Source organism: Strix aluco, chromosome 2, assembly GCF_031877795.1.
Source record: "Strix aluco isolate bStrAlu1 chromosome 2, bStrAlu1.hap1, whole genome shotgun sequence".
Classification (NCBI taxonomy): Eukaryota; Metazoa; Chordata; class Aves; order Strigiformes; family Strigidae; genus Strix; species Strix aluco.
Genome location: NC_133932.1, coordinates 32,997,441 through 33,136,114, shown reverse-complemented (window position 1 = coordinate 33,136,114; position 138,674 = coordinate 32,997,441). Strand labels below are relative to the sequence as shown.

The 138,674-nt window shown below is 37.9% G+C and overlaps 6 protein-coding genes across 14 annotated transcripts; 3 read left to right on the top strand and 3 right to left on the bottom strand.

The window, feature by feature from the left end:
- Positions 1-4,012: 4,012 nt before the first annotated feature.
- Positions 4,013-32,366, bottom strand: MAP3K7CL (MAP3K7 C-terminal like). The gene is made up of 5 exons (XM_074814081.1): positions 32,314-32,366; positions 31,951-32,059; positions 23,127-23,185; positions 13,475-13,590; positions 4,013-5,179 (listed from the first exon to the last, which is right to left on the bottom strand). Exons 1-5 carry the CDS (start codon positions 32,329-32,331, stop codon positions 4,999-5,001), a joined length of 483 nt encoding a protein of 160 aa, XP_074670182.1. The 5' UTR covers positions 32,332-32,366; the 3' UTR covers positions 4,013-4,998.
- Positions 32,367-51,194: 18,828 nt separating this feature from the next.
- CCT8 (chaperonin containing TCP1 subunit 8) lies at positions 51,195-63,186 on the top strand. 3 transcript variants are annotated; one of them, XM_074814074.1, is made up of 16 exons: positions 51,195-51,322; positions 52,993-53,083; positions 53,684-53,763; positions 54,962-55,111; positions 55,392-55,572; positions 56,293-56,354; positions 57,031-57,168; positions 57,606-57,784; positions 58,733-58,799; positions 58,880-58,967; positions 59,078-59,193; positions 60,507-60,578; positions 60,780-60,944; positions 61,641-61,760; positions 62,195-62,293; positions 62,950-63,186. In XM_074814074.1, exons 1-15 carry the CDS (start codon positions 51,263-51,265, stop codon positions 62,285-62,287), a joined length of 1,662 nt encoding a protein of 553 aa, XP_074670175.1. In that variant the 5' UTR covers positions 51,195-51,262; the 3' UTR covers positions 62,288-62,293; positions 62,950-63,186. The 3 variants fall into 3 exon arrangements, with proteins under 3 accessions (XP_074670175.1, XP_074670166.1, XP_074670178.1); XM_074814065.1 differs by having other exon boundaries at positions 62,195-62,319; XM_074814077.1 differs by lacking the exon at positions 62,195-62,293.
- A 2,551-nt stretch (positions 63,187-65,737) lies between these two features.
- Positions 65,738-86,620, bottom strand: USP16 (ubiquitin specific peptidase 16). Of its 5 annotated transcripts, none has more exons than XM_074814030.1 (19): positions 86,482-86,620; positions 84,333-84,431; positions 81,594-81,772; positions 80,840-80,943; positions 78,349-78,452; positions 76,327-76,505; positions 75,298-75,390; positions 74,466-74,596; positions 73,994-74,081; positions 73,089-73,167; positions 72,126-72,217; positions 71,642-71,740; positions 71,252-71,308; positions 69,933-70,100; positions 68,666-69,332; positions 67,867-67,961; positions 66,584-66,670; positions 66,164-66,320; positions 65,738-66,053 (listed from the first exon to the last, which is right to left on the bottom strand). In XM_074814030.1, the coding sequence occupies exons 2-19, from the start codon at positions 84,391-84,393 to the stop codon at positions 65,929-65,931; spliced, it is 2,565 nt and encodes an 854-aa protein (XP_074670131.1). In that variant the 5' UTR covers positions 84,394-84,431; positions 86,482-86,620; the 3' UTR covers positions 65,738-65,928. The 5 variants fall into 5 exon arrangements, with proteins under 5 accessions (XP_074670131.1, XP_074670139.1, XP_074670142.1 ...); XM_074814038.1 differs by having other exon boundaries at positions 76,327-76,502; XM_074814041.1 differs by lacking the exon at positions 71,642-71,740.
- Positions 86,119-90,358, top strand: RWDD2B (RWD domain containing 2B). Its single transcript, XM_074814056.1, has 5 exons — positions 86,119-86,401; positions 87,049-87,267; positions 87,360-87,427; positions 88,120-88,485; positions 89,171-90,358. Exons 2-5 carry the CDS (start codon positions 87,061-87,063, stop codon positions 89,406-89,408), a joined length of 879 nt encoding a protein of 292 aa, XP_074670157.1. The 5' UTR covers positions 86,119-86,401; positions 87,049-87,060; the 3' UTR covers positions 89,409-90,358.
- A 300-nt stretch (positions 90,359-90,658) lies between these two features.
- Positions 90,659-122,800, top strand: LTN1 (listerin E3 ubiquitin protein ligase 1). Of its 3 annotated transcripts, XR_012621864.1 has the most exons (31): positions 90,659-90,921; positions 92,454-92,657; positions 92,980-93,078; positions 94,130-94,360; positions 95,100-95,152; positions 95,581-95,761; positions 96,457-96,630; positions 97,399-97,589; positions 98,886-99,033; positions 99,411-100,196; positions 100,708-100,749; positions 101,767-101,959; positions 104,396-104,635; positions 105,510-105,663; positions 105,921-106,071; positions 106,779-106,980; positions 107,871-108,030; positions 108,202-108,306; positions 108,582-108,724; positions 110,572-110,707; positions 111,580-111,724; positions 113,545-113,758; positions 114,042-114,279; positions 115,166-115,240; positions 116,008-116,194; positions 116,637-116,808; positions 117,936-118,156; positions 118,646-118,840; positions 119,486-119,653; positions 120,421-120,642; positions 121,683-122,800. XR_012621864.1 is itself a non-coding variant. In XM_074813994.1 (30 exons), exons 1-30 carry the CDS (start codon positions 90,880-90,882, stop codon positions 120,481-120,483), a joined length of 5,313 nt encoding a protein of 1,770 aa, XP_074670095.1. In that variant the 5' UTR covers positions 90,659-90,879; the 3' UTR covers positions 120,484-122,800. The 3 variants fall into 3 exon arrangements, 2 of the variants coding, with proteins under 2 accessions (XP_074670095.1, XP_074670109.1); XM_074813994.1 differs by having other exon boundaries at positions 120,421-122,800; XM_074814008.1 differs by lacking the exon at positions 90,659-90,921 and adding an exon at positions 91,314-91,335 and having other exon boundaries at positions 120,421-122,800.
- A 1,770-nt stretch (positions 122,801-124,570) lies between these two features.
- On the bottom strand, positions 124,571-129,896 carry HEMK2 (HemK methyltransferase 2, ETF1 glutamine and histone H4 lysine). Its single transcript, XM_074814019.1, has 6 exons — positions 129,708-129,896; positions 128,611-128,700; positions 127,892-127,982; positions 126,921-127,004; positions 126,077-126,218; positions 124,571-125,033 (listed from the first exon to the last, which is right to left on the bottom strand). Exons 1-6 carry the CDS (start codon positions 129,848-129,850, stop codon positions 124,927-124,929), a joined length of 657 nt encoding a protein of 218 aa, XP_074670120.1. The 5' UTR covers positions 129,851-129,896; the 3' UTR covers positions 124,571-124,926.
- Positions 129,897-138,674: the final 8,778 nt, after the last annotated feature.

Here is a 138,674-nt window from a genome sequence, read left to right as displayed (position 1 = left end):
AATTTTATGTAGGAAAAACCACCAAGTGACTCCATGACTAAGATTGTGACTAGCTCGTTTCTGCAAGCTGGTCTGTGACTGGAGTTTGAGCAGCAAATGGACATGTGCCAGAGCTCCCCAACCACATAGCCCAAAGGAAGGCTGAGAGACCTCTGTTGTACCCGTGTGTATTTGTACCCGCTATGAATGATGTGTAATGCTCACAAAGGTCTAGATGGCAATAAAGCCTCTGGGGGGAGGTGACACACTCCCAAAATCATTAATTCACAAAACCAGCCAGAATAAAGATAATCTTGGAAAGGGAAACATTAAGGAAAAGCTGCCAAACCCAAACCTGCAGGTCCTTATCTTCCAGACTTTTCAAGTGTAAAATCACCCTAGCCTCTGGCTGTTTCAAGACTGCATGAGTCATATCCTTGTTAACTGGAATACTGAAATTGAGCTTGTTCAGCATTTGTTACGCTGGAAGGAAGTTAGTAATAATAGGAAATGGAAAGCACAGGTTTTGTTTTTTTAAACCCATGTACTTCACTGTTTTCTTAAGTGGTCTGAAGCAAATGCATTTGTCATCATAGTGGCATGCTTACTTTTGCTAACCTGAATAACCTGGATAACAGCAAGAAATACACTTTATCTCTGTAACATACTGTATCTATGTAGCTGTATGCATTTAGCAACCCTTTTTGTCATCTGAGCCTTTCACATGTCTTTCCTTGCCTTCTGACCACTGGTGAATTGCCAGCAAGAGCCTCAGACTGTGCTGTTGTTTTGCTGAATACAGCTGCAGCTATCACAGGCTGTAGTCAGAAGTTAGAAAATTCAATGTTTCATTGGCAGTTGAATTCAAAAGCTGAAACTGTCTTCTGAGTTCTTGGGTGAAATGCAATGTAAAAACATCTTTGAAATAATTGTATAAAACTCTTTTTTTACAGTGCTATACTTACAATGGACCTAGCTTGCAGAGCAGTTTAGGGTTTCTCCTTAAATCACAGAATCACAGAATCATCTAGGTTGGAGAGGACCTTGAAGATCATCCAGTCCAACCATTAACCTCACATTGACAGTTCCCAACTACACCAGATCCCTCAGTGCTATGTCAACCCGACTCTTAAACACCTCCAGGGATGGGGACTCCACCACTGCCCTGGGCAGCCCATTCCAACACCTAACAACCTGTTCTGTAAAGAAATACTTCCTAATATCCAGTCTAAACCTTCCCTGGCGCAATTTGAGGCCATTCCCTCTTGTCCTATCACTTAATGCTTGGTTAAAGAGACTCATCCCCATCTCTCTGCAACCTCCTTTCAGGTAGTTGTAGAGGGCGATGAGGTCTCCCCTGAGCCTCCTCTTCTCCAGACTAAACAACCCCAGTTCCCTCAGCCGCTCCTCGTACGACATGTGCTCCAGACCCTTCACCAGCTTCGTTGCCCTTCTCTGGACACGCTCGAGTAATTCAATGTCCTTTTTGTAGTGAGGGGCCCAAAACTGAACACGGTAATCGAGGTGTGGCCTCACCAGTGCCGAGTACAGGGGTAAGATCACTTCCCTGTCCCTGCTGGCCACGCTATTTCTGATACAGGCCAGGACACCATTGGCCTTCTTGGCCACCTGGGCACACTGCTGGCTCATGTTCAGCCAGCTGTCAATCAACACCCCCAGGTCCCTCTCTGACTGGCAGCTCTCCAGCCACTCCTCCCCAAGCCTGTAGTGCTGCTGGGGGTTGTTGTGGCCGAAGTGCAGCACCCGGCATTTGGCCTTACTGAAACTAATAAATAACAGGACACAAATCATATTGTCTGTACACCATAAATATGACAAACAGACATTTTCTTAAAAAGCTTAATTTCAGCTACTGAGTCAGCAGTTCAAAGTAATACCTAGAGAAAAATTCAGCATGTCAAAATTGGAGATTTATTGAACATGAAAATGTTTATCATTATTATGCTTTTGATAAAAAAATCAAGAGGTGGATGATAGATACAGCAGTTACCTCTCAGAAGGCTGTTCTAGTCATTTTTACTCTTTCCAACAGTTGAATGATTTTCTAGGTTGACTTTTCTGCATTTTAATTTCACTTGCCTATGAATATTTTTGGAAAATTTAATTCATCTACCCTCCTGTATTTGAATCGCATTTCCTCTGCTATTTTTTCTTTAAAAATTTGTTTTCATGAAACATTAATTTTTCTTCATTTGTACTTCTATATCAGTTTTATTCATTTGGGTTGTGATGCAATTTCTCTGAGTCACTATTCTCAGGCACGTGAGCATCCATGCTGGCAGGCAAATATATTGATACAAAGCAGTTATTTTTTACTTTCACCATAACTAAAAGTAGGAGAAAATTTGGTTGCAAATAGCCACAGTCCACATTAAATACAAATCTCTGGCTTCAATTAGTTTGGGATGTTTTAAGAGTTCCATATTTATCCAGGCTGGTAGCTGGACCACAGCACAAATTTGGTGTCTGTACACCTGTAAAACTGTTTCCTGAAGACTTCCATACTGATCAGTATCTAGAAGTCAGAAAAACCATATTCCCTGGCTACTCTCAAATTGTTATGTGTCACAAATGAGGCCCAGCTTTCCTTCTCCACATAACTGTGTCTCTCCCTCAGGTTTTTCTCTGAGAGTATGATCTGTTATTATTCTGACATCTATCTGTTATTATTCTGACATCTAAAGCATAATGGCTATATTAAATAGAAAATTTCAAGGTGAACACAGTTATCTGTAAGTAAAGTTCTGCTGTCTGATTCATATGCATCCAAAGCCAGTTTGTTAATGAAATAATTTTAGGTACTTTGTATAGTTTCCAAGTTTCCACTGAAATCACCAGACTGGCTGATATTTTCAAAGCTAGATGGAAAAATCTCTGACTAAAATGACAAATTAATTTTGAAAATGAGAATCCTCTTGTTCAAAACACATAAATACAAATAAAAATAATACATCTTAGATTCTGCAGTGTGCTATGTTCAAAGGAAAGCCCTGAAGTCTGTACAGGGTATGTTTCCCATCAGCGCAAAACTCAGACAAGGTTTTTCGAGCACTCCCAGGCTTGACATCTGAAGCGGTTTTTATTAATTACGCTTTTTTTCTCTTTAACTTTCACAAGATGTAGTGAAAATTGGACCCTCAGATAACAATGAAAGATGAATAAACACAGTGTTATACTGCCCGCGGAGCATCACAGCAGAAAGCACATGTCTCAGAGTGGTGATTTTCCTTCGTGTTACCGCACTTACCAGGGTAAGGGAGTAAGCAGTGCTGGGCACGTACACTGCCCCTGCCCCAGCAGCTCAGGAGGAGAAGTGGAGACAAGGCTGTCCTCTCCTGCCACCTTCTCATATTCTCCTACTGCAATGTCAGGTGCTTGTAGTAACGCGGAGCCTGTTTTCACACCTGTGCTGCAGGGAATACTGTAGGTAGTTAGCACAGAGAAATAAAGGCCAGCTTGTATTTTTTTGTCTCCTTTGTTGCCGGAATTACTGGGGAATTTTGGTGCCAAGAGATTTCCCCGGTAATTGTTCTGATTAACAGAGAGCCCCATTTTTATAATAGATTAGTGATAATAATCAAAGCTAAAGTTCTGGCAGAAATCTTAAGTTCATAGTTTTCGATTACTAAGACACATTTCACAGGATCACAGAATCACAGAATTGTGAAGGTTGGAAAAGGCCTTGAAGAACATCCAGTCCAACCATTGACCTAACACTGACAGTTCCCAACTACACCATACCCCTCAGCGCTAAGTCAACCCTACTCTTAAACACCTCCAGGAATGGGGACTCCACCACCTCCCTGGGCAGCCCATTCCAATGCCTAACAACCTGTTCTGTAAAGAAATGCTTCCTAATATCTAGTCTAAACGTTCCCTGGCAAATTTCATTACCATTTCAGTACTAATGACACATCAGGTTGAATTCCAACCTCATGAAGATGTAACAAGCTGCATCTGTCAAGCAGAGTTAAAAATACAGGGTGATTTAAGAACATTCAGAACGTAAAATGGCTTTTCTATATCTGCTTTTAATGAAAAAAATACTGTATGAATAGAAATGGAAGTATAACAAAGAATTTTCGATTGATCTAGGAAAATACAGGGATAAATAGAACAAGTAAAACTTACATTTTACTTCCAGGTTATTTGTCTATCACGGAACTCCTGTCCCTACTTACAGCCACTTATGTTTCAAAACAGACCAGAAAATAAGAACAAAATATTCTCACAGTACTTTTACTGACATATTCTCAGTTCAAACTATGATGGTAGTATTCATGTATTAATTTTTCATTTCTTGCATGCCAAAAAGTACAATAAAAAGACTCTCAAGCTATCTTTACACTTGAGGAAAGAAAGTTTGATCTCATCTGTTTCCTTTTAATTTCATAACTTGCAAATTATTACTGGCAGTACACTCGTTTGATAAAAAATAATTGTTTGATTTTTGATGTGCAACTTCTCAGGTTTTATACAACAATGTAAAGTTGACATGGGATAATTAAGTATAGTTCTTATCGGTGAGAAGATCTGTTTTAAGATAACCTCCAAACACTTTAGGCATGAGGAAAATAATTTAAAAAATCTTCACCAAACTAAAATTAACATACATGTATTCCATATATTAATATTGTCCCTGCTGTATGCCTTAGTATGGTCCAAATTCCCAACACAGAGACTATTTATATCATTTTCTAGTGTGTCCATATCTTCTTAAATTGGAAGAAATATGTTTAGAAAAGAAACCTGATCTACTAGAACATATAATGGGGATAGATTAACTTCAATTATGTTACTTGAAATAAAATACCCATTATATAATGGATGAAATATCCATTATATTAAGCTACTGGCTGGCAAGCATTAAATCAAATATAGACTTCTACATACTCTGTAGTAAAGTATTATAACATATTGAACAGACCTTTATTTTAAAATCTCTTTCCAGCACAGGACCAATCCTGTATTAACTGCCTCGCATAAGCTAGTTGAGAGTTATGAGGACCCCTGTCTTTTTTGGTACTGTATTCTGAGCTTTTCCAGTTGCTCTACACACTGCGTCTGGGCCAGCTTCAGTGTTCGGTTCTCCTCTGTCAGTTCTGCGTACTCCTTAGCCAGCTGAGCAGCATCCATACTTTCTTTTTCCACTTGTTCCAGCCTCGCAATCAGCTCCTTTCTGACGATTATGGAAAAAAACAAAGATTAAAAATAGCAGTATGCAAGAATTTGTTGGTGTGTGTTAGGTTAAAGCTGGACTATAGGTTGTTAACGTGGTATTGCTTGAGCTCTTGTGAAACAAAGACCTAGAAAATTAATTTGTTAGAGTCCTTCTTTTCCCTATAAAAGTTGAAGCTGAAAAAATCTCTAATAGGTTTGCTGTTCAGTGACCAAACCTGCAAAATGCTGAGGACCTTCAAATATGTCTAACTTGAGTAAAAATTGAACAAGCAGTTCACGGGGGAGAATCAAATTCCTGGAGACTGCATGCTAATATTTTGCCTGAAGAATAACAATTTATTTTTCTCTCAATACCAAACATATATGAAACAGAGCAAGGGGGTTTTTTTGTTCAGTTGATTAGCTTTATCAGTTAATTCTGTGAAATATGCCTGGCTACCTTTTCTCTACTACAAAGAAAAATGGTTCTAGTAAATGTTAGGTACATGAATCTGAACTATATATATTGTTTCTATAATGTGTTTATACTCAGACTTTAGCCCTACTGCTGAGGAAGAGTGATAGAGCTGCAAACTTGGCCCCTTCTGGTCTTTTTAAGAGCAGAGACAGGAGGATTTGAGCTGTTGCTTCTTTCTGGATGGAGTCACAATGCCCTGTATTCCCAGAGCTGGCCAGGGGCTGGACTCTCCATATAGTATCAACTGAAATTACCTCAGCACAAGTTAAGATAAAAGAGGTCTTAAAACAAAACACACTGAAGGCATGAGTAACTCACAGGGTATCTAATCGCTCTCCACTTAGTTATGCAGCAGGGTAGCCTGGCCTCTGCTTTTTTTCTCCTTTAAGTCAAATCATTTATTCACTCCTGCTACAGGAAGTCTCTTCTAAAAGGTTCTTAGTTCTTTTGATCATTCTATCTCAGAGATTAGTTAATCTTTAACTGTTCATAGCCCTGTGACTTTATTTCTCAGTCATGTCAAAAGAATTCTTGTAGATCATCAGTGGGAAGATGTAATGCCTTCAAAATGGATAGCTTTTGCAGTCTTTAAAGGAGCCCTCTTGTCAAGCTAGACCAGTACTTTCAGACAGGAAATTCCTACAGATCAGTAATTCTATCACCACAGGTCGGAGTATTCATGAAATGGTAACATTTCAGTATTGGCTGATCACTTACATTACTTATAGCTGCAAAACTACCACTTACAGCAGCAAAACTGTAAGCACCTAGGTTTTGAAAAACACTTCTATCTGGCCTTCTTTTAGGATCAGTTTGATCTTCTTCTGTCTTTACTACAGCTTTCAGTGATAGCACAGTTCACCCATGGTTTATCTGGCTGTTTACAGTCACAGTTGCTGCAGTTCAAGGAGACACAAGTTGAAGAGACCCCTGGCACACTCATTTCTCCCAACTATCTTTCCCATACAAAAAAAAAGAAGGGAAGATTTAGCAGTCATTACAGCAATTCTAAATGATCCAGAAGTTGCAATATATAGAAACCCTCCCATAGCTAAATATGTTTGCTTTGTTTTATACCACTGAGGTAATGCACAACAGCTATGATGCAGCAAAACCTCTTCTCTTTCCTTTCACCAGGTGAAAGGTCTATTCAATCAGGTCTTCAAGAGAAAATATCAAGAGTGTATTTTTGTTCATCAGAATTCTATTAACATTTGGCACAGTATAGTTATAACAATTTCAAAAGCAGCAAGCCATTAACAGATAAATTTCTCTTGCTTGGGCCATGCTAGATTAACCAATTTTCAAACTGGACAAGATGAACTGATCTTGCTAGACAGTTTGATATTCCAGCTCCTATTAATGGGACTGTAGGCAACAAAGGAGTAATTGCATGTATGCTTTGGAGAGTGAGAAATGCATTTAGGGACAATGGGATTTTACAAGTCCAGCAGCTTCAATCACTTCAGTCTCTTGAAGATTTTTGTCTCTTAGGACTAGAAGAGAGCTTCAGCAATATTTCTTTGCAATTATTCTACTGGTGCAATGTTGGACTGAAGGATTAAATTAAGCTCTTTCAAATTACAGACTGTTGAATCAGAAGTGCTCCTAACAAATTATATCAGAATCATCCTTCCTTACTTTTCTTACACTTACGAGGTTCTCAAAGGGAGATGCTGTGAACACACTAGTAAGTAATCAGCATCTTAAAAGCAGATAAACCTTTTCCATGGGGACTTCTATAGTACTTGTAAAAGAAAGGTACTAACTACCTTATTTGGACTTGAGCCAGGAGTGGCACAGACAGAACAGACAGTGTGCAAACTCAGACAGCTCTATTAATGAATGTCAGTCCTGATTTGATAAGATGAGGCTATGTACAGGCATGGCTTTCATGCTGTTCTCCTGTAATACTCAAGCAGCACAGATAACTTTCCCCCCCCCGGGATTTAGCTTTGCTATTAAACAAAATATAAATGCATTAGAAATAAAAAATAGTCATTGATGTAGTCCACACTCTAGCACCTCCCTTGCAGAAAGCAGTTTCCTTGCACTGAGGTAGTAAAATTGCCCACTTCTGAGTCAGCAGAAACTACTTATTCCCTTCCCATCAGGATCAACACCTGTTTACAGGGTAGGGTGATGTTTCAGGCAAATACTGCAAGCCTGCCACAGAGATCTAAAATTAGAGTACCAGGGAATTGCTAAATGTTATGAATGGTGTGGTTTACGAAGCTCACAAAAGGATGAGGACAGTAACTAACATTTGCTTCTGATCTAATCCAGGATTTGAACTTAGCTTCCAGAGGTTAAAGAACACCATACTAAGCTCTTGCACCATCTAGCCTTTGTTATGGATGCTTAATAAATAGATCTAGCACTGTGTAATCTGTATTTTCTGTTAATGGTTACCCTGAGTTTAAATATTAACAGCATTGATAAGATATTTTCTAAAATGGTGCTGAGTTACTTGAAGATTTGAGACAATCTGTAATGTACACTTTAATTGTTCTTTTTGGGGGAGGGATTTGGGTGGAAAGACGAGTGTGATTTGCATCATAAACCAATAAACCACAAGCCATACCAGAGGAGGAGAAAAACCCAGCATGGTATTAGAGAAATTATTTCTCTTGTCCTGGCCTTAATGACAGACAACAGAGTCCCTTTACAGTAATATTCACAATTAATAAGTACCAAGAAAAGTGACAGACAAAGCAGATAAATCTATCTGGAGGTAAGTGTATTTGGAGATGGACTGGAGTCAAGGAAAACAGCTTCCACAGTGCAAACAGGCAGACTTGTCTTTCACCTGTTGTGAACAGGACCATGCATCTGTGGTACTACACATTTCTTCCCAGATAACATGTGTCTGTGTGTTCTGGTGGTCATAAGGTCATCTACTCTTCCCATATTTGACATGGCTTTCACATCAGGAGGAATCATGAGATGCTATAAGGTAATTGCTGTCTGAGGAGACTGCCCTTGTGTGTTCAAAGACTACTAATTAATGTTTAAAACAATGAGACAGCCTGATTTAATGTAAATGAAATATGTCTCAGATGCCAGCACATAAAAGCTCAGTAAGTATTCATCACTGCAACAGGGCAAGTTGAGGCTTCTCTTTGTATTAGAAAAGCTGTAATTTCCACTATTTGGCAAGTAACATGTATTTTGGATACATGTGAGATGATGAAAAATCAGTTCTAGAATGGAAAAATTATCAAGATAAAAGGTTGCCTTTATGGCTTACACCAATCTTTTTCTGCAGTACCTGAAAGTCTGAAGACTACTGGTCTCAACAGTGTTGGGAAAGACACTCCAGAAATTGTATACCTGGAGAAACCACCTGGACTCGAGACCTTAGAAACAGTCCTATGGTCATGAGAGCATGCTAAAGCATATAGAAGGATCCCACAAAATTAAGCAGACATTTCCTCTGTATGTCTACTGTAATATGTGTAAAAGAAGGAAAAGAAATCATATCCATGACAAAGAAAAGGAGTGATCCTAAATCAGGTGGTGATCAAATGATATTTTCTGGAGAGTTATATTAGAATTGTCTGGGGGAGGAAAAATGAGAAAACCAGCCACTGCTAAGAATATAAGATATAGCTAGCAACCATGGCAACTCTAATATTTAACTACATAATCCAGGGTCATTATCTAGTAATAGCAATATAACAAGTGCTCAAAATAACCAGCCATCCCATCCCTTTCACCCAAACTTAGATACTCAAAAACATCTGTTATGGAAATACATGTGTGTTTCTGGAACATAAATTAAATTACATTCTGTGACCTAAATGTGGTGTGTTCTCACTTCCACACCCTTTTCTTTCTTTTTGATCGTGTCTCCCATTCCAGAGTGATTTTGTCCCTTGTACTACATATTGCTGGCATAAATGGGAAGAGTTTGAGTGAAGACAGCAAACAAAGCTATGATGATCTATGCTAGCAAAAAAATCTACCCAATGTTCTTTTAAATTCTTTCACTTTCTTGCTTCCTTTTGTTTTTTTCCTGAGTAACTTCTTTTCCCCTTCTTATTGCTTTGTCCTTTGATTTTCCTTTTTTTGAACCTGCAACCTCCCTTTCTCTCTCATATTTTCCTTTTTCCTGTGAAATAGTTGTCTTTTCTTCCACTCCCAGCTTAGTACATTCTCTTGCCATCTACACTGCATACAAGAGAAAGGGGCAAATAAGCTTTGTTCTTGCCTGGATGAGAAGCAACCCTTGGCACTTCACACCATTGCTTTTCTATACTTCGGCCATACTCGATCCTCACACTACAGTAAGAGACAAGTCAAGCTAAGCAGAATTAAAAGCATTTGAAAAGTTTCAAAAGAGTAAATGTTTTTGACTATTTTAAAACAGTGTTATTCGACTTCCTATTTCTTAAAGATACTTCCTTTAGAAATATACCTGCATGTATTATCTCATGTATAAAAGGTTACACTGAACTTTGGAGGTTGGAACAAAAATTGTTTAAAGCAGAATGAATGGTATCCCATTTTTTGTTTTACTAAAAAGCTCCAATACCTGTATTAACATTGTTTCTTCCTCCTAGACAACAAATCAAAAATATTTGCTCAATCCATTTTCTGCTCTTTTCCTGACAATCGTTGTGTTCAGTATTCTGTGTGCACAATGTACTACCAGTAGGCATCACAGGTGCAGACACTGCCAGGTGGGACTTGACATTTTAATTCCACAGGTGAGTTGATCTGTGGAGAGGAAGTCTGGAGAACTGGCAGGGCACCATCCAACAGCACTTCTGGTTGCCTTTGGTAAAGATGTACACTGAAGAACACTGCACAGATTGTTTGTTCCCATTGCAAGGGGTGAAACTCTATCTTTGTCCATTTTATCAAAATAATATTTAAAAGAAATAGACAATAGATAGCAGATGTATTAGGCAATTTTGAATCTTTACTTCCATACATTCAAATTCAAATGTAGAAGATAGACACCTGCAACAGGAGCAAATTTCAGAAAGCTGCAAACTCCACCTTTTCAATTTGATTATAACTGCTTTTAAGGCTAAAAGTTGTGCATCTAATCAGACTTTTTAGAAAAGTCAAAGCATCCTTCCCTTCTGAGAATGGAATATTCAATATGCATGACACCCCAGCTATTGTAACCCACTCTTCTCTTCATACAGCATACTCTACTCCATAGACTTCCTTTAACTTTCAAACTGTAACTGTTGAGAACATTTTTAGATATACATCAGTGATCACTAGACCAAAACTCTCTTCTACTTCTTGCTTACTCCTTCACCTCCATACTTATACTCTCTTTCTGTCCAGTTTTATATAAAAAGCAAGGTTAATGTGTTCAGGTTTTGTATGCTTACATGTGTGTAAATGTATATGTGTCCTAATAACTTTTTAAATACACCTTCCAATTTCAACCAAAATTCAGGCGGTGAAGAAGTCCCAATTAGTTTCTGGAAGGTTTGAGAGAAACAGACTGCTACAGAAAGGAAAGACATCCAAAAGGGGAAAGACACTATTGTAAGACCTCCTCCAAAACACTACAAAATTGAGAATCTACCTGGAGGGAGGAGTCAGAAATAGTTCCCATCTGGAGGAAAAAAGCTTCAGCTGTACTTGCAGCTTTTTAAACTTCAAAATCAAATAACCACAGTGCACCAACCTGTAAAAAATTAAGCATATTCAATGCCAGTACTTGTAGGACCACTTCTTCAGATTAAGAGATCTGGAAGGTGGTGGAAGGTGCTGCACTGATATTTGTCATGTTTAGGTACTTCACAGCTACACAGCATGTGAATATCTAGGCCACAGATATGTAATTAGAATGCTCATAAGAGTCACAATAATATAGTTCTATTTGCTGCCTTATTCGGACACTCTTGTTTTAATATATGTTTACTGGGGCATAAAATCTTCTGTCCACAGAACAGGTTCAGCAAAGGTAGCAGTGGTAGAAGCTTCCTCACATTGTTCCACTGTTGACATCCGCTGGTGGAATGAAGGAAAATGCCAGCCTGAAGCCCCTTAATTCATCCAAGATTACCACTGCTGAGAGGCTGACTTCTGGACTCAGAGGTTGATTAGGATAGTTTTGAGCTCAGGTAAACAATTTTGTGCATGTATTTGCCATTCCCAAGGAGCAAAATATTTCTAATTTAGCTAGTACCACAGATTCCATAGATAAACAAAAATGCATTCAAACAGCATTTTTTGTCATTCTAGTAAATGCAGAAATACATATGTGAGTCTAGTTTTCTTCATGAATGTGCATAACTGATTCAGGGGTGTGTCAGTAATAATAATGTATTTATATTAGTAGACTAAAAACCAAATGATCCAAGGCTACTTTTTGAGTTTATACATCTAACCATTTCATATTTTATATTTCATTTGGATTTTCAGAAAAGACAAACACACATGGTTTCCACTGAGTTCACTTGGTTGCTAAATACACATGTAAGCAGCTTATAATAGACAATCATATTTGATAAATCATTGCAAAATTATTTGAATTATCTTCTCTACATCTTTTTAAAAACATCAATTACTTTTGATTGGCCAAGTTTAATGATGAATCAAATGCCAACACTGGGACAATGTAGTGTTAATATTTTCTGGTTATTTTTACTTCTTTTTTAGCTTTTGTGCTGGTCTGTCAGCAACTGAGAGCCATGCAGGTCCTATGGTGGAAGGGGATTTGTAGTGGGAAGCCTCAACTAGTTCTGACACTTTAGCAACAACTATATTGTGCCTGTAGCCATCAACATCAGACAAGTCTCACTTTCTTACCCTGCATAGTCTGGACTCAAGGAGATCTTCGGTTATCTTACTTGTAAGACTGCAGGATTTCACCAGTTTCCCTCCCATCAGCCTGCTTCTGCAGCTGAAGACTCCCATGGATGCAAATTTGGCTAAACCACATGGTCAGCTGTTTGAAGATTTTTGTGAAACAGATACAGTTTTCCACCTTCTAGTCAAAGCCCACTCTGCAACAGAGCTCTTTCAACCCCTGTTCCTATATTAAAAATGTTTCTGTTCAAGCAGCATTTGGAAGAATGATGGTGTGGTCTTCACTTTCACAAGAAGTCTCAGAGATCGACACTGAGGTAACTGCCCCTGAGGAAGGCAGCACTGCCTGAAGTCACCTTCAGTGTGAATGTGAAAATAAAAAAGCACTTGAAAGAGAAATTTTACTTAGCAGTAACTGTTATTCCTTGGGGTTGATTGTCTGTTAAAAACTTTCACTACTCACCCTCTTCCCTCTCTCTGAATTTCTTTTTCAGGTTTCTTGTGGAAAGGGACCAAGAGAAACAGAGTGCACTTTGCCATTTAATGGTCATGCAAAGATGACGGGTATGAGTACAGGCCATAGACAAGAAAATAAGTCTCTAGCTTAAGCACTTTGTATATGAACACCTAAAATGTCAATGTACATAGAGACAATGCACCTCACAGAGAAATGTTTACTAATATTGTCAAGTACTCTAAACATAACTGAGGATCCACTATGTTCTTCATTAAAATGTGTAAAGTTAAATTGAAAAAATTTCCCTAAAACTAAAAAGAGGACTCTCGCGAGCTGAACTAGATTTTTATGTGACCTGGAGGCTGTCAGTGAAGGTTTTAAGGGACATCTGTATAACTGAGGGTGCAGAACTATGACAACTCTGTGTTGTTAGTGGCCTCAGTTGATCCTATGGACCAATGGCCTAAGTGTTGTGCTGTACTGTGACCATCAGGCAGAGGTATAAGGTCAGAAAATATCATGTGAAACCCTCATGTTTAAAACAGAATTTTACAAAGAGACTATACAACAGTAAATACTTTGGGAAAGTTACTCACTTTCTTTCTTCCAGCAGAGCAATTTCTTTCTTGACCTCATGGTACTCTTCTGCTATTTTGCAGTGCTGTTTGTACACCTGCATAGATTCCTTAGAGTCATGACAAGGAGGCAGTGGCTTTAAGAAAAAAAGAGAAAAAACCCATATATATATATATATATATACTGCTTTTGAATGAAATATTGTGAAAAAACACATATTTTGAAAGATAGAATATTTATCTTAATTCTTGTGAGAATACTTAAAGAATTTTTTTTCCCCCTAACTGCAGGATATGGCCAAATATTCCTAGTGATGACCTTTCACAGAAGGGAAAAAACCACTTCCCTGCATAAGAATATGGATAAACCTTCAAACCTTGTAAGGATTTTCAGAACTTTACTTGTCAACTTTGCAAAGTATCCCTAAAGATTGTTCAAAGAAAGATTTCTCCCTTACCTCCCTTTTTTTCAGCTACAGTCATATAAGAATGCTAAGGTTGATGCATTGGTCAGACCCATAGAATACATCAGCATGTTTTCACTGCAGAAACTGCAGCACTGAGCAGAAGGGTAATCTGAGTGCAAACAAGCTCTTATTCTCCAATTTCCAAGATGAGAAGAAAAGACAGGGAAAGCTACTAACTAAACTTTTTTTTTTTTTTCATAGATGCAATGCTTATTCCAGTTTATTACTAAATGGGACAGGACTGTGAACTGGGACACTAGGTCTGATTCTGCTGGACTCAACAGGAGTTATACTGCTGACTCCAGTGCAGCCAAGATTTCATGAAGGGTTCTACCCCAACAATGCCTCAAGCTGTAAGTAGTTTTGCTCAAGATCATACCCAGTTTATCTACATCTCTATTTCCTGTAGAAGGGAATATACTTAGCAGAAATGTTATAAGAATTAAATCAGCTACATTTCCAAAGTGATTTAAATTTCCATGAGAAGTGGAGATGAGATTGAGAATAGAAGGATGACAGCAATTTAAAAAAAAACAGATAAAAAGACAAAGTGAAGGCAAATGCACTGTACCTCCTAAGCTAAATACCAACATTATTGCAGCAAGATTTTAATATTTTTTTCAATGCACACTGGAGATAATAAATAAACTCATTATTGCAATAAATAAATAAAACCACTCTGTCCTGGGACTCCTCATATGAATTTCAACCAAGATCTTGAAAATACAGTTTGGTTAAGTATCAGTGCTTTTTGTTCCTTAAAAATAATGCAACTTAATTCAGGCTTCAGGCTTGACTGTCACATTTTGGCTATAACACTTTCAGGAAGTGTAGTATTTTTAAGTTATTAGCCATGAATCAATTGACTGTAAATGAACTCCAAATAGCATACTTCAGCCACCTGTTTGAAGCAAAAGGAAGCACTTAAAATAGTTCCTTTACTGTCCAGTTAAAGAACATCCAATTGCCTTTCACAATATAAGTAGATTATTTTTTATTTCTTGTTGTCCTGCTTTGACTCTTCTCTGTAGTATAATACTCCTTCAATGACTTTGTTAGGAAAAGAAAAGCACAAGTCTTCAGACTTTTATTATTTTTGATCTTGTAAACCTTTGTTTTAGCTAAACTGGAAATTTAAATTTTACTAAATATATTCAGAAACAAAGATTAAAAATATTTTTATCAGGAAGGCAGGGTAAATTGGCTTCAGATGTACCCTAATGCACAGATGTAACTAATGTATGGACCTTGCAAGTACTTGTAGATGATGTGGTTCCTCTCTGAAATTTTAACACAGACACTCATTTTCCATATTCTAAATGTAAAAATCCTGTGGCAGAACTGTTTCACAGCACATTGTTTCATTCTTTCTGAGCTTGGAGAACCTGGGACCCCAGGGAAAGGGCAGTACATTACCTGATAAATCTGGTCCCCAGGAAAGGGTATTTAATTGCATTTCAATGTGGGTGAGCAATAGCACCATTCATATAGCCACCCCAATAATACGCACAAATTTAACAAGACAGAATATAGAAGTCTCAGTGCTCTAATCCAAGAATGCAAGGGTGAGCCAAAGTAGCATCTCTGGTATCTACCAGAGATCAGCAAACAACAAATGCGTCACAATAAAACAATTTTGAACAGTATCCGAGGGAAAGTCCCCAAACAGTGATACTTCAAAAGCAAAAAAACCCTTGTTTTTGCTTCCAACTTACTTTCCACAATCTAGCTGGTTTAAACCAGTTTAAAAATTAAAGCAGCATTCAGTTTCTATATTCCAGCTTCCCACTCAAAAGATATATATAGAGAGCTAAAAATTATCTAGTCATGCTGAGACTTAGTATCTAATTCCCACTTAGAACCAGTTGCTGACTTTCAAACCCCTTCCTATCATTGTTTCCTCTTCAGTGTCATTTTTTCTTACATTGATATTTTATCACTCAAAATAAACTGACAACAAAAGATAGAATCAGTTTACTAATATTCTGTTCATACAATTCTTTTCAATCCTGTCTGATGTTATTAAGCACTATATCAAGAACTTTTTTTAATTTCCAGTGTATTTTTACTTTCAAATGTAAATTTGATTATGTTTTTTTATGACTAGATGACTGGACAATTTCATTTGCTCTTTTCTAATTTTGAAATGTCTAATAAAGGTTTTGGAGATAGTACCCATGGTGTCCATGAGTAATTTCTGGCCAGTAGGACATGAAAAAGGCTTATGCATTCATTATTTAACAAACATCTCTACTGCAATCACAAGAAAAAATGAAGAGATACAAGTCTGATCAGTTCTTTGCCACCCACCAGAAAATGCAAGCCAACACAAAAGCACGGAGAAATTATTTTACCCATGTCTAACAGCCTACTTTTCTGACATAAACAAGAGTGCAAAGAATTAATGATACATCTGTTCCCACCAAAAGAAGTGTTTTCAGAAGATGGCAGGGCAAACTACTAAAAAACAAATGCAGAAACAGAGGCAAAACTTGCTTGTTCCAAAGGGGTAGCTCCAACTAGACAGCAGACGTTTACAGTATTAACATATTTTCACAGAAAAGAAAACTAATAGAATAGTAACAGTTACTGGGCTACCTCATACTCATCTAAATGGGAATGGGAGGAACCCGCAAAATCAGTGAGTCCAGTACTCCATTATCAGAAGCAAATCCTGCAATTCACAGGCTTGCCCAGCTCTGTTTTGGAAAAACTGGAGTCCCCTGTCTCAACTGCAAGACTGGCCCAGATCCCCACCAAGGATTAGAAACATTTTTGGCATTTCCAGTTTGCTTTTATGGAAGACAGATTTGTAGAGTCTTTCATTGTGTCAGCACTATCCTTCATTCAAATGGTGGTTCTTTGTCCTACCTGTTTTACCCTTGAGGTGTACTTACAGAAGGCTCTCATGTACTTTCCAAGACCTATGTCTTGGTAAAGCTGCATTCCTCTGAGCCATCCTAGATGAAATTTCCATTTTTCCTAGCTTATCCAAGTAGTCTTTCTCTGCTCCCCATTCCACCTGGAATGACTTCTTTGAATGCCTGTGGTCAGGCCATGAGAAGTGTTGCAGATGCTGCCCTGATGGCATTCCCATGGCAGAGAAAAAGAACTGGAATTCCCAGTAGAAAGCACTTTTCATCTATGAAGTCTGCATACTATGTTTTTGGTAAGAGTTTGCTAGTTTACCCAGGCGACTAATTACAACAGGACTTAAGTTCAATTTGTAGTATATATTTTTTTCACTCAGAAGCCAACAGCCAGACTTTAATTTCTCCTTAGGACAGCCTGAATTTATTACTTCATGAAGTATCTTGCCTGTCCATAAATTAATATATATAAAAGCATACCTGCTACATAAGCAAAAAACAGCCCATACAAATAAAGTTATATTTAATGGCAGCAGTTGCTACATTTAATCCTGCTTATTTCAGGCTTCAGTGTTATCCACTCTCATTTTCCTGTGCTGGCAAAATATGCGCATACAGCATCTCTGATTTTGTTCACAAAGGCAGTACAAAAGCTACAGCTTTCAGTCGTACTAGTGGTCTATCCTACTATGCCTGATTTTCAACAAGGTCTGATTTTCCCTTGTATTTTGTTGAATAACTCACTGTGACATTGACAAACTCTACAAAATCCAGCAAGTAAACACTAAGAGATCCTGTTATAGGCTATTCTGTAACTGCACATATATATGTACACGTTTACAAGACATATACACTGTTTATTTATATTTTTGTTTGGAATCCAGATATGAAAGATGCTGGAAGATGATATGAAAAGGCAGTTCATGAAGAAATAGAAAGAGCCTGAGTGGTCCTGCCTGGTTTTTAAGGCAGGTTAAAGGAGCTGTTCCAATTAAAATCTTTGCCAGGGGACAAAGAAGGACAGTTTTTAGTAATTTTTTTGCTTCACTCACATGACAAAGAGTGATTTGCCTTGCCATATGAACATCATTATTCCATATTCACAGAAGTTGTATAGTTGATAGTGTCACCCAAGTGTTCAAAAACTTTAGAACAGTTTATTTTTTAATTCACCTTTGTTTGTTTGCATTTACTTTTTGGTTCTACTGTGAAAAAAAAATCAAAACTGTCTCCTGAAAAGGTTGAAGTTTCAAGAAAAAATTGTATCATACAGTTTTGCCAGCTGACCATGTGGACTTGTCTAGAAGGCAGCCTTTAGCACTGGTCTAATTAAACAGTTGTCTCTCACTTTTTATAAATTGGGCAATTTTCAGCTAAACTATTCTGGAAAACCAGAAAGTTCAGTGCCAATATTTTGCACATGGCCCATGTTCATTATACAGCCTTGTATACTCATCCGTGATCAAAGAAACCACATTATTCCAAGCAAAAGTGATAGCTGCACATTGCAGTTACTTTTTGTTGTGCAACTGGAACTCTTCAACCAGTTTCAGATATCTAGTCTAGGATATATCTAGTCTAGTCTAGTTTTACTGTGAAAGTAAGAAGTTCTTTTTCCTCCAAATAATTCAAGACAACTGGATGAGAGAAATTGATCTTTGCTCTCCTTTCCTGAGACATTTTCCATTCTTTTCTAACCTTAGTATGATGTTCTGACATGTCTTACATAATCTAAGATCATAGTTATCCCAGCAGCACTACAGGAGACTTACCAAATCTAATTATAGAGTACCACAGTACTCTAGGAATTCTCTTGGAATTTAATACATATTAAAAAAACACAGCATACTCTTTAAACACACAGTATACTTTTAAACTTTGTAAAATAATTTGTATGTGTCTAATGAGTCATGGCAGTCAGCAGAAGCAATAGTTCCATTATTAAAGTTCCAGAGTAAACAAAATTTCTGCTAAATGCTTCTATCATATAGAACAAACTGTCCCTTTCATAATATTTTCACTGCTGCTTTTGTATAGACATTTCCCATGAAAGCATGAAAAACTACCCCTTGACTTAACAAACAGGTATAAATGGTTGGAGCCTTTTCTCTGTTGCAGCAATTTTACGATCATCTAACTTCATTGATCTCAACAGATTTGTAATACAAAAAATTACATAAATGCCTCTCAAGCTCATGATTTCATGAGAAGAGATGATAAAGAATTACAGGACACCCTGTGCATTTGTATGTGGCTTGTGTTCTTCCCTCTTCAGGATCAAACTCCCAGCTGAAATAAAGACTTTGATGGAGAAGAGGAAGGTGAACTGAGCAAGTCACAGGAAATGCTGGAACAGTACACAGCACACAGGGCATAGTAATGTGGGTACTTAACACTAGATACCTTCCTCTATATTCAGTGACCTAAACAACAAGGCCTTAGATGCTGATGTAGGTGTCTAAATATAGCAGATAACCCGTAGTAGAGTGTCTGTCAGAGGGGCCACCACCCACTATGCAGCTAATCAAAGAAGTGCCTTCCAAGGCCCAGTCCAACTTTCACACAAGGCAAAGGTTAACATTTCCCAATAACAAACTGACACATGTAGCAAGCCTACCCTCCCTGCACTACCCACCACATTGCTCTCACAAGGGTGGCGGGGAAATGACACTGAAGCCCAAAGAAGCAAGTGCTTTATCCTCATTCAAAGTGTCGCGCGTCACTGGGAAGAGAATAATTTCCAATACTGCAAACAAAAGGAATTGAAAGCAAGAAGTTTATTAATGCGAGCTTTGTTTCACTGGTAGTATACCAGGAACTTCTTTGCAGTATTTTAATAATAAAGCTGCAAGAGACCAGGCTTTTCCTGCATATAGCATAAACTGCTATGTTCTCATATGTAGGGCTTTTGTGTCTGGTTGACCATACTTTTTTTTTTTTTTAAAGTTAAAAAAAAAAAAAAAAGGCAAAACTTTTGAGTTACAGAATCGGTATTATTTTCTTACAAATTTCTTCTTGGAATTTCTTCCTCTCAGAGTGGCAGAAAAATGTAACATTCAAAAAGGTTATTGGAAAAGATCACATTTTTGGTCTGAACTTACCTAGTAGATCAGAACTCTAGACAGATCATTATTATCCTTCAGAAAGAAGCTGTAGCTTTCAACTTGGATTGTCCTCTAGTAGGAGTCCTTATAGAGAATTAGCTATTTGCAATTAGTCTCCTAGAAATACCTATTCTCCAGCCAATCCTACCTCTACCTCTGTGAATTTGGCACTGGTGCTTGGACAGCAGGGTTTATTACCCTGACAGGGGGAGGCTGCACTGAATTTTGCCCTGCCATCGGATACCGTTGCCTGGGGAGTAGGTATGGTAGGATTGTGGTAGGAAAAGTGGGAACACTAGGTAATTCTGCTCAAACAGCCAAGTTGTCTGCCAGGGCCTAACATAGAAGGAGAAGGGCTCGAAGCCTAAAACGGAGGTGCAAATTGCTTGGTACTCAGGCTGTGGTCTGCTGCCTGCATACATAAAATTCTAAGGCTCTGATTTTCCAAGTCACTCGGTGAACTTACATAGCTTTCGAGCTGCTTTCAAAATCCAACTTGAAGATCAGCTAATTTGGCCTTTTTTGTTGTTTGTTTTTAAAACAGGTTTCAAAATTTTCCTTTGTATGTTTGAAACCTTGAATTATTATTTCTTTTTCTTTTTTTTTTTTTTTTGAAGGGCCTATTATATAGCCACCTACCCTGCATTTATAGTTTGCTTCTTTAAATTAAAGACAAATGCTTTTGACTGTATTTATGGCATGGTGATGAAAATCTTGTGGCTCTAGATATGATATTTTTATTATGAATATATGTACTAGCATTCTTACAAATTCAAGCATTTCAGGCTGCTATGCCACAGCTGATTAAAGGGTTCGTTTACATGTCACTTCATATGTGCTGCTTTATACTAGCTAATTTTGGGATAGAGAAAAGCATGGATGGAATGACAAGGGACACCACCATTCAGTACTTCTGCAGGTCCTGGTAAAGCCCCTGTTGTAGTTTGCTTCTGTAATACCTGTTCAAAGCCAGTATGGCTAAGTTAACGCAAATTGCAACCACATGATATACAGGGCTGACACACCCTTAGCAGTCTGGATTATAGCAATTTAAAAAAGTAATTAATCAGAAAATGTAAATTGTAACTTTGTTACAGTTATTACTTGTTTGAAATTTTAAAGTAGTATAAACATAATGTAATTACATCAAATAGTTATAACTTTGAGCTGTGATCCAGATTGACAAAAGCAAGAAAAATCAAGTTTTCATTGATAAAGCTAAATGCACTGCTACCTCCGCATCAGCTCAGAACCCTGTGTTGACTTAACTGCTTCTGGCTGAACATAAAGGCATCTAAATATAAATATGCACATAAGCTTGAAAAGCTAAAGGATGAAGCACTACCACTAACTTCATACATTTGAGTGGTTGAGTCAGCCAGATAGTCCTCATAAGTTATCCCTTCAACTATCTCAATATTACCAAAAAAAGTTTCTGGAGGATAATAAAAAGAACATTATCTGAATCAAAGCCTTTGATTGTTTCTTTGAATTTGTTATCATATTGAGATCATGAGAGTAAAGGAAGGTTCTCTTGAAAAAAATGTCAGGTACTTAACAGACCAAGAGGGTATACTTAGTGGAATTGCTCTAGTGCGTACCTAAAAAACTTTTACTGAAGGGCTATTATTTATCCAGCAGACTTGAATGCTTCCAGAGGAGCTATTTCAGTATATCATGAAATTACACATTTAGAGTACATCATATGTTCCAGAAATGGGTCATAAAAGTCCTAATAAAAAAAGATCACTTGTCCTGTAAAGTACCTACATCTAACACTAGTAATTTTGTTTTTATGGACCAACAGCAGTAATGATAATCATAGTTTACTCTTTTAGAGCAGTCTTCACCCACTGATCTCAATGTTCTTTAACAGAAAAGGTAAAAATTATTAACCTAATTTCAGAGATGAGTAGAGGGATGAAGCAGGTCCTCCAGGATCACACAATGTGTCATTGACAGAGTTGGAAAGAGAATGCAACTTCTTTACTTTCAATTCAGTGCTTCAGCCATGAAACAATATTGCTTTTCCCAAACTGAATTCTTCTGAGGGAAAAAAATATCAATCATCTTTGCTGCACTGGAAGACCAGTGGAATAAAGAGGCCAACATACTACCCTGTTCCTTTCAGCCCAAATCTTAGGTTGCTATTCATTCCTTTAATATTTCCTAGTTACACCTAAAGAATCTGCGCCTGTTCTCAGGATTAGAGGGATAGAGCAAGAAGAGCCTCTGTCATCCTCCATTCTTTCATCAGTCATCATTTTGATGAGAGCAGCAGGAGAGAAAAGTCAGTCCTTTAAGTCAGCAGCCCTCCAGTGTTGTCTCACTGGTCGATGGGGACAGGAAGGATGACATCATTGGACAACACGGTCTGCTAATGCCTTTCTCAATTTACACTCAGGAAACAACTGCCTTCATATTGAAATATCAGAGGAAGTCTAAATGCTCCTGGGAAACAGATGATCTGAAGTAGTTTACAAAAGCCAACAAACACTCCAGAACCACCACAGAGGAAAGGGAAATAATCCCTGGATACAGAACTGGCTCTGTGCCTGGTGAACCATGGAGTTGCCATCAACTGCCATCTGATTGTCCAGTATATCGGTGCTCCATTGTGCTATGCTGACAAATCGGACTGGTCACAAAAGGATTCAACACTTTTATTCTGCACTGTCTGCAGAAACCTGCTAGGGTTGCTGGCTATGCGGCATGAACTAGAGTAACTCTGAGGAAGCTCTCATCAATTGCGATGACTGGCTTTAGTTACCCAAGATTAGAGATAAAATGGCGCTACAAAATACACCTTTGCATTCTTGTCGAATGCTTCAGAGAAAGCTGATCATACTGGTCTTAGCACAGCCTGTTGGTATGAGAATATAATACTTGGCTCATTCCTTCTCCCATCAAAACCACAAGAACTCTTTTCATTGCAGTGTAGCAGTATGTGTTGTGTTGTGCACAGGAATTGTGAAAATACTTAAAAAGCAGATGACATTGTTAGAATAGTAATTTCCCTGCAATTGGATAAAAATATCAAATCAATTTTTCTGCAGATCTTGAAAAGACAATGTTTTCTTCTATGGAAATATACAATCTTATTAAATGTTAATGGGTTAAAGAAGCACCACTGAAAACATTCACCTCAGTGTAACAAACAGAGGATTTTTATCATAACAAATATAGTGAACATGAAGTAGAACTGTAGTAAAAAAAAAAAAAAAGAATTTACCTGCAGCTGCTGATCTAGTTCTGGAAATGCCAAAGGGAAGTTTTCAGAGGAAGCATCATCTAAAAAGTAATCATGATGTTAAGAGTCAATGTCTACCAAAAAGGGCATTTCAAATGATCTGTTCTGTTTAATGTAGTTCTACATTGCATATATTCACAATAATATCAGGATCCTGCAAACACCTCCTCATCTGCTTATCTTTCTACACTTGAGATACCTTAATAATCTGAAAATACTAGGGGGCTGGCAATAAGAAAATGTTTAGCTGCTGGAAAGACAGAAAGCCTATTTTGTATTGCAGTGATTAAGAAACAAAACAAAGCCAGTTAGCACAGCAGAACATGTGATAATTTAATAAAAACAATAAATCCAAACAATCTTTCTTCCTGAGGTCTCCATTACACTTCAAAGAAAAGAACCTTCCAAGGACAGCATCCTTACTACCAAAGAGTTTATTACTTGAACTCATCACAATACAATGACTTACCAGGGCTAAACCAACAAGAATAAAAACCTTTTCACCCACCACCCAAAGGCAATCACAAGAACACACAAACCAGCCTGGCAGCCCCAGAACTAGAAGACTGTTACCTACATAGATGTGATTATAATGGGGAAGGCACCACAAATTTCTCCACACTGCAAAAAGATGTCTTTGCTCTAACCTGTAGATAACAGTCCTTATGGGCTAGAGTTAGTTCATTCATGACAGGCAAGCCAAACATGTTTTTATTTATTTCTTTATTTTTAGTACAGGCTTCCAGCAAAGGTGGGACAGACTGTGCCAGTTACGTCAGTGTTGTGATGTGGACACCTGCCCACTAGTAGCTGGACTGAGATCAGAAATATGAATCATACTTGGTAGCGTCACAGCTAGCCACTGCAATATTTCTTTCCCAGTGACTTTCACACTATCAGTTTTGCATTGTGATGACTGTTTATACATCTTACTACAGGTTACGGGAGGTGAAGAGAAGGTTACTATTAGCTAGCTTACAGAGTCAGTTATTTGTAATGTGTCAGAATTAAACAAGGATGGCTCTCGTAGGAGAAAATTGCTAACATAGGTCAGATCTTGCAACCTGCTCTATGCTGGCAGACATGTACACTACAACAAAACCCCATCAAGATTAAGAGGACCATGTATCTAAGCAGGATTCTGAATATTCTTAAAGAGTACAGACTAGGATTTAAACTATTTGTCAAATATTTGTTATCCCTTTATCCTGCCCTCAGTGGTCATACAGCAAAGTAGGTTAAGGGGAAAAAAATAAAATAAGTCACCTTATCCTATGAAGAATAGACACAGTTGCTAACATATGGTCAGAGCCTTACTTTAACTAACATAACTAGAGCTGGGCACCTCTGGGATGTCCAGAGAAAACAACAACAAAAAAAAGACAAGTGATACAGAGGGCAAAACCAAAAGCTTTTGAACTTCCTCAGGAAACAAAGTGAAGTTTTATTTTTTCATGGGGTGGGGTCCTGCTAGTATTATCAAAAAGTCATATCTGCCCACCCCCTGAACTTAATTTTTCACACCGAGTCCCACACACATCCACTCTGCAAAATACTTAAATTGCTTTAATGGTATAGAATCGTATCACGCTGATATGCAAGTGTTTACCTTTAATTTGCTCTTGCTTTCTTGTACAATATTTAAAAATAGATTAATATTCTAAATGAAGAGAGATGAATCATATGACAAGGCTAAAAGGAAGGATGGAATAGGACTCAGGCCGACTAGGGGTACAGCTGCTCTACAAATATTTGGCTGAATAGCTGTTAAATATTCTGACAGAGATATTGGACCAGAGTCGGACAGCAGTTAAGCTGCTATTTGTTTTGACAATTCCAGCACTACAGTCTTTGGTACAGTAGCTTTAAGGAGGGACCTCAAACTTTTTTTAACTGAAGAAAAACAAGGCAAAAGCAACCCCAAGAATTTTAAAGAAGCATCAGTCGACAACTATTTTTTCACTGCATCAGATATTAATAAGAAAACAAAATTAATGCAGTGTCAGAATATTAGGAAATATATTGGATTCTTTTCTGAAGAGAAAAAAACACTTTGGAAATACTTTAAAAAGGATGGGATAGAGAAAAAAATTACTATAGAGGAAATCCTTTCAATAAACAGATGTTCCCTGCTTATTTTTTGAACTCAAGTGACTGAGTCAATGGTACTAAAAATAGAACATATTGGTATCCTAACCATTATGGCATACCATAGTACATTTTATAATGGGCCTGCCCTAGCATCTATTGAACAGCTGCTAGGGTTTTTTTTAGTTATGCTAGTTTAAGACTTGTTTAAATCATCATCTGATGTACAGAACATCATTGAGCAAAGTTGGGGACTTCAGTGGTTTGAAATTTTCCTGAGTACTTAATTCTCTTAGGCTCCTCTGAAATTTCAGCTGAAGTATTTAGTATACAAAAATTAACAATAATCCTCACAGCTAACTGCAATCTTGTTTTCCACAAAAAAGAACAACAAAAAGCTTTCCCCACAGCTTCCAGTGAAATAAGTTACTGCATCAGGTCAGTCTGTGTTTCACTGTTGTCAAAGTTACAATGACAACAATAACAACAGAAATCACTTGGTAAAAACTAAACTCCTTTAGATTTCACACAAGGGGAAAGCAAATGACAGCAGTCATTCACTTCCTAAAACTCTTGTGAGGATGTTTTCATGAAGACAAGAGGAAACATACAAACTCTTGCATTTTCTTCCAAAAGAATCACTATTGCCCTTACAAGCTTGAATACTGGGTGTTATGCAGGAGATCAGACAAAATCACATTGGCTTCTGACCTTAAAAATCTACAACTTTGAAAATCAGAAATATTGAAAATGTCTGAAATGTCAAATAAAATATTCTGAAGATCAAAACACTCATAACTATCTCATCTGTCTGTATTTGTTCTTTTCTATTCTACATCTCCTTAACTAGACAATAGAAATCAAAAATATCTCTTTTTCTCCTTTTCTCAATTTATTAACAATATTTAATGAGTACCTAGACTGTTATAAGGATTCACTGATATAATCAAAGACCCCCTTTATAATAAAGTTAGTGGCTTTTCTGTACCACAAAACCCTGAAAATAACTAGGCTGATTCTTCACCAGATGCAAACAGCACCTCACCCCTGTGGTCACTATTTTACTGCTCCCTTCCCTGTCACTCATGAAGAAAAAGGATTTATAATTGAAGCTGCTTGTTGAAAACATATTTTGTTTAAAAATAAAAATATTAAAAAATCAGAGACTGCAACTTGCTGCACCTGAAAATGAGTCAAGATTTGGGTCAAAAGATGACAAGAAAGGAGGAAAAACATACTCATGAATGTTATGGCCATCCCAGCAAACACAACAGCACCAGCCTGTGATGTGAGAGTCAGATCACGGACTTCATTATAGCCACCTAAGTTAAAGTATCTGTTGCACGATTTCTAAACGAGTAGTACTTCCTGATTTCCCACAGATCCCAAAACTAATTTTGAAGGTCTATATTTAAAAGTGCACTAAAGGTAAAGACCTGTATCCTGATTACAAGATGAACACTCTGCACATACAGTTGATGTATTTTTAACCAAAGACTTGGTTCATGTGTTTGGAATAGTTTGACTTTCACGTTTGTTTCATCAGGTTTATACATTCTCTTTGCTTGTTGCTGAAAACTCTCATTATGACAGACAGCATCTGAGGGAAGGTCTCCAGGGAAATCACTTCCTCCTTTTGCTTTCCACCAGTTGGGCTGAGGCAAAGTACCCTTCTATGTCAGAGCCAGATCTCTGACCATTCCTACAACAAAACTAACAACATAACAAAAGAACAAGCTCCTTAAACATGATGCCCAGTCAATGCTCCTTCATGTTGAAATAGCGTGATGGGCAGCTTTGTGTAAGGACAGCAAGTGTGTAAGGACAGCAAGGCTATGCTGCTCAACCTTCCCTGTCCAGGTGAGCTCTTGTCTCTCTGCTGGTAGCATCTATTAATAAAAACGTGAGATGGGCTTCTAACGTGTGGTACAGAGATCCACTCAAGCCATCTGATTTAGAAGGTTGAACTATATTAAGACTGATTGTCTTCATACAAAAGGCTTACTACTCACCAGTGTGTCCTGATGCATTCAGTCCCCTGATATATGTTAATGTTGCACATTTGAGAATGGATCATGCTTTCTGGAAAGCTTCACTTATTTAACCATGTTTTGGCCTTCTGGTGATTCCAATAGCCCAGACCTCCATCGTGTAGACAAATGAGTGAAATCCCTCACACTTTGCTGTCTGACTGACACAGTGTCTGGTACAATGAAGTGTAACACCCCAGTCTCTTCCTATATGGCTGCTCCATTTAGCTGAACTGTGGGCTATGAGTGATAGTTAATGAATAAACACTTTAAGAACAACATCTGATTTACCTGCAGTATAACCTCGCAAATTACAGTTACTCTAGGATTTTAACAAAGATAGACAGAAATAGAACACAAAAATTTAAATGTGTTGAAAGCACGTTAAGGTTGCTAAATCAAGCATTCAAATTTAGGAAATGCCAATCACAGCTCTGCTTCCTTGAGTAACTGAGTTATGATCCAGTCTTTAATTATACAATCAGGTACTATTTTTTTCTCCTACATGCGTGGGCAAGTGTATTCAGATCTCTTCCTCCTAAATTAAAGAATTAAATTGGTAACATAAGTAGGCCGTTATCCTGTAAGTGGATCAGCTCCTACACAGGGAAAGTGCCCTAACTCAACTGCAAGCACTGCAACTCGCAGTGGGACAACACTGGCAATCTGTGTATCAGGGTCCAGTCTTGGCCCTAGGAGGGCAGCGAGATCCAGCAGCTTCAGCCTTGGTTACTGGCAGACAAGCATAGACTCATCGAATTCATCTTGGAAGGCTGTGTGGCTAAGTGACTGTGACTTGGCACTGCTGCATGAAGCTCCCGGGCTTCTATTCACAGCCCTGCCTGACATGACCTTACGCAACCTCGCAGTTACCTCACTTGTGAAATAGCGGGGAATGGTCACTGCCTGACCCAGGAATAGGCTATGAAGCCTTGCTCAATAACAAGGGTTGTGGACCTCCCAAAAATAGAAACAGCCCATAACAGAAGAGGTAAGAGCAAAACCCTCCTACTCCATATACCTTCACCTAAGCCTAAAGCATCCTCTTGTACCACTATCCCTTTGAGGGTATCTCACCTAAGTTCCTGTCTAATTTCCCAAAGATTAAGACACTTACTTGTAGATTGGGTGTAGTTTTAGGGAACTAGGTTTGCAAATTTTAGCCATATATTTTAGCAATTCCCACTGGTTTTCAACCAATACATTATCTGCTGGAAAGCCTCTGTTGCTATTACAACCAAAATGAGGATGGAGTAGGGATTTGGAGGTTGCTATTGAAAGAGTAACCATTGCAAAACAGTCTTGCACGATCAGCCACAAAAGCAAAAAAATCTTCATGGTCACTAGGATAATAAAGGCATAAAGAAGAGTAAAATAAGTCATTTGCTATGCTTGCAAAAATATGACACTGTTCCACTGTCAGTTTCATTAGAAGATGTATGTTTTGCATCTGTTACCAGTGATTTTTTTGGAGACTGCTATCAGAGGTAGACTAATTTCAAAGAAAATAAATTACTAATAATTTCAAAGCCAGTCATTTATCACCACGTGTCACTAACAGAACGTTTCAGTGAGATTCAAGCTTTTATTCTATGAGGGAAGGTGAAGAGATGCTTACCTATAAACCTTCCCTTAGAACTATTAGACAAAACAAATCCACTTGACTAAATTTAATAAAGTTCCTGTTATAATTATTGTATATTAATATGTTCAGTAAATAAGAGTTAGTGATATGGATTAGGACATGTTGAATTTCACTGGTTTAATTAAATTCATGTTGATAAACTACAATGAACTTTCTCTTTGGGAACACTTATTTAAATTTTGGAACACCATATTCAGTTTAACTTGTGTTAGTTTCCAAGTGATACAAGACAGGCTGAAATAATGTGTTCAAATTCAGTAATTTGAAACAGTACCTTAAGTCAAACTGGCGCAATACGGTGTGCAGACACACCCTGGGCAACCTATGTTTGATGCCAGCTTAGTGAACTTGAGTAAAAGAGCCAAACATAGATATCTATATATACAGGAATAAGAGATACACAATAAAACTGTCTTCTTATATAGCACCCGCTGATGGGCTGCTCCTGAGACTTTTAAGGAACTGGTCAGCCTACTTTCACATCAAAAATACTGCACAAAGCTGGCCAGGATTTCAGTCATCAGGTGTTAACTTACAAATAATATAACGCAATTAAATTATTTCTTCTACACTCAGGTTAAGCTAGCTTCAGTTTTGTAGGTCAGTTAACACAAAATAATCTCTTCTCGGGAGTTGAGAGCAGTTTCTCCTTTCGCTGGTCCTCACACCCAGTGCTTGGTTACAATCCTAGCCAGTGAGATAATCACCACTCAGAAGAAACATTCCATTTCCCCTTTTTATATCTAGTTGTGCTACTAGTTCCTCCTAGTAAGCAGTTATACAGCCCCCGGAAGGAGAATGAAGACTTTCTTGGTGAAATCTATCACTACTGTGCCTTTCAAGTGAGGTAAAATTTAAGGAAAAGCTGAAGTCAGACAGATTGCCTTACCACTTAGCCACGGTGAAGAACTTTTTGTATATACCCTAGGAGTACATGAGTCTCACCTGATGCTTTACTTATAGCAGGTAACTCCTGTTTAAACTGAAAACAAATATCTTTGTCAAGGAGAAAAAAAGATTTAAAAAATACAAAAGGAGGAAAAAAAAAAGTAGCCACGTATGGAATACCTAAAGGTCTATCTGTTAAATGTTTTTGCGGGACATCTTAAAAAAAAGTGTTAAATACTTATTTGAACTCTCTAGATTCAACTATGGTTTGCTGGAAATTTTCAAAAGTGATATAGGTTTATTTCCTTTGCCTTCTTTAAATATATCACATATAATAGCCATGTCCAGGCTTACCACTAAGAGCAAGAGCAGAACTCTTGGGATGTGGTAAAACAGCATGCTGGTTTAGACCTCCTGGTAGACCCCAAGGGGATGTGATGCAGAGGAGAACATGACACTCACTTTATTCGTTGCTATTTAGTTTTATTAGTACTCACAAAGATTCTGGATTGCATACTGCAGGAGCACTTGTATATATACAAGGACTCAAAATATATACAAGGACTCAAAATTATTGAAAAGTTTAACAAAATGTAGCAGAAAAAGATTACCTTTCTGTAACTGAGTTTATTCCTCTAAATGTTAAGAGAGAGGTTGGGATTTCTAGCAGGATAGAAAAGTAAAAAATAAAACATGATGCAATGTTAAGGAAGCTAGGCTTCCTGCCTTTCATGTCCTCTTCTCCCAAGCTATTCACAACCTTGTCATTTCCTACTGTCGTCTCTTGTCACAAACCACTCTACCCTCTTTGATTTTCCCATGGTCTCAGCTTTCCCTGACTTGTTTTCAGTGTCTCATATACACATTCTTTTTCCATAATTTGTAAGACCACTCCTCTTTCTTTTACATCTCTCTGCAAGACCTATCTTTGCCATAATTCCTGTAAGAATTTTGCCATGTTACTATCTCTTGAGAGATGAGAATGAGTCCTTATTACTTTCTGTAATAAAAATGTAATTACCAGATTATTTTAATTTATGAAAAAAGGGCACATAGCTAACCACATGTTCTTTATATTCCTTGTTTCAATCTTCCTGTGTCACTCATCTTTATGAGCTGAAAGTTATGTGCAATAATATATGAAGATGTTTGATTAGAAATTCCTTTGCTTAGGGAATGAGATTCTATTTCAGGCTTGTAGCTGCAAATTAATATTATACAACGATTAGCTAGGAAAGCTAATGCATAATCTAAAATACTTTTAAAATGAGAAAATTGTATTCAAGCTGAGAGTCTATTCACACAAAGCTCAGGAAGTGGCCTCACACGTTATCCTACAATGCATACCATCCCATAAAGCACTCATCAACAGTGGGTTTCAGTTATCGTTATCAGAGATCCTTATATTTCATGTCATAAACACATCTCAACCCTGACTTCAGGCACTCACCTTTAGCAGCAGCACCACCAACTTTTTTTGGGATGCTTCCCAGATTCCGATTTACTTTATTTCATTCTTTTACTGTTTGGCAACAGCTCTCTAGACCTTAATAATATTTAAGGTGCAAACTAATAATATTAGTGTACTCCAAAGGCCAAAGGGTCCATGTATATACAGAGTATATTTGGGGAAATTAATGCTTATTCAGCACTAGCTGACAGGATAAACGTCAGTGAAATTTCTGCTGCTTTCTCGGGGAATATGCCGTATGTGGCATCTGTTTCCTGAAACCTTTCACCAATGTGGGCACGTGCGGCACTTTCCAACCTTCCTGCTGAAGGGAAAGTCTCTTCCTGCTCTAGCCTCATCCTCAGTACAAAATGTCCTTTTACTTTTCTCGTTTTAAAATTCCTTAAAATCAGACATACTGCATATGCAGGTAAATGCAATAGTTAATTACAGTCCTAAGTATATTCCACAAACCACTGAAAGAAAGCTAATATCTAAACTGTCAGTCTAGTGGCTTTAGTCTAATGAAATTGTTAATGGAAACATTAAAAGTTATCAGACAGGAAAACTGATCACATACTATCACTCAGGAAAAAAACCCACCCATAACATTGGACTTCATTTGATATTGTAAACACTGGCAAGAACATGTAAAATTTAAAAGCAATTATTTCATTGTGGTTTACTCCATAAATTAAACTGTACCTGGGGAGTCATTCAGGCTGAAGGCAATTCGTACTGGTTTATCAGCAGGTACCCTGGCGGTGGTGATCATGTGGGCACTTGAGTCAATGCTTTTACTTGTTTGTTCCAGCTGCAATAGTACAAACAATATATTTATTACAGAGCATGTGACACCATTCAACAAATGAGTTTTAATGCTTTTCATGCATTCACAGCTACCTTTCTCATTCTAGCTAAGCAACGTTTAGAATCAAAGTCAAGGGAGCGCCATTTCACTTTTCCATTTAAAAAGGATTTAAGTGAAATTCATCACAGAGACTACCTTTCTTTTGCTATTTACAGATTACAAAGAATGATGGCAAAGGAAGCTTCCCCTCTCCTCACCTGCTTGCTCCCCGCCATTGCCCCTTCAGCAAGCCTTGACTCGTGGCAATGCTGCCTGGTTCTGAAGGTGAAGAAGGAAGAAGGGGTGGGGAGATGAGAGTAACATGACCCCAAGCCTGCCATGTGATTGGAAATGTGCACACCACTCCACATGGTGTCAATGAGGAGGCATCCTCCTACCTTCCACCCATACTCCCCCAGTCAAACTGTGCCTGATAGTCACACACTTAATGGTCAGTAAGTTACTGGATCTCCAAACCTTGGTGGTGATTCTTAGTAGAACTCTGTGCAGGCGTAGGGGTCTGTCTGCATGGGTTTGACTTCTGGATCGGGACCTTATTCAATCCTTGGACTTTCTTCTGAGACCACCAACTCCAAAAAGTGGTTTTACTGAGATGAAACCCTGTCCATTAAGAAAACTGCTAGTTCATTTCAAGCAGAGCACTAAGGAATTGTAGAGCAACAAAAGAACCAGCTACTACTGATCTGTAATGGTATAATTAAAGCATCTCTGAACACTCAAAAGTTGTACTAGGAGCTCTACAATGTATATTTAACATTCTGAATGAACAGGGTTTTTTAAACTCTATTAAACAGCTGAATGCAAACTTAACCTCCTTGTATACCTAACACAAATCTGCTAAAATTCACAGATATTAATCTTCTGATTAGCTCCGTGTGTGGAGAACATGAAGTCAGTGGGACTTCATGCACGCAAAAGATCTGCCCATAAAGAAATTATTTTAGAACTGAAGACTATGCTATCCAGAGTGCATTGCATCCATACCAAGTATGTGGACAACTATGAGAGGAGCTTTTAAATTACCATAAAAACTCCTCAGTCAATTAGAAACCAAATTATTTTGGAAAATACAATGAATTTTCTGAAAGCTGTACCACATGTGAGTAGACAACACAGCATTTAGCTAGTGAAAACAAAAGTCAATTTCCTAAGCCAACAGCCTTGCAGTTTTTCAGTAAAGTAGCTGTTGTATTGCATGGAAATCCCAGCAACTTATTCTAATTTGCACTTAATTATTTGGCAGTCTCAGAAAGTCAATAGAACAGAACAATGTTTCAGGATTACAATCTTCCTTGGTGATGTACAACCGAAACAAACACTTCCCTGACACTACTGCCTTGCAATCAGTGGAAGAGTATCAAATTTGCATTTGGTACATTAATTTTAGCATTTCTTTTTTATTTACTTTGTCTGTCTTAATATTTAGCTAGCAGAGTGATATGGTTACTCTGTAGCAATGCTACACAAGAAACTGCTATTTGAAGAGCATAACCTTTTCTTAAAATAACAACAAATATTCTGAAATCATTACTTTGAATAAATCTCACTTGGAGCTGAGAATGCCTTTTTCTACTAATACATGAAAGATATCAGGGATCATTCCTTATTCCCCATTACTAATAATCAAGATAAACAAAAATTGAAGTGATACCTATTGGGCAGAGACAAAGAAAAGTCAACTAAACTGCCACAGTGTATGCTTTTGGACTCAGGAAAAGATCCCTGGAATCAACTGAAATATTCTATTTTGACGTGCATTGCATTAGACTAAATAACTGTTATCTTCTGAGCACCATTGATCTCTATTTTCCCCAGACCCTCACTGTATAAGAAACATGTGAGACATCTCATTGTTTTTTAAAAAATAACAGAACTACTAATCCAAAGTTCTTATTTCCCTTCCATACCTCCCAATACAAGGTACAGCAAAAAAAAAAAAAAAAAAAAGACGAGATTTTTAGTGATAAGCACATCCTTGAAACAAGGCTGTTCATCACTGCTTGTTTGTGGTACACATTCCCCTGACACCTGCTTACTATCTCAAGTGGTCTTCCATATAAGAGAATACTTAATGTTTCGTATAATAGCCTAAGAAATTAAAATTAAGCATTCTGCTAGAGGTTTTAAAGTTGCTATAACAATATCGCTAGGAGTAAATCTGTTGTCTTATTCCAGTCATGTACTCTGTGGTCTGTGATGTCTTTAAATTACCTCTTTTAACCACCTACTATGTGAGGGCAAAAATCAATACCCCTTCAATAAACAATGGTGAAATCTACCATAACACAGAAGAGTGTTTTCATTTTATTCCAATCCACAAAAAGAAATCTCATCTTTATACCCAGCAATTATCCTGCTATCCATTTTTTTTATCTTGCATTTATCCCCTCACTCCCTTTTTGTGTGGAATCCTCAAGCTCTTCATCACAAAAAGCAATCAAAGGAAACAGAGAGGGATGGAAGCAGCCTGTGTGCAAACGAGGTGATATAGGAAACATGCAGACCAACTGCCCCCGATACCCCACCTGCTTTCTTCATGCATGAAGAACAGTATCTCTGTAGCCAGAGATGAGGGTGAGTGGGCAACGTGGAATTTAACAAGATTTAATGAGCAGTTCCCTTCTTCATGACTATTGCCTATAGAACTGGCTGCTGTTTCTCCATAAAAAAATCTGCAGCAGAACTCAGATTAAGTGCTGTTATAGCTCTATCAATTTAGTTCAGTTTTCACACCTGTTGCCTTACCTCACTTAGCGGAGTGTCTGCACTTGTATAATCCAGGGCCAGCCACTGCCTTGGCTTGTCGTTGCCTTTATGGAGTAAAGCTTCAATAAAAGAAAAGGCTGCACCTGCTGCATAGCAACAAACTGACACGGTCTGAGAAGCTGAGACAGCTGTCAGGGCAACATGCTGCTACCTGCACTTCCCATAGGCTTTGCTGTCCCAAAAGATCACCCTTTTCTGCTTTTCTCCACAATTCCTCTTTTCCTTCCTCTCCTTGCCAGTGACGAGGGATTATGATGCTGTCATGCTTCAGGGAGGAAAAAATCCTTCTGTCACAGGCATTATTAAGCAGCAAACCGTGGCGAGCCCAAGATTTTTAATTCATTAGTCCTGGCAAACCTAAAATACAAACAGACTTGCTTCATAGGACAGGAATGTTTTCAGCATGACCCAATCAGTGTCTGTGTCTATTCCAGCAAACTGGCAAAGATAGCATGACTCCAGTCAGCAAAAATGTCTGCAGCTCCAATCAGCTTGGGTTTACACTGCCAACTTGGACTGGCTACAAGCGAACTATCAAATGATAGCAGCGACTATCAAAGCTAACAACAAGGGATGGGCTTGGCGTGTTAGGCTAGGCTCATGCTGGCTTTGGTCAAGCCGGGCTTGTCTAATAGCAGACGATACCCCTGTACTTCTGAGGAGGCAACAGGCAAATTTCAGAATGCATACACTGTGAAACCAGATGTATTTATAGATGAGCTGGTGATGGCAGTGATAGCTGAAGCTGACTAAATCAGATATTTGACTGAACTCAGAGAATTTCCTAGTGAGATTTCAGATAGCTTTTGTCAGTTTTGAAACCACAGGCAAGCAGTTAATAGATAAATCTTGAAGTATCACAAGAGAGATTAATTTCTTCAGCTTAAACTTCTATTTTCTGAGGCTGTGTCACGCACACGTACTGCCTACATGACTTCTTTGACTGCTATCACAGTCATTAGAACAAACAGAAAAATGGAGAACAATTATGGAATGATTATACAGAATATCTTTATACTTATTGCTCTGTGCTTGAAAAAGGGGTTCTCCTTCTTTTATATTTCAAAATGTATTTTGAAGGTATATTTTTTATTTTTAAATTCCAAACAGAAAAGGTTTATCTAACCCAGATCTCCTGTATAGGCACATTTCTAGATTCTCTTGGCTCAGCTGAGACATAGAGAGTTGCAGGACAAACAGAGACATGAAGGTCTGAAGTCAAATTTTCATCCTTTCTCACCCTCTCACCTTCTGGCCCTAGCCCAGGATTGATTTAATCAGTGCAAATCTCAGGAAGCCAGCAGTTGCCCTTGTGGCCTCAAAAGACCTTTTTCATACTTTGAAGTGACTAAACTGCAAAGATATTCTACCCACACTGCCTTTCCCCAGCAATGACCTGGGAGGATATCAGACAGCTACACCATTAGTTAGGTATCTGATGAGGGTGTCTTTTTAACTGCAGTGTGATTTCAAAGCAGACTACGGGCTCTGGCCCAAAGAGTTAGTGAAAAGCGGGACTGTGCTTCTGATTACGCTGACCATTTATTTTTCTCTTGATGTGTTTCTGAAAAGATGGAAGGTTCCTCCCTCTATGTCTCCTTTGGAAGGGAAGGGAGAGAGATTTGTCTCTGATCACAACCATTATTGCAAATAACATTCTACAGCTCAATACCATCAGCACTTGATATTGATCTCCAGCTCCAAGTCCAATTACTGTGAAAGTATTTGTTTGAAGATATAGAAAATCCTGGCTCCAGTGAAGTCACTAAAAATATTCTACTTCAGTTTCCATGGAGTCAGGGTTTCCCCAAATCGTAAGATCCTCTTCTGCTTTGTATGGACAGATGGTATTTAGATGGTATGAATGCCTTCATTACATGCCATTACAGTAAAGCTTAAAAAAGGCTCTCTATGTAAAATCTTAAGACACGTGAAATCTTCAGTAGCCATGACAGCAAGGGTCTTGGACAGAAATGATGTCTGAATAGCCTAGGGATGGTTTTTCCAGATGGCTCAGACACTCCACATTTCCAGACTGACACTTCAGTGGTACTCAGTTTAAATAGTATGTGTGTTTGCAAATTGAGTTCATAATCATTTTATGTTTTGTATCCATTGTATACATGTTTTTTAAATGTCAGTGTTTCTAGTTAAATCTGTACTATTATACACACTTTACACAAGAAGGTGAAATCGCCTGTACTTCACTTTATATACACACTCCTCTTCTAAGGGGTGTGCTGCTTCTGAAAGCTGTGAATCATGTGCTAAGATACCAAAAATGCACAAACCAAAGGCCCCTGATTTGCATTTAAATATCAGTTCCCTGCTTTACACAATGATTAGTCACCTGAAAGTACTACTTTGTGGAAGGTAGCTTATCTCTGAGACGTAAGAATATTATAGCATTCTGTATACAGAACATTACATTTCAAGCATCAGGATGAATGATTTGACTGTAACTGGTTTATCATCTATTTTGTAATGGGGCTATAGTGCTAAAACTCCCAACAATACGGATTTAAACAGCACATTTTAAAAGGTTCTTTACATTACTTTATAACAATGAATTAAAGAAGATCTCAATTTTAAACAATGGGGAAATTTAAGTCCAAGGTGCTTCACTTTTGTGACATGCTCAAATTAATAGTCAAAGGCATTGTTGATTTTGGGTAGAGATAAATCCCACTTCTCTTATTCACTAAGTAGGTGACTAAAATCTATGCACCTAAGAAAATTACTCTCCCATTTATTGGAACACAAAAAATACTTCTTTATAATAGGCTGCACATACACCTTACAGTCATCTCTGTGAAATTTACAGAATGCTGATAACTCCAGGTTTTTTGTGCAGGAGCACAGCTTGCCCTGTTTCCTTTCCAGCATACTGGTAGTCATCAGATGCCTGGTACCCAAGCAAAATTCTTTCAATCCCGTATCCCATTATGAAACTGGTGATATGCTAGAAGAGGATATAATGTTTTATTCATCAAAAACACCTTAGAGGAACATACTCTAAATTAGAAACACTGAGACTTACTGATATTCAGTAGTAGAAACATGCAAGTTTGTAACAATTTTTAAGACAAGTATCAGTTATTCTACAGATGTAAAAAAAGCCAATATCTGCTATCTAATAAAACACCTGTTGCCTTCCCTTTTTTAGCTGTGCTACTTTCAATTCATCTCAGTTTCCCAGTATAAGTAGTATTTTAGTAGTATATGACCTCATTCATGCTAAAATGGTGTTTCACAGATTGTCAGTCACTATTTAAAAATACACTTTAAATATTCTAGCATATGGAAGATGTTCCAAGAAGAAATTAAAAAAAAAAACAAAAAAAATGCTTTACCTAAAACCACACACAGAGCAAAATCTTCATTTTATAGATTCCTCTGAGTACAAACAGAATCCCATTTTTTACAATTTCTGATGAACTTATTTCTGCAGCAAAATTTGTTAAAAACCCCACTGTCGGAGGATTTGGTCCCCTTTACTGACATTGGGGCTAATCAGGGTGAAGGTGCTCTACGCTATGGAGAATTAATTTTGAAAGCATAAACATTGGTGAGTCACATCCTTTAACTCCACATTACCTGTAGAATTTCCAAGTACCACTTGGACTGCATGGTTCAGAATTTGCCAAATATTAAAAGCTAGATGGTATATTCCATTTGTCTGCCACAATAATTGAATAAGTGCCCTCACATCAGCTGCAAAAATAGAATTTCTTTGTTGACTAGATCTCTCTTGCAATCCATAAGGATAACCATTTTAAGTCTCCATGGAACTGGGTAGACAAGTGTTTTTTACTACAGCAACCATTATCCTAGGTGAGATCAGAACATCCAATACTATATAATCAAATCACAGTTTTCCTAGACAGAAATCCAGAAATGGAGAAGAATACTTCTTTCTGGTCTTTTGGATAATGGAAAGGTATAGATCAAATATACATTATTTAGTCTTGTCGCACCTCACCCAAAACATAACATCCCAAGTTCTGACAACTGGAGTAGCCAACAGAGCATGTCATTCCTGTTCTTAGATACTACCTCCAGTCTCCTTAGGAAGTATTTTAACACAGGTAGAATAATGTACTATCCCCCAAGCTCTACACTCATAAATGGCTGAACCCTATCAGGTTAAATTAAGTCGTTAAAAACAGCATGAAACTTACATAGAGCACTGACTTAAAAACCAGCACATAAACTTTATAATTAATGGCAAATTGATATGCAATAGCTGAATTCACTTATATAGGATTATACAGATCTAATGAAGGATATTGTTGCAGAGAAATTAAAAAATTGGCTCAGTCAGGGTAATGTGGATTTACAGGAGTTGACTCAACAATTTTTACACCTGCCTTATGACCATCTGGAAATAACCACATCTTGAATCATTTGAAAACCTGACTGGCGAAAAATGTCATCGCTTCCACAGCAAACTCTAGACAGAAACTGTGACAGAAGCTGATTCCACTGAGAAGAAGAAAACTGAAGCCTTTGACATATAATGCTTCCAAAGATCCTTGCATATCTCTTGCATGGAAAATAAGATGAAAGCTGAAGTTAGAAATATTACTGGAAAAGCCTCACTATTGTCAGAAATCAACAGCTGCAAACTTATATGCTTCACTCACATCAGCACAGAGATGGAAATAACCTTTAGAAACTAATTATAGGAAGAATGATGGTGGGTCATCTCAAAAGGGAATGAAGAAGGAGGATATGGATAGATAGTGTGCAGCAATTCACTGAGAGATCAGCAGCCGAATGTTCAAAGCTAGCAGTGGCTAGCACTGGCTAACTGGAAACACCAGCACTTTCTTGCAAGCACTTAAACACAAATGCATCAATTTTGCTTACCAATTGTGCCACTAAACCACATCCAACTGTCCTAGGATAGAAAGATAATTCTCTCACATCTGTGTAAAAGCAGAGTAATCATTTCAACTGGACTTTTCGTTCTTTAAGGGTATGCTTAGCTTACCTTACTTAAGAACTTACCTGAAGAGGATACTACAAGACATCACAGCCTCACTTGTTGATGATGGCTGAGGTCATCATGCTCTCATGGATACACGCACAAGACTTTCAAGTCAACACACTCTTTCATGAAGCTGTACTGCTCTAAGGAAAAAATCAGCATCCAGAAGAATGTGGCAAAATCCCCAGCAGCAGCTGGTATTCTGCCCATACTTGAAACCTCACTGCTTTAGTTAATACTGCCAGCTGCAAACATAGAGGAGAAGTTTAGAAACAATAAATGCTATAATATTTATTAGCAAAAAATTTTCACCAGTAAATGCAGTTTGTAATAGTCCAGGAAGTCTTCACACCTCCTCTAGATATTTATCCTCTCTCCCTCCCTGAAGAGAAAACATATGATATAACCAGCAAGAGCAGAGCAGACAGTTCAGCAGTGCGGTAGATGTATCAGGCACAACTATCACACAATGACAGATGTGTGTACATGAATTTATTTTTTCCTGTAGAATGAACTTCATTAAACAAGAAATCATTATGGTTACAAAGTCAAATACTGTCAGACTTATGACCTGCCTCCCTATTTACTGTTGGTTTGGAACCCTTGTGCATCTCTGATATGGTCTTTATTGATGGATGCTCATGCCGCTTTCCCCCATGAACCCAAATTCAGCCAAAATTGCTTGTTCCAATGAAAGATACTATATTTTTATAAACCCAAAGATATTATCTTCTTATAAAGGCACACTAGAAAAGAAAAAAGACTTTGCTCTGGCAGATAAATTATACAAGACAATTTCAAAGGCCATCTTACCCAGGGACAGCTGCTGCCGAGAAAACAAGATTCTACCTACAGGGACACTGACAAGACAAAGTAGGGTAAGGACAGTAAACTGCTTCTTTTTCAGAGGGGAAAAAGAGAACTTGAACTTTGTTCTTCCTAAATGATTACCCATGCCCCAGAGGCTGACTGCAAGTGAAGGACCAAGCACTACCATTTTGTCACTATTAATGCCACGCTCTTCCTCTTATCACAGGATTTTATTAGGGAAGAAGCAGATATTCTTGTGATTTAATGCACAGGACTAAGCTACTGATATTAATACTCCAGAATATTCCCATAATAAGTCACCCACGCAATACTGTTTAAGTGCAATACTGACAGGAAAGACTTGACATTATCTAATTAGCATTAGTCAAGATGACATACTGCTTCTAGAAAAGACATAATATTGATATTTCTCACAAGAAAGAAATGCAAATAGGCTCTGCCATCAGTTTCTCACTAAAAATAAAAATCAAGAAAACACCCAACTTTTCTGTTTGATTTTGAGTACTCCAGAGGGAAGAATTCCAATAGTTTTATCACTTAAACTGAAACATGTCTGCTACAAGATTTTTGGAAGCTTGGCAGTAAGGACTCCCAACTACATTGGTTACCTTTGAAAACCCGTAATTCCAGACAACAGAGAATAAGCACTAATTTATTAATCACTTGCACCTACTCCATATTATGAATAGAAGCAGCAGTTTAGAGAGACCTGCTCTTCAATGCTGCCCCTTAGAGGACACATTCGAGAAATTCATCCATCTCATTGTCTCCTGTTTGAAGGCAATACAAATAAAACTGGATCAGGAGAGTGTAATGTTGCACCATTTGAAAGCTATTGACTATTTTGATACTGACTGTTCACCATTATGACATAACTCCTTAATCACTTTAAGAAATTGCCTTTGCTACTGCAATTTTTGTCAAAAACCAACCTTGATTCCCCATACCGCATCCATGTAAGCCCCTAATGACATCCTGGTTTCGATTTTATTATTTTCTTCGTGTGGTCATCCACAAGAATCCAAGAACAAAATGAAATCTCTAAACTAAACCTGTACTGGATATTTAAAAATTCTGCTCCCCCCCCCCCTTTTTTTTTTTTTTTTTTAATCTCTGTTGGCAATACCACATAATTGTTTTAACACCATCAACTATATGCAGGATACTGTAGCTCCTGATTGAGGTCTCTAAAACCTGATTCTCATGTGACAGTGACAGGAATGACACCTGTCTGGTAACTGTCCATTTCAGATGAAACATTACAAAACACAAGACTGCAGTCTCACGTAGCTGTCAATGGCATCATAAGAAATTCTGTAAGATATGTGGGGTAGCACATATGTGGGGTAGCACATACTTTTTTTTGGGAAAATTGTACATTCCATGTTAGAGTTTTAGATCATCAACTTGTCTGCCACTTGAGCATTACAAGTCTTCAAACACAGTGCAAAATTAGAAACTACTATTGAAATACCTAAAATGAAAATGACTCCCATTCCATTCACTTAGTTTCTACAGTTTTACAGTCATACATAAAATGACACTGGTTTAAAATGAACAGATCTAGCTATTAATAAAGCCCACAATTCTTAAAAAGTTAAATCCAGTAATAGAGTGCTGTTTCCTAGAACTGGATGGTTTGTATTACCACATCTTAGCGGTTGATGACATTTCAATTTTAAAGCATTTCTGTCAGAAGTTGCAAAACCCATGGCATATAGACATGACAGACTGTTTTTGAATTTTTAAAATGCCAAAAGGTAAGAAAAAGAAAACTGTTTCAAATATTTGTTCTCTTAAAACTTTCTTTACAAGCCATAATTTGCCATAATGATTACAAAATAGTGAAAATTAAGAAACATTGTCTAATTTCACTTGCTGACAAACCCCCTTTTTTTAAAGTTCTGAATATCCAAACATTACAAGGTTTTTGCTATTCACCTTCACACTACCACTCACAGATTTCACCATAACCTCCCTTAAGCCTCCTGAAACAAGAAATAGATGCAAAAAGTTAAAGCAGTAGGTTCCTATGAGACTGTAAGATGTTATGCAGAGGCTCAGAAGATTCATCCTTTTCTCCAAGATTTCAGGGAGAAACATTGAAAGAACATATCCGGAATCCTTTAACACAGGTAACTAGAAAGAGATGCTCAATGGAAAACAACCTTTTCTTCAAAGCTGCTGAGAAGTCTGCAGGAGGGCTCCTGGGGTATTTGGAACCTTTTGGAAGCACGTATCATAAAACAGGAAAAAACCCGTAATCCCACTTGTTCTGAGTTCCCTTATTTTTGCTCTGTTGATGGTCCTGGGATAATTTGTTGTAAATACTAAGTCTGACAATATATTAAGCCACACCATTACTAGTAACTTACTATACATCATCAATGGGCAAAATCGTAAGAAATTATTTTTATTGGGTTTTTTTTACAGTAGAAGTACTGTACATGGCACTCTTAAAAGCATACACTCTGTATTTTATTGTTCCAGCTTGGCCTGAGATTATACTGTGTAAAATCAATTATGAGCTCTCAAATTTGTAATCCTTTAGAAGTCTCACTGGAACAGAGCATTTTCTTTTGTAGTTCTGGATGTGCCAGCAGTAACAGAAATTCAAGATCAAAGACAAATTGCTGGTTAGATTGTATCGTAGAGGACTGGAGGCATGGAGACACAATGAAGTACCCCACTAGGTGTGAGAGTTCAAACTTCACGGACTCTGAAGGCTTGAAAAGCAGGCACCGAACTGCTGATGAGAGCAAAGGGAGTTACACACATGTTTTTAAAAGCATCATAAAAGGAATCACAGACTGCTGAATGATTGCTTTGGGTTTCCCATCTTTCCCAAAGATATCTTTCTGAATCCTACTCCACTGTATTTTTCTGAGTTCATGCACAAAACAAGTCTAATTGTCAAATGTCTTCTTTTATTAATAAAGCAAATGAAGTTCAAATGAAGAAAAAACATAGCAGTATGGTCTGGAATCCTGTACACACTACCTTCCACTACTCTTTTCTGCAAAGGTGGTGTCTTCTGGGGCAACCTGTCTAAAGCCTTTGTAAGTGATCAAACAAGACAATTGCTTTCTCAGAGTTTCTGCAGGTGTTGGGAACATAGATGACTCCCTCCTAAACCCACGACATGCTGATGTTCAAAGTAAGAGTGGTGGTATGGTTTGCTGCCATGTATTGTCCCACTTCAAGCACTGCTTTAATGTCTTCTGCTGTCTGTCTGCCAGCTGACAACAAGGACATCTGTTAATGGATCGAAATAACTGATGTGATGCTGTAGTATATGTTTTGGACCATTTTCATGCAAGAGAATGATTAGCAGAGAATCTGTTGTGAATCTGACACATGGCTTACTGATGCCCATGTTTTAGACAACAGAACTCAGAACCTGGACCATAAAGTGCATAACAAACATTTGGACATTCACTTCACTGTACTATGTTAAAAAAAAAAAAAAGGCAGCTCAAATGCATCACAGATAAAATCTATTCTTTGCTAAGCAATGAACACCTAGCCTGCAGAGTTGGTAAGATAAACATTACCAATGATGAAAAACAGCTGGGACAATTATCCTTCAAAAGCAAAAAGGGCAGAAATTTCTTTACTGCTCAATTACTATTTCAAGAATCTTAACCCCAACACAGGGTTCAGAATTAAATCTGGCTGATAGCCAACAAGGAAAACTGCTGAGTCAGATATGTGGTGTTGCCACCTTCACCTTGGAACTCTGATGTCTGGTAACATCCTTTTGCTTCCCTCAGGTTAGTTCTCTCATTATCATTTCCCCCTTCGTTGTGTAGTATGCAAAGTGTCTGGAGATCAAATACTTCGCAAATGCATGCAAATCTGAGTGAACAAGGTAATGCAGTATTTCAGTAGCTTTTCATATATATCATCATAGCACAGTTCAAACATTAGCTCCTGCTGATTAGATGTACATTAGGGTGATTTTCTTATTAAATAAACCTCCAGGACATTAACTTTTCTTTTGTTACACATATTACAACACCAGTACATTCACAATCACCTGTTTTTAAGTTTTTTATTAGAAAATGTTCTCTGCTTATTCTTTATATGTAAACTGTGTTGCACTGCTTAAATGATACTTTGGTATCCATGATTATTTTATTCATATATATATGTTACTTTATTTTTCTCTACTGTGGAACTTAAATAGCAACAGTATAGTCTTCAGCTTAACAGGTGTTTTAGGCAGTAGGTAATGTGTGTACTGTTCAGACACAAGATCACACTTTGGGTTTTAGCATGCAATACTGGGAACAAGTCCCATGCAATAGTCCTAAGAATTAATCCATTCTGTGGCCCACTATGGCATGAGTCCCTTATTGGTACAACATGGTATAGCATCTCCTGCTTTGCAGAAGTGCACAGAATTTATTCATTAACATTTCTTTAATCATCTCAACAATCATGTAGGAAAGACTATGGATTACTGTGTGAGCTATGATTCTTAGTTACAGCTAGGAAGTTATGCAGTGCAGAAATGAGGGCTGCAAAGGTGTCTTTGGAATTCTTTTGTTTCACAACCAAGCACAGATTCAGACCAATTTCCGAGCTGCTGGCAGATATATGGGGCTGACAGTGTAGCCAGAAAATAAGCGGACACACAGAAGTTCCCCAGGTCATGGTGGTGGGTCACACTCTATGCTGGCAGCAAGGAGGAGAGTGCTCTGCAGACCATGGGCCCAATTCAGAGATGGGTGGGCCAGGAGACTCCCACTGAGCTGAGTTCTGGATTTCTCAACAGGTATATTCAGATGACACATGATTAAGAACCCTAAAATTAATCCCCAAATAAGAATGGGGACAATATGAGAAACAAAATTTGTAGCTACTCGGACAAGGTTTTTGACAGTATTTGGGTAGAGAAACAAAGTATTAATAATTGGAAAAACCTCTGTCTTTGTCCTGAAGATCTAGTAGTGTTTTAGACCATTCTTAGAAAACTCCAGATTGGGCATCCAAGTCAAGCCATGATACAGTGAAGAAAGAAGACCACAGATCTCAGTGGCCCAGGTGCCAACCAACAGACATTGTGGTCTTGATCTCAGGATCCTACCTTTTAGCTATATTTTTTTCTGCTTAGTGTCTGCAGAGCTGAAAGAAATGCAAATCAGGCATGATAGTAGCTTGTTTCCAGGAGTCTGAAGACAGTTGTTATTTATTTTACTCTTCATGACTTCATTAGGGTGCTATTTCAGCAGAAGTTTTCATCTATTCAATGCTGAGCCCGCCACCTTCTTCCACTATTTCCTATCTTTTCTAATTACAGCCTAAAATCCCTGTTTCCCTCACTCCTCAGTTTGATGTTCTCCAAGTTTCCAGATCCACATAGGTACTGATAAATTCTTCCCACCCCAACAAGAACAGCTGAACTTTCAGTAGCAGTTGGTTTGTATTTCCAGGTATTCCCAGGCTCCTATGCACTCCACTGGAAAAAAGTTCCCACATGACCACTTTGAAGAGAGATGTTTCTCTAGGCCTCATCTGATCATGGATTTGACCTCCTCATGCAAAACAGACCTCACCATCTAGAAGACATGCCATTTTTTCCCAGTTAAGCTTGCTTTCTTATGATATCAAAACCAGAAAGACCTCAACAATTTTGCTTTCTCTCATGAATGAGAGGCTCTTGAATTGTATTTTGGTGTGTACTGTACCAGTTCACAGCACGATTTTATGCCTTCACTGTATCCGCAATACAAAATCAATACAAACAGCACTGATTCCTTTCCGAGACTATCATTTACAATCATGTTTGTTTAGAGGAACCTCTGAATTCTTGCAAGCAGGCAGAATCAAACATACTGGATCCTTAGCTGGGGACTGTCATCAGTATCTTAATATGTCAACATTTTCAAACAATTTAATCTATTGATCCCATACAAAGGCAATACTCCTCTAAAATCCCCAGAAGTGCTTTCCAGTGACTTGAGCTAACTGGATTAGATACAGTAGAAAGCACATACACTGAGGTAAGAATACAAAAATGGTAAGGAAACCTAGCTTGCAACCCTCTGCACCAGCAAGCAAGATAAGCCCAGGACAAGGGCAGCATTTAACCCAGGAGCTGTGGACCAATGACCTAAGAAGAACTTAGTTGATTAGAATTACTCTAGTTGATTAGAGTGCTCCTTCTCATTATGTCACAAGTGAGATAAACATATCTGGGAAAAGCTGATGTAAATGCTACTGCTGTTACTAAGAGAATAATGTTCACCCTGAATTTTCAGCCCGATGTGGTTCGCAATTCTACTTCAGATATAAGCATGATTCTCTGCAAACTAGGTATGGTCCTCAGGCTTCCTTCAACATGCCACTCACATTTTTTCATTGGTCAGATATCAGTGTTATTGGACAAACACAGTCAGGTGTTATACTCACAACTTCATCAGATACTTTTCTATCCGTTGTTTTCCAACTGCTCAGGTTCCTGCTGCTGAATGAGCAAATAGAAATTAACATTCTGTCCTTTTTATGAACTTCCCAAGATCTTGTTAAAATTTTACCATCCTAGAATTTGTCAAACATCTGCCTACAGATAAGATGGGGATTTCCAAGTGTACAGTAATAGATTTTGGCTGATGAAAGGGCAGCCAACTGCCAATAGCCTCTGACCTTTGGATGGTCTTTTAGCATGGCAATGTCTGTGCAGAATATAAATGGTGTAGACGAGCAGCTAAAAAAAGATCAAGGCCAAGTCAAAGTCATGATTAGACAGCAAGTCCCAAATAACTCCTGATTATAACAGAAAGAGATGTTGTAGTGATAGTTTAATATAAATTAATACAGATTAATATATATTCATAATCACAAACTGTCCTGGTTTCAGCTGGGATAGAGTTAATTTTCTTCCTAGTAACTGGTACAGTGCTGTTATTATTGTTATTATTATTAAATCATTATTATATTTTATTTCAATTATTAAATGCTTCTTATCTCAACCCCCGAGTTTTACTTTTTTTTCACTTCTCCTCCCCATCCCACTGGGAGGGTGAAAAGGAGTGAGCGAGTGGCTGTGTGGCGTTTAGTTGCTGTTTGGGGTTAAACCACAACACAAACGTACATATACATTTTAGCTTTAGCGTCATTCTGGTTTTAAAAAATGTACCTAGCATAAGCTTCAATAAAAGCACTGTACCAACAGGGCAGTTCCAGGAATATTTGAAGACAGCATAAAACAGCACTGCCGCAGAGAGACTGCTGCCCTGTCTCCCTTCATCTCACCTTGTACCAGCCCTAGATTTTGCACAGCCGTGTAGTGAGCAGGAAAACTGAATGCTGGCCAGGCTTCTTTTGGGTTAATCTTAATGCAAATCAGTTCCCTAATCTGGTTCATCGCATGGGTGCACAAATGTTTGGCAAGAGAGGATTTGAGAGAAGGGGAAGGAGAATGCAGAGGTGAAACAAGCAGCCAGAGATAGGACTGCCTTTGTGGCCACTGTCCTTGCTTAAAATACTGCACCTGGAGTGTGGAATCATTGAGCAACACTGACTTTATGACTCTGCAATATTATGAAACAAATATCAGTAAATTTACTTTTCTAAGCAAAAGCAACACTTAGGAAGAAGCCTAAACCAGAGTGAACTGGACAGCTGAAGTGCTGAATCAGAAGAGTTGAGGCTTTCATCCCCAAGTTGCTTATTTTACTCAAGCAGAGTTGACTTAACAAGAAGCGCCACACAATGCTGCAGTGGTTACTGCTGGCCTGTGTGAACCAACTTTGCATTTTCCTGTAGTTCCAACATTATGCAAGCCACATTTCCTGTACATAATCACTTGAGAGGCTAATTAAATAACAGCATTTTAATTATTGAAGACTCAGAAAGGGAATGTCACCTTCTTAGTAAGTGAATGCTCACAAGGTTAACAAGCCACATCGCCAGGCAATAATAACCCTTGATTTAATTTCTGAGCTAACATTTATTAACGTTCTTACAAAGTGAGTGCTTTGGAGAGGCCATACCTGAAAAATCAGAGAACAGAGTTCAGAAGTTATGAAAAGATAAATATTCAGCCTTTCTTGTTACGGAAAGGTTATGATGAATGTAAACTTGAGAGTGTTTTTATTAGTAAAATCCCATTTCTTTAGCATCCTACATACTATTGCCTTGATCCTTCTGTTATTTGTCTTGGTGAAAATCAAGGAAGGAGAATAATACCAACATATGCCAATGAGCTCAGAAACATTTTTTAGTACAAATCAGTACTGTTTGGGGCATCATAATTTAAGCCCAGGTTGGCAATCCACCTAGGCAAGTGATAGGATCCCACAGAAAAAGAGCCATGGACTTCATGGCTGAAGACTGCAAGATTTCCAGAAGCCATTTCATCATTTAACCATTCTACTTCCTATCTGAAAAAAAAATATACTCATGTTAAGTCCTGCAACAATGAGGTAGCTATATCCAGATGGTGGCATTGAGAATGTAAAATATACAGTAAAAAAATGACAAAACTTTTAAGTTTTGATGAATCATTAGAGACTTGCCTGAGGTCATGCAGGGTATTAGTCACAGAGAGCTGAAACACATCCTGCAGTTACTGAGCAGCATTCAAACCACTTGAACCATCTTTCCTCGCTGCCCTAAAATGGGTATCTCTGACTAGAATGCATTCAGCTATTGATACAATGCCTGTGACTTCATGGTCATGACTTGAAAAGTCTTCTGCATTGATTTAGGAATAAGTACCTCCTCTGATCTCTGTGGCTAACAATAGATTATGGAAGTTGCTTTATAAAATACAGTTTCTGGTATCTCGGCTGTAGAACAGGATGGACATTTCCTTCTTTCCTAGCTGCACCATGGTGCAGATACATCAGAAGAGAGGGATAAAGGGGGTTATGCCCCCTATGCCAAACCCCAGCACTTCCTTTTGGAAGTGCCCACACTCCCTTGGTCATGATAGTCAGGGCTGAATAGGTTCTTTTCTGCTTCAAGTGGCATCTGCCTCTAAGTACTTCTAGCAAAACTGCATACAGATTTTTTGACGTTCATTCTGAGGTGCTTTACGTAGTTTTGCTTTCTATCACCACTTTTTTACACTGCCATGAAGGTTAAAAACTGACTGAATTCTGACTGATTGAAACAGGTTAAAACTGATTGAATTTTGAGGATTATAGGATGGTAAAACTAAAACAAGTGTGTCCTCCTAAGGTTGCTTAAGCAACACGTATCAAGTGATTTAATTAACCTTGCAGGTGGCCTATCTGTGCTGCAGAGGTGGAGCAACTCAGTCTCTGTTGGGTTCCAGGCTCAGATACTGCCTGGCCCAAATGCAGCAGTATTATTTCTAAGGCCATGAAACAGTATGTTTGATTTTGTGCGGCACAGAAGCAATGTTAATAAAAGTTATCAAACCTAGAGCAGCTCCATATAGAAGCAGCTCCACTGTCTCCTGGCTGGACCTCAGCAACTTGTAGAGCTGTCAAGGTGAGCCTCCAAAGTACTCTTCAGCATGTCCTGTAGCATGCATATAGATTGCCCTGGATAATGAGGACTTGACTGCACTTAGTCTTCCCATCAATACATTTTGCTTCCATTTGAACAAATCAGGTAGGTTCTAAGCAAAATACTCACTGGAGTCTGCAAAGTTTTATGACCCGTTTTTGCCAGCAGTGGCAATGAAGGGTCTTAACTGTTTCTGGGCCATGTATCACTAAATGCACTCAGAGGAATGCCCAGGAGACAGTATGCTGAACTTGACAGTGAAAGAAAGACTCTGAAGGAGCCAACATCAGTCACCGCCACAATACTGTGCATCACTTGACTACAGGGATGATGTTTCCTAGGAAAGACCACCACCAGTCAGCACCCCGGACAAAAAGAGGTAGTGAGCTGCACACAGTAAAATGAATAAAACGACACTATCTCACCTATTACAGAAGAACATGAACTGGGCTCTTTTTAAAAAATGACATAGATGTTATACAAATACTGGAAAAGTGAGATGAACCGTTGACTTCGTTTCATTTACCGAAAACAAAACACACAGACACAGGACAAGCCAGCAGTCAAGCTAGCAGTCTCTTAATGCCGCCCGTTCTGTCACCCTTCATCCTCTTTTAGAAGCTCGGAGGCCTTTATCCGGCGGTCAGGCTGCCAGCTAGGCGGGCTTCTGGCGGGCCCCGCCGGCGCTGCGAGGAGAGGCCAGGCGCAGACGGTGTGTTACGGGACGCGGCCTCCAGGAAATCCTCCCGACGGAGGAGCGCAGTCCCCGCCGGAGCTGGAAGCCGTATCCTTGAGCGCCACCCACCGCCACTTCTGCGGAGGAGCAGGAGGCGCGCCCCGGGCCCCACCGCCGCGCCTGCGGCCCCCGCCCCGCCATCGACCTGTCCTGGGCGCAACTCCTCCTGCCTGCCCGGCAGCAGCATCGCGCCTGCGGCCCCCACCCCCCCCATCGACCTGCCCTGGGCGCAACTCCTCCTGCCTGCCCGGCCGCTGCTTCGCGCCTGCGCGCCGCTCCCCTCCCGTCGTCCCCCGCGCGCCGCCGCCCCTGGCCCGAGCGGAGCGGAGCGGAGATGGCGCTGCACGTCCCCAAGGCCCCGGGCTTCGCCCAGATGCTCAAGGAGGGAGCGAAGGTGAGGGCGGCGCGGGCGAGGCGCTGCTCCCTCGGGATGGGCGTTGGGGGAAGGGTGGGGAGGGAGGTCTCCGCGTGGCGGCGCGGGGAAGGTTCTGGAAGGCCGCGGGCCCGGCGGCTCCACGCGGCCGGCGGGGTGGGGGCCTCGCGCTCCCCGCCCCCCGGCTTTGGGTCCCACCCGGCGGCCGTTGCGGGACGGGATCTGCCCCGCGCCGCCGCCGCTGAGCGCGCGGGCACGGGGCGGCGCTTGGCGCGCGCGGCCTTCCAGAAAGCTCCGCCGGGACCGGCATCCCCCCTGCCCCCGTGACCGGAGGGCTGCCCCCGCGTCTCGCCGCCCCGAGGGTGCTGGGCGGGGTCCCGCCGCGTGGCGGGGCCGGGCCGGGCTGCCTGCCTGCCCACGGGGCGGCCGCGCTCCCCGCGCCTTCGCTGTGACAGCGCTGCCGGGAGGGCGTGTTGTGGCGAGAGCTCTTTCATAGGTGGTGGTCAGCAAAATTCAACCGGGCCCTATAGAGGGAGTTCAGGAGTGTTCCGCTTGTTCTGTACGTTCCGTGACGCTTTTTGTGACCCTTTTTCTGTTACTGTGCCCCTAAGGAAAGTACTTTGCCACTGCTGTAGTGTAATGTTTTTCATGTATTTCTTTTCCATTGATCCATTTTCATTGTATTTAGGGTTAACGTAATTTAGGTTCTAGTAGTAGTCAAAGACTGTGCCTGATAAAGCAGAAGCTTTCTTTGAAAAAGTGGACGGAAAGCAAGCAGGGCTTTTTTTTTTTTTTATTGCAGGGAAAGATAAAAAAAATTTCTGGTTGCTGCTACTTAGCAGAAAGGAAGGTGAAGTTAGCAACTCAAAAAGCCCACTATTTTTCTTTTAAGAATCTTCCTTGCAGACAAAGAATGGCACATGTCAAGGGCAGGGGGAGAGCAGGGAAACAAAGCGGCCTAGATGCTGGGTCTCTAATAGAGAATTTAAGGCCAGAATAGCAAGAGCTGCCTTCTACAAAACAAGGAGGCAGCTGGCATTCTGAGATGTTTGTTTTGTATTTAGAGAGTAAATATTATTAGAGAGTACCTTTCTCCCTTTTCCTATGGGCCAGAACATGCATTTTACCGTGCTCTTTCCTCTTGAGGCCCTTTCTGGGGATCCTCCTTTTCTTGAGGCTTCCAAACTGAAGCCAGGCTGATCATCTTTTCAAACAGGTATCTTAATGAATCATTCTGCTTCTGAATTTTCAAACCGCACGTTTGAACATAGAACTGATTTAAATGGTTTTTGTGGAAGGCAGAGTTGTGAATAAAGAAGTATGTGCAAAAACGTGTGCTTACAAAACCCCTGCCCCTCTCCAGTCTGGTATTTTCTATTTCCCTTTGGCATGCCACTGACTTTTTTGGAAGACTTAAGGGATGCAAACTGCACTGAAAATTGAGTCACTGTTCAAATTGTCTGTTCAGAAGCTTATTGTGCCTGCTGAGCTGCCTAGTTCTTTTCTCACTCTTTGGGTAAGGTTTAGTTTACGTTTAAGCTTTAAGTGAAGTACCAAATCTAAATTAATCAAAAACTTTCATGGACTCAGAAGATTATTACTGTTTTGATGAGAAATTACTAGTTCCTACTAGTCATTCCTTCCTTTCTTTGTTGTTAGCCTAATTCTGAGCAGAACATTTTTCTTTTTAGCATTATTCAGGACTAGAAGAAGCTGTCTATAGGAACATCCAGGCATGCAAAGAACTTGCTCAAACCACCCGTACAGCTTATGGACCAAATGGTAAATAAATACTAAAATTATTGTAGTGTTTTTGAGCAGAATATTATGTTTGAAGGCTAAACCTAGCTTGACGAAGAAGCACTTGTTTGTTTCTTGAGGAAACACATTGGGCTTGTTCTAGAATTCTAAATATAGTTTTTATGGCTATACAGGTCAGACTTTGTTTGGTTAGCTCTTAAGTTATGCACAATGTACCTGCCTTTGCCAAGTTTTTTTACCAGTTACTGTGTCTTCTTTGCAGTCGTACTGCTATATGGAAGACCTACAGAAATTAAAGACAGTAACTTGGTAGATAGTCATAATGAACATGACCATACCATGTCTGGTCAGATACACCAAAACACAAAGTGTTCTACGGTATCAATTAGTTAAATGATGTACTAATATTTCTGAAGAGAAGACTGCTTATTCAGAAATTATTGATTTCTCCTTAATGTAACACACTCAAGCGTTATTTCACAAAAATCTTTTAGGTTCTTAAATTATAAATAGGGCTAACATTTTAATATATATATCTGAAAGTTATGAAACCATATCTGTGTATAAAATTATGTTTGCCTAATGAATGATTTTTTAAAATGTTTTTTTTTCCCCTATTAGGAATGAACAAAATGGTTATCAATCATCTGGAGAAGCTTTTTGTTACAAATGATGCTGCTACTATCTTGAGAGAGCTGGAAGTAAGTTTTCTTGCTTCAGAAGATGTCAGTTGAGAACTAGTGTTTCTGTTCATGGGCTGCTATGGTTCTGAATGTTAATAAGGAAATACATGTCACCCTACCAGATGATTTGCATATGTAATTTTGTAAATCATGTACATTTTTCACTGGATTTCAGTAAAGTCAATGGGTTATATCCACCGTGAGGAGTAGAACTCTTTTGTAAAACAGCATTAAGTAGTTGCAGTGATGCTTAATAACTGCCTACTTTTTTTCTGCAAAACCAGTGTAGATTTAGAAGAGGGTGTGTCTAGACGAAACAGTGTGTGGAAAACTCTGAATGAAATAGCTGTTGTGTTAATCTCTCAGTGTTGGTGGTTGCCATATTCTCCTGTCTGCTTAGAATATGTTAATTGGATTTAAGAAGCTGAGGATATAGCATCATCCTCCTGTGAATACAGTATAAGTGTGGAAAGACTGACCTGTCCCAACTTTTTCTCTTACTATCAACTTCCTATTTTTATCACAACACAAATAATATTTTACTGAGTTCTACCCTTACTCATAGAAATAGTGTAAGTGTTAAGGATTTCCTTAATGCATTGTGTTAGTGTTTGGTATAAGTAGAATAACTGTGGAAGTCTCAGTTCTGTTTTTGAAAAATAATCTGCAGACTAGTTACTTAATCTAATGAGTATTGCCTGTTACTTGCTGAGATAAAATGACAGCTGCTCTAATTATATTCAAGAATACAGTGTTTTTATTGTATTTCTTTGAAAGAAAGGGGAAACAATGCAATCTTTAAGCAGAAAAAAACACTAGCATTAAACCGTAATTGAGATGTCTACTTTGCATGTTACACATGAATTCAGCTTGAAGGGCTAAACTTCAGGCTGTTTTCCTGTTGCAGGGCTTGATTGTGAAGCCACTGCATATTGTAAAAATAGCACAGAACCAATATCAAGGATGTCTAATTCATGTTGTAGTGGGAATGTTCAGTTCTCTGATTCTGTTTTTTTGATATATGTTTGTACTTTTGCTTATTAGGGAAGTTACCCAATTCAGATAATCCATGCTGCTTTGTTTTCCCAATTTTGTGCATTCTCAGTATATTTAGATACAATTTGAAATAAGAGAGCTTATACTGGATGCACAGAAAAACCTGGAGCTGTAGTCTAGGTGGGATGTTAGTAACGAAGATGTGTAACTTCTTTAAAAGGTCCAGCATCCTGCTGCAAAAATGCTTGTGATGGCTTCCCACATGCAAGAGCAAGAAGTTGGAGATGGAACAAACTTTGTCCTTGTTTTTGCTGGAGTTCTTCTGGAGTTAGCAGAAGACCTTCTGAGGATGGGGTTATCAGTCTCAGAGGCAAGTTACATTGTTACTACAATTCACATAGCTTTAATTCAGATTGTCGTTGGTCAGTATTATGGGGTCGTAGTATTGTGAACTGTCTTCTTGCTTCTGAACTAATTCTTTAGATAGAGAGATATGAAGAACAATGGTATATGTTTTGCTGCTTGTGACTGCTTGCTTGCCTTGTAAGCTTTTGCATTTGTTAATGTTTTATGGCCCTTTGAAAAGGAGATAGAAGCAGTATGGATGCATAGTGAAGTGGTGTAGTGAGTATTTATTGTTTGTTGCACAGGTGATTGAAGGATATGAGAAGGCTTGCAAGAAAGCCCTAGAAATTCTTCCAGACTTGGTGTGCTGTTCTGCAAAGAACCTTCGAGATGTTGAAGAAGTGGCATCTTTGTTGCACACTTCAGTGATGAGCAAACAATATGGCAACGAACATTTTTTGGCGAAGCTTATTGCTCAGGCCTGTGGTAAGTAGACAAGAACAGATGTGTGCATGCATCTAAAAACCTTGAGTAGGTTTGTTTATGATCATTACTAATGTCTTCATGTAAGATAAAAGGTAATGGTTAATCAGGTTGAATTGGATAGAATGCTCTAACCTCTGAAATGAGTATAACCTGTCTCGTGTCAAAGTCTTTATTGGCATTGAGGCTCAGAAAAGGTCTGTGTTTTCTACTAAACGTTTATAGAAATAGCTTTCTAGTCTTTTTAAGGCAGAAACCCGTCTTCCTCTTTTTTATCATTAGGAAGATGTATTACACTTCAGATAAGCTGTTACTAATCTCAGCCACAGAACAATGGAAACAAGACTGTAGTTGTGTTGTTTTCTCCCTTTAGATTTCCAAGAAAAAACTTTCATGTCTAGTTTAAGTGTTTTCTCAAAATATTCTGGGTCAGACTCCACTCTTGAATGTGCATGTGTAAATGGATATTCAGACTTCATTAACTAAGCTGCCTGAATAGATGTTGCTTTCTGATTACTACGTTGTAAAAACAAAATTTCTGTTTGTCTTGATGCAGGTTATTAGCAGATTATAATTGCCTTAAATTTAGGCAGGCATCTCAAACCACTGAATTTTTGTACTTCAGAAAAACTCCAGGCATTATTTGTGGTGTCAGTGTTCTACTTTATTCATCAAGCAATACAAATTCATTCTTTTTTTCTTTTTTTTTTCTCCACCAAACAGTTTCTATTCTTCCTGATTCTGGTCATTTCAACGTTGATAATATCAGAGTATGCAAAATTGTGGTAAGTTGGAAGTAGTTAGCTTTACTGTATTATTAAGGTAAACAGTTTAATGAAAGTTAATTTTTAGGTCTTTGAATTTTGCAAGTGCCTTTTCTATTCTAATCTCTTGTGTTGTGGCATGCATAATAAATTTTGGTTTGGCACTAATCCTTTTTTAGTGCCCAGTAGCAGCTTTCAGAAACAAAAATCATTAATACTGAAAGTTTACACTAAACCAGATACATTACCTTAATTATACACAGGGATGTTGATTGTGTCATTGTTGTAGAAGCAATCACAAGATTAGGCTAAGGTGCAGGCTGGAGGAAATGTAGTGGTCTATTCTTGCGTGCTTTTTGTTGTCCCTCAGTATAGCATGTAGGACTGGAACAAGTTTATATCTAGTATGAATTTCCCCTGTGTCTTTTCCCTGTTAATAAAAACAACAAGTTGAGCACAGAAGATGAATGTCACAGGCCTTAACCTGGACCACCAACTAATTTTAAAATGGGAACCTGTAAGACAATGTTTGATGTTGCTAAGTCAGCTTAAGTCTAATTTCTTTATGCTGCAATGAAAACTTAGGTTGCTACATCCAAATAAATGTAACGACTGCTTTTCGTAAAGGGTAGTGCAGCTTTCTGACAATAAATGATCAATAATACGACTTTCCCCCGTTCCGTTTATTTCCTTTCAGGGTGCTGGTATCTCTGCTTCCTCAGTATTGCATGGCATGGTTTTTAAAAAAGAAACTGAAGGAGATGTTACTTCTGTCAAAGATGCAAAAATAGCTGTGTATTCCTGCCCTTTTGATGGTATGATAACTGAAACTAAGGTATGTAGAAGCTCAAAATAAGTTGTTAGATATCTATTTATGTTCATGTGCTCTTATTTTTAGACTTAACTATAAATATTCTTTGCACTTGGTGATTGAGATATTTTTGTTAATATTGAGTTCACTAGTTTAAAAAAGTTCATAGAAAAAGTCTGAACCTAATTTTGCTTTATAGAGTTTTTGGAGTTGGGGAGTTGTTGGTTTTGTGGGTTATTTAAGCCAAACTACATGATAGAATGTCTGAACCTCAAGGTTGTCTAGAAATGCTAGAATTGCCCTTTTTTGACTTGTTTTACCCCGTTGCCTTGGAAGCGTGGCAGTATTATAAAACAGGATGACTTAAGGTTTATGGATAGGTTGGGAGACAAAATGGTTTGTCAAAAACTCTTAGGCATGTGGCTAATGCTGAATTGATAACGATGTATGTGTTTTACTAGGGCACCGTACTTATAAAGAATGCTGAAGAACTGATGAATTTCAGTAAGGGAGAAGAAAATCTCATGGATTTGCAAGTCAAAGCTATTGCTGATAGTGGTGCAAACGTAGTAGTAACAGGTGGCAAAGTGGCAGACATGGCACTTCATTATGCCAACAAATACAATCTTATGTTAGTCAGGTAAGTACTAGAAAATCATAAAACATTTATCTACCAGGTTTATGAAATGTACTTGCCATATTGTCTGTTGCCTCTCCAACGAATTAGAAACAAAATATTGCAGACTATTTGGTTTTCTAGTGGATCAAAACCTGAGCTGTAATTTGGTTGTTTCATATGTTACGTTTCTTGATAGTATTTCACCTCTGCATGACAGCTCATTGGGGAGTAACTTGTGTACATGGTACTGTTGTTCTGGTTGAAGTGCCTTTATAGTACAACTGAAATCAAGATTTGTGGATCTAGTAAAAAGGGATGTGGCCTCAAAGGCATGTAAGACTATACCATAATGGTTCCATCTGGTCACAGTTCTCATGTGATGCTTTAGCAGTGGTGAGAGATGCCTCTGTGCATCACTAATGTATTGATGGATGGAAGAACTAATTCTTAATATCTTTCTGTCAGTTTTGTGGGCCTTAGATAAAGCACGCTTGTATGTCCTTGAAATTCTACACAACATAAGGTCAAATTGCTAGCAGCAGCTCTCAAGTCTCACACTAATAAGTGGTCCTTTGTTGAAAACTATAAGTTTATTAGTGGTGTCCAAAAAGTTTGAACTTCTGGAAATGGAGCATGATTCTGTAATCTTGCATAACAAAGGATTATCATACAAGCGTTGTAAAGATCACTTCAAGTCTTATGCACTAGAAGATAAAATTTGACCATGTATTTGAACTACTTACTTGTTTTTAAATTCTTAGAAAATGGCCTTTGCGTAGCATCCCTGAAAATAGATAATTCTATCTAAATAGATATATCTAAATAGATAATTATATCTAAAAATAGATGAGTGGATTTAACTTGATGCAGTAAATTTTGATAGATGTCATTAGTTTACAAAATGCTGCCAAGTTAAGAGAATGCTTATTCATATGTGTTCACATTTGTTCTGGAAACTTGTTTTTAAAGGTTGAACTCAAAGTGGGATCTGAGAAGACTGTGCAAAACTGTTGGTGCAACAGCCCTACCCAGACTGGTATGGACTTTTCAAACAGGGAGCAGCAGGGAGGGAACTGATGAGGGGATTCACCTCCTAACTCTTGTTTTTCTTTCCAGACTCCCCCTACTCTAGAAGAAATGGGTCACTGCGATAGTGTATATTTAACGGAGGTTGGGGATACACAAGTTGTTGTGTTTAAGCATGGTATGTGTGTTCTGTAGAACTCCTAATGCTACTGTTCTAGAAGTACGATGTTCATACGTGTTTTACATCTAACAAACTTAATTTAGTAATGCACATTTCTGTCTGAACAGCAAAGGAGGATGGTGCCATTTCCACTATACTCATTCGTGGATCTACAGACAATCTGATGGATGACATAGAGAGAGCAGTGGATGATGGTGTAAATACTTTCAAAGTACTCACAAGAGTAAGTAGTTAGAACATTACCATTATAAACACTGATCGATGAATCAGTTTGAGGCAAGACTTGTGCTTGCTTTGTGCTCATTTGCTACAAAGGCTATAGCAGATACTTACATTATCGGCTTAGGAGCCTTCTTGAGGTGTAGAGAAGGCTGTGTATTAGGGAGGTGTAGAGAACTGGGTAGATAAGGTTGCTGCTGACGTCCTTGTGAATACAGTGTACATGAAAGATGGTGCTCAGCATGTACTGCACTCAATTTTCCAGTAATGAGGTGAGTTCTTGAAGGTAGATTAGTTTTACCACTTTCTAATGGCAGTCATCTATTTGTTGTTTCCCTAAATGTTTTGTAATGTTCCTTGGAAACCAAGCACAGAAGAAAAACTAGATAGTTTTGTTTGTCACCGGGGATCAGGAGGAACTGACTGGTTGCAAAGTAAATTTTTAGTTCATTGGTGACGAGACACGCTTTTTCCACATACTACAGATACACTTTTACAGATGGAAGAACTCAGTTCGTCAGAGTTATCTTCTGAGCAGCTTTTGTGGACTTGAATATTATTCTTTCCTTTTTTTTTAATACAAAAGAAATTGTTTGTATTTACTTGGAAGGTGGCATGCAAAAAATGTTAAACTTTTGTTTGACATTTCATGTGCTGTACATACCAACACATACACATTGATTTAGAGTACAGAAACATCCATAGACTGTGCATTTATTATTGTCTCCAGGAGTCATCCTAACTTCTGATTTATGATGATTACTTTCCTGTTTGAAAGACTGGGAGTTCTTAAGTGGATGCTGGTTTTGCCAAAGGATATACTTAATTTAAATTTAATTTTAAAAAAACCCACCCAATACTTTGTGGGTTACACAATACAAAACCACCCAATACTTTGTGATACCTGTTGACATATTAAACTTAGTGTAGAGTAGATTTTTTTTTTTTAAAAGGTAATTTTAGCTCTTTGCTTACTATTAATAGAACTCCAAGATTTCCTCATCTTTTTCCATTACCATGTTGGGAAATATCATGCAGGAAACCAAACAGACAAAAACCCACCCAAAAACCCAAGACAAAACATACTGCATTATTATTTTCCTTTTTACAAAATAAGTTATTTTTCTTCAAAGACATTTGGAACAAATGAGTAAATTCTGGTACATTTCTCTTATAATGCATGTTTGTTCTGAAGCGGATTCTTAGTAAATGTGTGGGCTAAAGTTCTATTGTGTTCTTCTTGATAGAGTATATATATCTAAAAAATGATATGATGCTTTAAGCTAAACTTTTTATTTTGGGCTGGTCTGTTCACAGGATAAACGTCTTGTTCCTGGAGGTGGTGCAACAGAGATTGAATTAGCCAAGCAGATCACATCTTACGGAGAGGTACAGCAAACGGGCTTTTTGTCTTTTATAGACACACATATATGTACTTAAATATGTGTGTGACTTACAAAAAAAAATACATATTGTTTTATACCAAAAATACATATGTGTATTAATGCATATAAATCAGTTAAAAATGTGGGGGAAAATACCTATCTTACGGTTTTTGAAATGCTGATGTGGTTTCCAACTTTCTTTTAGACTTGTCCTGGGCTCGACCAATATGCCATCAAGAAATTTGCTGAGGCATTTGAAGCCATTCCTCGAGCACTGGCAGAAAACTCTGGAGTAAAGGCTAATGAGGTCATCTCCAAACTTTATGCTGTGCATCAGGAAGGGAACAAAAATGTTGGATTTGATATTGAGGTACATAATTTCTCCCATTGCTTGGTGCTCTGCAGTACGGGGTTATATTATAAAATGGTTCTATCAGTATGAAGTATTTATAGGACAAGGGGTAATGGCTTTAAACTGACAGAGGGTAGATTTAGATTAGATGTAAGGAAGAAATTCTTTCCTGTGAGGGTGGTGAGACACTGGAACAGGTTGCCCAGAGAAACTGTGGCTGCCTCCTCCCTGACAGTGTTCAAGGGCAGGTTGGACGGGGCTTTGAGCAACCTGGTCTAGTGGAAGGTGTCCCTGCCCATGGCAGGAGGGGTGGAACTACGTGATCTTTGAACGTCCCTTCCAACCCAAACCATTCTGTGATTCTATGATTAATTTAAATCATTGAAGCTCTGTGTTGCACAGTCTAGAAGAATAACTTAGAATTGTAATACTGAAGTGGGTTTTTTTCATCAGTAAGCAGTTAAATTCAATGTAGTATAGTGGCCTTATGTAGGAGGTGAAGTGAGCTGCTGAACTAATGTGATGGAGAGTAAATCTTTAGTAATTACTTATTTTGTCTTCCTGCTAATGGATTAGGAATGAAGGTTTTCTGAAGAGAGAAGATGAGATCAGAAGTGATAGCTTGTTCTAAACCTGTAACCTTGAGAAACCTAATAGCTTGCTAGGTAGAAGCCTGAGAAAGTTTTGAATAATGTTTTTCCCCCTGTCTGATAGGCCGAAGCTGCTGCTGTGAAGGATATGTTGGAAGCTGGTGTATTAGATACATACCTTGGAAAATCCTGGGGTATCAAGCTAGCTACAAATGCAGCAGTAACTGTCCTAAGGGTAGATCAGGTAAGCTTGTAAGTAATTTAGCATTTGAACTGAAACCTTTAACTCAGTGTACAGAACATTAATGCAAAGTATGAAAATCTTCTGGGAATGGAAGGTATAAAAATACGATGCTTGAAAATATGGTTTCTTTATTTCTGAAAGCCAGGAAGTAGTTCAAGAGCTCATAATTTGGAATGTTATAATGTTGCTGCTTCCATAGGAGCGCTATTAATGTTTCTTTTTTTCTTAAGATTTGACAGTTGATACTTGTATCTAGAAAGTTATCCTAACTTGTAGGAAGGAGATTTAACCCAAGAAAACCTCTCATATATTGTTTTTACATGAAAATGCAACATTTAGGAAGAATGGAGGTTATAATCTTAAAATAAAAATCTTGACTTTAAATACTTTGTGGAACTTCAGCAAAAATGTATTTGCATGTAAAAATTCTGTAGATTATTATGGCAAAAACAGCAGGCGGTCCAAAAGCCCCTAAGCAACAAGGACATTGGGATAAGGATGACTGGAAAGATGAGCCTGAAAAATAGTGTGCAGTAAGCTCTGTTTCTCTAGCAGAGAGGTACCTATGTGTGAGTGCATGTGTGAGTATATTGACAAGCACATGGCAGATCAAGCCTTTCCTTAGAACACCTAACACTGCTGTCTTACTTGTGCTGATTGCTACGTTTTAGTTTTAGGAGTAAATTAATTTGCACAAATATAAATTGTCATTGAAGGGATGACAAGTGCAGTTTTAGTTTTACCCTACTTGCCACTATAGGAAGTGCAGAAAATGAGCCTTTAACGTGCTTGGGCTAGTGCAGTTTATGCTTTTAAAGTCTGATGTTTAGACTCAATAATTCAGAACAACAGCTCTAATTCTGCTCTCTGTAGCATGCATCCTGTAAACCAGTCACTCGTTAGCCTATTTAAGCACTCACTTTTGGTAGACTAACTGAAGTCTTAATTTGCATGCAAAAATAAGGTAAAAGCCCTTTTTTTGTTTATCAGAGTTCAACTTCTGTCATTTTCAAGAGAAAAAATAACTAAGGTGTGAATATCTAGGATAATAATATTCATTGGTTTAGGTTCAGATTAGGGAACCTGCATGAATTTAGTGAATGCTGACAGCATCATATGGCTATAAGTAAGAATGGGGTAAGAGTCTGATTCTAACCTTACTTTTTTCTACTTCCCTATTATCTTCAAGATCATTATGGCAAAACCAGCTGGTGGCCCTAAACCTCCATCAGGAAAGAAAGACTGGGATGAAGACCAAAATGATTGAACAATTTAACTGTACTTCTGAAGTGACATGATTATGTGAGTTTTTTACTATTCCAGTTGAAACCTGTCATGATGTTTTGCTCTGTTGCCTTTAAATTATGAACTGTGTCCAGTGGAGTGCAGAACTTCAAACACTTCAATAAACGTACTCACTGTTAAAGTGTTAACTGTCATTTTATTTGGACTTAGAATGACATGGTTGTTCCCAATATGTGAATATGCAGGCCTGGGTATGGGGATGAAAGTGTGTGGGTGTTGTGGGCTGGCTGCCAGATGCCCCTTCCTCACCACACCAGAGGCAGAAAATAAGTAGAAAAAGCTCATGAGCTGAGATAAAGACAGGGATATCATTTACCCATTACTCTCTCAGGCAAAACAGCTTCAACATGTGGAAAACTTACTTAGTACCAATTAAAATTAGAGTTGGAGGGTGAGAAACAAGAACAAAAACTAAACCGCCTTCCTGTTCACCTCCCCTTTTTCTCAGGCTCAGCTGTACTCCTTCATTCCTGCCTCCTTTACCTCTTCCCCACCAGGCACTGTGGGGGCTGTGGTCAGTCCATAACAGCTCCACTCTGCTGCTCCTTCCTAAGCACACTTCCCCCTTGGCTGCAGCACGGAGATCCTCTGTACAGGTTGCAGACCATCAGGAACAACTGCTGCTGTGTGGTCCTCCAGGGGCTATAGTTTCTGGCAGAGAAACCTGCTCTGGTCTGGGCTCCTCTGCATAGGCTGCAGCTTTCTCCAAGGCACACATCCACCTCCACGGCTGGGGGCCTCCAGCTGCAGTGTGGAAGTGCAGCAGAGTCCTCTCTGTGAGCTGCAGGGGGACACCCTGCTCCAGTGTGGTGTCTCATGGGGCTGCAGGGGATCCCTGGTGGGGTACCTGTTGCACCTTCTCCCCTCTCGGCTCACAGGGCTGTTCCTCACATTTTTCCCCCCCACTCCTGGGCAGTGTTTTGCCCATCCTTACACAGGCTTTCTCTGAGGTGCCACCACCTTGGCTGAGGGGCTCACATATGCCCCGCAGTGGGTCCACCACTGGAGCTGGCTGTGCCCTGCACCAGGCATGCCCAGCCTCTCCTCACAGAGGCCACATCTGCAGCCCACCCCCGGCCTTGACACCTGCACACAGTACAGCGATGGGGGAGCGCACAACTGCAGGGAAGCATCGTCTGTAATTGTTGCAGCACTTTGTGCTCTTACTTATCTTACCCAGTATTTGGGTGCAAGAAGGCAAATGAATGTTGAAATAATTAAGTATGGCAGCAGGGCTCTGGTCCATGCTTACATTTGGTTTTGTTACATGCATTTATTTCACCCTCACCCTTCAAGTCTCCACGCTACCAAAATGGCAGCCTGACAGCCGTGAACTGCATCTCATTCTAATGGCCTTAAAATAAACACTGAGCAGCGATAGAATCTCTCAACTGAAGTCCCTTGTTAAGACTCTTCTTGGAAAGTAAACAGCTTGTGTGTCTCAGTAGCTTGAAAGGAGAACTGCACTTGAAATTCAAGCCACTTCAATAATGAATCCTTTTATTACTCTTGCCAGTGCTAGTCTATTTCATAGCCAGAAGGGAGTGGAAGGCTAAATCAAGTCTGGAACTATCTTATGCCTAAATAAGGCTGCCATACACCTGCTTTACTAATGCTCACTTTATAGTCAGTTGCTGGTGTGGCTGAAAAATAAACTCAGCAAGTTTTCAGAAGGATTGGCATACTGATATAGTCAGCTGCACAAGTGCTACTGCAGATGACTGCAAGGGTAACAAGAACATGTAAGACTGCCCATTTTCTTAGTAAGGTTGTGGTGAAAAATGCACTGAATGTAAGCAGCTGCTGCTCTAGCATGGAAGAGCCAAGATTTTATTTATGTGACACCCAATGTAAAGCCTAGCCTATCAAAAAGACAACTTCAGAGTTACAAGTCACCCTAGGACCAATTTTCTTACCCCTTTGGTGGAGAAAGGCTACCCTGGAGTGGCTGTAGAGAAAGGGTGTCCTGGTTTCAACCAGGATGGACTTAACTTTCATTGGAGTATTTCATACCACGTGATGTCATGCCCAGGGATTTAGGTGGGCAGGCTCTTGCATCAGGCCATGTTGTTGCTGTGGGGGGGTGGTTGCAACACTCAGTAAGCTGCTGCTGCATTTTACCCGTTTCTCTTTGGACTCACTATTGTTACTGTTGTTCTCTTGTTATATTTAGTAAATTCTTTCTTTTTATTCAACCTACGAATTCTCTTTTTTGTGCCTCCCCTATTTCACCAGGGAGGCGGGGAGGTGAACAGCCAGCCACGCGGCGTCTGGCTGCCGGCTGAGTTCAAACCTCCACAAAGGGAGAGACATCTGAGCTCTCAGCCTTGCCAAAATACCAACGTAAGGTTCCCATGCAAAAGAATTCCTAGAGAGTTTGCAAACTGAGGGTCCTCTGTCGGACATAAACCAATAATGGAAAGAGAGCTGATGCTGAATTTGTCTCAGCTCTAAGATGTGTAGGAAGAAACAACTTCTTACGCTTGGAACCCAGTTCTAAAATACACATGGAACAGATGATAGCAGAGATAACTATAGTTCAAAATTATAGCTGGTCCCTTTAAAATGAGAGCACTGCTGACTAAGATACACAGCACTTGCAGGAAACTAAAAGTAGCAATTGCTTGTCTGTGCCAACACACAAATTACTCAACAGAAGCTCAAAGCTGTAATTTTGAAAAAACCCTTTTATTTAAAAGTAGTGAAAACACTGGAAAAAGTATGTTAATCACCTCAGTGTGTCTAAGAATATTCCCACAGTTGTATACAGTAGCTCCAACATGTTAACAACATGATTTGCAAGTCTCTCTTCTTTCAGACCACATGAAGATGGCTGCACGTACAAGAAGGCTTCTCGGATGAGTTACAGCAGTCGCTCGTAGAACAGGAGATAGGCTTGAGAGCTCAGCACTTTTGATGCAGACACAGCTTGTACATGCGTGTCACTGATGTGGAACCACTGCCCTTTTACTGGTTCAGTTTCTAAAGCTGTGAAAGGAAAAATTTAAGAGTAAAATTTATTGCAAAGAATTGAAGCAATCAATCCTGTTACTGTTCCGCAGTAAGAAATAATTTGTAAAATATTTCTAATTACTTACCTTGAGGAGATTGTCCTCGAAGGACAAGATCAGAGAGATGGTTGTTCATACTTCTCATTTTAGCATAAGCAGTGTAGTGCCCAGACCTCATTGTTCCACTATGTTCAACAACTCCATAGAGAGAGTACAATACTTTGGTATTCCCTTCAGTCACATTCTATAAAAGCAAAAGTTTAGGACAAGGCTAGAATGTAAACTCTTCCATTTGATTTGTTTGCTGATGAAAGGGAAGCTGGTCATTACAGATTCACGCAAGCACTACAGCTATGATCAGTGGAAGCACACTGGCTCAAGTACAAGTTGCACTTGCCAGTTATCCCATATTATCACACAAAGTATCTGCAGAATGTTTGTCAAGCTTCAAAGATTCTGTCCTTTCACAGTTAAGCTGCTTAGCAATCTGATTGTTTTCCCACTTACTTTACATTTAGCTGTACAGAAAGGAGCCAAGTCTATCACTTCTGGAAACTTGATATGCCTGTTAACCTTCCGGAGATTAAATCCAGCCTTAAACAGACAAAGTAGAGGAAAACCCCATAATGTTAAAATGTAGTGTATTAAAACCATGCTCAGTCACTAATATTTCAGGTTAAAGTTTCGACACTACAAAATTAGTTTTACATTACACAAAATTGGGAAAAAGCAACACTGGGTTGTTTATTTTTTTCCCCCAAGGCCCAAGGTTTTCCCAGCATTACCTCCTTGCCCCAACATGCTGCACTGGACCACAAGTTAAGACAGCTCTTCAACTCGCTCTTATGGTAACTTAGTGGTAGCAAAAGTGGAAAGAGCTCTAATGTACTATAAGGACACCTATTGCTTCTCAGATATTGTAATATGTCCAAGGATCTAATCTTATATGGTCAAAACTGATGTAACTTCTACTCCCACCTTATTCAAATAATCTTCCAGTATCAAAGTGGAAAAACAAGAAGATGACAAATATTATCTCCTTAATCATGTTACAGTCCCTTGGAATAGGCTATACATTTCCATTTTCTCTGTGAAATTGTTTTTCACCTAGTCACCTCCCTTATTTTTCAAGTATTTGGACCAAAATACTGAACAGCTTTAAACCTAGAAGCAGCAACACTGTCTCCCATCCCCATTCCTCTCCTCTTTCTTTCTTGAAAAGATAAAGCCCTGAATTAAATATTTTCCTACAACTTGGAAAAAAGGTAAGCCACTTCAGTGTTTATAAGTAAGACTTAAGTTGCATCACTTTCCATTCAACCTCTCCACCTTGCCCCCTCAGTAAGGCCTGTAATCCTCTCTTCCAATTCTACTGACCTATTTATTACATTCATTTAGTAAGGGATCCTATTCTACCTGTACTGAAATGTAAGAGTCCATAAACTGCTGCAGTAGCAGAAAACAATTAATGCTAAGATACTGTTTAATACAGTAAACAGTAACAATAGTGAGGGGATAGATTGCAGATAAGATCACAAAACAGTGTTCTCCAGATAACTAATGGAATATTCTTTCAAGAAAATATACACCAACTCCTCAAAGACCACAAAAACCAAAGCTGCACACCATTGCCTTCCAAACCTTGGGAAAAAAACCCAAACCAAAACAGGCTTATAGGAAATGAAAATATGCTAACATAGTTCCAAGTTAAACTAGTATTATGTACATACATACATATTAAACTGATACCATATACATACACTCTTTTGTAGTATCAGCCTGCTACTCACCTGTTGAAACCTCTTTAAGTGAAGAGTTAAAATTGGAGGAGCAAGAGAGATTAGCATCTGCTTTTTGGCATTAGTATAAACATACTTCTTTTCACCTGCAGAAAAGAAAAACCACCAATGATTAACATCTAAACAAATGTTACAGCAAGAATTTCTTTATTTTCACTATTTAGACTGTTGTAATGTCATCTGCTACAACTGAGAAACTGAACATTCCCCTTTTAAACATGTTAAATGATGAACTGTACAACAGCTGCCATCCTGCAGATCCCATATCACAAAAGTAACCGCTCACAACGTATCTGAGCAGCGAGCACAAGCAGGATGAATTCTTGCTTGTTCTCTACAACTCTCATAGGCAGACATTGCATGTGGCTTTTATTGGCCTTTTTGAGCAAACACCAACATGATTTCCCTATGACTTTCACAGCAGAATTTTCATGTTTGATGAAAGAGTCACCTACTAAACAGCTACTCCTTACATTCATCCACATAAAGAATTTTTAGATGGAAATGCCCTTTCCCTTCCCCCAAACCCACTCCTCTTTGTTCACTCTTCTTTTTCAGTCCTGCAGTATTCTGTACCCAAGCTTGTAAGCCTACTATTCTGCTCAGTTAAGAACTTACTTGTGTTAATCTGAGTGAAAGAGGTCCTCACAACCTACCTACTGAATACTACTTCAACTGATCCAAGTCAAAATTACACAAACATCACTTTAGGGACATTCCCTCCCTTACCCACCCAAGCAGGAGACAGGGACATATTTAAAGCTTTCGTTTAAAAGGTAACTTGTCATACTTTTTATGTTCTTCTTTGGTCCATAATGTCTTTGTGTACATACATCACAGAGTAGTTTATTGGTCTCAGTAAGTTTTTCATTACGGGTAAATTGATACAAACAGTGATGGATTGAACCTTCTTCTGGGTTCAGATCTTCCCTGTTTGCAAGAGTACAAAATGCTGTTTCTGGATCTTCAGTCGACACTTCACAGGACTTGATGGGAACAGTCTGAAGGTCATCTAAGGTACTTGTATCAGATTCAGCATTGGCACCCAAGTGTAGTTTTGAAAAGTCAGTAGCAAGCTCTTCCTCATCTTCATTTTCATCACCCTCATCTTTCAAAGATAGGTTGTCAACGCCATTGACAAACTTTATAGGAGAATCTAAGCCTTCCATAGGGAGATCCATGAGAGATTCATTTTCTACACACTCTTGTTCTGGCTTTTGTGTATTTTCATGCATGCTCTGAACTTCTGTATTATTTCCCTGTAAACTCAAGTCTTTTTCAGTTAAGCAGTGATGATCATTTGGTGATTCCTCTTCTTGCTTCACATCAGGAGTTTCAGAGTTAATTTCTGTCTCTGATTCTTGGTTATACTCAACATATTTTTCTGACTGTTCTGCTGCACAGATATCTGTCAAGTGAAGCACCTTTCCTTGAAGTTTTTGCTGGCGGCGCTGGCTCTGCAAATTGTAATACATAATATACAAGAATACAAAAAACAGAGCAAGTTCAAATGACATTTATAATTTCTTAATCGAAAGTCTTGTAGCATGCCACAGACACAAAGGGCAGGAGGGGGGAGAATAATCTATAATTTAATGATCAGAGGTGATCAATTCAACCAATACTGAATTTACCCTCACTCAGATATAGTTCCCACTGCTCCTTATTACACAGTATCTTCAAAATACAGCTAATGATTCCCTTCATATCCTCATAATCCTTTCTTATGTCTGTATTCTAAAGTTTTGTGAACACTCTTGCAATCAGTGATTGGACAACAGCTGTCTGATACAAATTAATGCTACTTCAGACAGGCAACATAAATTTCAAATTCCTCTGGGTATTAGCTTGCTCCTAGCACAGCAACTCTTAAGAGAACATGTAACTTCTTAATAGCAAAGACATAGATACAACTGGTCTTTTCAGTTGTGCATTTGAGTGAGGAGAAATTCTAAGCTGTCTCCTCCTTCTTTGAAACTGAGGAAGCAAAAAGAATTTGTTTTACCAGCAGTTGCAAGAACTTCATTAATAAAAGTGAAATATTTATCAAAACCAACCTTGGCTTGTTTTTTGGCCTGTTTCTTTGCTTTTTTCTGAAGGTGTTTACTTGTACCAGGGGGCTCATCTCTCTGCTTAAGATAACAGTCATTGTTTTTATCCTCTTCATCTTCAGATTCCTTTTCTTTGTTTTTTTTAACATTTCTCTCATTTGTAATTTTTACTTTCTACAAAAAACAAAAAGCCACAAAACAACCACAGAAGTAGAAATGTTACTGTCCTGAATAACAAAATAGTATTCCAAAGAAAATTGTAGGGATAAGATGTTATCTGAGTTTTCAGCTCAAGATACCATTTTAGTGACTATAACATACAACTAACTCATTTATGCCACCCTAATGTTTACAAAAGAGGTGTCTTACTCCAGAGGGACTACATGCGAAAACAATGACTTGCAGAATGAAACAATATGAAAAAGTAAGGCTACCAAGGGCCAAATTCTGAACCTGTAAAAGGGGGCAACATTACCTTTGGCTCTAACAGATGTCAATCTCATTAAATGCACTGAAAGAGTAAGGTTTTACACAAGCGGAGACATTTTCAGTTGACTGCATGCCACAGAATTTGTTTGCTTCTGCTAAAATTAAACTTGTTTGTTGCAGAAGACGTATGATCCCTTTGGCTGAAGGGGTTTCATTTCAATATTTACTCATTAGCTTTTGTGTGAGCAGTGCTACATAACAAATCTGAAATATTACATATACAGATTACCAATATGAACCCAAAGCAAATACTGTATTTTCAGTGTCTAGAGACTGATCAAAAAACCCAACATTGATCAAATAAATATTTACATACTATCCTACCAACATTTCTTAGCTTTATTCTATAACCTCAATATTATGAATATTCTTGCACTCAGTGCAGACAAATGGATGAAAAAATGAAAAAAAAAAAAAAAAGCAGCATTCAAGCAACCACTATGTACCCATCACTGTCATGCAATTTAGTTCCATTTTACAACCGTGAAGACGAATTGGGAAATGTTCTTTGCAACTCAGTCTTCTACAATAGTGAGATAACACTGGAATATACTAGATTATTCCCTAAACCAATCTCTACATTAGAAACATTAACTGACAAAGCAGCAAGATCACCAATAGACTATCAATGATTTTCCAGAGACAGTTTATGAGCCACAACTTACAGGAATTACTCTCATGAAAATCTTATCCTCTATCTTTCTCGTCAAATTTAACTTTCAAAAGAGACATTTAGAAAGATGCATAAATTCATTCCCTAATGATTATGTAATAAAGGTGTTTCCATATAAGCAAACAAAAACTAAGCCAAAAAGCAAGCACGTACAATTTCTTACCTGATCATCAAGTACAGGAAGTGACAAATCAAGGAAAGACTCATGGACCAAGGATACCTTCAAAATTAATATTCAAGAGTCCAATTTAATTTTGTCTGGAAGCAGCTGGGTGGCTGTCAATAGGCGTATTTGTACATAGCCTTGTTTGCATTCAATGTGTGCTTTCTTGTGTGCATACAAATGTAAGACACAGCTAATCTACCTTCACAAACAGCTATCCGTGACCAAAATCTAGCAGTCACATTACAACCGAAATAAGCAAGAAATACTATTATAAACTTCAGTTTTCTAGTGGCCTAGAATGTTAGAACTCAGCTTAGGGCCTATGAGATCAATATCTGCAATTTGTCATGACATTCATCTAGCCCACTCACTAATATCCTTACTTACTTCATTCTCAGGATGCATTATCCCAATAATGCCTTCTTGCTTAACTGTTCTCCTGTCAATCCCATGGTCATTCCAGTGTGGGAAAGGGAAAGACCTAATCTGATGAAAAAGGAAAGGGCCCCTGGCAGCATACTGCTGGTAGCAGAACAATTCATTCACTCTACAATTTGTGCCACAGGAAGGCATTTACTACGAATCTGAGAGTGAATTCTTCTGGCAGAGGCAGTTTGCTGTTGCTGACCTTTTTCTGGAAGGCTTTTGAATTGAACTGAAAGATTAGTTTTATAACATAAGGGAAGAAAGATTCCAGCCAAATCATGCCACTCTTTAAAAAGCATGTAGCTGATCAACTCTTAGAAGTGTATTAGCCGAAGCAAGCCTCTCCAATTTCACTTATTTCTACATATAGTTACTTTGAGGTTCTCCTGCAGATTACATAAAATTATGCTCTAGACTATCCAAAGCAGGCAGTTTGTTTACTTACGGTTCTGCATTCCTCACACATAATCATACTGGTTAATTCTCCACCAAAGATTCGATCTACGAAACTTCGTATTCCCTTTTTCTTTTCATATTCTAAGAATTGACAAAATATATAGTAAAGTTAATAATATGACATATACTACACTGGCAACCAATTTAGTTATGGCATACCAAACAAAAAAAAAAAGAATACAGTATGCAAAATGTGTGACGGAATGTGTTGGCGTGTTTTAGTTTCCTCAGGAAGTACAGCAAGATTCTTAAATTAAGCTTCTTTCATACATCAAAGGAATGGAGGCAAAAACACATTTGCAGAAGACACCTTGACTGAATCAACACCTTTAGCACTTTCTCAACTCAAATGCATTTCCCCATTTTCTCAGAAGTACTGCACCCCAGTAAGAGTTCCTGTTTTCTCTCAGGACTTCACTCAACTGTCTGAACCTAAAAAACAAGCACCAACTTTTGTCTGTATAGGTGCCCTACAAACAAAACCAATTTCCTGAAGTTATATTTTCAGTGTAGCACATAGTCTGAATTTAAACTTGGTCTTCATCTTCTAATGTAAGTCATGTTGAAAAGTTTAAAAATTCTTCTGTTCACTGTTTGGGTTTTTTTTTATACCACTGTTAAGTAACAATGGACTATTAGGATTAAATAAATCATTACACTGATGTGCTAATATTTTCTTACATAATATTTGAATGATTAAACACTACCCAAACATATTTTAATGTATAATGTCTATAGAATCAACACTGTTAAGAAGGAAACGCCATCAAGTTCAGTAAGACATTCAAATAAATACACTAACACTATTGAGCTTTATATTCTAGATACACACATATTCAAGAGATGGCATAAAGTTGTACAGTTAACCATGTATCTTTCAGCTGTTAGTTACTTTGTGTACTTCAGTGAAACAGAATATTTTAAATTATTACATCAGTAACATGTATTTTACCTTTAATTTTCTTTTTAAGTTCTTCTTCATTTTGTTTGTTAGAGTCAGTCAGTGCCTTCAGTATTCCAACACTTATTTGCTGAAATTTTCAAAACAAATACACGCTGTAAAATTTCCTAAATTAATTCAGTTAACTAGTTCATTTTATAAAACATTTCAGATGGAGGAAAAAGTTTAATCTTCACCAATTAAGAGAACCAATACAAAAAGCACAAATGCCTGTAGAGACACAAAATAATTCCTGTTGATATTAAAAAAATAATCAACCAAGAAACAGCTTGTAACCATAATGCTGCAATTGGTATGTAAGAAAAATCAGTCCAAGGATGAAATACTTGCCCAAATTAAAACTGTCAAAAAAAAAAAAAAAGAGGAATTTCCACAAATGAACTTTCAGGCATTCCAGAAATTAAGACATTCTTTAGGGTTACTACATATACTCCAAACCCACTTTTTTCTGTAGAAGTTTTGGACAAATCAATCTATTTCTGAAGGACAACGTATTACAGGCGTTGAATTAACCAAAGACCTTTAGAGCAAGCAAAACTGAACGCTTCTACTTGATTTTATTAGAAAAGCATAGAGAATAACCAGTACGCTGCTTTCCAAAAAGGCAGAAAATATCATTATGTTAGAAACCTAAACAGTGTGTGCAATGTATGTAAGAGATATAAGCCACAAACAAACTTCTTTCTTTGAATAGTTTTGTTAAGTGAAACTAGTAATACCAGTGGTTGCTCCTTCACAACCCCATTGCTTAGAGGCTGTCCAGTTCTACAGCTCTGTTGCTAACACGCTTCAAGAAACTGTTATGGGCAACGTTCTTTCTCCCCTCAGCAGAGGAAAAAGTCTTGGTCTGGGGTATGAAAAAGAAAGGTATGCACAACTATGAAATTAGCACTCACTTGGATTTCTTCTGCTCTCATTCCATCAAGTAAATAACGAAGCAATTCATGACTGTCTTGCTGCTGATAACCTTTAAATCGTGTTGCTCTGTAAATGAAACAGTAATTGTAAAGTATAACTGAACTTAGAGATGGACAAAGTAAAAACAATTCACGTCAGACACAAAAGGATAGTCTCAAACATGTATGTATATAAAAGCAACAAGTGTTTACATATGGTATTTTCTAAAAATATGAAGCTAGCTAATCAGAATATGTCACTGAATAGCTTTCATTTTACTTCTATTACTTTGTATTTTGCTCTTTATCCTCTTCCTTCAAAACTTAAGTATTATACAAATTTTATATGCTGTGATGTGAGCTCAAGAAAATCTGGGAGAAACCTGACCTCTTTAAACAACTAATGGACTTTTTAAATAACTAACAAACTTTTGTTATACTCACTATGACATGCAATTGTACAGATACTTACTTTTTACAAACCTGAGCAAAAAGTTCCTTAGGAGTGACTACCCCTTTCTTTGTCTCTTGCATTTCTGTCAGGAACTGATACATGGCTAATGTCAAAGGACCTGGCTGATCTAGTTTTATCAGCTGGGGTTCCTGTTTTAAACAAAAGCAACAAAGTTGTTTTGCCTTAATTTTGTGACAGATCCTTCTGGAGCAAGTTGTTCCTTATCTAAACACTTCATTGAAAGTGAAAACATATAAAACATTATTATAAGATAGAATACACAAAACTGCAAAATGGCAGTAAGTTAACCTGACAAAAACTGTCAAGACATGGTTTCTCATGAGATGATACCAAAACACTGGGCTAAGAATCATTAATTATTCATTGCTTAGTTGCAACTCTGGACTTCTTGCTTTTATTAGGAAAAAAATACAATTTCTTAAAATGCACAACCCTTCTTTCCCATGCAAATCCCTAACTGTAATGACAGATGCATTATTTAAACTAGCACTATAGACATCGCCTAGTTTCCTATTTTGCATTTAGACAAGTGACACTATAGCAAACGTTACACATTTTCATCCTTTAAATAACTTAATCATAATGTAAGTATTCCTTTGATGACAACTATTAGAGTATTGAATCACTGCTCTATCACTTTAAATAAAATACCTCCGCTGCCATCAGAAGCAGCTTTATGGAATTCAATGGTAAAATTCCCACCGATTTTACTTCTTAATCTTGTTAGTATTTAGCTGAAACAGCTTTAAAATCCAGAGATGAGTATTGCTTTGTTTCTAACAGATTGGAACGGTGGGAAGAAATACTACAGAGGTCGAAGCATATATACCATGGATAACTCGGGTGACTCGATTTTAACTGTTGTGCCAGGCATTTTAGCTTCTTTAAGCAGCTCCCTCAGGACTGGAGTTTGTGATAAATTCTGTAGAACATAAAAGAAAAAGAATGATTGGTAACTATGAAACAAGAGGAAGGGCAGCTGAGTTCCACTGGTCATGGAATTTGTAGCAATCAGATTAGTAACAATTTATTTTTCCCAAACACAGTGTTTAACAGTTAAAGGTTCCATATAGCTAACAGGACTTCCAAGTGTCCTCTGTATATATTACTTTAGATTGCAGAAACCCTAAATATACTGTTGTTCTAGACAGTATTCACTAGTGTCTGTTTCTAAAGACACACTTTTCTAAAATCAAAAGGTAAAATGCAGTCTGCATATTTGCTTGGTTTAAAACATGTTTTTTAAAAAATAAAAATCAAACAGTTTACTAAAACCTGCAAGTACAGTGGGAATTTTGTTTGAGTAAAGCTTCAGTATCAAGAGCCAAAGAGCACAAGGTTACACACAAGTTTTAATACACATGAAAGAGCAAGTTTATTCTATCCAAACACTTAGCTGAGCAAGACACACAAGACAATGTGCTCATCCTGTTAGTATTTACTTTAATTTGATTTCCTGTTGCTGAGAGAGACATTTTTGTTTCAGTAAACACCCATGATGTCTGGGTATTAATTTCTTATATCTTAAGACGTCAGCAAGGGTGATGTGCCAGGCTATTTTACTTTTTTTTACCAAACTAGGAAGTTGGCATGCTTAATCTACATTGGTGAAAGATGCTGTCCCTCAAAGACAAGGCAGTTTGTTATATTCTCCCTTAGAGCAAGTCTGAACCTGTAGTGCCATTTTTTCATATTTCTCTGGGCCAACCCACTATTTTTAGAAAGAACCCATCATTCTTAGCAGATGAAAATGACATTCTAATTGTGTCATTATAAAATACTGGGGCAGGGTTCTCGTGGGCTGGTTTGGGGTTTTTTTGCTATTCAAAGTTTTTAAGAGCAGCAGTAACTACTGTACCTGCATCACTGCATTAAAGAAACATGTATTCCCCAAGTTACTAAGTCCCTTCACAGTCACTTCCAAGTTACTACTTGAACGAGAATTCTCTTCTTTCAGTGAGACTTCTTTTTCTTGCTCATTTTTGCTGTCTTTTTCCACTTTTTTATTTTCAAATTCTTTGTTCTCTTGTTTTTCTACTGAAATAATAAAAAAAAATACCACATATTAACCCAGTAACAGGGAATGGGCTAGGAAAGTTACTACAGGCAGCAGCAATCTACGTTACTTAAAACTTAAACATACGATAATTAATTCTGTAATTGTATAAATGTAACACTACTCATTTAGGTTCTTAAACTGACTAGGTAACAGGAGATAAAAAATAAACAAAAGAAGAAATAGCAAGAAATCCCTGAAATGCCATTCCAGATCAGCATGCAATTTAAACATGCCACTTGGCCCACAAGCCATTCATACCAACAATCTCTGAAACTCTGCATGAGTTATCTGAAATGTCATTCCTGTTGCAAAAATCACCTATGCTAGGGCTTTATGCAACATCTAACAAGATGGCATCTGAGATAATATTCCTTTTGACACAGCACTACTGTCTGAAATGAAATGCACAGGCCTCCCACTGTCAAAGCATTCTCATGTTCATTTCATGAACCTAAACAGATGAACCGAGAAGGTTTATATTCTTCAAGATACATTAAATATTTTTTCCCAAAAAGTACTTTGGGGTAGAGTTCAAAATTTCAATGACCTGTTTAATAAAACCGTAAGGGAATTCAAGGTAATTTTCAGAACAACACCCACACTGGTTCTGCCAGTTTGGTAGTTTACTATTGATTAGGTTTCTGATAAATAGGGCTGTGAGCCAAGATGAACTTTAAAATAAAGTAATGCCACCTCAGAGAAAGCAAGGAAAACAGACAATACAATCTTTGCAGATGGATGGACAATGGACAGAACACCTGAAACAGACAACAACTGCATCCAGGTATTCCTCCATTTTCCAATTCAAACCCGAGAAGAAAATTTTGGCAACTAATATGAAGTTCAAATATTAGACGTAAAGAAACTACATATCTGGGAACGCCTGACCAAAATCACTCAAAGATTCTGGTCCCTGTGAGAAAACCTCAGCTGCTTCCTGAACAAATATTCAGAGACAGGCACTTGGCATTGCTGGGTGGTTGTGATCTATTTCCCAAGGGGGCTATGACTTCACCTGAGTGTAGGATGGTGTTAGAATTTTTGATAGCCATGAGTTACAGCATTTATTCTGATATGCAAATTTTTCCAACTTTTCTAGTGAAAATGTCTTGTACAAAACCAGTTTTGCCATTGTGGAAACTGGGGTTTTTTGCTGGGTTTTTTCCTTTTAAACAACCAAGTTTTGCAGGTAGCTTGCAGGCTGAACACATTATTTTAGAGAGTTCTAAATGCACTGCAGCTACCTATACTAAATGTACAGACCCAGCAGATGAATTCTCTTGTATACTCCTTCCATTAGGAAATGCACTGCAACAGCTGGAGACTTAAGTCATTCCAGCTGATACATTCACAAATACCTACAAAAATACTTTTAAAAAATCAAATCACCTTATTCTTAACCAATGACAAATTTCCTGCAGATGTCAAGACAGACTGAGCAATACTGATGAATAAACACAGCACTCCTAAGTACTGAAAGTCAACTCCTTACTCACAGAACAACCAAATGTCACATTTAAAAAAAAAGTCACAGTAAAATTGTACTTTTTTCCTCCTATTCCTGTATTTCTGGGCTGTAAAAGTTCACAGGACACTGAGCAAAATCCTGGTCCAATTAGGTCCATGGCCTAGGACATTACTTATGCTATCAGAATTCTAACAGAGAACAAAAAAGGGCAGGGGGGAAGAAATTAGCTTTTTACTTTACCATAAGGGGCTCCAAAAGGTAAATCTCATTTTGTGTACATTCTGGATTTACAGAACTGTCTCCTACATTCAAGGGACCTTCTGATTTACTGTATGTATACTATAATTACTTACCTGTACGTGATGAGTCAATACAAACTTGTTTTCTAACATAATCCACAGTCTGGCCCAATCGGGTTGAAGTATTATACGGAACTTCATTATCGCATATGTAGCACCTGTCTCCACCCCCCCACCCCCCCCCAAGAAAAACAATTAATCCTGTTTTTTTTCTACTGGTTAAAAATCCTAAACTCTTTGCTTGATTGATTCAATTCATTACACAGTTATAAAATTACAAGATTTATTTTAAGATTTAGAAGTCTTAGAGAAGAGTTCAATCTAATTCTGATCAAGAAAATAAAAAGTTTAAAAATTATCTCTACTAAATGATTTCAGTGACTGGAAGTTGCAATTTACAAATCTAAATAAGATTCTCAAAAGATGTGCTTAGAAACCTTGTTGCAAGAAAAATAAATGCAGGGAAAATTTTGCCAAAATGAAGAAACTAAGATATCAGGCCCTAAAGGAAATGACTTACGAATGTTATGGCATGAAAAAATATTCTGAGTATTTTAGCCAAGCAAGTACTTTGTTAATTTAAATTGGATAAGAAATAAACTGGTGTCCCCATTACTCCTGCACACTTTTTATTTGCTCTTCCACTCCTGATACAAACCTATTTACCTCTATGAGCAAAAAAAGCACATGGTTAGGCCACTGATCCGTTTTAAACAAAATTGTGAGAGAAGCTGCAGTGATAAAGGCTCAAGTAAGAGTAAAATTCTGCCAGAACACATACAGCTGAAAGAGTAATATGTACCGATTTTGTAGTTCTGCCCAAACAGCTCTTTGAAGAAGTGACAAAGGTATTGAAGAGAACGCAAATACTTCTGCACTTTGAAGCACACCAATTACAATTCTTAGGCACAAATACATTTAGCAGATTTCAGGATTACCGTAAGTCAAACTATTTTCTGATATTAAAAGCAGAAGTCTGTAGCAAAGTACTTCCCTAAATCTCTAGCATCCCTGGAATTAGCTGCAATTTTCACATTTCTTCGTATTCTCATTAAAAACCTGGCTCAACTTTTGGATCCCTGAGTACATATTTATTGTCTGTCTGGTTAATTATAAAAACAGGCATTCTCCCTCCTGGAATAATATGGGCAATTTTAACATCATAACGTTTCATCCATCAAAAATTGTGGAGGTAACCCTGAAGGAATCAAGGAATTGGAATAAGTTTTTCCAGCGATGGCTGTTTGACCAGTGGGGGAAAAACATAAAGTAGATCCAACTGTTATGTCATACCAGTACTGAAAATGCACACAATAGCACTTGTAAACCCAAACCACAGAACTTAATGAATTACTAGAACTCTCCTCTTTCTCTCCAAGTGCAAAACAATTCTTTTAACTGTTTACAGGTACTATATCAAATCCAATTTCAAACACATATGCATGCATACCATAAAGAGATTTATTCACATATGCATAGCATTAATAAATTCTGATCAAAACTGCTTTTGCCTTTATGTACTAGGCTACTGTGAAATACATTTCTTGATTGTAGGTTTAATTTATAACAATAATTTATGCCCAATATATTAATCTGATTAATTTCTTGTGCTAGTCTGTACAATCAAGAAATTCTAGAAGGAAGGAAAACATCTTGCTTCGACAACTTCCTCTCATTTGCAAGTACTTTAATTTAAAAACTATGTAAGTTTTAGGAGAGAAAATAAAGCACTTGAAAACCATAATTTTAACGCTAATTTAAATTCACAAAAAGAAATTTACTGGTTCATTAGGAATACATGTTATTAATAACGTCCATTTCCATCCTAGAGTTCAATAAAAATACTGATCATTACATGTGTTAAATATGATCAAGTAAACAGATATTGTTATATAAAATGAACATAATGACAAATAGTAAGTTTAAGAAAAGGTTACTAAGCAAAATGAAAACTCTTTATGTCAGACACAGTATTTCTGTACAGCACAGTTTAGAAAATCAAGGTAGCCCCTTATACAGTAACATACTATTCCTTTTAAGAGAAGGACATAATACCAGGGAGATGGAATTTGTATTGGCTGATCTAGAAGCATCTTGTAATTCTACAGTTGTGCCTCTTAACTATACATGTGGTATTAAGAAGTTATAATTACTTTTATTTTCTCAGTAAATAAGTTTCTCACTAAGTGCATATCAGAAAGGAGCTTCTTCCAAGACTGAAAGTTAAGATTTAGAGCTACATACCAACATTTGTTTCCAGGTGTCAATATTCTGACCAAGCAAAAGCAGTAAAAAATAGTCAACAGCATTTATTAGTTGGTCGATTTCAACTGCAATTATGAACATTTTCTAGTTATGAATTTTGCAATAAAGTAATATTTATTTAGCAAATCTCAGCAAAGACTGCTGGGATTTTTGTGTGTTAAAATTCTTTATATACATCGAGATAAATCCTAGAATTCACAAAGAAAAGAAAACTCAAATTATATTCCCAGCCTCTGTTGCCCTCTAGCTATGTCTCATAACTATTGCCTGACAAACTCACCACACACTCCAGTTGTCCAAACTGAGAACCAAACAATGGGGATCTGATCTTGGCGTTGTATAATGCTTTAAAGCATGCTGTTCTTGAGAATTTCTGCCACAGCCCTACAATGTTGATAACCAGAAGTGTCACAAAATCCACTTGACTATTAATGAAACATACATACAGTCAGAGTATAAACAAAGTATTAAAATGAAAACTGTTTAACTATGTTAAACTAAATAGGATGAACAGATGGGTCTCTATTTCAAGACACTTACTTCTGCAAAGAGAAAGGTAGCTTACTGGGTACAGAATAACTACAAAGTTGCTCAGGGACTGAGCATTTAATTCACAAATTCCAGTTTGAACAGCTTGAAGAATGGAACAGAACAAAAACCTCTTCAGCGTGCAGAGTTTTAAGTTTAGTAAACTAATGCGAGCATAAGATGTTATTGTAAATATCACAAATCAGAAGGATTAACACAAGTTGTATTTTCTTAGCAAAATACTTTTGACTTTCTAAGAAAACAAGTCCTCAAAATGGTGTTTTAGCCTTAAGCCTGCTAAATGCCTTTGTGCCAAGCTTCTAAGTACTTTATCTGCAATTCAGAACAGGCATTTTTTAATTACAGTACAGTACATAAAATCATTTATGTAGCATCACCTTTAGAATAAAAAAAGAGAGAATATAAGAGTTTAATTAGAAGCTCTCTTGTTCCACTATGAGACACCGCAAGATAGCAAGACAAATTAACAACAAAACAAGAGATACCCTGTGGCCACATTTGAGACATAACCATATCGAAGGGCTTTCATCAGTCTCCTCCTCAGATTTCTCTTGTGTCTTATTGTCTGCCTTGCAGTCCTGACAAACATGCCATTCCACATTCAGCAGTGCCTTTTTCAGATGACCTTGTTCCAATCCTTTACGAATATGCTTGCACACAGGTTCTACAAAATAAAAAGCACAAGAAGGATGTAGGTATCGTAACAAATGCAAATGTTAAAGACACAGGCAGCAATCCAGAAGCTAGGATAGCCTTTCTAGAGTCAAAGAAACATTGACAATTTAGAAGCCATATCAGAAAGACACCCTCTGTTACCCCCATTCACAATCCAGAGATATTATTGCTGCATCCTAAACTACTGCATTACTAAAAAAAAAAAATAAATAAAAAGGTATTGCTCAATTCTACATCTAGTCAGAGAAGTTGACAAAACTTTTGGATACAAACCTACCTACTATGCCAGGCTGTGGGCTTCTATTATTGTGGCGTTACGATTCCCACACCTCCCAGGGAGCAGCCACAGCCCACTGCCACGGTTCCCAGTCACCAAGGCAGCACCTGGCTGGCCTATAAAAGTGGAGATTATGGAGGTTATGCTTCCAGCTGAGCTGCCTCAGTGAAATTATGCAGCAGACTATGGCAAAAAAAATGGCAGAGTCATCCTATCTATATCATTGTCACTTTGCAGTACAATACTACACCCTACATGGAGATGTACCTTCTGGACCTCGTGTGAACTCCACCTATTTAACTAAACTCTGCTAAGAATGGTTACATCAAGAATGGGCATGTGTCGCTAAGAGCAGTTTAATTATCTTATTTCTTTTCTGTTTAATTTTTAAGGTTATTGGTTACACTGTCACTTGCACTAAGAGAAGCTGTCTGTAAGCCTAAGTCACATACAGAGAAATTGCAATTGACAGACAATGCACATGCAAACTGATTCAAGTTCTTCTAAATAAAAAGCAAGGAACATATTTTATTCCCTCCCTGCCTTTTTTTTTTTTTTACAGTGTAAGTTTCCAAGACATACATCATCATCAGCCTACAATTCATCACTATTTGCAGTTTCAAATGTCAAAATTTGTAAATACAGGGTCAAATATCTGACAGTACAAAGTTACCTTAAAAGCCAAAGAGCACAGAGTAAACAAACCCATGCTAAAAGAAAAATGCTGTATGTACTTAATATGTTAAAAAAAAAGAAAAAAAAATCACATTTTTGTGAAACTAGTATTGAGAAGAATTACATAGCTGTTTACATAATTCAACTATCTGAAGTCCTTTGCTATGGAGGTATTTTTATTGCTCGGATGGCATACAGCTCTGAATCTATCTTCGTTGAGGACCATATGCAAGATTACAGTCTCAAGATAGCAACATTTTCTTGGCATGATCTGAAACAGGTGAAAAGCTTTGTACCTACGGTTCTGTTTCTGTCCAAAATTATAGGATTTTAGCACAGTAAAAATGCTAGCCAATATGAGCCAAATGCAGATATTTAGATGGATTCTTTAAGCCTTTATAAAAAAGCACAAGCTTCATCTACAACTTCGGAATTGTCTTTTTTAAACAAACCTTTTGCATATTGGCCACTACTATTACAGTGGAATTCACAATGATCAGTCTTATTTTACATTTGTGACTTTACAGGACTTTGCCAGGGTAACCTAGCTTATTTTTAGCCAAAGAAACGAGATGCCATCAGCAACTGCACCATAACTGATTTCTTTGCTGGAGAAAAGTGAGGAAGTCACAGCAGACATTGATCTTGACTCCAGGGGAAAAAAAAAAAAAAACAACAACAAACAAAAAAAAACCAAAACCAAAACCTAAAAAGCCATAGGAGACAGAAGCTACCACAATACTAGGACAACCAGGAAACCAAAGTAGAGTAGACGAATTTAAAATAAACAGGCCATCACACCGAGCCTCCTGCCTAAAACTCTCACAGCTACATTAGCATGGCTCAACTTGTTTCTCCAGTCAGAATCAACAGAAAAGATGGACAAGACTCAATCTGTGACCTGGTAGACAAGGTGGTTGACGAGAATACTACACAGCACAAGCAGAAACAAGAGCTAGAATAACCAAGGTAAACAAGGTAACAAATCAAATTTCAACACAAGGGTGAGATCCAGTACAACTAGAAGGATAACATTAACTATTTGGAATTAGGAACTATTAGGAACAGAAGGCGAGAAAGAGGTTTTAAGCAAAAAGCACTATGACCAGAAAGCTGAGGTGTCTGACGCCAGTACTAAGTTAGTTGCTAGTGTAAAGACAAATGGTTTCACAGAAATATTTTAATCACAATCTTTTTTGCTGAAGCGAGAATCTTCTGCAAGAAAAATCTTCATTAGGAAAATGCTACTTAAACCTATCATGATAAACTTAGTCGCTGACTCTACAAATCCTTTAAATTCTGAGGAAGTTTATACAATTCAATAAGATCCGTGTATCAGTAAAGAACTGTGCATCCGAGTTGCTTGAAAACCAGCAATACAGTTTTCAGGACAGGATTATTATTTTCTAGCATACTTAAAGCAGCAAAACTAATGTTTTGTGGTAGATCTCAGTTTCAATTATACAAACCCACACTTTGTAAATGAGACTTCAAAGCCAGTGACTAATGTAAAGGCCTTCTAACACTAATGAGTTTTCAAGCCCTCTATGAGGTTAAAACAAACACTAGGAACACAGACTTCTCTGAGGAAACATACCCAGTGTATCCAAAGACTCATCAGACTGTGCAGCTTTGCCTTTGATGCGTTTCTTTCCCATATTTGTAGCCTGTAATTTTTCCTACATGGAACAGTGACCTGGAAAATAAAAATAGTAAATTAGAAAGTAGGTTTTGGTTTTAATTGTTCATTGCTAAACAACAAATTATTTCTACGGCCAAGATGTCCCTTGAAGTGAATTAACTTGCTTTAATTTGACATTTTCAAAGGAAAAGAAATTAATTATACTTTAACATGAAACAATTGTAACTGCTGTATAGGCAAGATCACAGTGTGAATTATAAAAACCAAATGATTTAAAACCTTAAATCAAAAGCATTGCACAAAAGAACAGGATAGGAAACTTTAAGTATCAAAAATCCTATAAACCCTTAGGATTTGTACTTTAACTAATAGCACAGGGATTTTAGGAAAAAGAATTGGGTTTGTCCCAAATAAATCTTGAAGTTATTCGCAATTACAATCTTTTGATTTTCTTTATTGTAAATTCCTTGTATCTTTGATGAAGTCTGACACACACACAAATACTCTTAATGTATTTGAAAACAGACAGACAACGGAAATTACGGGTTTTGTTTCTTCACTGGGGGAGATTTATCATCAACTTCCCAACATACCAAGCAAATAGTTCAGATGGGGTCTATTACTTGGAATTTCTGTAGACCCTTCTAGACAAGATTGACCTACCACTACAAAGTCCTAAGCCACCTGCTTGCCTTCAAAAAGCTGACTACTGCACATATGGTAGGGCATTTTTAGCTTCTAGTCTGTAGTCCCTGTAAGGCCCTGTGCCTTAGCTCACACAAGGTCATTCAAAAATATCAGGTAAACTTAAAAATCGACATATGCTATACAATGAAAAAACGCAAGCTAAAAGGGATCAAAATTGAGTCTCTGCAGGTTGGCCTAACCCCGCTGTCCATGCTGCACGTAAACATGTTAGCACAGCACTAAGTCTGACTTGTAACACTTGTCCTTTCAAAACCATTTCTTAGCTTGTACTCAGCAGCACACTGGCCACAGCAAACAGTCGCCCGCTTCAAGCTGCCACAGCCAAAAACCGAAGCCAGCCCAAGAGAAGTGTACAGAAACATAGCTGTAAAGAGTTTAGGCAGGATACCCACAGAGGACTTTTTGTATGAAAAACTTCTTCAAAGCATGCTTTTAGGGCAGACTACCCAGATGTTAAGTGACAAGTAGGCAGACACTTCATCAAGAGTAGAATTATCACCTTTTACAACTTAGCATTCAATTTGTTCCGAAAAAGAAATGACAGCTCATCCAACAAACTGCCCCTACAGCACATCTTCCCGCAAAAAAGCTACAATATTTTATTAACAACTCTAAACCGTTAAAATCCTTTCCAAATTGACCTCGTTCCTGCCGGGAAGGCAGGCCAGCACGAACTGATGTAGCCGTCAATTTAACCCACGCTGTGCCTGGACAGACTTGTCTGACAGGCTCTTCACCAGCCTTTTCCACGAACAGCCCACACGAGGAAAAGTGCTGCAGAGACCAATAGCTAAAGCAATAAAACGACTGTTTATTTTTATTTATTTTTTTTTAGTAAGACAGAGCAGTCCGCAAACGACCAAAAGTGCACCTGCGTCAGACGGAGACCCGGGAAAAATGCCCGCAGAGGGAAACCAGCGGGGCGCGGCGGGCGCCTGCCCCAGGCAGCAGGCCGGGCCCCAGCGGCTCCACCGGGCACCTGCCGCCGGCGGGGAACCCATAATCCCTATCCCGGGAGCAGCGGCGCTCCGGGACTCGACACAGCCTGGCTGGGCGCCCGACTCGTCCCCCAGCTGCCCCGCTCACCCCGACCCGTCGGCCGGGCCGAGCCGGGCCGGGCTGAGCCGGGCCTGGCCGCGCCGCCCACGTGCTGCCCGGTCCCGCCGCGGCCCCGCCGCGCACCCCACCACGCCGCCCCTCCTCGCTTGCTGCCGATTGGCCCGCGCCCGCCTTCCGCGCCTTCACGGACAGGCGCCGCAGCCAATCGGGAAGGCCGAGTGTCCCGGCCGGAGCGGAGGCTGCGGAGCGCCGGAGGAGTGAGTCGCGGGGCGGGGGGAGCAGATCAGCCGCGGTGGCAGGAACGCGACGGCAGGACCGGGGGGCTCCCGTCCCTCACCTGCCGGCGCCGCGGGGCCAAGAGCTTGGTGGCGCATAGCTCCGTCCTGGGGCAGCCTGGCAACTTCACCTCATCTCCAGGCGCTGAGGCGACGGCCTCCGGCTGCCATGCGTGCTTCCGGCGCGCTGCATTGTGGGGCCGTGAGGGCACGGCGAGGGGAGGGCAGTGACGGGAACGGGCATGGGGACTGGTCTGCGCATGCGCGGGCGCCTCCGGTTCCCCCTCGCCGCCGGGGCCGGGGTTGCTCGGGGGGGCGGTGGAGACTCCCAAGGGGCGCTGATGTCCGCCTCTGCGGTCGCCAGCGCGGTGGAGGCGGCAGCGCCCTGAGCATGCGGCCCTGCCAGAAAGAAGTTGATTTGGTGACTCAGCACCACGACCTGTCCCGTCTCAGGCCAATGGAAACCTCATGGACTGTTGCAGAGTATCTCCGTGCTCCTAACTGCCCGACACACACGAGCTAGTTTTGATGGGCTTGGTTATAGGGATTAATATGATTTAGATGGGTGTAGTTAATGAACTTTGTCTCGTATTCAAGCCCTGTTTTTTTTCCCTGATTTCTTTGCTTAGGAAACAACAGAAATGACTAACCGAGAAGAAGCTGAGATACAAATTTCAGAATTAGATTTACTGTCTAGCATGTTTCCTTACGAGGAAGAGTTCATTGTGACTGACCAGCTGGCTGTAGCAGAACTAAAACACTTTGTTGAAAATGACTCTGCAGAGATGCCATCTTCAAAAATTCAGTTTATACTGAACGTAAAGCCAGAGGTCTCTAATGCCTCTATGGTATTGTAAACACCTTCTTTTTTTACTACTCATTTTTACTTTGTAGGATTTTAGGGCTTACTTGAACTGAACATTTGCTCATTTGTTTTTAGGTGGAATTCTCTATGGCCTGTGCTTTACCATTCAAATATCCAACTGTTCTACCAGAAATTACTGTGAGGTATGGCATTAAAAGGACAGTTAATAAAAACATTTAGAACCTATTGTGTACTACATAAATACAGTTATAATAGGAAAAAGCAGTCCTTTTTTGATAGTTTACTGTCTAATTAAGCCAGATGGACAACAGTGTTGAAGAAAAATCTACAAGGTTATGATTTCTCTGGTGTCCTCAGCAAATAAGTGAGGAAAATGAGAAAAGCATGGAAGAGTGCCGTCTTCTGTACAGAGGGATTATATGTAGATACTGTTCATAGGTCTGATGCTCAAGGGAGAGGCTGTTGTCCATTTTGACTAGGCTTAACGCTAACTAAAGGAATGACAGGTTACTTAATGGTCTTATTCTTCCCTTGTCAAAATGCTGTTACTCCCAGGCTTCTGTTATTTTTTATTGGAAAGTTTCTGTTTAAAGAAATGGCCTTGCATATTATAGGAAATTAGTTCAGCCACCATACTTACTTTTCAAGTACCTTTTTCTTTATTTTGATTTACAGATTGGTAGTACTATATGTGAACTCAAGAGTTAGCATAGACCTTTTCATAGCTAATGTGACTTAAATTTATTAATAGCAAGTGCATACCATCTAAATACGGCCTGATTTTTTTTTTTGGCTGCTTGAAGTAAAACTGTTTGAAAAATGTGCTAAGTTGTAAGCATATTACCACTGCATTTATATTTTTCTTTTTCTTTAGGTCATCATTATTAAGCCGCTCTCAGCAGATTCACCTGAACTCTGATCTAAAAACATATTTGATGCAAAACTGCAGTGGTGAGCCCTGCATGTTGAGTGCAAGGGAATGGGTTAAAGACCATGCAGCTGCTTACATTGACAAAGAGCTTTCATCTTCCTTGGTGACAACATCAAATGCCATGCAGCCAGAAGTCATCACGTTCACTCGATTGTGGATCTATAGTCATCACATTTACAACAAGCAAAAGAGAAAGAATATTATTGACTGGGCCAAGGAGCTCTCTCTGTCAGGGTTTTGCATGCCAGGGAAACCAGGTGTTGTTTGTGTAGAAGGTCTACAAAGTAATTGTGAAGAGTTCTGGTCAAGGTTAGTTTTTCTTTGTATTTAAATGCCATTAATAGTTAGAATATTGCATTTTTCGTGTTGTATGTGTGGCCAGAAGGTGGCAAATCCAACCTGTAAAGGTCTGCAAAGTATTTGTGTTTATCATAAGGTATTTACAGCTCTAAATACCCATTGTACTGCTGGCTGCAGCAATCAAAGCTACTAGTACCACATGGTGCACATTTATATCTTCCTCTGTATTTCACTTGTATAACAACAGACTGCAATACCCCGGTCGTGTTAGATATGTGTGCTGTTATATCGCTTTACATTCATGTTTTATTCTGCTCCCATCATTTATACTTCTAAGTGGTGCAGACTAAATGAACATTGTAATTTGATTATAACAGCTAAGAGAGTATGAGAATTCTTGGCACAGGCAGGGCAGAAGTGAGCACTGAAATCAAAACCATATCGTCACCAATTATTTTGTGAGGAATAACATTAAGGTTTTTGAATCCTGAGGAGATATAAAGAAACAAGCTCCTGCTTATGGGAGTGTTTGCATGTGGGTAGTGTTTCTGTGACCAGCTAGGGAACCATTATCTTTGCCAAGATGTATGTACAGAAGGAATTTGTTGGCTTCTGTGATAATAGCTATTTCATGGTATTCTCTAAAACAGTCTTTATTTTATAGACAGATTCATATTTCTCCAATTGCTTTCAGAGTAAGAAGATTAACGTGGAAAAGAATTCTCATTCGGCACAGAGAAGATGTTTCTTTGGAAGGTGGAGGACATGCTGAGATTCAGAAACAAAGAAAGTTCTCCACTTTGGAGGAAAAATGCTTTGATGCACATGGTGCCAGAGGAAATCATATGGATTTGGGGCAGCTATATCATTTTTTAGAAGAAAAAGGATGTGCTGACATTTTTCAAATGTATTTTGGTGTTGAAGGGCATTGAAGGGGTTGAAGATCACCACAGGTCCAAGTGCCTACATTTGTCAGTTAATCCTTGTAACAGATTCCTTAGCTGTTCTGCAACAGTTGATCAGAGAGGGAATTAATAATTTGTGGATAATATGATGAATCCAGTTTTCAATGAAAACAAATATCCAGTGAAATCCTGAATAATGAAAATGACTAGGTGAATGCTTTGTTATGCTTTCTGGTTTTAAGGACATTTAGGGCGCATACCTAATTACAATGAAAGAAAATATGTTTGATTACCTACCGGGCATTTACAGAATTATGGATGAATGGATGGAATTATGGTGAATGAATATATGAAGAGACAAGAATGAAGTGTGGATACCCCAGGGGAGGAAATGTGATGTTTACATTATTTGATACTGTTTATATACACTACATGAAGATTTTTTGTAACAATCTTTCCTTCTACTTTCTACCTGAAAGTATACTAAGCCATGAGATTAATATTTAAAAAAATAAAAAAAAAAGGAGGGAGCAAGTTGACAAAAGCCTTTTTCATGCAAACAGGACGAGCTAGGATGCCTATTTCAAGCCATAAGAATTTTCTGTGGGTAGAAGCGTGTGTGCAAGTGAGAGAGATACTGTGGTGGCTCCACTACATCTGTAGCTGAGGAGTCTGTTTACTCATGTAAAAACAGAAGCTTAACAAGGATTGGGCTCACTTACAGAGCACTCCAAAACACTAAAACCATCCTCACCCTCCTGAGTTCATAATTCCTGCAGTCCACTAATTTAAAGTGCATTATGCTGGATATGCTTTTGAGTCTGGTTTCAACAAATTTGTATCAATGAATGCCGCTTTGTTTCTTTGCTTATGGATTCTGTATCTAAGTCAAGTATGTGTCATAAAAAGCAGACATTGGTTGCTTCTGAAGTTGATTAAATATTTCTGTGTGGAACCAGTAAAATTCCTAACACTGAGCTCGCCGGCGTGGACTGGGACACCTTTTGTAGTGACGCTTTGCGGTGGTTTCCTTCAGCCAACGGGGATTTGCCTCTATTTGAAACTGGCAAATCCTGAGGCCTTGTCAGCCTACGAGAATACCGCAGCCTGATGAAGGGCCCAGGGTGCGCTTGACGTCTCCGCAAGTTTAAGAACTATTGACGGGTACAAAGTTTAAGGACATTTCGACTCGATGACACCAACGCCGTGTTTCACAACGACGCGCTAGCGATTACTGAAACTGTCGGCAATTCTCCTGTCGGCGCCGGCCCACCTTTGACAGCCGCCCTCCGAGGAGAGGAGGGGAAGGGGGCCGGGCCGGGCCGGGCCTCCCCGCCGGGCCCCGTGGACCGGCTCATCCCCCCGCCCCCCGCCGTGGGTTGAGGGGGGCGCCGCGCGTCCGCGCTGGCCCCGCCTTCCCGGAAGTGCCGGGCTCGCCCGCCCCGGCCGCGCGGCTCCGGTGCCCAGCGCCGCCGCCTCTGCTGCTGTCGCCGCCGTCATGGGGGGCAAGAACAAGCAGCGAACTAAGGGCAACCTGCGGGTGAGCTGTCCCGCCGGGCGGGGGCCGCCGTGCCGCGCCTGTGGGCCCCGGGTACCGCGCGGCCTCTGCCGGTGGCTCTGGCGGGCCCTTTCCGCCCGCCTCAGCGGGGCCCGGGCCTCGGGGCGGGGGTTCCGGCACCGGCGGGAGGGTTAGGGCCGCCGTTCCCGGTGCTGTGGGAAGGGGGCTGTAGGCCGGTGAGGCCCGCCCCTCGCTGGGAGGCGGTGCTGCCTTCGGCCCCGTCGCGGTAGCTGGGGCCAAGGCCGTGGCCGTGCCCCAGGGGCGACTCTTGGCCTGGGCCCGTGCTTTGGGGGAGTGCGGCTGCAGTGTCCTGTGGAGTTTGCAGGCGTTTTCCAGAGAGGGGCAAGGGTGGGAGGGTGTAACTGCAAAATCACCACGGGTGTAAGTTCAGCCAAGGTACATTTCGTGTGTTTTTCTGTGGAGAGTCTTAGAGTGTATCTGTCATGGTGTCTCCGTCTTGCCACCGTGCCTGAAGTGGTGTGTCATCCCTCATAAGTGGCACTTGCTCAGGATGGGACAGTTGTGGCTTAAGCGTTGTGTTCAAGTTATGCATTTCCTACAGATTTTCTCATGTGTTTAGAGAAGATTAGGGAACACAAAGAGACATGTCCTTATAGTTGAGGTTTCACATGCAGAAAAAATAACTTAATCTGTAGATATGGTAGTGGCTTATGTACCTTAAGAAAATCAGAGAAGTGCAATGAATTTCAGCAAATTGTCATTAGCGTAAAAAAACCTCCCACAAACCTGTAAGTGTAATTAGGAAATAAAAGGTATTTGGGCTGTTAAGGTATTGTGGAGAACATTAAAGCATTACTTGGGTTTTGGGACAGTTTTCAGAAGAGCGTGGTTGAAATAAACATGAGCCACTGATACGATGAGCAAAGTATTGACTTAACTGGGGCAAGCTAGAAGAGATGCTGAACTCCAGAACACTCACTGTAATACTGATGAGATAGTATTATACTGTGTTACATATGTACCCTGTTGCTCCATTCCTCTAAATCCTTCTTGGCCCCTTTGTTGCTGGTAGCATCCTTTGTTTCGTGTGTGTTCTTATTTTTCCCAGTGATAGGAAGGGCGTTCCTCAGGAGCTCTGTTGTTCCATATGCAGTAATATGGGAAGAGCTAGTAAAAACAGTAGTGAAGGAGGGTAAATCGTTTCTTAATAAATTGTTCACTTACAGAAGGACTTTTCTGTTACACTTTTTTGTATGTATATAAAACCGATAATGTTTTCCATAAGTATTCATGGATTATGAGAAAAGGGAATGCTGATTCTGAAGAGAAGAATAATTTTCTAGGTCAAACTTATATGTTTAAAGCGTAGGTGGCCTTTTTTGTGAGACTTTGTTTTAAATAAAAGGTTAATCATACGTAATTATAATTGTATAATATACATAAAATATATAATAATATGATAAATAGGATTATTATTTCAAATGTGTGATGCATGCAAAATAAAATAAAATGACTGAAATAGATAACTGACTTACGTCCCTGTTTTTTCTCAGCCTTCTAGCAGCGGCCGAGCTGCAGAGCTCCTTGCCAAAGAACGTGGAACAGTGCCTGGGTTTATTGGCTTTGGAACATCTCAGAGTGATCTAGGATACGTTCCTGCAGTTCAAGGAGCAGAGGAAATAGACAGCCTTGTGGATGCTGATTTTCGAATGGTGTTGCGAAAACTTTCTAAGAGAGATATCACAACAAAATTAAAAGTAGGTGTATCCTTTGTCCCTCATAAAATTTTTTTCATTGGAAAACAATACATTTTTCTGAAGGATGGGAGAGGAATAAATCAAGGTAGCTAATACTAATTTGATATTGGTAGACTTGCTAGAACTGCAATCCAGGGGGTATTTTGGAGGACTTATAAAAAGGTCCATCATGCAATACTGATGGAGCATTCATAAAATTAACTCTGTAGATGCTCAATTGCAAGAAATGAATTGATTTTTGAAAGAGAGTTGCAATGTCTGGTAGAAGCTGGTAAATTACAGAACATACCTATCTGACTTCTTAAATCATGCTTGATTTTAGGCTATGCAAGAGTTTGGGACAATGTGCAAGGAAAGAGAAGCAGAAGTTGTTAAAGGCGTTCTTCCTTACTGGCCAAGAATTTATTGTAAAATCTCACTAGTAAGTATTAAAGTATCTAAATTAAAAACTTCTCTGGATACATCCTGAGAAAAGCTCAAAGTCAGTCTTTATTGATATATCTAACTTTGTTAAATTACTGACTTGTTCTAGGAAAAACATGAAGTTTAAGGAAAGTAGTGTTCTTTATGGTGATATTTCAGTATTGGCAGTGGGTGGAATCTGGAACTGTTGATGCCTGGACTGTATTTGCTGGATGGAGATAGCTGTTTGTTAGACCTTTATCTTAAAAAGATGACAGGATATTTCTTTTCGTGAGAAGTTCTTTTATGTAGATTCCACAATGGCTAAAGAGAATGTACTACTCAGTTAACATAATTATAATTTTTTTTGATCTAGGACTAACATCTGACCAGACTTAATATTTTAAAAAAACCCCTAAACCCCACAAAAAAACCCCAACAAACCCAAACGTGAAGAGACCATGTGTAGCCAGATAATCCATAATTTACTGATATATTTTAATATATCTCCAAACTATCTGGACTGGCTACTGTTGGAAATGTGATATTGGACAAAATGAATCACTAGTCTGATCCGTTAGAGTGATTCCTAATATTTCTTTCAGGAGCCAAGAGCACCAAAAGTCATGATGTTGTAAATTCATACACAGTTAATAAATAATGATGCACAGTTTGTTTATGCTTGTGGTTTTTTTAATCCTAAAACTGTCTTCAAGGCTTCTTGCCTCTTGCCTTTCTGTTAAATGTTTGTATAAAATGGAAATAGAAACTGTAGTTAGGGATATCAGGAAAAGGTGACAATTCTGAATGTACAACACATCAGGAATACAATGCTGCTAAGTTAGGACTCTTCCCTTATCTAGGGATACCAAGACTTTTTTGTCATTGTTGCTTATTTTCAAATCTATATAGCCCAATTCATTGCAAAAAATGGTTGAACTGTGACACAGCTTTCTTCTTTTTTGTCATCACTTCTGCTTTGAAGTACCTGGCATCAAAGGTACATTTCTTAAAACAATAAACCTTTCTGGTTTTTTTTTCTTTTTTTTTTTTTTTTTTTTTTTAAACAGGATCATGATCGCCGTGTTCGAGAAGCAACTCAGCAATCTTTTGAGCAACTGATTCTCAAAGTGAAGAAACACTTAGCTCCTTACTTAAAAAGTATCATGGGATACTGGCTGATTGCTCAATGTGACACTTACTCCCCTGCTGCTTCTGCTGCAAAAGTAGCTTTTGAAAAAGCTTTTCCTTCAAGCAAACAACCTGAAGCCTTAGTATTCTGTAAAGATGAAATTCTTAATGTGAGTTTATGTTTTTGTATTTCTTTCAGGCGTTGTGTTGAGTAGATGTCAACTTTTATGACAAGTTTAAAACTCATCCTGCCTCCAGCTATCCGTCATGTTTGAATTTATTTCTCACCCGAAACTTTGCTCCTGCTGATGTGAAGAGAAGACTGGGGCAAAGATCCATCCTCTATTTTTTTGATGTGGGATTAGAATGACTGGAAGCAGAAGAATGAAGTGAATTTTCATGTGTGCATTTCTATGTAATGATGTTCAGTCATCATGTAATGTTGCTGACTGATGAAATAATGATGCCAGAGTATAGCTGCAGTAGTAAAGGATTAAAGAACACTGAGCAGTGTTTCAGAGAGCCCCTACAAATTTAGTTCTGACCAAGGTTAATGCTCTTGTCTAGTCATATATGAAACTGAATTGACTGTATTAAAAAAGGAATAAGTTTGCATTGCTGGCCCATCATATGCAAAGTTAACCATTTTGTTTTGTCTTAGGCTTCTTTTTACCAGAAGCATGTTGGCATAGGATTACCAAGTACTATGAAGTCTTGATTCAAACAGTACCACAGGTGCTATGTTCAGCAGGAGTCAGTTAAATTATGTTCCTGTTCACTATCATGTCTAAAATGTGTTTGAAATATTTGGCTTGGAGGTTGTGAAGTTTTATTGTAGGGCTGTTTTTGAATAATGTATAGACCATGAATATTAGATTCTCATGTGTATATATCTGTTTTTTCCCCTAGGTACTTCAAGATCACCTTCTGAAAGAAACTCCTGATACACTCAGTGACCCCCAGTATGTTAGCCTGCTTTAATGTATATGGTTTAAGTCTTGGTCTGTCTGTCCCTGGAGATAGTGGATTTAGTTTTGTTTCAAGGGACAGAGTAGTTATTTGAGTCCAGATCCCAGCAGATTTCGTTGGGACTAAAGTATAAATGGTTTTGAAAGTGTTATCAGTTGTCTAATTGTTTCAGCTCTTCTAGGAGTAGCATTTTTGAATAGCTGGAAGATGAGATGACTTGAAACTCTCTCTCTTTCTAACACTTTATGATGTCATTTGGTAGCTTTAGAACCTATGGAAAGTTTACATATTTACATTGCTGACATCTGAAATCAAAAGAAGAATGGAAAAACTGAAGACAGTTTAGTTCAGGCAGTTTAGAAGAGCTTGAGAAGCCTATTGATTTGTTTATGGTTCAATTTTTTTTGTTTTGTTTTCTGAGAACTGTACCAGAGGAAGAAAGGCAAGCCAAATTTTTCCGAATTCTGACCTGTTCCTTGTTAGCTTTAAAGAAGTTGCTTAGCATGTTGCCAAAGAAAGAGATGCATTCACTGGAGGAAAAGTTAATGTCACTTCTGTCCCAAAACAAATTTTGGAAATACAGCAAACACAACATACCACAGGTGACTTTTTAATTTCTTCTTTATTTTGGTTGGTTTTAGTTAAAGAACCTAAGCAAATATTTTTGTACTTTGTACTTACTGAATTATGTTTGAAACAACCTTCAGATTTCTAGGCCTTAAGTAGACAATGCTGCTCTAAAATTTGCCCAGTAGGTTAATTTGTTATTCCGGGTCACCATCATCTACTTCTCGGCAATCTGCTGTCATTTCCAATTATTCCAATTTCCAATAAATGTCATTTACAATTCATGTAAAAGATACAAACTGTGTCAGCTTACTGCATGTGTTCTTAGTGCATTTGGATTTTCATGTTTTTACACCCTTTTATTGGTCTTTGGTCTGCTAAGACCAATAGTGCATAGAGTGATGAGTTGATTCTGGTAGTATTTTGTTAAAAAATTTTAAGGTGCTTTTGGGAAAACAGGCCTTTCAAGAAGTATAGTAAGATAAAATTTTTGATAAGCATTTTATCACTAAAAAATTACTTTAAAGTATTAAACAGGCCTATCAAATAATTTATTTTTCTTTATTTTTAATAATATTTAAAGCTTTGCTGATGCGATAAAATACGGGGACTGCATGTTGTAAGTTACGGTGACTTTAAAAGGAATGTTATAAACTACATGTGATGACAAAGTATTATCATTTGACTATTTTGGTTTTGTTTTGTTTTTTTTTTCTGTGGCCTGTGTCAGGTTCGCTCTGCTTTCTTTGAGCTGGCTTCTGCTTTTTGCCAGTACTTGCCTGAGCTGGTGAAAGCTGAAGCACCAAGAGTTTGTCCTGCTGTTCTTCTCAGCATTGACGACAGTGATGCAGTGGTGTGTCCTGCTCTTTGGGAAGCTGTACTTTATGCTGTCGCTACTATTGAGGTAGTGTGGGAAGCCTAAGGGGCAGATATTTTACTCAAATTTAACTTTTCACCAAGTGCCATTGTTCTCTGTGTAGAATTAGGAGGAATAGCTTGACTGGGTTTTCTTTATGATTAATAACATGAACTGACCAATGCTACATGCTCCTTCTTCCTCCTTAGGATTTCAGTGTAACTTTCAAATATATTGTGTCCAGCATGTTTGAAAATCAGAGTTGTTTCACAAGTTTAATTAAATTAACCTGAATCCCTTTGATTAAATAGTCATTAATAAGTAAAATAATATTTAAAACCTTTTTCTTGGTTAAAGGTGGGATGTGGAGGGGAGAGTGCTAAGGTATTTTGTAACCATCAGAAGATCTTTGAGGGAAGTTTTGAAGTTAGTGATGCCTCTAAAGTTAGGATTTTGAAATCATTGCTTATTTTTGATAATAAGAACTCAGAATTAAATACAGGACTAGTTGCAATAATAATTTTTATGAAGCATCCTTAAAGTATTATTAAAGAGAAGCCTTTAATTGCAGTTTGCTAACAAGGAAGGTCCACTGATTTCAAACAACAGAGAAACAGTTTTATCATGTTAACTTCTTCAATTCACAAGCTGAAATAGGGAGACAGTGATTTTTAAAAATACTGACAAGTGAACTTAAGTTTTAGAATAACATGTTTCAGCTACAATATAGGGAGGTAGATTAAATGTCTGATTTGGGAGTTCTTCCAAGGCAACATATTTTCATTTAATTTACAATAAGTGTATTTCTTTCTGTAGGACTGTTGGAGTCATGTAAATGCCAAAAAGGGGGTTCTACCAAAGCTGTGGACAGTGCTTCGAGAAGGTGGACGAGGACTAGCTACCATTATATACCCAAATCTCTTGCCGTTCATTAGCAAGGTACCTCCTGGCATTGCAGGACCAAAGCTGGAATATTTCAGAACTTTTTTCAGCTCTATAATTCAAGGGTATGAACCACAAATTTAATTATTTATTTTTTTGAAATCAGTCTTTTTTACATTTGGAAATAGGAGAACTAGTCTTCTTTAAGCATTTAAAGATAAGTAACATGTCATTTGTCTTGAGGAGATTTAAATATGCATTAATTTTTTATTTGAGAAATGACTGTTTTCATTATGATGTTTGAAAATAGTATTTTAAAAATACTTTTAAATATCCAAAACTAGATTCAGTCCTTTGTGGCTGTCCCTGTCTTCTTAAACCTTCAGCCTTCTTCTTGATTTTATTGCATCTTCCTTACCTAAAGCATTTTTATCTTTCTTTGTCAAAGCTTCGTGCTTATTCCATAAGTTTTTAAATGGAAAATTGATTTAAAATTACAAGTGGCTTTGAGGATATCAGGCTTTTCTCACCACTCTGTAATTATTACAGAGGTTATTTGAGATTAGCATTGTGATTGTGAAATTTCCTGTATGCAGGAACTTTAATTTTTGTGTAACTGATTTTGAAAGGATTGAAATGGCTATAATTTTTTGCCTTTAAAGTACATCAAACCAACTTTCTGTCAAATCTAATTGAAATAGATGCATGTGCATTGTGTACTCAAAAGCATATGTAATGATTATTTTATGAAAGACTAAAATGTAACTTATTTAAACAAAAATCAATTCTTGATTGATGTTGGTGTGGCCATTAGCAGAGCTCTTGGAGAAGAGAGTTATATATGGGTTAGTTTTGAAAAGTGTATGGAATTTTAAGTAGTAAAATGGTTGTAATATTTGTATGATGATTGGTATGGTCTAATTTTCATTAAAAAGCAAACAAATCACAGCTGTTCAGACTCAAACTGGCTATGGTGAAACTGTCTTTTGGTGGCTTTTTGTTTTAGTTTTTTTCTTTTTTCTGTAATGATAGGAAATTATACTTTCTAAACCTCTGTGGTGTGCGTAGAAAATTGCAAAGGAATTTTGACAAAACAGCTGAAACAGTAGACAGTGTGCTTGACTGGATATGTTTCCTCTATTTGCATAGATAATTTTTATTAATGCTAAAACTAGATGAGAAAGTTATTTTAAGGTAAGATACATTAGATTCCTGGATTTATTGTTTTGACTCTTTAAATATGTCCTGTTGAATTTGTTTTGATCTGACTCATATCAATGACTCTATGATTCTATATTCTCATATTGGTGTTGTCTGGATAAGAGCAACGTAACCGAGGTTACGTTCTTTACATACATACTGGATTTCTCGGGAGCGCAGGTGGCTGAGCGTGCCCTCCCTCCGATGTTGCCTTTCAATAGGTTGTCCAGTGAGCGAGCAGTAGCCAGCCCTTCAGAAAGTTCAGCAATTATAACTGCATTTATGGAATGTCTGCGCTTTGCCATACTACAGAAAATAGATGAAGAAGATGACCAAAGAAAAATTCATCAAATGCTTATCTATGACCAGGTATTTATTAGAAATACTTAATATCGTTGTGTATACATGTAATAATTCGAAGTTAAAGAAAACCATAAATTTATGTGAGGATTTACTTCTCTGTTGAAAGTTTCACTAGATTTTATGGAAAAAGTAACGTTACTGAATTTACTAAATTTTTTGCTTCCTTTCATCCCTTTTACTATACAGTTAAATGACATTTTTTTTTTAAAAAAGAGCATTCCACCCTTTATATTTTTATTAAGTCTTCAGGCATGAGTAATTCTGATGTTTTTGGAATTGCTTCCAGAATGTTTTTCGGAATTATAGAATTTTCTGGTATTATAAAGAATAAAATGATCATCTAGTTGAATCACTGTTCTTTAATAATTTTTTTGTCTTTATAGCTGATTCCTCTTACCAATGCTGTACTTAAGGAGCGCAGGTTACAAAATGGACCATTATTTTATCAAATTGCAGAAACGTTGAGCTCCTGGGAAGCTAAAGCAGAACTCTCCAATGATGATAGCACAGACGAAGTTTTCCAGAAACTCTTGTCAAATTTTTGGGACCATCTTTTAAAAATGTGTGTACTTCATGTTGATACGTTGGATGCTGATGAGAAAACATTGTTTGCCGTATCTGGTATGCTAGAAATTCTTCAGAATCCAAAGAGTGCTACAAAACCAAACAACAGAAAATCTCTAAAAATCACATTTACAGATGAGGATGAATCTGAAAGAAACACAGAGAATGGAAAGCTCATGGAAATGAGAAATAGTGACTCTGAAATACAGGCTGACTTGCAGCATTGTTCACTTCTAAGGAAAGAACCTTTAGAGAATTTAGTCTGCAGCCTTGCAGAACTGAGTATTGTGTATGTCAATGAACAGAAGTCAGAACAGCATTTGAAATTTCTCTCTGCCCTGCTCAACTCTTTTTCTTCAAACAGAATTTTTCAAGTACTTTTAGAACAGGGAAATGATGCAAGCTCTGCTGAAGCTGAATCGCAAAATGAAATGAAAGCTCATCATGAAAGTCCATCGGTACACTTTCTGTATACAAATTTAATACCTTGGCTGAAAGAAGACTGGAGGAAAGACACACATTTTCTGGTTGATATTTTGTACAGTGTGCTTAATTGTTCCAACAGTAATGATGAAAGAAAAATTATTCTTGATGATTTAACAAAGGTATGACTCTTGTATGTTCTTTTACTAGTTTTTATCAAAGTGACTGCTCTTTGTGGGCTGTGGTTGGTTAATCATTTTATTTTGGGGCTGTGGAATGCAAGATATTCTACATGAACTTAGATAAATTCAGTGTAAGGAAGGTGGATTTAGGAAGGGTTGACATGATGCTGTTGGGATGAAAGGTTATGACATAGGTCCCTTTCTATATGGTGTAAATAATTTTTAAAAAAGTAATTGTAATCAGAATTTCTCTGTTCTTGCTTCTTTATACAGTGTGCTTTTATACTAGTCATTGGTGGCCTTTCTTACAAATACAGTCCCTTATTGATCTCTGTGGCAGAGAAAGACTTGGAAGCCAAAAATTATTTAATCAATAACTTTGCTTCTGAAACTTAGCAACTTCTGCTTATCCCCTGCAGAAAATAGTTGTAAAACAGTTAAAATGGTATTAAATGCTTCCTTTTCAGCAAAAAATTTTTTAAATATTGTGGAATTTTGGTTTTCTTTTCAGATGGATCTGAAATGGATTATTTTTCTCCAGATAATTCAAAAGGTACCTCTTAATGCATTTTTTTGTTCTTGTTTTGCATAATTTTGAATATTTCCCTGGTGTTAGGTTTGAGTTACATGTGTTTGAATGACTCTTTTCTTCATCGAAGTAGTGATAATTTTCATAGTTTGAAAATCTTGTAGTAATAGTTTCTGAGTGTTGTTTATTTTAACTGCATTTAAATCTGGGGACAGTCTTAGAAATGAAATGATGATGCCAAAACAAAAGCATCTTTGTCCCTTCTGGTTTTGGTCAGTTTGCTGTTTGAGCCAGCGGGATTGCAATTTGCTTCTCGTCATCCCTTCTATGCTGGAGACAATGGAGTTGGGTATTAGACCAGTAATTTAAATGATTATTTGTATCATCACCCTTACATTGGGCTTACAAGGAAAAGATAGTATACCATTTTTTTCACACAGGATACTGAGAGACTGACATTTAAGTGATTTCCTGGGATGAAATATTAAAAATATTGAAAATTTTTGGACAAGAACTCATAGCACTTGATTTACAATCCATTGCGTTGACCATAGTATCTTTCCTCACAGATACTGCGTGTTTTAGGAATCCTCAGTTTTTATGATTAAAATGGCTTGTCACCAAAATAATGTTTTTCTGATTTGTGACCTTCCATTTCTTTTTAGAGAAATTCAGATGCTGTAAATGGATTTTATGTTGTAAATAGATTTTATTTTAGCCAATCTGGTCATCCAAAGGTTACCTTTCTAACTCAAATATAGGCATTTTCTGGGCACTGTAGTTGGAGAAAAGGAAAAAGAGCATCTTTCAGAAGATGGCTTGTTTCACTGTAAAGTAGAGGTCTGACCTAGCCATAAGTTGCCATCTCTGACCAAAAAGAAAGTTGAAGGATTGTTGCAGACATAAACACCTAGAGACTTATTGTTTATGACAGATGATATGATTCCCACTCTGTGTGTGCACGTTTGACATTAATCTTATGCTTAGTAATAAAAGTTAATACCCTCAAAAGATTATTAGAATTATTTTCTTGTGATTCAGGCGTGCTCAAGCACAACAAAGCTTTCATTAGTCTCTGACTGGCTGAAAGGAGATACACTTGGAGAAAGACTTGTAATGCTGGCAGATGATCTGTGTCACCTGGGTTTAAAACCTATAGCAGCCTCATCAGAATCAGCCCCTTCAGAAAGGTGGACCCTCCTGAGCTTGGTGTTATCGCAACACATTAAAAATGGTAAGCATATTTATTCCTTGGAGTTTGTGAAGTGTAAATACCGCACTTAGGCTTTCTAGAAGGCTGAAAGGAATTTGAGATCTTCCAGAATACTTGATTTGTTAATATCTAGGCTTTCTTTTTTTGTTGTTTTGTTTTTGGGGGGGACTTAGCATTGTTTGTTTTTTTGGGTTTTGTTTGTTTGGTTTTGTTTCGTTGGTTTCTATTTTACCTGAGTCAATTAACTTTCACTTTAATTTTGTAAACACTAACTTGCAGCAGCAACATTGCAATTTTTTGGGTCTCTGCTAAACAAAAGTCAGTGTTTAAAGAACAGATTCAGATTTGCAAGTCTGGAAAACTTGAGGAAAATTTAATTTTGATTTATTAGCTGATGTGCTGTAAAATAATATTAATTTTTAAACCATACCATCTGAAACTTATCTTCAAAAGTAGAATATCAAAAATCAATGGTTATAGACCCATGCGTGCATTGGCAATGCCTTGTTACATGACCTATGGATTGCTTTGAGCCATTTTCAATTAGTCATGTATTTTAAAAACTCTGTGTGTGTGCTTATGCTGTATATGTAATCTAATATTTACTATTAATAACTTCCTTGCATTTTGTGGTCTCTGTGATACAGATTTTTAGTGGAGTTCAATTTTCTTGATGTTTTCCATGTGAACTTGTCATTTGTGTTTTGTTAAACTCAGCATTTGCTTTGATCCCTGAGGTAACGTATTTCAGTTTGTTTGAATGCTGGCCACATGCGTGGTGCTTTCAAGTTTCAAAGATGCACACACCAAGTTGACTGCAGTGGACGTTCATAGATAGTGCATCCTGAAGGTGGTGTAAGATTGTTATTTCTGTTACTGGAACTTCTGATGTAGAGGAGCATCAGAAAAACCTGTTCCCTCTCCCCAGAGAGAGTTCAACCAACTTGCTCACTTGTGTCCTAGGGCTGATTGTCCAATGACTTGGCTTTTTGGCTCTGGAGCTGGAGATATTGCTGAGCTCATTTTGTGCTGGGTGCTGTGTGAGCAGTTTCTAATGCATGTTGGATGAAGTCTAAGGGACCTTCAGGAGCTATGGTGGTTCTTGACTTAGGGATTTAGGCTGAAATAGAGTATGTGGACTTTCAAAAAAATTTTTTTATGAGATCTCTTATCTAAATTTCTCAAGGTAAACTGTCATGGAGTAAATGGAAGGGCCTTTCATGGATCAGTAACCTATCAGATGATAGGAATTAAAGGGGAAAAAGGATATTCAAAGGATGATAATTGTTTCTGATAAATTATTCAGAGTAATCAAAAATAAAACTTCATGGAGCTGTAGCAGTGTGGTGTGATACTGAATGATTAACTGATATAATTACAAATGAAATTCAAAACCAATAAATATCAGAAGTATACATGGGAAGAACATAATTATAACTGTATCTATGCAATGATAGTCTCTGAGCTGTTAAAAGTTAGAAAAGAGATCTTCAATCATTGTGATGGTTCCCTGCAAGTGGCAGGTTTGTGCTCAGCAATAAAAAAGGAATACAGGTTATTAGGAGTGAAATTGCTTTGAAAAGAACAGAAGACAAATGAAAATTATTATAGCTTTGGTGTGTCAATATCTTGAAATACTGCCTGTAGTTTTGGTCACTGCAATATTCTTGTTCACCTATATGCTTTTGAAAAAAGGTGTAACAGAATTAGAATATAGCCAAAGAAAGATGGCAGGCATGGTTAGGCAAAAGGAGTGGCTTCTGCTTGTAGAGGCAATAAAGCAGACTAGATTTTTTCAGCTTGCAATGAAAGTGATTGGGGATGGGGTTCTGATAAAGAGCCATAAAATCATAATTTATATGGAAAAAGCAAACAGGAAGATTTTTTTCATTGTTTCTTTAAATGGAAGAACCTGAGATTGCTTACAGATGTTTAGATAGCAGGCTTCAGGAAAGAGAAAAGTATACTTCTTCATACAGTTCATAATTAAATAATGGAACTCATTGCCACAGGATGCTGTAGAGTTTGAGGATAAAAATAGGATTAGCCTACTTAAATCCTGTGAGAAAGTGACTAAATATTCATGGAGGATTGGTCTGATTGGATTAATTATATGCAGTGGTCCAGGTGTAATCTCTGGTTCACAACTGATTGCCAGAACCTAGGAAGTCATAAAAGGCAAAGAGATCACTCTGCACTTGCTCTTATATACTTTTTGTCTAAGCTGCTTCAGCTGGTTTAGAGAAAGGATATTTGGCAGTGTGAAAGTTTAGCTAGGTGATCCTAGATGACTGTGGAATAAGAGAGTTTAGGTATAAATTAGACTGAAACTACTTTGCAGTTTATTTTACATTCAAAATTAGTCAATAAAAAATGAGTCAGTATGTATTAATATGATGTCTTTGAATGATCATGTTTATCAAGTAAAGCATGCTGTCTTTTTCCTTTCCCCAATAGAATCTTTGATTGGTGAAACTTTTGTTGAAAGAATTATTGATAAACTTCAAGCAGCTTTGTCTAAAGCTAAGGATCTTTCCGAAGCTGGAAATACTGAACCATCAGTATCTTTCATCTGCGATGTTGCCTCAGGCTTCTTCAGCTCAGTTAAAGGGTGTTTACTGATGCCATCCTCAGAAGACTTGCTGTTTACCATCTTCCAGTTGTGCGCTCAGAGGCAGGATGCTACGCACTTAACAGGTATTTTGGAAAAAGAACTTCAGCCAAACTTTTTCGTAGTTGATGGTTACATCTAAATTCTTCTTTTTCATGAGGCAGATTCAAGTATCTAATAGAATATTGAGTTCACAGACATTGAGCACTTGCAGCTGTACCCGACATGAAAATTTGTGCTTTATTTGAGGCTGTGACATTTCACACAATGATAAGTAAATAATTTAAGGTCTATTAAGTACAAAGAATGAGCATTTTTTTTCATTCATTCTGCAATCATGGGGATCCTGTGAAAAAATGTGAGCAATCACTTCGTTAAAGATACATATATTTATTCTGAAACTGTTTATATTGGTCAAGTTGCTCTGACAAATTGTGACCCATTCCTCTCTCCACCAGAGTCTCGCTTTCAGACTGAGATCCCGGTGTAAATTCTTTGAATGTAGAATTTGAGTGATAAATTGGTATATGCATTTACTGACAGATACAAAGGAGAAAATACTGCAGTGTTGTTGAAGTAAAGTAGGACAACACTAGCCAGAAAACCACTGCTGCTTTGCAAATGGCTATTCATGCTGTGAATGTTCAGTATTTCACTATTTTAAAAAGATCTGTGGTTTTGAAGACCATACAGACACGTTGTAGTAGACAACAGGAACATTGCTCTTCTCAAATAAATACTGCCTGTGTGTCAGAGTTCATTTACTATTGCTTTACAACAAGAAACCTGTATATTTGCCATTGATAGTTACTGCATGTAACCACATAAAAAAGAGAATCCTTTTCCTGCTCTAGGACTTTTAGATATGTTGGTGTATGCAGTAGGTTGTAATTTGAGTTTACTTGTTTGTGGTGGTTTGGATTGTCTGTTGATGTGTTGGTTTTTTTTCCCCTACAATAGATTTACTTGTATGTAAATTAAAACACACTTGGATGTCTGGTGTAAATTCACTTGTGCGTCAACTTTGGAGTATGCAGAAACAGAGTACATTTTTGCATAAATCTGCACTGTGGGTCAAGAATCAAATTCAGTCTTCCTCTTTGGATGTTAAAAGGTAGTGTGATGCACATGTCTGTTTCATATGTTATTATCCAAAACAAGCTAAGATCGGTGCTATACTATTCTTTATTTAATTGACGTCTGTATTGCTGAGAGATTTTTTTCAGCCTGTCAGAGGTGAGAACTGTGGGTATAGCATCTTAAAACGCCATTGGTCTAGCATGTGTATAGCATTGTATCAATGTAAAATAAAGCAGCTTGCTTGTACTGGATAGTACCAAACTTGTTTGACATGTTTTTGCCTTTTCTCAGCCTTCAGGTTTTGATCTCTGCAGTTAGTGATTTGTTGTCTAAGCTTATGGAAGCTGACGGACAGTCTGGATATCTTGTGGGAACTTATGTTGAGCATGTCATGCCAAACAAAACTGAGTGGGGGAAGTTGCACGAGTCTCTATCCACTGAGGTATGAAAATGATAATGGACTTACATACAGTAGTCAATCTTACCTCAAGTGTCTGTCCTTTAGGGTGATAAGAATTCTTTATTTTGACTTGGCACTGCAGTTATGAATGCGCATATATCTGTGCAGAGGTCTTTTCAGCCTCTGTCCATGACACGGGACAAAATCTCTATGTTTCTGGCCCTATTTGGTACTACTGGAGAAAATCAAAATCTATGAAATTATCCTCTTCTGCATGGAGGACCAGCAACTTTACAATTCAGGAATTTTGTATGACAGAATATGCATCATGAAGGTGTTCTTATCTATAAGATTCATTTTGTGAAAGACACCAATACCTGCAGAGGAACATGATATGCTGACTATCAACAACATGCTCACATACATAGAGTGGAGAGTGGGGATAAGGACATAAATTTCCCATCCAACCACCAATCTTCAGTAACCTTTTGTACTTCTTGTAACATATAGAGAGTTCTAAAGATATGTCTTTATTTCTGAGGCAGAAATGTAGTTTCAAGTTACTGCTGTGCATTTAGGCTTTTTTAATATGCTGGAGTGGGTCATCCTCACCACTGTGCTTTTGGTGTTAATTTGTATCTTTCATGTTTATTTTTTAATAATTCTGAGTTTTCAAGGTTAAACAGATCATAGCTCTTCTATGCATCATTAAAATGTCAATTATTTGTTCATACTCTTTCATATTACAGTGGATGCACAAACCTCTTTTGGAAGGAAGGCTTAGTATGAATTGTGAAACTTTGGGATCATGTGTTACGCTGTGTGGCACAACTAAACTTCCAGGCCATCTGTGTACTTCAGCCTTATTAAGTAAAATGGTGCTACTTGTATTGGAAAACGGTATAGTCCATGGAAATGATGATGCTGAAAGAAAGAAAATTGACAATATAAGTAAGTTACACTGGTAAAACTTAAAGGAAGTTCTTTTTACAGTATTTGTAAATTAACCTGAACTGATAATTAGAAATGAATAGTTAAAGTTTGGCATACCTTTACCTTTTGTTGTTTTTTTCTTTTTTCTTCAGTTCTCCTTTAAAAGCATAAGTATGCGCAAGTATAGCATTTATATTTTAGGACCTTTTGTGATTATATACGTGCTATCTCAACAGAACTTTGAATTTGGAGAAGTTTGAATTTACGATGAACTTCAAAGTTGTTCACTGCCAAAACACATGGTACATTCCATTCCATCAAATAAATGCCCTGAGTGTTTTGGCATAACGCAAAGATATTTTGAGGCAGCATTTTTTCTTAATTGCCCCAGTAGGAATCTTGTTTCTTTTTATTTATAGAATGCTCAAATTAGAGCCAGCATTATCAAATTAACAATTCTATCTCCAGAAGTCTCACCATGGTGAGAAGTGTAATTCTTCAGTGTAGGTCTTTGTAAACTAATGAAGAAACCACATGCTAACTAATAGCATAAAATTTGTTTGTTTTCTGGACTTACATCTTGATTGCTTGTCTGCCAGATATGTATATATATTTTAAAAAAAGAGAATAGAGAAGAGTTAGGGTTCTTGTCATGCTTGATTTGCTTTTAAAATTTTCTGAACATCTAGAATAGATTATTGTAGCTGTTTCTTCTCTTGTATTTTATGATGCAATGGCAGATAGCCAGTTCGTGCTCTGAAGCACCTGAGATTGCATGTAAATACCATCTTTTAATGCATTAAAAGCATTGTTAAGAAACCCAACAAAACCTTGACCTGAAACTTCTTGTTTATGCACTGAATATATTGAGCAGTTATTTGCAAACACGATTTTTGTTGTTTAATTAGTTGCAGAACTGTTGTACTCATTACAATGGATTGAAGAATTGCAGAATCCTCCTTATCTGCTTCTGGAATATCTTCGTATGTTAGAAGAAATGCACATCACATATGAGAAGTTCAGTACACTTAGTAATACAGCTAGTCTTCAGGAAACAGTATTTGATAGGTATGTGAGAACAAGTAAAACAACCCTTAACTCTCTTCATATTTTGCATTGTGTAGATTGTTGAGTGCCACCATATTTCTTTATGTGTATTGATTAAAATTTCATCCAAATGCTCTTGTTGTGAACTGTGCATCTGTATATATTAACCAGGGTTTTTCTTCTTCTTTGAAGATCAGAGGAACATGGAAGACTCTGGTCCTTAACCATGGCTAAAGTGATTCGTGTGGAAAACACTGTATCCTGTGCAATGAAACAACTCTTTAAGACCACAGAAGGGTATCTTAATACCGCTGCCTGTAAACTTCTAGTTTGTTGCAAATGTTGGTAATGTTAAATGGTACTGATTCTGTTGAATGACAACTGAAGACTGAAAATTTGGTAATATATGTAAAATTTGGTATATATAAATGGTATGTAAAAGTGAGACTCTGTTTAGTGTGTGGGATTAGTTAAATCATAGAATATTAGATCATTATGAACCAATTGACATTTTGTTTTCTAGTTAAATTTTTGGGTTCATTTCATTCTTGATGTTTTGCTTGTATGAATAGGTTTCTGCCATTAACAGAGGGCAGATTGCATACACTTCAGTGTCTATCACCTTTTTTAATTGAGGAAGAAAAGAAAGAACTTGTCTTCCACTGTGTGGCCAAACTTATGACATGCACACAGACAGAGCTTTCCAGCACTGATGGTGAGTATGTTCTTACCTCAGTCCACTTGATTAGAATTTAAAAACATTATTTTGTAAAAAATTTTAACTATAATACTGCTTTTCCTAGAAAGAAATGTCTTCTCAGTTTGCATATTTCTTCTAGACCATTTGGCATAGTAGTTTTGTGCCTTATTAAGGAAGTACAAACTATACTGCCTGGTACAAAAATAGAACTAAAGGATTTAGGCTGATATTGTTAAAAGAATTTTGATATTGCCATACTTCTTGTTTGATCTATCTGACTCAAACACATCTGTTAATATTGAAGTTTCCAATTAATCATTTAGGCTTTACACAGCATGCAAAAATACTGCTATTGTCAACTGGTAGTGTCATGATGGTCTTTAGATGCTTTAGCAGGAACTTTTTCACAGTTTATGTATAATTTTTGAGTAGTTCTTCTAGTGCATGGGGTATAGTGTGCTGAGTCAGAACTGCTGTACATACACTTTCAGCAGCTTTTGAAAAATTACTTAGAGGTGATTGAGATGTGTTATAATATAGCTTTGGATATCCTTTAGAAAACCTTTCTATTTTCACAAACTTGTTGCTTTTCAAGAAATTTCTTTGGAAATGCTCACATACAGTCCTACATGTTTGAATTAGATGTCATTTAAAAGAGAGAGCTTTCTCTTTTTTTTTCTCAGTATTGCTTTTGTGCTTTCTTGCACATACTCTTATTGATTGGTTTATATAAAAAATTTAAAGTTGATTTTGTATTTTTCAACAGGACTGTGCTTACTTAAATTGAAAAAACTATCTTTGTTGACTTTAAACTGTGGACATCTGTCCCTTGGCAGACATCCCTCAGGTTTCAAATGGATGTCACTTTTAAGTGTGAAAATTTTCAGTGTTAGCGTCATGCAGCAATTGAGAGGAATCTTTCTACTGTGGTAGTTCCCCTACTCTTACTCTTCAGATTTAGTTAAGCCTTCATGGCTTTCTGAGTGAACCGGTGAACCAACCAAACGTGTCTGTGAAACTTTAAACAGAAAATGGGAAAAAGAATTCCTCACTCCTCCCCTGCTGTGGAGTGTTCTTGTTTGTAATGCTGGTCTTCATTTTCCTTTCTGCTGCTTCTCATTTTCCTAGAGATTCCTGAGCAGACAATATGTACCCAAATTTTCCTATTAAGTGTGATGTAGGTTGTAGTCTTACCATTCAAGTTTTAATTTTTTTTTCAGATCAGGAAAGTGCTGGTAAAGTTCTTGTAAATCATTGCACTGCTGCTTAAGTGAAGTGTGTGTGTGTGTGGGGGTTCTTTTTCATTATGCATATATGGTACTTTAACTCAGGTCTTTGTCATCATCCTTGTAAGAAATTTTCTTGTTCTCCAAGAAATCTAGATACATGCAGTTTTCCTTAAAAATGGCAAACAGTACTAATGCAACAGTAGTACTTCACTCTGAAAGTAAAACAACACTCTTACAGTAATACTGGAATTCACAACTCACAGTTATGTTTACTCATCTGTCCAAATTATTGCTTAGCATACTACATTTTTAGCAGCACAAATAGATTTAAATCTTAGCAGGTATTTTTCCTTTTTGGTAATTGTATAAACCAACAATTAATCTTCTAAGAGTTTTTGGTTAGTTTGAGGGCTTTGGTTTTTTGAAGTCTAGGTTGGATATAGTATTTTTGATTTAGCAATGGCATCTCTGGTTTAAGTGCTCAAAAAAGAAAGCTTAGGTATTATCCAGACTGTCTTATGATGTTAATGTTAAGTTCAAATAAAACGATTCAGGCAATTGACACACATTCTAATGTTTGTTTTGTCTTGATAATTGAGACCTATTGAGTATGATATTTTTATTATGTTATAGGAGCATTTGGGTGTCTTTCCATTTTGAACTCCTGCTTGAATGATAGAAGTATTGATTGTGATCATCTACTGCCTGGAATACTAAAAATCATAATATCTTGGAAAAACGATAATGAGGACAGCTTTCTCTTTAGCTGGTGAGTGCAGCTTTGAGAATTTGGCTTTCTTTTAATTTCTGAAACAAGAGTTTAAAAATACAGAGTGGTTATTAACTCAAAATAAACAAAATGAATTTGTAAGTTAAAACTGCCATCCACTGCTCTAATACTACATTTTTAAGATTTTGTAGAACTGCATCCCTCCAGTTTAATATGCCTGTCTTTAGGTGTCTACCCGGGTGGTTGAAAGCTGGGAAACTAGGAGCTTTTTTAATGTACCTAGATGCCAACTGTTTTCAAAAGCATTCATAAATGACCAGCTTTTATAGGTGTTGCTAGATATTCAGTTCCAAATTCTTATTGCTTGTTTAGGTAGCAGAAAGAAAATTTGGATACCAAACTTAGGTTTCTGGATCTGAAAATGTAACTTGGAAAGCTTCCAGCAAGGAGTGAAAATATACTGAGGTTCATTTGTCTTGAACGTAGTGAGAAAAGTCCAGGCAACAAAGTCTTGAAATAATGTACACTGTTTGCACACTTAAGGGCTTATATTTTATTTTTTAAATTAATAAATTATCATTTTTCTTGCATTGATTTAGGTAAAATTGCTAAATTGCATAGATTATGTAAGTATATTACTTCAGCAAATAAGTAAATTTTACAATTTTAGGAATCTGTATAACATACAAATGGGCAAGTAGCTCTTATAGTCTGTTTTGTACCTGCTGACTGACTGACTTAGACTTGGCAGCTAGTGTAGTATTGTAACTTTGAAAGAGAGTATCAAAAGCACATAGGGCAGAGCCTGGTGGATGACTAGTTTGTTCTCAGAGGAGGAGTGAAGGCAAGAATATAAATACTCATGTCTACACTATGAAGACCTGTAAGCTTCAGTTGTATTTTTGTTACAGCAATCTGAAAGACACGAGTGCTCAGTTGCTTGGTTTCAACATCGAGATGATCCGTTACCTTCCCTTGTTGCTGAAGTATTCCACAGCTCCTTTGGCCGATAGTGAATGGGACTTTATCATGTGCTCCATGCTGGCTTGGTTAGAGGTAATATGGAAGGGACTGTTACTAACCATTGCATCGTAGCTTTTCATAGGATCCTCCTGATGCCCTCTGAACCTACTGGGCTAATGCAGGGGAGGAGGAGCTAAAAAAATAGGCTTCAAAATAGCTAATTTTTATAATCTTACTGGGCTGTCTGATTGACATTTCATCCTAAAGTCTTTGAAAGCTTTATGTTAAAAGTTCACCTACCTGTGTACAAAGTGGAAAGTTGGGTGTCAGGACAATAAAGTAAAATGTTGTAGAAGCTATGCCACACAGCAGTTAAATTCAAACAAAGATGCATGAGGATTGCCAAGAGGAATGGAAACCCTAATGGTTCTTTCTTAGATTTTTAGAACATAATGGTCTTAACAGTTTTACCTTTGTTTCATCTAATGCGTGTGTTAACTTTCTAGTACTTTAGAGTAATGATCAATATTAATAGCTGGGTATTCAGGATTTCAAAGATAACTTTAAAAAGCATCTCAGTCAAAATACGGAACTAAGAAAATAAACTTTACCTACCACGTAAGTGCTAATGTTGCATCTTCACTTTTGATATACGTTCCTTTTTAGATTATTCCCTGCATATGGCAGGGACATAGTCATCTCAGCTTAGCAAATATTTGACGCAATATTAAAAAAAATTGCACAAAATCCTTTTTTCGTTCAGCTTTGACAAAGGTCACGTGTGGCTTAAAAGCACAAGCAGTACTATATCTCCTGTTTCTTTTCGCATACAGAGATGAAGTTACTTCACTCTTAAAGTAATATGTTGTTTAGTAATGACACTGGTAATTGGAGAATAATTTTGAAATATGTCTGCTGTAGGTCTCTATGTTGAAAAATAATATCCCTTTAAGACCAAAGTCTAATATGACATATAAAAAATAACTGAATGAAAAGCAACATCTGCATTTCAATATCTAAGTGATCAGATGAAACATCAAAATTATATTCTAACACTGTTAGAAAACAGGTCAGAGTGAACAGCTGACTACTTCATTAGTAATCAAATAAAGATGCAGAATCCCTCATCTTCTAGCTTTTAAAATTTTTATTATAGGGCCCTCTGTCACTACATACTTACAAGGGCAGGCCGGAAACTTCCATGTGGCCTTTCTTGGTCTGAGGATTAATCTTCTTACCTATGTTGTATGTGCCTCAAAACTGTATTTTTTTTATTTAAAAAAAAACCCCTACCAAACAACAAACTTGTATGAAAAACCTGTTGCATAGATAAAGTGCTTGGGAATATTTTTAATATTTAATGGTATTCCTTTTGGGGGGGAAACTAGTAAGAATAAAAATAAAAAGAAGGAGCTGTGTTGGGGGAGAGGAAATATTCTCCTGATAGCCACTTCAATAATTTCCAATTTACTATAGTGTATTGTTAATTTCCTTTTTCAATGTGGAAATACAAGTATGATATTGGTGTGGCTTTTATGTTTGGGAGAGAAAGTTGAGAGCGTTTCCCATATCAGTTTTAGCTCACTTGGCTGCACAAGTGCTACAGATAAGCTACAGCTGTGTACATTTCTATTTGAATCCACTTGGTGGCAGTTTCTTTCTGTCATTATAAAGAAGGTCATATAAGGGAAGCAATCCAGGATTCTGAATGTCAGTGAGACTTGGGAGATCGTTTCAGCAAGTCTTACTAAAGTACAGATTACATTTTTAAACTTTTTTTCCCCAATCATTTTAAAATGGTCTTTGCAATTGAGTCTTATTTGAAATTACACTTTCTGGTATCGACAGGGAATGTGAAACATTTTAAAGCAAATTTATGGTTAAGAAATCTTCCTCTTATTTTTTCCTCCTAGACAACAAGTGAGAACCGTTCGCTTTATCACGTCCCACTTGTGCAGATTTTTGCTTGTGTCAGTTGTGATTTGGCATCTGCCCTTAGTGCATACTTTGAAGCCATGGCTCCTGAAACTACTGGAAACCTTCCTGTGAACTTGATCAGTGAATGGAAAGAGTTCTTTTCTGAGGGAATTCACAATTTGCTGTTACCTTTGTTGGTGAAAGTCACAGGCAAGTATATGGCAAGGACAGTAATAGTGGTACCTGTCAGGCTGTTCTGAAACAGAACTTGATGGGATGTATTTTTTATAGGAATATTATGTCAACATAGTTTATAAAAAATCACTTTTTTGAACACTTACATGCTAATTACTAAAGTAATTGCACCTAACATTGTGATTCTTAAGATTAGATAGATTCTGATAAGCACGGTCTGAGTTGTTTCTAGTAATGCATGTTTATGGTATCATCCACACATTCTGTATCACAGCTTGTCTGTCTTCATTTTAAATAGGAGAAACCAAAAATGCATCTGAAGGCTCTTTTCAGAACTCTGTGTTAACGTCTTTGGGTGAAGCTCTAACTTACATCTCAAAGGACCAGCTGTTAAACCACAAATTGCCAGCAAAGTTTGTTGCAGGCCAGAAGACAAATCTTCCAGATAAACTTCAGACTCTACTGAATACACTATCTCCATTGTTGCTTTTCCAGGCTAGACCTGTACAGATTTCTGTCTACCACATGTTGTATAAGTAAGAATCAACAAATTTCTCACTTCTCTCACCTCCCACTCCCCCTTTTTTTAAAATGTGCTGTAGAACATGCACTTATAGATGTCTGTTTAGCAAAGTCATGTTCCATTATGGGAAAAAATCCTTAGCTGGGCAATTTGTGTTTGGTGTTGGAGGACAGTATCTGAAGCTATGAATGCTTAATTTAATTGTAAAAGTAGACTAAATATTTGAGAAATTTTACTTCAGTACGTGAAGATACAATTTTATTTTCTGTACCATAATTACATAGATACTGGTATCATAACTATAAAGCTATTTATTTGTGGCCTGTTTTAACACTCTTAGAATCCTAAAATGTAAACTGAAATATTCCAGGTTTGGTCTGGGTCTGACAGTGTCATTAAATAGTATTACCTTATTTTCACTAATTTAGAGAAGAAATTAAGAAAGTGAATAAAAATGTGTAGTAGTATTGTGAACTTTTTGGATATCTCTAATACCAAAGGAGAGAATACAGAATTTGAAAAATAGTATGTGCATTTGACTGCTCAAAATGCAGATTGCAAGGCAGCTGGTTTAAGCATAAGCAGCTACTATTATCCTTTGCTTATACTGAGGCATAAAGTTGCAATAGCTTTATTCTGATAAGATTATTTTAACGTGACTCAGGAAGCGTAAAAGGTCTGGAAAAGAACCGAGCAAGGCTGCGTCCTTGTTGGCTGTCATTCAGGAACCATCTTTGCAATGCTGACATGACTCTTAAAGATTCTGTGTGGTTACTAAGGAATAATTGCCATTATTTTATTGCTTATCATTAATGTTGACAATGATAAGCAAAGAACTGTGCATCACATATATTAAAATAATAAAAACTAAATCTGTTTTTCTTTACGTATTTCTGTAGGTTAATGCCTGAATTGCCTAAATTTGATGACGAAGATCTCAAATCTTACGGTGATGAAGAGGAAGAATTGGCATTGTGTGTATTTTTTCCTCATTTTTTTAATGACTTTTTTTTCATGTTTTAAAAATATAGGAGTTTTGATTTGCAGCAGAGTAGTTGTCTGTCAGGAGATGTTAAAAGAAAAAAAAAATGACGTGGCTATGACAATAGGGTCATAAATATTGAAAATATTCAATATAATTGGTTTAATCTGCCTTTGTGCTAAATCTGGAAACAATTTGCAGTTGTTTTCTAGGTACAGTTACTAGTGTAAGTGCAACACACATGCTTTATATTGAAAAATCTTGACAGATTTTTACTGGACTGCTGTATTCAGAACATGTCCAGCTACACAAATAACTTCAGTTTCTTGAACCTCCAGAATTGACCTGGGTGTTTTATACAGGTTGAATCTGATAAAGGCAACAGTTTGAAGAGGGAGTACGGTAACTGATTTAAAAAGACAAACAAAGCAAGCAAGCAAAGCAGCTGTCCATGATGTAGGTTAAATCAGCTCAGCCATAGACCACTTTCAGATTAAGCGATCAGTATTCAGTTTGTATTTGTCTTGCAAGAGGTAAAAACACCAACTGTCCTTTTCAGGGGAAAAAAAAAAAAAAAATCTTAAAATCTAACACTAATGTGTGAATCTGAAAGTAAATTTTCCTGTAATAAAAGGCCCCTTTTTATTCTACATACATGGCTTTACTAACATGACTTTTCTAGGAAAGCTGTGAATATAAATTCAGTTAATGTTCTGCTCAAGATTTGAGTTTACTATGCCAGATAATGTTTTTCTGTAGATCACCTCCAGCAGCTCTTATGTCTGTCCTGGCCACTGAAGAACTCTTGCTAGAAAACATCCTGGAATGCGTTCCAGTTGGAGAATTTGCAGTTATTCAGCCCCTGAGTGATGAGTTCTGCCTTGTTCTAGGATATCTTCTCACCTGGAAGTTAACATTAGCTTTCTTCAAAGCAGCTTCTTCTCAGGTATATGTTCAGAGTCTTTTCCTTTTAACTGAATTCCTTAACATACTTGGTTTGAATCTTGACGTTTCATCCAGCCTTTTTATTCTTTTAATTATATATCTTCCTACCTCTTGTTTTTTGTGGAATTAGTGAAATTCTGAAAGCATCAATAGATTTTTGCACTGCAATAGTTAAGGATGGTAATATTAGAGTAATAAAGAATTAAGATTCACTAATAGGTGATTCTTTCTTGCATTTTCAAATAAGCTTGCTACATTTTATGATATTCTAATCATTCAGAATGGTACAGAGAACTAAATCACTTTTCTAAATACTTGTTCTGAATCACAGTCTTGCTTTTCCTCCCTACAGGAACATATTTGTATTATTTACAGAGTAAGCTGTATCTGTTAAGTCTCATCTGTATTTTGTGTGTGTGTTTTTTCTTTTTTAACACTATCAGCTGCGAGTTCTCTACTCACAATACCTTAGAAGAACTAAAAGCTTGAATAAACTGCTTTATCACTTGTTCAGGCTTATGCCTGAAAACCCTGTCTTTTCTGGGCCAACTTCAGAAGTTCCAAATAAGGACACAAAAACCTTCTTTACTGAAGAGCTTCATTTAGATGTCAAAGGTTAGTAAAAATTGTATTTGTGGATTTGAGAGAGTTTTGATATTGCTAAAGTTTAAATATGCTTTTCTGCCTAAAAAGACGTATTTAGAAAATCTTACATATAAAATAGTTATACACACACAAACACATATGTTTAAAAATCTTTGGCTAATGCTCCCCATTTGAAGCTTAACCCAAGTTGAAATGTTTATCAGAAAAATAAAGGGGGGGGAAAAAAAGACAAAACAGGAAATGCTTAGATTATTCACTTAAGGCAGAAATAGTACATTGCTACTATTTGAATCCTGAATGTATGCAAAGATTCCAAAATACTAAAAATGTGTGATCTATTCTGGGACTTCTCCATTGCTTTTAGATTATTTTTTTTTTAATGCTAAATGGAATTTCTATTTTTTTGTTCTATTTTAATACCTAAATAAAAACAAATTAAAAATATATTTTAATATATATTTTTTTAAATGTTTGAGATGTTGAATTGTATGTTGTTTTTGTCATGCTGTTCAGAAGACTCAGTTAATCAACCATGATGAGAGAAGATACAGTAGGTTTTTTAGCTGAGAAAATTGAGAAGGAGAATTAGTTTTTGTTACTTCACTGAAATTGTTATTTTATGTACCTGTATAGATGTAAGCAAAGATACTGAGTTTCCATTTCTTAATTTTTCAATTGAACATCACTGTATGTTGCAGGGCAATTTATCTGGATGACAGTAAAAAGAATTACTAACATGACACCCCAAGAGAAAGATTTCCCTTATCTCTTTCTGCAGTTCTGTAGAACACTGCAAACCTCAAACATGCTCCAAACATCTTACTGTTTGTTCTCTCCAAAGTGAGCATTTTGTAATTTCTAGAACATAAAATCATTCTTAATTTCTGGTAGTCTACCTGGAGTTCATCTCTAAGTTAGAAGATGAATTTCCAGTTGTGAAGTGTTAGCCTAAGAAACCAAGAAACCAGCCTGATGGAGAAAGGCACTCACAGTAGCAAATATAGAAGGAGCATGTACATGAAATTCCGGTTACCATAGTTATGTTGATATCAAAAATTTTTGCATGTGGTGTGGAGGAACCAACAGTTGTGACTAACATGTTAAGAGAGTTTCAACATCCTTTCTTTTCCTCCCAGGGACAGGAGTCCTGTCATCCCAGATTCCGCACTTGGCCTGCTCTGTGTACCACATAACACTGAAAGACTTGCCAGCCATGGTCAGGCTTTGGTGGAACAGCTGTGAGAAACGTGTCTTCAATGTTGTAGATAAATTTACAAGCAAATATGTCAGCAGCGTGCTTTCTTCACAGGAAATATCTTCTGTTCAGACTAGCACGCAGTTATTTAATGGCATGACGGTTAGTAAGACTCTTTGTTCTTTTTTTGATTTACTTTAGTTTTATTGCAAACATTTTAAGAAATGTTACTTCTTAGAACCAGACTGTATTACAATGTTTTATGAGATAGCATTTTTGTTGTTCTGAATGACTGATGAAAACGTATTGATATATTTTCATTAATATTCTGTTTGGAAAAAAATAGAAAAGAATGGGGTTTATGATGTTGGAGAAATTGAGGAGGTAAGTGGAGGACACTGCTATCACTATACTTATTTTTGGTTTATTAAAAATTAATCAGTAGATTGAAAAATGGCTGGTAATTTCATTTTGGTTTGGCAAGATATGAGTGGATTTTTTTTTTTTTTGAGAAAAGTGTTTACCTAGACTAATAAAATTATTTAATGTGTGTAGCAAAGTATTTATGGTTTGTTTATATATATATATAAAAAATAATAGAGATGGTGCGTGTATCTCTGGAGTTTTTTAATGTGCTGATTTTTTCCATAGGTGAAAGCTCGGTCTGCAGCACGGGAAGTCATTGCTACCTATTCAGTTGATGATATATTTATTGAACTAATAATACAGCTTCCATCAAACTACCCACTGGGATCCATAACAGTTGAGAGTGGAAAGAGGGTTGGTGTGGCTGTACAGCAATGGCGCAATTGGATGCTACAGTTAAGCACGTATCTTACACATCAGGTGAGTTTAGTTAGAAAGCCCCTGTTCTGAAAACATAGAGAGTCCTGGTAATAGAAAAATATTCCTAGTAATGCAATATTATTTAGATCTGTATAATGGATCTCATCAATAGATCTCAAAGGACTTCACAGAATTGGTCACCCTTACCATCTGCTTTTTCCCAGATGCTGTAACAGAGAGGTAAATTTATTGGCCTAATACGTCCTGTTAAATACATAGCCAAGGTTGAAAATTTAGATCTAAGACATGGGCCACTGTTTGCCCCATGTGGCGATGCCATCTCAACTATAATTTGAAAAAAAACCCCAAAACCCAAATCCAAAACCCAGTATATGAAATTCTCTAAAAGATTGGTGGTTGCTGAAATTGCATCATCTGTGTTTAAAACAAAACAGTGATTTAAAATTTTATGATCCCATTTTAAGTGCTCCTAAGCTGGTTCTTTTTGTTGTGATGAATGGCTGCATTTCTATAGACAGACTGTCATCTGTATTTCATGTGGTGGCTTCATAAATTATTCACTGCGTATATTGCATATAATTTCAGATTATAAAGCCTTCAGGCTTTGTTTCCTTCGTGTGCTTATGAATAACAGAATATTCTGAAGGAGTTCTACAGTATTAACAGCTCTTTTCCCTCTGATAGAATGGAAGCATTATGGAAGGCTTATCTTTGTGGAAGAATAATGTGGATAAACGTTTTGAGGGCGTTGAAGACTGCATGATCTGTTTTTCAGTCATTCATGGTTCCAACTATTCTCTTCCCAAAAAAGCTTGCAGAACATGCAAGAAAAAGTTTCATTCAGCTTGCTTGGTAAGTACCCATGAAATCTTTTCAAATAGGCAAAATACCCATTTATAGTTTGAACCAGGAACCTGTATTGTAATTCCATCAATTGTCTATTATGTCGTTGGAGTATCTGGGAATAACAGAACTCATAAATTATTTGTATGGATGTTGTACTAAGTTGTAAGGGCATGTAATTGAGGGAGGGGTTGCTACACTTCACAGATAATAACTATCTGTTTTGTGTTCACTAAGACATAAGCCGTTACATCTACGCAGGGTGTACCAACAGCATCTTGTTGTCAGCTCAGATATGGGAATAGAAAAGGTTAAATTTTAATTTATGCACCATGCTCTTAGTAAACCATGCTGATCTGGATAATTGACATTTAACCATATCCAAATTGTCATAGGCGTTGGTTGTATGGTTACAGAGTATACTGGAACAGGTGGGCATCTCTGTGGCCATGCAATGGAGGAATTACTGCTGCTTTAAGAATGCTAGCTTTTTATTCTAAAATGAGGCTGGGCGAAAATTCCTTTGTGTCAGGTTTTTAGAATAAAACTTTAGTACTCTGTGTGTGTAATACGTGTATATACATATACAAATACATATGTATATATATACATGCATACATACACAAGTAGAAAGGTTGTTCTACTGTTTCTTGGGTTTTTTTAAGTATAATGTTTTGATAGCTATATTAATTCGTAAATAATGGTTGTTTTTGGTGATAAACCAGTGTTCCTGATATTCAGCTTGCATTCATATATTAAACTTATTTCTCTTTCAGTACAAATGGTTCACATCCAGCAACAAATCCACCTGTCCACTCTGTCGAGAGACATTTTTCTGAAATAAAAGTCTTTCTTCTTCTTTCTGTGAACTAAGTAATAAATGAAGAGGAGGCCATAAACTGTATGTTGAATGAAGCTAACTACTTGGACATAATGGCAGTTACTTTAAATTCTTGACTAGTGGGATATGGCACATACTTACCTCTGGACTGTTTTTTGTAAGTTTGAAGATTATTCTTTGATATAAAGAAATATATAAGAATAATTTATTTTGATTTGTATATTTTCAAGATACATTAAAATTTCAGAAGTAATGCAGAGTTTTATGTCTGGTGCGTAAGCTACAGCAGAAGTTGATTAAAACTTCTTATTTTAGGTATATTCTAACATGGTATTATATACTTAACCCAGATCATGCCTCTTCATATAACAAGTGAATTTAACATAGATGGTGTAAAGATTTGATTTTTGGTTATAGTGCATTCATAATAGTTCCTCGTATGGGGAAAAAATACATGTTGTTGCTGTTAAACATTAAGGCATGGAACTAGAGTGATAGCCTTCTGTTAAAAGCATAAAATCTAAACATAGCATGCTCTAAATTAACACATTTATGAACAGCTTTCACCTTTAACAGTCTCATTTTCCCAAGAACTGTCAGCTATCCAGCACCCTAAAAACATGAAAACTCAGAAGCCCAAGTAAGTAGAGAGAGTACAATCATTCCTGCATGACAATGAAAAACCCTATTACAAGGCTGATTGGCTTCTAACGAGAAGGCATATACACTGATCAATTCTTGTCCTCATTATTTTGGTTAGCATCTTCATTAGCCGGCAAAGGAACTATCACTGAATGTACATTGCACTTCCACTGTCCCATAATAATGAGTCTAAATGAACATGGCAGTTCTATCAGAATTGAATATTGTCTTCAACGATACTTTTTTTATGCTTTTTTTTTTTTAACAGCAGTAGCATCCTAGGATGGATTTTGTTGTGGATTTCTTTGAAAAGTCAATAAAAGGAAGGGGAATAAATGAATTGTGAATCTCTGTAGTTTGTGGATTACTGTCTGTGTGATATTTTCAGAAAATAGTATAAATTTTCAGATGGCAAGCTGATAGCATACACAATTGGCTTTACCTCAACAGCTATCTTTTTTTAGATTCTATGTTTTCTCAAAGTTGGGTCCCTTTTGAGGTGACAGCTCTAGAAATTATTTTTAGCTGTTGATAACTTGTCTGTATTTTTAACAGGTAACAGTGGGCTTCCAGAGGAGAAATTTGACCTTTTTTTGAGAGAGAATGGAAAGGATTTAAAACTGGTATTGAAAAGGTCTAACTGAAAACACAGATTAAGGATCAAGCTGTATTTTTTCACAGTTACTGGTACTAAAACGCCAGGATTGTCTCTGTTGCATCACTTCGATTATTCTAAATGACTTCTTTGCAAATTCAATAACTGATTTGAAGGCCAGCTGTGGTTAACCAGGTATTGCTTGAAAAGAGCCATCTTTAAACTCTTGTAGAAGACCCTAACTTGCAAATTGTCTACCAGGAACCACCTTGTGGAGAGCTTTTGTCTTGGTTTTGCCTCAACAAGGAAGCATAGGTGCTTGCAAAGCAGCAGTATGGCCTTTGGCATGGGTACTTGCTGACAGAGCAGTGCCGAGGGGGCTGGGGGAGCAGAATTTTTGCTTTCTTCTTGATAGTGTCAAACTTATGTCGAATGTCTGTATCTGCCACGCAGCTTATTCTCATGTGCACTGAATGCAGGCATTAGGCTTCTTCCCCAAAACTCTCCAGAAAGTGGTGTGTTCTTTAGTCTTCTAGAAGGGAATAGGTGTGCCCTGGCAAATGCTAAGTGTACGTGCAGACCTCTGTGTACACAGCAAATTTCAAAATAAAAAAAAAAAGGTACCTGGCTTCTCACTAGTTGCATCTCCACCAGAATGATGGAGCATAATAGGAATCACTTCTTAGAGAACTCACCTGTTCTTACTTGAATTGTATTTTGACAAGTGCTTCTACTGAAGTTGCAGCAGACAGCAAGACAGTGGGGCCAGGAGAATTGACTCATGGTTTGTTACAAGTGGATGCATATATTTCCCTTGTCCAAATATCCAGTTGTTAGATAATCCAGCACAATCGTTTTTTGTTGAAAGCACATTATGTTTTATTACACTTTCTGTTCTGATCTTGTTTTGATTTTCATTATTCTGTCCTCTATAATTCAAAACTGCGTACACTGTTGAGCATTGTGATCTACTGTGCCTGATGACTGCCCTTTCTTATCTTTATTACCTCTTAAAACTAATTCTTTAGCTGTAACTAAAAGCTAGACAGATTCATTAAAACTTTTTGTTAAACCTGCAGTTTGATTCTATTACATGTTTTGACTACATTGTAAAATCTTTTGATGTTACGACTTTTGCTCACAACCTAACTTTGTTAGCCAAAGTGGTTAACAACATAAAACTTCCAGGGTGGTCTAAGGATGACAGCATTTTGCTTCAAACAGCCCTGCAGCTATGCTTATAACCTCAGAAACCATGATTCCACATAAAAGCAAAATCACTAAGCATTAAAGCCTCTTAATTTTGTAAGGGAAAACTGAACAAAAAAGTGTGCCATCAAATCAAAAAGGTTCTAGAAGTAGCAAGCAGTCAAATGAAGTATGACTTCTCAGAACTGACTGGTTGGTAAGCTGCAAGAACAAAACTTTGCTTAAATTCTTCAGTGGGAACACATTATTTCACAGATGGCCACAAAGTTTCCTCTCTTTCTCAACTCTGACATACCTTCTGAATAACTTGTCTAAGGAAAGAATCAACAAAGTCCTGAGTTGAGCTACACTTTGGTCAACGAAATGCCTTTATATTTTTTTAGAATGTCAAGTAACATTCATGTTTATCTATATAAAAACACCTTGACAGAAGAGTTAGTGAAGGGGATGCATTAGCTGTGTTTGAACTGTTGAACTGAATTGCAGTGTTGCTCTTCAGTGGTCTTCTAAGCTGGGGAATGGTGACTCAGGATCACTCAATCACCACCACATGCTTCCTGCATTTCAATCCTTTCCGTATTTTCTTCAGGATGGTATAAGGAACAACTTTTATGCCAGACCAGCGTAAGTTGAGTCTAGACCTGTATGAGTCAAAAGTACCTTCTCACATTCCTTTGCAGTAAAATACCTCAAATGATCTAGCTAGGTTTGCAGTCATGTGTTTTTGCTAACACCACCTACACTTCTTATGTTATTCTGCCTGTCCAAAACCTCCTTTTTTTCAATCTCCTAGATAAGTTTTTTGGGTGGTCAGCTCAAAACATGGAAGAACTTCTAAAGTTTGTGCAAGCTGAGTAAGTACAGTCATAACTTTAGTTCTGGTCTTAAATGGAATAGTCTCTTCTGTGCCTCAGCATCCTACAAAAAAACCCTTGTGACCTGAGCCTCTATCAAAGAGCTAACTGACAGTTTATCCTAACATCACTTCACATAAACCCTTAAAGGCAACTTCTTTGAGAGCATTTTCCCAGACAGCACTAGTGGTGCTGCATACAACTGTCTCTACCTTTGTGCTGCAAGTGAGTGAACACCAGTTGCTGCTGGGGCAGCACTGTATTAGAACCTCCTGTGGGCGCTGGGAGGGGTAAGAGGCTGCAGAGCAAAGCTCTTCATTAGGCTCTGGGGGTCAGGAAATAGCTTCCTATGTTGGATAGTGATTTTGAGGGAGGACTTTCATTCCACTGGGTACCATTCTTTTCGGGTACCCATAACTAGCCTTTTTAATAGCATCTCATATACTTTTTTTCCTCCCTTAATACCTTCCAATAGATGAGAACTCTTAATCTAATCTGCAGTACTCTGTAGCAGTACCCTCCTTGTAAAATGGCATAAAAGGGAGCACAATCAACACAATATTGCCCAGAAGACTTCAGGAAAATAATAGCTTGCCTTTGCACCAGGTCTTGAGCTACACTTGCTGCAGCTTTCCGTTCAGAAGTACAGTTTCCTTGCAATAGGTAATTGTGCCTTAGACCTGTAAAAGTGCCTGATACTACATCAAAATGAGTAACACTGATTCCAAGTATTCATTTAGACCATGTGTAGGTATACACCAGCTACTAGAACAGGAAGAATTATAAATCAAGTACATTATTTTAATAAGCCACAATGGCAAATATACAAATACCTATTTATAGAGGAAAAAGTCTTTAGTGGTTAAGTGCAAATGCAACAAGGTAGGGTATTTCAGAGTTCCCCCACAACTGTCCTGCAGATAGCCAGAGGACAACTGTACCTCTGACAGCAGGTAATAGCTGGTTAACATCCAGAATAAAAAAATAAATCCAGAGTCTTGATCAGTTTCACTGTAGTAATCAGGAAGTGAGGATACACCTTAAGAGGGTGAAAATCTTGGCTTAAAAATTGATTTGACAACTTCAGTAATCCATGTTCAACTTTCTGTATGCCTAGTATCTGGAAGGTTAAGAGCAGTTATCAAGACTTCCTAAATTTGAGGACAGTAAGCATCTCTTGTCCTGCTTGCCTGGAAAGTACTCGTGTGCCTTCTAAGCCACATTTCTTCATCATTTCCAGAATTTCATCTGTAATTGAAAGTGCAGCGTTACAACTCAGTTTATACAGAAATCGACTATAAGAGGCAGTGCTAAAACACCTGCCAAACAAACTGTAAAGCAGATTATAAACTGTGTTCTCTTACTCTTTTGTACAGTAATTTTTACACAAAGTAGTTTTCCACCAAGAGCAAATGAAGTTTACAATTTACTAACTGAAGTTCTGTATTTTGTATTATTAATAGCAATGAATAATTCAACTATGAAGCTAATTTGTAGGAGAAACTGAAATTTGTAGCAACTTCTCCCAAAAGCTGCCTAATCAATCAGGTGTGAAAGAATAATGTCTCTTCTTGAAACTACTTGATAGCATACAGCCAATTAGCATTAGATCACAAGGAGCAAGTCCAAATCTCTTCTCTCCATGTCAGAATGAAAGACATCACATTTCCAACTAAAGGCTTTTGCTTTTCAAGTTTACACCACCATTCTCTTCCATGAGAAAGGGTTGGCCTGACTTCATTACTTAGTTCAGAAGATTTATAGTCACCTTTCAGACTTGGAACTGAAGTCTCACAGAGCTGCTGAGGTCAGGACCTACACATTACCATTTTCCAAACTAGCTTAGGGAGTTCTTAGTTTTGGTAAATTTGCTGATTTTTTTGGTGTAGCTCACCATCCACTGGATGCACAAGGCATGAATTCAGAAAAAGGATTCCAAAAGGCATCAGGTTATGCAAAACTCCCTCTGTGGATTAGACACCCACACAAACTTGAAAGATGAGAAGCACCAGAGTGCAGAGATGCCAGGGTTTGTACAAAGCATGCAGATACACTCTAGCCATCTCTAGCATTTCTAAATAATGGCCTAGAACCCCTATATGAATTTCAGTACATGCTGTCAATCTTCAATTAGTTGCTAACATCAGTTGAATCTTAACATGGTGATATGTACTACTTTTTCTTGTTTACTAAAGTCTGATAACCTAGAGAGCACTGCTGTGATCAACATTTTGATTAATATAGTGTCAGATCTGGTTTGGCACATTTAAGGGTCCGACAAAAGTGATCACCTGGATTATTTTCTTTAATTGTGACCAAGTAGAATAATCCTCCTGGTGAAAGTAGGTCTGGTACTAATGGAAAAACTCTATCCATTACTTCTCTGCCCTTTTTGCCCCCAGCCCAGGATGCTTCTATTCCATGGCTTTCCACCTAGGAAGAATGAAAGCAAAGATTGTCATAATACAGAAGAAGTGTCAGTGGTACTTAAAAGAGAAACATCACCATAATCTCTAGCTTTAGATGACTGCTGTTAGAAATCTGACAACTTGGATTCAGCAGATAAGTTTATGCAGCAAAATTACTTCAAGACTACTTCCTACACCATGGGCCTATCACTTTTGTTTCATGTTCTATTCTTAAATTGAATTAAAAGAGCTATGTTGTCATGTGCTTTCTATGCATTTTCTTCTAATGTTTTATGAGCTTGTTTGCCAAGTGGAAGGGGGCCAGAAAACCCTTTAAGTGTTCATGGGTCAAATTCTGAGTAGGAGTCTGCAGAAGCAGTGGGTGTTTACTTTGCAGGGAACAAATGCATTTTCCATTGCAAGTCTTCTATAAGAATACCTTACCACGCCTAACAGAAGTCTTACATGGTTTATACTTGATGGAGAAAGCAAGCATTGAGAAGCAGCAGCAGCAGCAAGCAATCCTTATTCCCATGCAGTCTTTATAAGCAACTCTAGTAAATCATTTTCACTAAAACAGTGCTGTTACAACAATGCTGGTCCTACCACAGCCTTTACTGTTTCCAAACAACCCCCTGCAGTTTTCATACTAGAGCTTATTTGATTTGCTATCTCTCCTCTGACAGCAGAAATACCGTTTTTATTGTGTATTTCAAATTTTTCCTACCTCTTCAGAAGGTGTTACTACGTATGGTGGATTAAACAGCAGTAGATCAACCTTCCCATTTAATCTTGGAGACAGTCCTTTGACCTATAGATGAAGTCAATGATTTGGTGGGTTTGGGGTTTTTTTTGAAACATAATGCAGACATTTTGTAAAAATACAGTTACATAGTGCTGGATATTCTGAGCATTTCAGCCCAACTCAGGAACATTAAACCTTACTTTCTTCATGCAAAAGAAGCATCAAGAAGTACCCATGCATAGCAAAACAATTTCAGTAGTCTTAAGACTATATTATGTATGGGATGCAGAAGAACAAGAGACATATATGCAGACACAAAGGAAGTACTTTATTCTTGTTCACATGAGAATTTAAGTTAGATATATAGTAATTTTGAATTTATCATCAGTTAATATTTATTACCCAAAATGACCAATCTGTGACAACTGCAGTTCAGTTCTCATGTATGAGCAGTTGTTAATCCATTTTAGATCACATTTATTGTTGCCTATCTTCAGGGTATTTTAAACAAATATCTTGCTAAAGAGATGAGAAACCTAGCTTTTTTCCATATCAAATTTTATAAGAAACAAAAAGTAACAACACATACAGTTCCTAATCGAATAAGAGAGCTGAGAACCAAGAACTGCATAGCATTAGAAGGAGGTCTGTGACAATGTTGGGTCACTGCAGAGTTCCTTGCGCAGCATTTTCCAAATGATATCTACATAATTTATTTTTCAAATTAATTCAGTGTATTGTTAAAGCTTAAATTTGAATTTTAGAGCTTGAGGAGTTTGTTTTTCCCTTCTTTTAGAAACACTTTGGCATTTTGTTGTTTTTTTCATCCGTGGTTATTAAAAGAATGTTTGTATGTTTGTTCTAGACTTCAAGGTTACTTTTCAGTGTCTCTAATAAGTATTAGAAAGTTACAAAAAACTATAAAGAAGCTATTATTGAAACATCTATCTTACCAAGTCAGTAATGACTGGCTGGAGGTGAACATTGTTAAGCAGAGCTGTCTCCAGTGTACAGTAAGCTGCCAGCGGGTTGATATCTGTACATCTAAAAGCAAAATATTATCAAGTGTAAGTTACTGGCTGCTGTATCTGGAAGTTTAACCATGTGAACCACATGCTAATTTATGTACTCTCAATGAAAATATCCTTTCCAGCATGCTTTACTGTGCAAGTAAATAGCAAAAAATACCCAGTAAATTACACACAATGTATCAGCAGCTAAACCACTCAACTCTACACTGGAAGTTTTAATGACTGTCTGAAAGCTGAAATACAGGGTTTCCTTTTCAATGTTAGCTCTGCATAAATATATATGCATACATGTCTCTAATACAATTCAGTTCAGTTACTGCCAACACTCAGGTAACTAACATCATCAGATCTCAGTAAGACTAGTCAGTGACTAAAATTTAGGGTTCAACCCAGCAAACACAAGTGTAAGCATAGCAATTTGTCTAAGAAGTGAGAAAATGGAATTCTAGTCACACCACTACCTGTTACAGAACCTGAAGTAAATAGTTTAGGCTCTCTTTGCTTTGATTTCCATATCTGTAGAACTGAGTTAGTATTTCTTTGTGGAAAGAATATTTTAAAATGTGAAAATAAAAAGTATGTATGTGAGGGCTAGGTATTCTTTATTATTGCACGCAACAGTTAAGTGCTATTATACTTACATGTACAGTGCATTGGATCCAATAATGGAAGAAGCTAGAAATGTTGAAACCACACCAGATCCAGATCCTATTTCAAGGCAGATCTCAACTCTAAAGAGAGAAAACTCTGGATGACACTTATTTGTAACATGTAAGAGCACCTGCAACAGATGCAGAATTAATCAAGACAGTGTTATGGAACCTGTTGCCCTTCTCCCAAACATACTGAAATACTTGATCATAAGGCCCTCAAAGCCCACATTGTGTCATCTGTTTCATAATGGCTGCCCGGCCTACTGGTGCCCATACCGACAATTCCTGGTTATCACAAGCCACTTTGGGAAACATATGTCTTCCCCATGCCTAACATTAAAATTTCCATTAACTACACAGTCTCAACAGTACAGGCTACATTTCTACAGCATTTATTACACATTTACTGCAGCAAGACTGAAGTCCAACAAGAGTTCTGGAAGATCACCAGGAAGCCACACAACAAAAACAGGACTCAAATGCAGAATAACTCAGGGGAGTTTCAGCCAGCTCTGGACAAACAGCAGCGGCAGGCAATTACAAAATAATCACTCATAAGATTAACTCCTTGGGCAATTTCCATAGCCGTCAAGTAGCCATACTTCAGCTGTGGAGATGACTGACACTGGGCAGCAACCTGAGCAGCTATGCAACTCCTACAGCTTCTTCAGGGTTGAGACACGGCCCTTTTACCCTATTCAGGTACGTGCCGCTCGCACCAAAATGAAGTATCAGCTCTCCACGCAGCTGCTCAGCCATTACCTCCCAACGTACCACACTGCAGCCAGCGAGCCCCTCTGAGGGGAGCTGCGGGCCCCGCACTACCGCGCTCCCCTCAGCTCGCTGCTCGGAGCGGGGGGCCGGGACGGGGTGCACGCCTCTCCCCGCCCCGCTCACGGAGGGAAGGCGTCACCCACCTCCCTCCAGGGCCTGAAGCCCCATTAGCAGCTGGGGGGGGGGCGACACCCTGGGAACAAAGCGTTTAGAAACCTGGGGCCCGAAGGACAGGGCAGCCGCTTTCCCCCTCCCCGCGCGCGGGGAGACGTCAGCACCGCCCCCCCACCGGCCGCTCCCGCCGCGCCTACCGAGCCTCCCTCAGGCGGGCCGCGTCCTGCTCCAGAGCGTCCAGCAGCAGGAAGGTGTCCTCGGCCGGCTCGTACACATCCCGGAAGGGCCCCCGCGCCCCCACGTGCTCGTACCGCGGGGTGGGAAGCGCGGGCGCCGCCATCCCTGCCGGCGCGGGGCGGGACCAAGGCCTGCGCGCGGCGCGCGGACGTCGCGAGGGGAAGGACTGCGCCTGCGCGGGGCGCGCGCAGCGGCGGGGCGGGGCAGGCGGGAGCCGGGGCACTGGCGCCGCCGACGCAGCCAATGGGAGGGCGCCGGGCTGGCACCGCCCCTAGCGCGGGCGTAACGGCATTTGGGGGCCGTCAGCGGAGGAGCTGGCGGCTCTGGCCTTCCTGTTAGTGAAATCCAAACGTTAACTTCCAGTGAAAACTGCTGTTCTCTGTGAAATTCTAACGTCAGGGTTCGTCATACTGATTCATTTTATCAAACATTTTAAATCTTCACAAAGTCAGTTTAAGTGTGTGCAGTGATCCCCATAGTAGGTGACCTGGCTGTCCATGAAGGTGGATGTGAAAGGGACCTGCTACTCTTGCTTATGATTTTTGCATCAGCTTTCCAAATTAATTGCTTTTCCACCATGGCAAGTATCACCTTTGCACAGCAAGTTAGCAGGAAGCCATGCAAAAGAGGTGCTGAGGAAGTTTCCAAGTCGCAATTCTACAGCAAAACACACGGGAAACACTTAAATTGATACTCAAATGAAGCTCTTTTTTTCCAGTTATGAAAGAATATGTGATTCTTTGCCAGCAACACTTGACAGCATCCTTACATCCAACCCTATGAACTCCAGAATTCAAACAATAATGAGGCTCTACAAAGCTAAGAATTGAGGAGAAATTTCAGGGCACAGATCAGATTAATAATTTGGTCTACACAACAAAGCACTAGTGAGGAAACAAATACTGATCAAAAGCAGGAGAGTGAGGTGTACGAGCTCTTCATTCCCATGAAATGTCTGTGTTTAACGTTTAATACACCGAACACTCAAATTCTGAGAGTGAGATAAATACCTAGGTCAATGAAAGAAAAGGCTGATGCTAATAAGAAGGCCAGAATCTTAAAATGTTATTTTTATAACCGTTTCAAAGAACATTAGTTTTGGGAAAACAAGGGGAAAAACAAGAACATGACTAATACAGTAGATTAATCTTTGTTGCCTTAAGCACATTTAAGGGTTGAGGTGTGTCTTGTTTGCTAGCCTCCATTTTTGGCTTTGGCACTAGGGAAGGATAACCAAGTTCAATTTTTCACTTGCAACTGTAAATGGCCTCTGTAAAACAGAAAGCATCTTCCATTCCTACAGAAGAATAATTTCATTTTTGAGCAGCTCATAGTTCATAAATGCAGCTAAATTATTTTGAAGCTAGGTTTATTCTGTTTATTTCTGTATCCACCGTAGGTCAGCTTTGCATAAGGATATAGGAAAACACAGAAAGGTAGTTCCTGCTTAACGGGGAGGGGGGGAGGGCCTCACCCTTTACCTTCCATTGCAAAGAGCTGTGAAATAGGTACTTTGTCCTGAAAGTTCATAGAGCATCTATTCCACACACCCATGTGAGGTCATCATATGTCATCATGATGTCATCAATATACTTAGTCCTTGCAGTAACAAGGAATTTGTTTAAGTAAATTCTTAGAGAAAGGACTATGTCTGCACACTACAGACAAAAAAAAAAAAAAAAAAAAAAGCAGCAGCAAACCCTGAATCTCTGGGACTCTTACAGCAGGGGACAATTCCATTCTCACAGCAGATGTGGTGACTGGTGTTACCTGATGCAAGTGCTGGACACCAGCTCACCAGTCAAGTATCTGGAAGACTCAGATGAAAATTCACTATTAGTGCATCCTGCCTTCCACCTGCCTTTAGCTGTGGCCCACCTTCAACATTTCCAAGTAAAAGCCAATGCTTTTCCAAGTAGCCAACAGAAATTATGGAGAATTATGATTAATATACCAGAAATACATGCAAAGAATTATGATCAGTCAGTAGTAAGCAAGTGTCCTTGATGTCCAATCTTTTGGGGTAAGTCAGTGCAACCAGATATTCAGAGATTAATAATCAGAGATCCAAAGATGACCTTTTAACTCAAGGATCATTTTTGTCCTGTCACAGAAATGAACCCATCAAGCTTTATCTTAAAACGGTAGCTTTCTTGCTCCACTGTCTAGCATGGAAAGCAATTCTAGAAACTCAGAAGTTCAGAAAACTTCCGTTTCCAGAGTAGATGTATTCATGGACCTGATCTTGTACTAGTATTACATTTCAGCTTAAAATGTGATTTTCTCTTGATTTATTCCCCCATATGAAATGTCATAGCCTAGATCAACCTTCATTTCACCAATAAAATTAACTGTTGTTTCTTCCTAATTTATGTCCTAATCGTGTTTGTTCCTGAACCTGTTCTGATATCTGTCTTTCAACATGGTGTCCACATACAGACAAAACGAGATCTTAGCCTGTGAGAAGATAGTAATGGTTTCCCTTGGCTGATGCAGAGTAGGATTATCACATTTGTGTCAGAATGGTGGGTTCCGGCAGAGGTTAACATTAATCTGTCTGCTCTTCCTAAATGACCTCAATCATCAGTGGCGCACGACAGGCTGCTTCAGGGGGCAGCGTTGAGCAGGAGCTTAGCGGAAGACAATACCATTTTTTTAATGTAAAAGGAAACCCAATAGATAGTCCTTCATTTCATCTGTCTTCCCAATGGTTTGCTGCTGCATGAAGCACTTGTAAAACATATTAAGCTTGCATAAAATTCCATTACTTCGACAAAATGAAGTCATATTAAGAGACAGAATTTTGCACTGTGTCCATATTAGGAAAATTAATTCTTTGGACATATTTTTTTAATCTCTACAGGTGGTCGGGCTTTGGAGTGCAGTAGAAGAAATGACTTCACCATCTTCAGCTGTCCTGGTTGTTATTTTTGGCTGTTTCATACTTCATGAAATCTGGTTAATTATTATTGGTTTTTTAATACTTATAAGTCCTTCTGGGTGAATTTTATAAAACATTTATTTTTATTGCTTATATAACTACCTAAAATGTTTTTCTTGGTAGACAACTGTACTGTTTTTGCCAAAACAGATTCTATTTCAATTTTGGGAAATTGGTGGGAAGCTAATATTCCCATTTTCAGTGGTGCCTGTGCCATGTTATTAAACTAGGCTTTACGGAGATGAAAAATTGTTCTCGACAGGAATCATAACCATTTGTTTACACTAACTAAGCTGTATGGCTCTATCCCATTTGGAATTCAGTGCCGTTGCTCTCATACAGCGATTCTTAACCCATAACTTCCTAGCTGCCTGTCAGCCCTCGGCGGTCTCCGTTGTAAACTTCTCAAACATTTCATGGCTGCTTCTGGCCCTCCGCATCCTGGAAGAGACATAGGCCTGTGCTGGGCCCGTGAATACTCCTTTTGGTTTATTTGAGGAAGTGGAGCCTCCAGGATCACTGCAAAGACAGAACTGCTAAGAGAGGTTTGAAAGAAAGCTCTTCATCTATGTAGTCCAGTAGGCAACCGCTTCATATGATCTCTTTCTTAAACTGAGCACGTATCTTCCTAAAAGTAGCTAGCTTTCTTGCCATCGATATTTCTAATGAAAATCTGTTGTAACACTTCAGTGCTCTAATGATTAGAAACCTTGTAATTCCCGGCCTAAATGCAGTGGTGATAGCTTTTATATTCACTCTTTGGCAAGTATGTAAGCTTATGCAGTTCTTTTCATAGTTTTTACCAGACGCATTTGTAGACAGAGAGAGGCTTTCATCAGCCTTTGTTTTGCTTGACTAAATAAAACGTGCTCTTAAAAGTTTCCTGTCATAAGACATTCTTTTCATTTCTCTTGCCACTCTTTTAGACTTTCTGTGTATGGATTCAAGAGTCTGACCTCACCCCAGATGTGACTTGTACAAAATACTCCAGGTAATGCCTTACTGATGCTTTGCAGAATTTACTGGCTTCATTATCTCTCCTGGAACTGTCCTGGTACATCCCAGGATCATGGTTGCATTTTCCTTGCAGAAATGGTTTCTTACCATTTTATGACCAGCTTTTTTTCCTCAGTTTTTCCTTAATGGTTTCCAAGTAATGGACTATAAAGTGAGAATTCTGTAGAATTTTATTGTTTTTACTAGTCCACTTTGCATGCCTGTTGCTCACGTTATGGTCATTTTGTTCCCCCTGCGTGATGTCTCCTGACTTCATGTTGTCATAAGAGGGATGTCAAGGATATTGATAAAAACACTAAGTCAGTCACTAAGTAAAATCATCCCCAAGACTGGTCTTTCAGGAAGTCATTAGTGACTTACTTTTAACCTGATACTATTCCTTTTCAGTATGATGTATGACTAACTAACCTTTATTCAGTTTCTTGTTCACCTCATGTTTCCTCTGCCAATTTCATCATATCCAAGTTAGTTCATACTTTTCTACGTAACATCACATCAAAAGCTGCATGGGAGTCTCAGCAGATTCACTGTGCTTCATTTTTCTTGTTTAAAAATGGAGACAGACACTGGAGTAATGTAGCAAGATGTACTGCCTTTGCCATCATGGCCAAAATCATCATCCATCTTGTTTCTAATCGTTATCCCAGCTTAATGGTAGAGAGGTCCTGCTGCTTTCCTTCTTGTCTTTTTGACCATGTGTGCAAACCTTTTTGCTGTATGTTTTATTATCTTCATTAAGACTATTTCAAATTGATTTTAACAATTCTTTTTTTACCTTGTATTTTCTAGCTTCTAAGACATAACTTTTTTACTAATCAGACTTTTTTTCTATTACTTTTTGACGCTCTGCATATTCACAACATCTTGCTTGAGATAGGCTTCAAACGTAACCAGTTAAATAACTATTTCTGCAGGCATTCATTCCCATGCTTCCACTTTTAACCACAATCAGACATTTTCATCCCCTTTTGACCTGAAGCAATTAGGACCTCTTTCACATTCACATCCTGAATTCCCTTCCATAGTTTGATTTATTTCATTCAATTATTCTCTTAATTATTAAAGCTTGTCATTTTAGAACAGTGAGTTTTAGTTACAGACCTACTTTTGTTTATCCTTTGTTTAATTATATTAAATTATTCCATGACCAGTCATGTAAGGTTGTTTTCCTTGACATCCTTGAAGTAACATGCTCATTACTTAGCAAAGCTTCTCTGACTATTAAGTGAAGAACTATGCTACTGTTGATGTGAAGAACACTTGGATGTTACTCATTTCTGGTCTTTGGATAATTAACTTATTTTTCCAAGTGTTACATTTCCCAAATACATTTCCCTTTCTAATCATATTACTGAGTTCCCTAACCATACCAAAAACCAAACCCTGGAGTTTATAACTCCAATAAAACTTTTCTGCTCCCTGTTCTCCATAGATACTGTCAGATGAGTCAATGCTAGTTTTTACACACTTCTTGCTTTTGTATTTCTAAGGTGAACATCTTGAATCTTTTTTCACTTCCTTGCTTCCCTACTGACTGATGAAAATTCTTGCCCTTACATCATGACATTGCTTCAATACACCGTGGCATGGTAATGTTTATTCATCACAGCTGTGGAATTTTTAGACCCACTAAGGAAAGGTCTAGGGATGACATATTAGAGAGTAAGAATGATGGATGCTTGTTTATAGCCCTTCCTGAAACGATCCCAGTGTGCATGCTAAACTTTACAAACCAATTACCAACTATTCTATTGAAGGCATTACATCACTCATCATTGAAATGCAGCTACCTCAGGGAGAAGGCAAGGAACTTTTTAATAGTGTACAAAAGTATTTCAACACTTCAGGAGAGAAAATGACTAATATCATAATCAACTGAGCAGAAAGAGAATGTTTAGGTAAGTAGTCATATATAGTTGTTTTAACTGGATGTAGGCCAGAAACCTTGGAAAAACCTACTGCTAATACAAAAAATGGAATTGGGGTTTTTAAGTTGCAAATGATCAAGTCCTTTGGTTTACATTTACATCTTAAAACACAACACCTCAATCAGCAGAGTCATAAGGGAGTTTTCTTTTATAACTTGGTTGCCAATACTGCCTCCTTCAGTGGGTGGGAATGATGTCTGATTTCCCCAAGAATGTACAACCATGTGCCTGAGGGCAGATTGGCTCCTTCAGCTATTTTCAGGGCATTTTTGCTTTTTCTTGCCATTTTAAACTGTTAGTTTTTAGAGGTAAATAAGACTAAAAAATGCTTTATTGCATTGGTTTCTGACAAAAAAACTAGCAAGATAAGAGATTCCCTTACTTCCTGCCTGCCCAGATACTGAAGTCTCTATCATGACTGCTAGTTTTGAGTATGCTTTCTTACTTTGTCTCCAAAGACTTTGAATGGAGAATTTGGAGAGAAAGAGAGAAAACGGGAAAATGATGTGCAGTTACAAGGCAATATACCTTCTTGACAGTTCTAAAAGATCAGGAGTCCTTTTTAAAAAGGTTAAAAATGATGTGTATTACTCTAATAACCGTGTTAGTCTGTCAGCAGCACTCATGATTGATAGTCTAAAGTGTAGCTGTATTCCTTGTGTGTTTTAGCTAGAGCCATCAGGAAGATGTAAGGGGTGAATTTGGAATCTCTTACAAATAGCAAAATTGCAATGCAGTCAGTCTCAGTAGGATTGTGGCAAGGAATTTACCAAAGAAATAGCTGTTTTGAATATACATATACATAATACAGAGACTTTTATTGGTTTTAATTACATTATTAAGGGAATGTATATGTCTGCAGGGAGCAGTGTGACACAGGAGAAAAACATACCGGCTAGAAGGGCATTTCTCCCAAAGCTGTATACAATAGAAAAAAATCTTCTAGGATACATGTTCAGCAAATGTTCTAAAAGGGATGAAAAATCTTTCCTGTTTCAGAGCTCAGGCAGAACTGACATTTTCATTACATGAATAATGGATAATTTCTATATGTGTCAGTCCACTGGAACTGGAGTGAAACTGAACAGCTAAGCAGAATGACTGAATACATTCAGAAGTTATACCAAGAGGGACAAATTTTGCTGCATCTCCTTAAGAAAGCTCTTTGGTTGCTAAATCTTTCTCTCCTTGTTTGATAGAACATTATAAGCTAGCCAGAGATAACACCCTCCTTTTTGGCTTAGAGAACATTCAACAAGGAAATAAAAGAACATGAGCTTAATTTCCAGGATAAAACCAGGTTGACAAATTGCTCAAATTATCTGAAATAGTTCTGACATTCTACAGGACTGTATAGAGAAGCAACAACACTACAGTCAGTTATTTAAATTAGTCAGTGTTAGAGAAAACTGTAATTAACACTAATCCTGTCTTATTGTAGGTATTTGAGTAGGTATAAATACAGCAGATTAAATCTTTACCTATTTTAAATTATTATAATTTTATGGACTTCACCAGAGTCATAGCTACTCTAGTGTTCATAAACACAAGACAGAAAAACTGGACAGAACAATTATAATTGTCCATATACATTTCAGAGTAAATCTGTGTCACTCGTAATCAATCACTGTCATGGAAATCAGTGAAAATCTGTGTAACAAATGCAAGACATACCATAGGAATAGCTTAGAATTGGAGAGAAAATAAAATTGAAAATATTATAATACCATTTATGTATTGGTGTTGATATATGTAAGCATACATATAAAAATGGTATTGTATATGCATATATAAAAACGGCATTATATAAAAATGGTGTTGTATATGCATAATATATGTTACCTGATGATGTGTATATATATTTATTGTGTATTGGTTTTGTAAAGAAGCTCATAAATGAGTGATGGATGGAAAGCTGTTGAAGCCAGGAAGAGACATTGACTTTCTGGAGAATAGATTAGGATGCTAGAGAAGGGAAGAGTAAGAATAAAATGCAACTGAAACTTTTAAAGCAGTGAGTGGTGAAAACTAGGTCGTATAAACTAAAGAAATTGAAAGTTTAAGTGAGTTCTCAGGAACTCATAAAACTTAAAGGCAAGAAATATATTTTTTCACAGTATATAATTAAGTAATAGAACTAATTTTCAAAATATGTAAATGAAGCCAACAGTTTGAAGCGATTTATTTAAGGAACAGGCAATAAAAGACACCAAAACTTTTGCTTCAAATAAAAAGCAGCTGTCCACAAATGGGCATTTAGAGTAAGATTTATTAAACGGTCAGGTTATTCAAACATTATGCACTTAGTTTTAATTCTGATGGGGTTACTCTACACTGAGTGACTACTGAGAGTCATTAGTAGAAAAAATGTCATTTTCTGTTGACTTGCTGAAGCAGGTTATGCCAGGAGAGGCTCACTAAGAAAAGTGATTCAGTTTGAACTGAGTCATCTTTAAGGAAGAGGCCTAAGAAGAACCAAACATTGTGAGAAGGTTTGAGTTGATTTTTTTTTAATCTTACTATTTCTATTAAAAGGCCTCTAATTATAGGATCAAAGAGGTGGGAAGGGGCATCAGGTCTGTGGTCCAACCTCCTGCCCAAAGCAGGGCCATCTCTGGGATCAGACAAGGCTGCTTGGGGCTTTCTCCAGGCAGGTCTTGAAAAGATGGAGCCTGCACCTGGCAACCTGTTCCACAGCTTGACTGTCGTTAGGGTGAGAATGTTTTTCTTTATATCCAGCCTGAGCCTCTCTTGTTTCAGCTTGTGCCCATTCTTGTCCTTCCACCACAGAACTGGTCCTCCCAGTTGTTCATCTGAAAACTTGCTTGGGAGTCCATTATAACACAGTGTGCTTGTAAAAACTTTGGGGAAAACACCCACCCTGGAGGAGATTTCATGTACCTTCTGGCTGACACTGCCGATACTGATTACACAGACACTGATGCTAGGTTAGGCAGGCTGTGGTTCTTGCATTTGTAAGAGTTATGTCTCTCTCCTTTTGTTTGAATATATTATAAACATTTTGCCAGCATCTTCTTATC

What these genes read in the sequence shown, in the direction of transcription:
- LTN1 (XM_074813994.1), top strand. Translation starts at nt 90,880, where the DNA reads ATGGGGGGCAAGAACAAGCAGCGAACTAAGGGCAACCTGCGG. An exon ending in GTAAAGATGAAATTCTTAAT is followed by an intron (nt 94,361 to 95,099) that starts GTGAGTTTATGT and finishes TTTTTCCCCTAG; the next exon opens with GTACTTCAAGATCACCTTCT. An exon ending in AGTTTCATTCAGCTTGCTTG is followed by an intron (nt 119,654 to 120,420) that starts GTAAGTACCCAT and finishes TTTCTCTTTCAG; the next exon opens with TACAAATGGTTCACATCCAG.
- USP16 (XM_074814030.1), bottom strand. Translation starts at nt 84,393, where the DNA reads ATGGGAAAGAAACGCATCAAAGGCAAAGCTGCACAGTCTGATGAGTCT. An exon ending in TATTGACTCATCACGTACAG is followed by an intron (nt 76,506 to 78,348) that starts GTAAGTAATTAT and finishes TTATTATTTCAG; the next exon opens with TAGAAAAACAAGAGAACAAA. An exon ending in TAATGCATCCTGAGAATGAA is followed by an intron (nt 71,309 to 71,641) that starts GTAAGTAAGGAT and finishes TTAATTTTGAAG; the next exon opens with GTATCCTTGGTCCATGAGTC.
- MAP3K7CL (XM_074814081.1), bottom strand. An exon ending in AACTAGATCAGCAGCTGCAG is followed by an intron (nt 13,591 to 23,126) that starts GTAAATTCTTTT and finishes TTTTTCTTAAAG; the next exon opens with CCACTGCCTCCTTGTCATGA. An exon ending in GCTCTGCTGGAAGAAAGAAA is followed by an intron (nt 5,180 to 13,474) that starts GTGAGTAACTTT and finishes CATAATCGTCAG; the next exon opens with AAAGGAGCTGATTGCGAGGC.
- HEMK2 (XM_074814019.1), bottom strand. Translation starts at nt 129,850, where the DNA reads ATGGCGGCGCCCGCGCTTCCCACCCCGCGGTACGAGCACGTGGGGGCG. An exon ending in GCCCGCCTGAGGGAGGCTCG is followed by an intron (nt 128,701 to 129,707) that starts GTAGGCGCGGCG and finishes TTCTCTCTTTAG; the next exon opens with AGTTGAGATCTGCCTTGAAA. An exon ending in GGATCCAATGCACTGTACAT is followed by an intron (nt 127,983 to 128,610) that starts GTAAGTATAATA and finishes TTTTGCTTTTAG; the next exon opens with ATGTACAGATATCAACCCGC.
- CCT8 (XM_074814074.1), top strand. Translation starts at nt 51,263, where the DNA reads ATGGCGCTGCACGTCCCCAAGGCCCCGGGCTTCGCCCAGATGCTCAAG. An exon ending in GCTTATTGCTCAGGCCTGTG is followed by an intron (nt 55,573 to 56,292) that starts GTAAGTAGACAA and finishes TCCACCAAACAG; the next exon opens with TTTCTATTCTTCCTGATTCT. An exon ending in TACAATCTTATGTTAGTCAG is followed by an intron (nt 57,785 to 58,732) that starts GTAAGTACTAGA and finishes TTGTTTTTAAAG; the next exon opens with GTTGAACTCAAAGTGGGATC.
- RWDD2B (XM_074814056.1), top strand. Translation starts at nt 87,061, where the DNA reads ATGACTAACCGAGAAGAAGCTGAGATACAAATTTCAGAATTAGATTTA. An exon ending in CTACCAGAAATTACTGTGAG is followed by an intron (nt 87,428 to 88,119) that starts GTATGGCATTAA and finishes CTTTTTCTTTAG; the next exon opens with GTCATCATTATTAAGCCGCT. An exon ending in TGTGAAGAGTTCTGGTCAAG is followed by an intron (nt 88,486 to 89,170) that starts GTTAGTTTTTCT and finishes AATTGCTTTCAG; the next exon opens with AGTAAGAAGATTAACGTGGA.